Below are 103014 nucleotides of genomic sequence, written 5' to 3' on the forward strand. Positions count from 1 at the left end.
ACAATGAGAAAGCATGCTCCATTAAAAAACCTGATGCAGTTTGCAACAAACACTGATAGACCATTCAAAACAGCTCTCTGGCATATAGATAGCTTATATATAAATAAAACAGTTTACCATCATAACTTTCAGAGTCGTGGGTCATGCCATAATTTCATTTTTTTATGAAAATTCTTGCATCAAAAACCTGTGTGACTGAAGTGGTTAGCTTGCCAGCATGGCACAGTGACACAGGAGCCTCTCACAAATGCTGTACGGCTGAGTCCAGCACATGATGGCTTTCTCTCCAGCTGTATTTGAGGTCATCTTGCAACCTGCAGATGGTTGTGAGCTCCCCCGGGCTCTGCTCGGTTTCCGCCATCATAATGCTGGTTGTAGTCATATGAGTGAAATATTCTTGAGTACGGCATAAAACACCAAAAAAATAAATAAATAAATAAAATGAAAGACATAAGTGCAATATATTGAAATATTTTTAGGTCCTGATAACCACTGACAGTTCAGGCCAGTTGTGGAATGCCTGTGTCTGGGACCCCCATTCTGGAACCTCATTGTTAACCTACAAAGGGGGCAGCACTGGTTCCCGATCCCTCTGTGTTCTGGGCAAGGATTACTTGTTAGGGGCTGTATGCAATAAACCATTATTACATATATGGCCACTTCAGAGAAAGGTAAGCCATGCTGTATTTGCACGTCCTACCATTGTGGTTGTATTCATAAACAAATTTGGCGTACCATGATGTCTGAGAAAAACTTTGACATAATTTTATTGCAAGTAACAACATTTTAGCCTTACTATTATTGTCAACAAGTGTAGAGATGTTCACACAGAGGTTCACAACAAGAGTGTAAAATTCTCATTTATACATGTCAGGAAATATAACTTTCCTGTCGCTTTCAGTTTCAGTTTGTTAGCAGCCAGTGTGCTGTTGATGAAGATTACCATATTTCACTTAAAGTTTAGCCTCTATTAAGTGACATATTTTGCTTGATTCTGATTGAGTGAGTGAGGGAGTGAGTGCTTGGGGTTTAACGTCATACTTAACAATTTGATTCTGATTGATACATCCACCTTATAATGCCACTGAAGAGTGAAGAGCTTTTTGCGAAGTTTCATTGCTTTTTTACCAGAAAAGCTGATGCTTCTGAAATAGAATTTGTACAAGCCAAACTTAAGGTAAAATACAGTACTTGCCTTTCACCAAAGATTGACTGTCCTGATAAAAATGTTTACAAGTTCATCAAGCGTCATACAATTTGTTGATTTCATGCAACAGACTGGCTGTGAAACTGATGTTATACAAGTGAAATGTTTTTTGAGAACAGCTTCAAACAGTAAGCAGTCAATCTATCCTAGTTCCTCAACATCTTCCCATTTGAAAGATCAACTTTCAGTTCAACTTATGCACTTTTCTAATTTGATTTTGTAGACAAAATTGCAGTGGTTGGGATGGCCAATTTTAGGGCTTCATGAAAAGCATAATTTCTGTGCACAGAATAATGCCCTGCGAATATGCTTGAATAAATATTGTGCAAACACGTGAAACAGTTGAATAATTACAGTAGTGCTTGGTGCCTAATCGAGCAGACTGTGTTGTGAAACTTGGCAGAAAATCATCTGTATCTTGACCGATTTATCGTATTAATGTAACAGATTTCAATGTCCTGAATGACTGTGTATAAATTAGCTTGGCTAAAATCATAAGTTTGAAGGGTTACTGGTCTGATTTTCAAGTCACATTAAATAAATAAAAGAATAAGTAAGTGCTGCTATTGCTGTAGCATGAACATGTGCTTTCTGCCCAATATAAAGCATTATTATTGTTATTGTTATTAATGTTAATATTGTTGTTATTCTTATTATTACAGTTGTTGTTATTGTTGGTATTGTTGTTATTCTTCTTATTATTATTATTCGCCGCCAGCACCAAATGTGCTAAAAGGTGGGGCACCAACAAACTTTGTGAAATACATGTATCTGACCGGGTTTTATCAGGCCCCACTTTCACAAAACTGTCTAAATCAATTTTTTGTAACTTTTCTCATAAATCATGTCACCTTATGGTACTATAACTCACACCACAGCATTTACGAATAAAAAATAAATAAATACACAATACATGTGACCCCACCCTAAGGATGATAGCACCTTGCCTTCAGACTTGTCACCTGTTTACTGATTGTAGGAGCAGATACAGATGAAGATGGTATGTGCAGGACCCGTGTCTTGTGTCACTGTCACAGCAGATGGTGCATACTGCATTGCAGGAATAGCTGAGAAGATTCATGTCTGGCAGGTATGAGGTCAAAATCTGAACTGCTATCATCATGTAAAGGTGTTAGAAAATTCTAGGTTGAGACTCACAACCACCCGCAGGTTACTGCCAGACCTTCCCATGTAGGGCTGGAGAGGACGCCAGCAGGTCTGAACATGAACCTCAATGGTGAGAGGCTCCTGGGTAATATCACCTTGCTGGCACAGTAATAACCTTGGCCGCAGAAGCACCTTTAATCCAGTGAAAACAGTTTGTTTTATTTCTTAGTAGTTTAGGATGTGTCTTAGATTTCTTCTTATTTCATAAAAAAAAATGGCTTTAACTACATTTTTAACCATAGGTAACCTTATGTGTGTCCTCACTCATCATGACTACAACCTTACTTGTCTCTTTTTTTTCTTATTCTGGTGGCCACAGGTAACCCTCTATGTGTCCTCACTTGTCAGTACCAGAAGCTTACCTGTCTTTGTTTTCACATTCAGGTAGCCACAGGTAACTTTCTTTGTGCCTCACTCATCATTACCAGAACCTTACCTGTCTCTGTTTTCACATCCAGGTAGCCACAGGTAACCTTTTGTCTCTCCTTACTCATCAGTACCAGAACCTTACCTGTCTCTGTTTTCACACCGAGGTAGCCACAGGTAACCTTCTGTGTGTCCTCACTCATCAGTACCAGAACCTTACCTGTCTCTGTTTTCACATCCAGGTAGCCATAGGTAACCTTTTGTCTATCCTCACTCATCAGTACCAGAACCTTACCTGTCTCTGTTTTCACATCCAGGTAGCCACAGGTAACCTTCTATGTGTCCTCACTCGTCAGTACCAGAACCTTACCTGTCTCTGTTTCCACATCCAGGTAGCTACAGGTAGTAGCCTTCTGTATGTCCTCACTCGTCAGTACCAGAACCTTACCTGTCTCTGTTTTCACATCTAGGTAGCCACAGGTAACCTTCTATGTGTCCTCACTCATCAGTACCAGAACCTTACCTGTCTTTGTTTTCACATCCAGGTAGCCACAGGTAACCTTTTGTCTATCCTCACTCATCAGTACCAGAACCTTACCTGTCTTTGTTTTCACATCCAGGTAGCCACAGGTAACCTTCTGTGTCCTCACTCATCATTACCAGAACCTTACCTGTCTCTGTTTTCACATCTAGGTAGCCACAGGTAACCCTCTTTGTGTCCTCACTCATCAGTACCAGAACCTTACCAGTCTCTATTTTCACATCCAGGTAGCCACAGGTAACCTTCTGTGTGCCCTTACTCATTATGACCAGAACCTTAGCTGTCTCTGTTTTTACCTTCTAGTAGCCAAAGGTAACCTTCTATGTGTCCTCACTCGTCATTACCAGAACCTTACCTGTCTCTGTTTTCACATTCAGGTAGCCACAGGTAACCTTCTATGTGTCCTCACTCGTCATTACCAGAACCTTACCTGTCTCTGTTTTCACATTCAGGTAGCCAAAGGTAACCTTCTATGTGTCCGAACTCATCATGACCAGAACCTTACCTGTCTCTGTTTTCACATTCAGGTAGCCACAGGTAACCTTCTGTGTGTCCTCACTCGTCATTACCAGCACCTTACCTGTCTCTGTTTTCACATTCAGGTAGCCACAGGTAACCTTCTGTGTGTCCGGACTCATCATGACCAGAACCTTACCTGTCTCTGTTTTCACATTCAGGTAGCCACAGGTAATCTTCTATGTGTCCTCACTCATCATTACCAGAACCTTACCTGTCTCAGGTGCACAGATGACGATAGCTGCGTGGTGTCAGGTGGAGAGGATAGCCTCGTCGTTGTTTGGTCATTGCTGAGGTGAGTGGGTTTGAAGTGGAATGCAGACAGTATGAAAATGGGGCTCTCTCTGGCAGAGCAGTTGTTAAACAATGAGATTGCGTGTTTGAATCCAACCCTAATAGGTCAGTTTTGACTTACTGTTTTGAAAGTCCTACTGTATCATGTGACCTGTCAAAAATGTCCGGCAATTATTATTGATCACGTAACATGGGAGTCTGAAAAAGTTTCGCAGAAAGTTAGAGTAGATGAATACTGGAGAACATTGAGGTGTTGAACGTTTGTGAACTAGAGACTACCCTTATTCCTCAACCTCTTCGCATGTGAAAGAACAACTTTCAGTGCAATTTATGCACATTTTTAAGCTGATTTTCGAGACAAAACTAATTGGTTGGATTGGCCAGGTTCAGAACTTAGCCAAAAAGTATAATTTTATCGGTCAACACGTAATAATTCCTTCAGAATATGTGTGAATAATTACCTTGCAAACATGCCGAAAGGTTGAAGAATTACAGTAGAAAGTTAGCATGTAATGACTAATTCTACAGTGGTGAACATGTTTATTTAATATTTTCCCTATCCGGACATACGTGGAAAGGTCTGTCCAGCAACCTGCGGATGGTCAAGAGTTTCTCATTTGCTCTGCTCGTTTTTTTTCCCACTGTAATGCAGGCCGCCGTCATATATGTGAAATATTTTTAAGTACGACACAAAACACCAATCAAATAAATAAATAAAATAAAGCCAATGTCATGTTATCCAACAGGGTTGACGCAGTTCACACTACTAGACTTTTACCACTTCTGGAAGCCTGATGTTTTTAAAGTTCATGACAGTGGTAAAAAAACACCCCAAAAATGTAAAGCAATGTACTGGATTTGAACCCTATATTGCCTAGCATCAATAACAATTGATCAAGTACTGAATACTAGAATAAACATTTGGCGGCTTTGATCTTCTGTTGATACCTGAGGACAAAAGACAGATGGAATATATTGTTATGAAGTTGGTGCTTGAGAGCAGAAGACAGAAAGGATACATTGTTGCAGAGCTGATGACAGTTCCCACAGTAAAGTGCAGTCAGTGGTTTCATGCAGTCTAGCATGAAGTTCCCGTGTTATTTACATAGGACAATTTGGTAAATTTTTGTTGGTTTTTGGTCATAACATGAAAACAACACAAAGCACAAAAATCATTGATGTCAAGGGGCACCAGTGAGTGTGTTTGTTTAATAATTTTTAAGCATTTTTGAAAATTGACCTACTTTTGAACCAAGTTTTGAGATTGGTCAGTTTTGGCCTTATTTGCATACCAATCTGAAAGTTTTTTTACAATATGGGTTGGGCGATCCACGTAAAAACTACACTTGAAAAGTTTATCTCAATAGGGTTGGCCATTTTGGAGAAGAAGATTTTTATAGCTTATCAATAAAATTCTAAATGGCCACTAAGTCCAGCCGGCCGGCCGTTAGTCTTTTCATAGCTTTAATTCTTATATATATATATATATATATATATATATATATATATGTGTAGGAAGCTGGTATGTGACATAGGTATTACGGGCTGGTTGCGTATAGCACTGCCTTATACCACTGTAACCTAGACAGTGTCTTTAATGAGAAAAGTTATGAGAAATATGCCTTACAAAGTTTTGTGAAAGTGGCTCCTGTATGTTACATTTGGCATGCTTGACAGTTTCTTGTCAGAGATTGATGGTTTACTCTGGTTTCCTCTACCGAGGAAAGTTGTATAAGTGAAATATCCTTGCTATTTCATTAAAAGACCAATCGTGTAGAAGTGGCAGGTTTGAGTGTACTTATGGTAAGACCTAACATTTCTCCCTAAAAATGACAGTTTCAGAGGCAGATAAATGTCATAAAACATTAATTTTGCTGCTAAAATTTGTATTTTGATAGTAAGATATCATCCTACCTTCCACACAGATCTCAATTAATATTTCTCAGATCAGTAGGACCCATTGAAATCCGGGCAAAATGAGCAACTCGGCCGTAGACGAAATGTAGGGTCATTGCCTGTATCTTTAAACGTTGAGATAGTGAGATTTTCAGTTGTTTGTGAGAGTGTTGTGGTTTTTGCATTTATCACAGCTCAGTTTGCTCAGCTCAAAAACCTGGCAGACAGCCTGTTGTGTATCAGTAACGTAACAGTTCAATATACTGTCAAATGAAGAAACTAAAATGACTTTTGTTTTCTCCGTTTAAAGTGTGTTGTCCAGGACGTCTGATCAGACAATGACGCAGGAGCCACTGTATGTGTGGACAGGTCACTCCTTACCCGTGACGGACATCTATGTCGGGGTTGGGGGACGGAGAGCCAGAGTTGTCTCCTCTTCTCTTGACCAGACATGTAAGGTAAGCGTCCATTTAGTGCATGTCCAGTGTAAGTTTAAAACTGAATCAGCCTCTTTTCACTAAGATTTGAATCTGGGACTAGGTGCACAAGTCAGCTTCATATCAGCTTACTTTTCTTAAGGCACCAGTCAGCTTCGTATCAGCTTACTTTTGTTCAGGCTGGCTGTAGAATTCCTGAAGGCAAACAAAACACTTACCTACGACCAGAGAAAAAAACAGTCACATCACTTCAAAGTTTTTATCTCTTTTATTGAGATACTTAACTATTTTTTTCATGTCAGCACTGTATGAGAAGACTTGCTTGGTGTAATGGGCACATGAAACATTTGTTTTTTATTTCTTATTAAGGAGAGTATGATGTGGCCGAACATATAAAAGTACAAAAAAACTCTCAGCTTTCTTCATGGGGCATAAAAATGACCTTAAACTATGAAGACCCCCCCCCCCCCCCCCCCACTTCCCAGCAGACAGTAGAGAAATTAAGTAGCCTGCTGTAGTGACCTCATCGGTGATAGCTTTGATCTGTTCATTAATAGCATTATTTTCCAATAGTTCCAACCACTGACAGGAAATAAGTATAAAATAGAGGGGTTATTAAAAAAAATATAAAATATTCGTCAATAACTTCAAATTTTCTATTTTTTCTTTGTCATATCTTTCTTCATTTTCCTTAAAAGCATACTCTTCGCTTTATAGTACCTTATCATGTATCTTTGAATAGTTTGAAGTAAGAATAATCTGTGCACTGCCATCATCAACACCAAACCTCATGCCATTGTCTATTATGTATTTTATTTTATTTATTGTGATTGTCTTGAAGTTTCTTTCTTACCATTTTTGTTTCACAACAAAACAGAAACAGAATAAAATGTGGCCACATTGAGCGACTAAATTTCCAATGTTTCAGGAAACTTACAATATATGCAATCTGTAAATACTGGGTCGCTGTGAGTTCAAGTCCAGCTGATGCTGGCTTCCTCTCCGGCGGTACGTGGGAAGGTCTGCAAACAACCTGTGGATGGTCGTGGGTTTCCCCCGGGCTCTGCCCGGTTTCCTCCCACCATATAAATGAAATATTCTTGAGTACGGCGTAAAACACCAATCAAATAAATAACTGTAAATACTGATCCAGTGCCTACAAAGATCCTTGCTTGTGTGTGTGGAGTTGAAATATTCTTGAGTATGGCGTAAAATACCAATCAGATAAATGAATACGTGTACAGATGACTTGGTTTTTGAGACTGACTTGTTCTCAGTTAGGACAAGGATCATGTTATTGTATACATTTATATGAGGCTTGATATGTTATGAAGATGTGTGTTCATACCTCAAGTACTCATTGCTTAAACGAGAAAAAATGTGAATATCAACCAAATACCAATGAAAAGAGTGCTTTTCCTCACAGGTGCATGCCATAAAAAATTCTAACATATACCTCAAGTTGACAAATCATAAATAAAATCAGTGCCAAAAGTCGTCGTGGGAAGGTCTACCATCAACCTGCGAATGGTTGTGGGTTTCCCCCACCGTCATCCTGGCAGTCATCATATAAGTGAAGGATTCTTCAGTACAACTTAAAACACCAATCAGATAAATAAATAAATTGCTTAACCACCATATTTTATGTTTTCAGCTCTGGGACTTGAGTTCAGGGTCGTTGTTGTTGACAGTGATGTTTGATAGCAGTATTACATCAGTTGCCATGGATACTCCCGAGTACAGACTATTTGCAGGCTCTAATAGTGGGACTGTTTATTCAGTCAATCTCTTCTCACAGGTAAGTGTGAGCGCATGTGACTCTTTAACGCCTGTAAAGGGCATTGTTGAATAAAAGAATAATGTATTTTCTGCCCTGTCCAATTTTTCTCTGAAGATTGACAGTACAATAACACAAGGTTGTTCTGTGCCAGAGATTTGCCTGTAAACACATTGTCTTGCAGTATATAGTTTTAACCATGGTCCTGAAACCTGAGCGAATGAGTAATTTTTAAAGATGTTTATTTTTGTTTTTTTTTTTACCAAAGCTGACCAAGGCGTAAGTGGTTGAGATGTACATATCACAGTAGTTATTTTTGTGTTCTTTAAAAGGAGTTTATTCAAGACCAGGAACTTAGCAGGTTTACTCAGAACTGTTGTCTAAATAACTTGTGTCTCAATATTAAACTTCATGGCAACATAAGTCTGAAAGCATGGTGTGTTGACGTCCACAATTTACACCTGCTTTGCACATTGATCTGTTGTCCTATGTACTCTTATTCTTCATTCTTTTTTTGTGTTATGTCTTTGCAAACATATTCCTATGGTATTATTCTGTGCTGACTGTTAAGATCAAACTTTCTGTGACGTCCTAAAATGTGACCAGCCCAACTAATGTAGTTTTGCCTTCAAAATCTAATTGAAAAGATGTATGAATTCCACTGGAATTGGCTCTTTCATGTGTGAAAAGATGTATGAATTCCACTGGAATTGGCTCTTTCATGTGTGAAAAGATGTATGAATTCCACTGGAATTGGCTCTTTCATGTGTGAAAAGATGTATGAATTCCACTGGAATTGGCTCTTTCATGTGTGAAAAGATGTATGAATTCCACTGGAATTGGCTCTTTCATGTGTGAAAAGATGTATGAATTCCACTGGAATTGGCTCTTTCATGTGTGAAAAGATGTATGAATTCCACTGGAATTGGCTCTTTCATGTGTGAAAAGATGTATGAATTCCACTGGAATTGGCTCTTTCATGTGTGAAAAGATGTATGAATTCCACTGGAATTGGCTCTTTCATGTGTGAAAAGATGTATGAATTCCACTGGAATTGGCTCTTTCATGTGTGAAAAGATTTAGGAATTAGGATACTAAAATTTCCGTGTATTATCAGGTTATTTATTTATCTAATTGCTGTTTTACACCATACTTAAGAATATTTCACTTACATGAGGGTGACCAGCATTATGTTGGGAGGAAACTGGACACAACCCAGGGGGAACCCACAACCATCCGAAGGTTGCTGGTAGACCTTCCCACTTAAGGCTGGAGAGGAAGACAGCATGAGCTGGACCCACAGTGACCACATTGGTGAGAGTTTCCAGGGTCATTGCCCCACTCTGGTGTTCTAACCCCCTGGGCCACAGAGGCCTCCTCATTATCAGGTATAGTTTGTTCCCATGCATTTGTTCATCTCGGCATCTGCTACCAACTCTAATAGGCTGGTGTACGGGGCCTGCGTGGCCAAGACGGTTAGCACACCAGTACGGCACTGACGTAGGAGCCTCCCACCAATGCGGTTGCTGTGAGTTTGTCCAGCTCATGCTGGATTCCACTCTGGCCGTATGTGGGAAGGTCTTCCAACAGCCTGCAGATGGCCATGGGTTTTCCCTGGGCCCTGCCCGGTTTCCTCCCAATGTAATTTTGGCCGTCGTCATATAAGTGAAATATTATTGAGTACGGCAATAAATTTGCACATTTACTTTTTTCTTTTGTGTTTCTGTTTTTATTTTGTGTATATTTTCCCACTATTTCTAGCCAGTAAAAACAGAGCGTCATATATCATCTTCAGAAGTGGACAAGAATGTTACGCAGTTTCAAGGGCATAGGTAAATATAAGTTCTTGGAAGGAATTTACAAAACACATGTCGAGTTTGAAAACACATGTTTAACTCCTTTGTTGCTGCATGCATGTCAGTTCAGTGAATTCCTGAAATTTCAACCATAGATGTATGCGTAATATTTACCTTATGTATCAGTTTTAAAAGTGTACTGTCGAGCCAGAGGGTGAGAATGTTTGGGGCTTTTTAATGAGGAAAAATAGAATTGATTATTGAGTTTAAGTACAGAAACTTTAAGCTTTTGAGCACTATTTATCTGACTTGGCAGATTGTAATTGCCTATCTAACCATGTATCCATTGAATGTTTAATTTCATTAGACTTAAAGTGAAGAAATCCAAAATTCTACTCAACAATGCTCATCAGCCATTTTCCACAGACATACTTTCTGTGAAGACCACTTGTCTTCTGTTATGTCTGTATGCACCTGAATGGCGTGCAAGTCAATGTTGCACATAGGCAAGTTTGACTGTAACTTGTCTGGGCTGTTTACCCTGAGAACTGCCAGTTTCCTCCAACCGAAGATGCTTCAAAGTTTACCCCCAAAGAAGCCCTAAACTTTTTGCTGAAAGCCTGTTGAATTTCAGCTTTTAAGGTTTTGTGCTGTTTTTTCCTCTCTCAGTAAACAAGTCACCTGTCTGGCTGTCTCATTGGATGGTAGTTTATTGTTCTCGGGTTCACATGACACCAAAGTCAAAGTGTGGGATATCTCCAGTGGTCAGTGCTTGAGGTCCATAGATCACAAAGGTAGGTAACTCTTACAGAAAGTATCATCACCAGATTGGGCTACTCTCTGGTCAGAGAGCTCAAAATGAGCTGGAAATTATGTGTCGTGACAGGTTTTGATTTTGGTTACATAACATGATTCACATGATCAGATTACTGCAATCTGAATGGATGATTTGGAAAAAGCAGGATGAAAACTCTTTTGATTGATGGAAACAGGAGGTGTGGCTCATGAATGTATTAATACACAGAAAGTATATTTGACTCTAGACGGCTGAGTGAAGAGGGACGTAGAGGGCAAATTATCTCAGATCCCTTCCCTTGGATTAGGTTTTGAACACAGGGGCTTATAAATATTTCTTTTCATCCATAAAACTTATATTCTTCTGTTCTAGGCGCTGTGACAAACATAATTTCAATGCTTGCACCCAATACTATGTTCACTCACAACCACAAGCCCAGTCTTCCCATACAACCATTTAAACGACATCTGTACACGGAGGAGACCAGGGGAGAGAACTCTGATGGAACTGTTGGCATGGACACAGTGGATGTGAGGATATCACACACAGCCCAGGTACATTCCCTTCTTTACAACAAATGTTCCGCAGATATCCATAAACCAGACAGTCACATTGTCCCATTGAGCTGGATGTCATATTTTGGACAATGTCATTTGTGTATGTAAAAAAAGTTGTACTGGAAGTGGTATATTCAAAGTGTAAGAAAAGAGTTTCTTTTGGTTTTTAGCTGACATTACAATAGCATTGCATTAACCTTTTGAAATGCTTATTTATTGCTGACAGGGGAAATAGGGAATGCTGAGCGAAGGTGTCTAACCTTGAACATACATTGTACTGGAGTACAGTCAAAGAAAACAATACACCATGGCCAGCTTGCACAAAGAGATTGTAGCTAAAATTGATTGTAGACCCTACAGTTGAGTTTAAAATTGATTGTAAAAAAAAGTTGCATCACTTGCACAAAGAAATTGTTAGGCGATTGTAAATTTTTAAACAATGGTGATCGCGTAGGCCAAATTTGACTTGTACATATTAAGGTGACTAGTAAATGGACAGTGTACAGGACCCGCTTGCACAAAACAGTTTTGGCTACAGTCAGTTGTAGACCCTACAGTTGAGTTTACAGTTGATTGTGAAAATAATTGTACAAAGGAGTTGTAAGCCAGTTGTAATGTATTGAAGTTACAGTCACGATCACAGATCAGATTTGACTTGTACACGAAGGTGGCCAGGTTACTGGACAATGTACCAGTCAGTAACTTTTCTTGCCTTCATTTTCAAATGAGCTAGCAACAGCAACATGTGAAAAAAATCTTTGTAACATCTTTTTAAGATAATTACATTGCACATTTTTGCAAACCAGTATTAACTAACAGTCTGTCTAAGGCAAGTATTTGTGCTGAACATTAATTCTGGGACTATAGTAAACATTTACATCAGGCTTGACGCGATTGTAATTTTTGATTGTAACTTACAACTATCGTAGCTTACAATCCCTTCGTGCGAGAGGATGTCAGTTATAAGCTTTGGCTATGATCAAGGTCTTAATGATTTACATTCATCTCAGGCTTACGATTCTTTTGTGCAAGCGGCTCCCAGTCAATAACTTTGCTTGCCTTCGTTTTCAGCCTAGTTCTACATGATAGTGATTCAGCAGATAACAACAACAACATGTGAAGAAATACTCAAAATGTCTCCTGGAGACAATGCATAGCACTTCTTTGCAAATCAAGTGAAAAAGTACTAATAGTCTACCTAAGGCAAATATTTGCACTTAGCATTAATTTTGGGGCGACTGTCAATACTTAGAGCAAGGTCGACACAATTGTAATTTATGATTGTAAGTTACAACTATCATAGCTTACAATTCCTTCATTACAAGAGGGTGTCAAATGTAAGCTTAGGAACAATCGATCTTAGTGATTTACTATCAACATAGATTTTCAATCGATTTGTGCAAGCGACCCCAGGGTTGCACATTCAACAAGAATCTGGGAATCCAGTTCTCAAAATGACTCCTTTAAACCAAAACTACAGCAGATTCCTGTAAAGTCACAAAATTAACTTTCAAAATGTTCTCTAATTTCCAGTGCCTATTTTTATGCTGCCTTTAGATAAGTAGACATGAAAGTTTCACATTATTAAACTGATTAATAATAATAATAATAATAATAATACTTTATTTTCTGAGGGAGATCAATAAGTTGGAAAACCAGTTTTCCTTGAGTTCCACATGCATACACACGTTTACACAATAAGTTATGCGCCGTACAAAGTCTATACAATATATATAAAATATAGATGAACCTGATATGAGATGATCACTGACTGTATAGAATGTAGTGTATCATAGACAGTTTCACATTAAATCAACAGATTAACATGGAATTTACAGGTTCATATGCATTAAAACCTTTGCTTGGAGTGAAAGCTTTGTGGCACTAGAATTTGGCTAGATTCTGATGGATTGCTGTGAATCAAATCTATTCCTCTTTAGATTCTGGAAAAAATAATAACAATAAAAGCCTGCAGACAGTACCTAACATTTCACTTAGTCTAGGCCTGCTTATCCGTCAGTAGCAAAAAAGTAGTTTTATGTGTATAATGGGTGTGGAGTTGTCTGGTGTCTTCTTCATGGCATTCCAGTGAGGCAGCACTATAAATTTTTGTCAGCATTGGGTCTGGCCTCCTACAACAAGACAAAATTGTGGTGTGACCAGAATAATGTTACAAGAGATATTATAAGGCCCCTATGAAAACAGCAAAAAAACCACAGTACTAAGTATTTAATTTTACATACACATGTTTTTGTTTGTGACAGCTTGAGGACCGAGTTAGAGTGACAAGTGAGGAATGGAAACAGTTGCTTGCAGAGGAAAAGGTACAATTGCTCATGTATCAGTTATCAGACATATTTATATTTATATTAATTTATTTATATATATTATTTATTTATATATATTATTTATTTATATATATTATTTATTTATCACATTATATATTTTATTTGCATTTATATTCTATATGTTGCATATTTCTGTCATATGACAACTATTAATGGAGAATATGTAATAGAACGTTGTTACCTTTGACATCAAACTCATGAACATTGACCTCAAGATGCTTTATACATGTTACAACCTGAAATCCTCTGTGTGCAAAGCTGACCTTGTTTAAGACAGGGCTTAGTATCTTAAAAGCTTAACTAGAACAACTGTTTGATCATTCTGTTCCTAAGAATGAAAACTAAAAATACGAACTTGAATATGGTGTTGAACAGTTAAATAAATAAAATAAAATATGAAGGTTTTACCTCTCTGTTAGATAGACTGACAAAACTGAAAAAGAAATTCATCCGTGATACAAAAGCTTTTTAAGCCAGTACCCTAAGTCCTTCAGCCTTTCTCATGTGACAAAGCAACTTGCAATGCAATGTAAGCACCTTTTTGATGTGACATTGAAGACAAGAAGTACAAGATTCATGGCTTCACAAAGATTTTGATTTTGCCAGTCTACACAGAACACTATTTTCAGAATATGCTTGAATAAACGCTTTGAAAACAAGTATATTAATTCTCCTTTTCCCTGTTAATGTTGATATGTTTTATACACTTTTAAAAAAATCTTTTTTTATATGAACATTTAGCTTTACAATTTCTGCTTTATTTACAAGATTATTAAGGTTTTGTTTAGATGACAAGGTTTGTTATTCAACTGGTGGGGATTGTGGTAAATGCCAGTGGTATGACATAAAAATAGAGAACATTCATGTGTGAAATGATTGTAATAATATCAGAGAGATAATGAGCATATGATTGTAATAATATCAGTGAGATAATGAGCATATGATTGTAATAATATCAGTGAGATAATGAGCATATGATTGTAATAATATCAGTGAGATAATGAGCATATGATTGTAATAATATCAGAGATAATGAGCATATGATTGTAATAATATCAGTGAGATAATGAGCATATGATTGTAATAATATCAGTGAGATAATGAGCATATGATTGTAATAATATCAGAGATAATGAGCAGTGAGATAATGAGCATATGATTGTAATAATATCAGTGAGATAATGAGCATATGATTGTAATAATATCAGAGACATAATGAGCATATGATTGTAATAATATCAGAGAGATGATGGACATTATTGCAGTGTATGACAAGGCTCTGTATTGCCTTTGCAGATGAACACTGGGGATGAAATAAATTTAGAGGAGAAAGTTTCATTACTCAAGCAGGAAGTAGCCAAGTTGCAGAAAGTGAACAGAGAGCTTTATGACTTCACCCTGAGTCATCTGAAGAAGTCAAGTGTTACGTGACCTTCACGTGGACATGAAATGACAAATCTAGAGCATGTGTGAAGAGAGAGCTTTATGACTTCGCCCTGGGTCATCTAAAGAAGAATAAATCAAATGTTACATGTGCTTGATCTTCACTCAAACAGCAAGTGGTTTTAGTTACTACATAGAGTGAACAGAAAATTTTACCTGAGTCAATTGAAATTTAAGTCTGATCTCATGTGATCTTCTCTCGGGGCGAAGTTGACAAAGTTACAACTGGTAGGTATGAAAAATGTTCTCAAGTTACCTGAAGATTAAGTTAAAATGTTTTAATATTTGATCTTCTTCACCTGAAGGAAGCTACCATATTATGTCACCGGAAGAATAAATAAGTAACAGGCCATGTAATAAATCCTCTACATATATTTGTAAATTTCTGTGTCTATATTTTCTGTTAATGAAGAATTAAATGTCTCCAGTGGGCCTTCATTTATTTAGAGATCTGATCAGCTGTCCTCTATGTCCAAGACTAAAATTTGTAACCTTTGCAAACAAGATGGGTGATTTATTTGATTGGTGTTTGACGCGGCACTCAAGAATATTTCACTTACATTGTGGTAGGAGGAAACCCGGCAGAGCCTGTGAGAAACCCCAAAACAACTGCAGGTTGCTGGCAGACCTTCTCGCGTGGCCAGAGAGGAAGTCACGGTGATGTTGACTTGAACTCACAACGACAGCATTGGTGAGAGGCTCCTGGATAATTGCGTGCTCTGGTACGCTAAGCACATCAGCCCCGGAAGCAAGAGATAGGTGGAGGACTGGTCAACCAAGGGCCTATATACAGTTGCCACCACATCTGATGTCATTGGCATGGTATCCCAGTGAAGTAGGGGTAAAAATACTGTATTTGCGTGTTTAAGCTGTAGTCTGCATCCAGACTTTACTGTGGCATGTCAAAAAAACAAGATAGTGACTTGACCACAATAATGTCGCCAGTACCATTAAATCCCAAGCCATAGGGCAGCTTTAGTAGTTAAGGTGCTTGTTTTTAAATCGCCAGGCCTGTTGTGACATGGGTTCAAATCCTTTCTTGGACAGGGCATTTCCGTAGCCGTCCAGCTCCCATTGATCCTGGGTGGTTGATGGCAAATACGTGGTCGATGAGGCACAAGATTTCTTTCCAGTATACACCTGACTGTTTTGGCACAAGTGAAACTTCTTGAGCATGGTGTACACCGATCCAGTGAATATATAAATAAATACTTTGTCTTGCTATTTAGTGGGATGCTGGTCAACATTTCTTTCATTTGATTATTCAATATCATTTCTTTAGACTGATCATGCTCGCTAGCTTTGTTCAATATGCAGATCCTATGGGTCGAAATAAAGCAGACTGAACGATGAACATGTCCTCAGCAACTCCTGGGGGACTATGTGAACTTGGAAAAGTTTCCTTTCATAGATCAACAAGTTTTGCAAGGCTAATAATGTATTCCGAGTGTAATCACAGTTGAGCCAAGGGCATTTGGTTTTTACTTAATTCTGAAGTTAAATGGTGTTGTGGGGCTGGGGTTGAGGGGTAACTTGCTAATATTTCAGCATTTACATGGACAGAATAAAACTCTGAGTTAAATTGACAAATTTGCGGGATTTCAGCTGTTGTGTCTGATCGTATATTTAAAACTGTTATAAAAAGTACCACACTGTCGTCACTGCTCTGGTTTTACTCTCCATGCGGCATTTTATTGTATTGTATTTCCAGCAATACGCCTAAGACAGTTTCTTCTTCGTTGATGGTCATTTACATTGTCAGTCAGTTCACTACCACTGTGTGTGAAAGCCTTCGATACAGTCTGCAGAGGAAGTTACGATGTAGTCAAAGGTACAGGCCTATCTTTTACAGGCACATGTATCTATTTTGATGGTTTTTACTCGTCTTATCATCTCCGCAGACCTGTTAAGCAAAATTAACTTCTTTACCCATTTACCTATTGATGTAAACTCACCGACATGTATCGTCAGTTGCGATCTTAGCGCGCTACCCCATGTGTGTCTCCTGGTCAGACTACCCGTTTGGCGATAAAGCAGTTTCGTATTTGTACAATCCTGTGCTAGTTTTTTTTTATATGAATAATTTCACAACAGAGTCTTGGTACCATGGAAGACACACACTGCAAACTTTTTACTGGTCTGAAATTCTCGTCCATGAACTTGAATGGATATACACAGACGACATGCAACCTATGAAGCCGTGCGCTCCAAGAAGGTATATCGCCTTTACTTGGGAATCCAACGCGAGTTCGAGAACAGACTCAAGCAAACTAAACTGTCTGTGAAACTCCGAACCGCAACCTTTGCTATGAATATGAAGACAATCGCGTGTCGTAAGGAAAAGCTGAACAAGAGCAGACTGGAACTGAAACGAAGGAAAAAGGCATGTTTAGGTTGGCGCGTTGGATATGTGGACAGTGGCAGTCAAAGCGCAACTGAGATACATACATTATAGACAACATATAGTGTTTACACCTTATACTAGCATGGTACACGATTTGAATGCTGATTTCACTCGTCCGCCTAGAGCATACCGTGCGTCTTTCCAACATCACTGAAAGCTGTTGAGTTTCTCTTTGCATGATTCCGTCCAAAATTTGGTACTTCAAATATTTTCTCAGTTCTGTGGTAGTTGATTAAACGTCGTTTTGCGAATTGGCCTTGCGATTTTTGGCCTGGGAAGTAAATCTTGGTTGACGGCTGATATACGAATGTCTTTTTCGACGCATAGATGCGAAGAGTTCATTTGTGCTTTCATTCATTTCTTGCTACGCCAACAATTACTCTTGATATATTAATGAAGAATAAGGTCATATACCCACGCCAGACGCTGGTATACAGGGAGCATGCTTTGCTTGAGTGCGTTATCGTTGTAGGCCTACCTGTTTTGCGGCGTAACATGTGACGGTGTATTGGCCAATGGAAATCAAGAACCACCGTATGAGGTGTAATAACATTTGACCAGTTGTCTTCCACCAGTATAGTAGATGTATGCATATCTGTGAGTAACATTGGAGCAGGTTAGTCAGTAACTTGCCGAAGGTTGGTGGTTTACCCCCACACCACCCCCTCCGTTTCCGGTTTTCTTTACCAATAAAACTGCCCTCCGTATAAATGAAAAATTCATGGGTTTGGCGGGAAAAAAAATGAAATCAATAAAACAATTAGGTGATGTAAAGTTGATACGGATTTGAAAAAAGAGAGAAGGACATATATAATTTTTTTTTTAAAGTGTTTATTCTTTGACTTGTACAGTGGCTTGAAAAATGGCTTGTACAGGTAATTGTGCTTTTAGCCGAAAAGTTCATCAATGGTTAATGACGTAATCCAGCAAGTTCCATGCTACGATGTAGTTTTCTTGTATTGTTTCACTGGATCGCATGCAGGTGTGACATACATGTAGCAGTAGGATAGTTAACAACTGGCAGAGAAGTCTCGCCTTCTTACTTTATGACACCCAGGGTGGTCTGTTGGGAATTGGATCTGAGAAAATAAAAATAACGCAATCGATAGCAGGTCAATTTATATGGCTACATTAGCAGAAAATGACAAGCCTTGAATTTGAATTGTTCTTAAGTGTACATACAATCTTGTCAACACAGCTGTGCGCATGTCTTCACGTGGAATCTGTTATCAATTATGCTAAATTATATTTCACTGAAAGCGAATAATTGAAAAAAAACCCAAACAAATGATGTGTTGATAAACAGAAAGTCTTTTATCCGAGTGATGCAAGGATGTGTTATGTTATTTTAACATAAAGCTTGTCATATTCAGTATGCCATGTCTATCTAACACGTGTCTGTGTTGAAGTAATAGAATAAGTGTGCTGTATGTAACAGAATAATCTGCTGTAGTAACAGAATAATCCCCTGCAGTAACAGAATCACACGCTTTAGTAACAGAATAATCCGCTGTAGTAACAGAATCATCCGCTGTAGTAACAGAATAATCCCCTGTAGTAACAGAATCACACGCTTTAGTAACAGAATAATCCCCTGCAGTAACAGAATCACACGCTTTAGTAACAGAATAATCCGCTGTAGTAAGAGAATCTAGCATTATTCGGACAACAGATTTTCGGTTAAATTTAAAAGATGAATATTTGAGAGTAGTAAAGTATTTTGTACAGTAGATATTTATCTGGAAAAAAACATTCTAGACAGTAAGACCGTAGTTGGCTTTAGGATTAAATCATTGCTGTCCGCAAAATTATACTGTTCTTCATTGTTTATGAATTAGGTGTATGCATGTATTTATGATAGCTCGGTGCCCATGTGGAGCTACAGTGGCCGAGGTGTTTAACGTGCCAGCACAGCGCAATGACCCAGGATCCTCTCAGCGATGCGGTCGATGTGTGCTCAAGTCCAGCTCATGCTGGCTTCCTCTCCGGCTGTACATGGGAAGATCTGCCGGCAAGCTGCGGACGGTCGTGAATTTCCCCTGAGCTGTGCCCGGTTTCCACCGACCATAATGCTGGCCTCCGTCGTATAAGTAAAATATTCTTGAGTACGCCGTAAAACACCAATCCAGTGAATGAATAAAAAGGACGACAATGCCGTCATAAATATGCCGCCATGTACGACACAGGAACGCCATGCCGAAGACACCAGACGTGGCACCCAGTCGGTCACAATATAAATGCGCGGGGGACACACCTCTGTCCTGTACCATTAAGTAAACTATCAAGCCAGGAAGTTCCAAGTTTTCAACATGATTCCCCTCGTATTTTTACCCGGATGTTATATTCCGCAAACCCTACCTTTCTGCGATCATACAGCTGAGAGTTACTCACGACCCCTTTTTAAATCTGAATATATTTACCTTCGGAGCAGACTTTTATGTCTTTAAGGGACTTGGCCAAGGCTTTTCTCCGTAGACTTGACACGGTTTCGTGCGGACAGGACACTTTTTGCCTTTGTCGAACTGGAACAGACATTGCAATAAGTCTATAATCTATAATTGTTCATCTCATGAAATTACAAGAATTGTTCTCTTTAGCGCTGAAGTTGGTCCATACGTTTAATAGCCTATACAAGACTTTGTTACAGTGTCACGGATTGGCTAATGCTCGTGATTCATTCCGTGTAATTCAACCAATCAGTGCGTACAAGATATACTTTGAGCCAGTTATAGATGATGTGTAGTAAACTGTTGGAAATATAGAGTGTATATAATGTCAAAATGTGTTCCTCAAATCAAATATATCACAGAATTAACTGTGTCCAGACATAACCTTAAATTATAATTGTTTTTTACAATTGTTTGTCATATGAAGAAATTCCACATAAGCAATTGTTTTCTAAGGTGAGGTTTTTAAACAGTATTTTCAAAACGTTTTCCATATTACTGCGGCCTCCTAAAATTCATTAAATTGTTAGAATGAACCTACGGTACTTACAGGAATAGCTACATGTATTTTCAAAATGTTCCGGAGACGAATGAAAAAAATTCGTGCGAAGAAAATCATATGACGAAGATGTGGTCCGAAAAGGTCACAATATTTTATCCTATTTTAAATTGTTTTTATTGTGCATCAAAAATTCTCAACAAAAATAAACAAATAAATAAATAAATAAATAAATGTAAATAGTTTTGGATACAATTTTGACCGGCACTCTCTATGTCCTGTCGTTTATGTCCACTTCAAGCACTGATATTTTGCTGATCATGATGTCGCGTAAGTATAATATACCTGTGCTCTCACCTGAGCTCTTCCTGGCTGCTTGCCCCATGGTGCTGATCACCAATCTCCCGGACTTCCTCCGTCTTTTCGTGGTCGGTACGGCCTCCTCTACAAATGAAGTAGATGACCCTGAAGAGGAATACCACGTGATTATTCACTGATTCGCCCAATATGATGATCACTGACACCATTTATTTTGCGTATCCTATCACCGAGTCACCATGTAACGAATTTATCCTGCAAAGACCCATCCATTCAGCGCAGAAGACCGATGTACTGTTGAATCGCTTCAGCAATGTTGGACCCGACAAAGCGAGATAACCTGCTCAGCAGACACATTTGACGTCGTCTGCAGGATTCGCGAATATATCTGTACCCCACGTGACCGTTGTTGTCCAATGAAAAGCGGAGTATTTTGTCTGATGCAGGATAAATATATTTTCGTATCCTATTAGTGGGTAACCATATAACTAATAACATATATACACACAACTAACGACTCCTTGTCGTTAAGTACGACGTAAAACCGCAAGCATACACACGTTCATGATTTCAGACTGAGTAATCCAGATTAAAAATTAACGGGGGGGGGGGGGGGGTGGGCGGGGATAACGATGTAGAGGTTAACCTATATGACAGGTAACATTATGATCAATTCTACTCACGTCGCTGCAGATTGCTAACGGTTTTGCTTGATGTGCAATCACTCATCCCAGGTTCTATGTCGGCATCAGCTGAAGTCCCACCTGTGAGAAACGAGAAACGTGCATTCCGTTACGGGACAATTCTTGGATACAGATGATACAGTATATTTTCATTTCTCAGGTGAAACACAGAGCGTATCCCTGTACCAGGATATAGTCAATGCGTCATGGTGGATGATACCGCTAAAGTGTAAAGCTATCAAAGTACAAGAAAGACAGGAATTAAGACAGTTCACTTAAAGTAAATCAGCTTCGTGGAAATCGGATACATGCAGGCGATCTGGATTTGCCATTTTGCACATAAACGCGCTCGATAAAGAATACCAGAATGGTGCCTAACCACAATTGAACTTAATTCCATTTTTTTACAGAAAGACAATTGCTCTTCACTGTTTTTTCATCTTGGAGATGATTCCAATACGAGGACATGACCGTCATCACTGATAGCGTGGATAAATTACACTAATGTAGACGGGGTTATCTCCCCTTAATTCACTATGTTGTAGCAAGACTCGCCCAGAGGATTCCGCTCAAGACGCTGATGCGTAGCTCTGAGATCCGTTGGCCATGTCCCCAGTTTAGTTTAAACATTAACCGCTCTGAATCATCTCACTCACTAACCTGGAACTCAGTCCTGTCGCCTGCGCTATTCTCAAGGTGTCACCGCTGTACGAAATGAAAACTGGTTTCCCGTGACCTTAGAGTAATTCTGAATTCATTTCACCACATTATGCGAGAATAGCCTAATAAAAACCATAATGTCGCAATTAGCACAAATGTAATTAGTTTCGAATCACGTGACCCCGTTTCTAGGGTAGACTCGGCCCCTCTTCCGGAAATTAAGACCATCTTTTTTCACAATAGTTACCTCTAGTTCCCTCTATCTGTTCATTATTAAAACACAAATTATAGTTAAGGTTCCTCAGCATGATGTCTATGGCCATTTTAACGGTGTAGGCCTACATCATCTTAATTTCAGGCTAAACCACCCACGGGTTTATCTTTTCCGGGTGATACCGAGTATGGCGTACTCAAATCGAAAATGGCGATTAACGAAGACTGATCTGCCGTCAATGCGCCAGGTACACCTGTGTTAATTGTGCCGTTATGGTTCTGTATTATCGATGAAAAAGTAGGTGATGGAAGTCCGAATTACCTTAGGATTAAAGGAATGTTTTTGTAGGTACCGTATAGCTTTGAAATGCTGAGGGCACCATATAGGCCTACTCCAAAAGACCGAGTTCCAAATTAGTGAATGGAAGAGTACAGATCTGTAAGCCTATTTCTGAGAGCTGAGCTAGAGAGAATGGGACAGATCTTAGATCTATAAGCTGATGAGGTACTGATGAGGTATATGAAGGCAATGCCTGCTGGCGTTCTGTGGAAAGGGATATTTAAATCCTAACCTACACCCTGCCCACATTGCCCATAACCCTTACCCCCTAAGTGATGACAGCTGCTGCCTGCTGATACATTTTTAATAACCTTTTCAAAACGTAACTTTGCAGACATATTACCTTTTTCTACATTACTAAATTAAAAGGTAGAACTGTGTGATTCAAAAAAAATAATGGTGACATTCCTTCTGGCAATAAACTGTTCAATCTGCTCTTGACATACAGCTGTAATCAAATAACTATATTCAGAAGTAATGTAATTCTGGATGGATTTTATAGGTAATAGTGTAATAAGTATACATATCATCAAAACAATATTTTCTGTTAAGTAATTTCAAATTAACTAAGCGATATTCTAGTTTTTGTTTGCATGTTATTTTTCTTATATGAATAATATGGAGTAAAGCCTGTGTTAAAGGTCATACTAGCAACAATTGCCAACTGACAAGTGCGAAGGCGTATATATTACAGAGCACAAAATGTATACGTTCATATCTTTGAAAAATATCCTGATATTTAATATTTATAGGAATGACGAAACTGGATTAAACAATGTCAGATTAGGTCATTATCCGCGTGTTCTACTCACTTGTGCTACTCCAGCTGTTGGAGATATGAACTTGTAATGATGGAAACCCAACAAAAGTGTAAACCGCCCAAACCAGCGGCTGCAGGAATATCATCCTTAACTCCGGGGGGGTCCAGCAAAACCCTGAAAACGTGACACCAAAAAAAACGGGTTACACTGGTGATTGGTGTATAATCTCACGTGCCCGCAGCTAAGCATACAGCCCATGTTACTCAGTACGAACACCTGTAAACTTTATGACCGAACTGTGTACAATGTAATGTAATGTAATATGCGAAGTGTTTTAATGACATTTACCAGTTTTAAACTCCCACCCAGTGTGCAAAACGGGCAAGTGAACTTAATCTTTTCCTTAAAATACAGTTGTGTACGAGTGCATGTGGATAAATACAAGGTGTGGGAAAATACACTTCTGTGAAATATAATCGTGCATAAGGTGTGGGAAAATATAGTTCTGTGAAATATAATCGTGCATAAGGCGTAGAAAAATATAGTTCTGTGAAATATAATCGTGCATAAGGTGTGAGAAAATATAGTTCTGTGAAATATAATCGTGCACAAGGTATAGGAAAATATAGTTTTGTGAACTACAATCGTGTATAAGGTGTGGGAAAATACAGCTCTGTGAACTATAATCGTGTGTCAGGTGTGGGAAAATACAGCTCTATGAACGATAATCGTGTATAAGGTATGGGAAAATAAAGTTCTGTGAAATAAAATCGTGTATAAGGTGTGTGAAAATACAGTTCTGTGAAATATAATTGTGTACAAGATATGGGAAAATACAGCTAAGTGAAATATAATCGTGTATAAGGTGTGTGGAAATACAGTTCTGTTAATATAATCGTGTATAACGTATGGGAAAATACAGCTCTTTGAAATATAATCTTGCACAAGGTAAGGGAAAATACAGTTCTGTGAAATATAATCATGTATACTGTGTGGGAAAGTACACTTCTGTGAACTACAAACCTGTATAAGGTGTGGGAAAATAAAGTTCTGTCAAATATGATCGTGTATAAGGTATGGGAAAATACAGTCCTCTGAAATATAATTATGTATAAGGTGTGAGAAAATACAGTTGTGCTTTGTGTGGAGAATTACAGTTCTGTGCTAGTCTGAGATAATGCAGTTGTATACGTTTGTGGAAAAAATTCATGTGTGTGCAAGTATGGGAAAATACAGTCGTGTACAAGTGTGGAAAAACAATCTATAAATGTAGGAAGAACGGCCGTTTTAACACATTTTTTGAGAATATAATACTTTGACAGAAGGCCGTATTTCATCGGTTACGTGTAACCAATTGCCAAGTACCACAATAAAGACCTTTTATTTAGTTAGAAGTTACAAGTTCAACTTAACTTGTAAGGTCGAACTAGAATAGGTTGTTTGAAGTTAGAATTTACAACTTGTAACTTCTAACTAAAGATCTCTATTGTCATCACTGCTCTGCTTTTACACTCTATGCTGTGAGTCTTTTTATTATATTTCGTGGAATAATATTCAGCCCGGTACACAATCTCTCCTGTACAATAAATTCTTCATATGTCTGAGGGAGAGGTACCGTTATATAATTGCCCAAGACTTACTTGCTGCCCCTGCCCAAGCTTTGCCGAATTCGACCCCGTCAAAACTGTTGCAGGACAAAGGTAATTTACCAGCCCCGGAAGATATGATGGAGGCAACATGGGACACAGAACAATGAACGTGACGTAACAAACGTTTCCATTATGACGTCACTGCAACAAGCTCCGTGTCACACCTGTAGCTCCGTCGACGGGAAGCAACAGCTTGCACGCCGTCAGACATGGCTGTTGTCACGTTATGATTAGTCGGATACTGTTACAAACTCCTTACAGCGAATATGCCGTACTCTGCGCTCACTTTCACATCACTTCCACCAGTATTCATACTCGACCTTTGGAGCTTTTAGGCTTGTTCAGGTTTAACCTCTCCACTGGTGTCCTCGCTCGAAACTATTTAATCATTAGTTAGTAATAAAATTGTTTCACGTCTTGGTTAGAATCATGTGCATATAACCGGTACTTACAGTGCTACTGTACTCCCTAGAGAGACCGGGCGGAAATTATAAACTGATATAAAAGATACCATATGGAATATAGCTAGCACCGCCGTTCAATAAAATTTACGATGAATAACACTATTTAACCCTTATGTATGAAGAGTCCTCAAAAGCAAACTTCTCGGTAGTTCCGTAAAATTTTCCTGATGTGATGTGATAATATTACTTATCTGACGTTGAATCAAGCAGATATGACGTCGAGTAAAGCGGTTATACTGGAATGACATCATGAGCGTTTGAAAGTGCGATGTCCTTTGTGGCTATAGGTCAGTGATGGGTGATGTCAAGTGTTCTTGCATGACGTCACACCAGGCAAAACTGAAAATGAAAGAAAACTTCTTTCCGTATTATCCTACCAAGCTAACAACAACAGCCTTAATACAATGCTTTTTCTATACAATTTAAGAAAGCAATTCAATGCTATCTCGATCCTTATCATTTAACCTTACTTTTAAGACATAAAGGTTTTGACACTAAAGTAGCTCTTTAAGATAAAGAGAATGCATGTGTGTAAAGTGCTATTAGATACACAAATTGAAACAGAATGTTTGTGTTTTCTGACATCACTTCCTGTCTCATCACCATGACCAATCCGCAACAAGCAATAAATTCCGCAGCAAGCAATAAAATCCACAACAAGCAATAAAATCCACAACAAGCAATATTTGTGATTTTTGTACGCGTACCGTATTTATTTAGATTCAAATCAGAATCTAAGCGTCTGGCGAGCTGGATTGTGGCTTCTGTTTTTACACGTCATATGAGCGAACAAATCATTTTATCCAGTAATGAGAGTCGCAGTGCTTACCTGCTCCACGATAGACCATTCACGTCATGTGATTCCATGCTCAGTCGAAAGACATCTGCCTTTCTGATACGAATGAAATGTGACCTTGAGCTCTCCGAACGAGCAAAATACCTTAGCAAATGAGTACAAATTTCCATCGGTCGATGTGTCTTCATTAATATTCACATAACTTATATGACGCGAGGTGTGGAATAAATCTACCGAGTCTCGCATTTCCAACAAGAAAAGAAATACTTTAATAATACAGGGCGTCAATAAGCCACATATAGTCTTAACACTTAAAACCCGATCTCCATCAACGAATTTTGTAAAGTCTGGCCCTTATTCAGTCAGACTAACTTTACCACAAAACATGTAACAGCTTACGACGGCACGGTAGTTTCCATTGGTCATCTGGGTTATGTTATTCAGATTTGTGACTTCCTTCAGCAGAGGTACGAAACGGAAGGCCACATGCCTCTGCATGACGAGAGTACCGAGCGCTTTGCCCCTTCTTGTACGCGTTCATTTTTAGTTAGAAGAGTTAATTTAGTTAGACGGCGGTATTCCATGGTATTCCATTAGTTCGAGCTTGAATCCATTATGTAAATCACATCATTTCAATCCCTGTATCTTGTTCTAATCAGTACTATTAATTAAGCTCGTAATTTCACGTCAGAAACAGTAACGAAAGGCTTAATTGTATACTAAATAACTATACAACACAGCGTATTGGTTAACAAATCCGCCAATGGTCATCAGAGCCATTTATTTTTATTCATATACATGTATAGGCCTACACAGTGCCGCAATATGCTTTAATCCTCAAGGGCAAACTTGGAAAGGTTATTGCATGTTAATTACAGATTGACAGACACGGTTAAATCTAACGGTCAGTAAAGGGTGGGCGATAACGAGGTTATAGAGTTTGATCGTCCGCTAAACCATTATTGATCGGTTTATTAAAAGGAAGGGCTTGTTATATAGTAACAACCCCTTTGGTGATCACACCTGGAATAAATGCGTCAGATTTAGCTTAGAGTGGAGGTCTTAGTTTCCTTCACGCCTACTGTAGTACAACAGTTGTAAGGAGTGGCATACAGACCTGCGCACTTGAGGATATCTAGTGGTTCATAAACGTTCTATGTGGGCTACGTCATCCTACGCTATTCAGCTAAAATGCCGAGAACGCTTTGGACAACTCATTAACAATAGATTGTCAATAGAGAAACAGTTAAGGAATAGAAAATGGAACTATACTCTATAACATTGATATGGTGACCTAAGCAGATCAATATCTACATCGCAAAGTGAACAGAGCTAGTGAAATTCGCTTATGTGTCAGCTAATAAGGCCTATTATATTGAAGGCTAATTGTCAGAAAAACGATGCACACACAATTAGGAACCCAGTGTTTTACATTTTAGCCATTAAATATTGAACCAATTCTAAATCTTTCTGTTCAAGTGAATTTCTAAAAAAAACTGAGTGAGCAGACCTGAGTCATTAATTCCCCTCCATAAAGAAAGAATGCCGTCCTTTCTACGATAACCCATGCATGCACTGACGAAATAGCATTTATTTCGTTAATGGCGTGCATTTGGTTGAGATTTTATAACGTGTCATGTCATTTGTTTAAAGGACGCTGTATTTATCCCTTCCTCTTACTTTAACACATAATTATGGTATACTGCTGTAGTGAGTTTAGTAGCACACCAGCGCGACGCAATGACCCAGGAGACTGTCACCAATGCGGTCGCTGTGAGTTCAAATCCAGCTCATGCTGGCTTCCTCCGCGGCGGTATGATTAGAAGGTCTGCATCAACCTGTGGATTGTCGTGGGTTTCCCGGTTTCCTCCCACCATAATGTTGGCAGCCGTCGTATATGTGAAATATTTTTGAGAACGGCATAAAACCCCAATCAAATAAAATCAAGGTATAGATTTCGTTTAGAAAGTGGATTAAGTAACAGGATTATCGTTAATATTCAGAAAGTGTAATCCCTTTTAACGATAATACTGTTAAATAAAATCACGTCAGTTTAAAATTAATCTAGACGTAGAAGCAAACATACCTTTACCAGTTGTTAACCACAAGGCTGTTTCGGTCAATGATTGCAAGACCAATTCCCCAAAACAACTTTCAACACAACCCATCAAAAAACTGAGAAAGTATTTAAAGCAGCGAAGACTTTCCGCCTCCTATTTAAGCATTTTAATGTAGCTTTAGCGTATATAAAGTTTGTGCCTATACATTTTTGGTGTCATTTTTATTACATTTTTGGTTTCCTCCCAGCATAATGATAACCGCATCAAAAAACAGAAATATTCTTGAGTAGGGCGTAAAACTCCAATCAAATAAATAAATAAATAATTATGTATTTTGGTACTTGGATGCATATAAAAAAACGAGGAGCGTTTTAATACATTAAGATATACTCAACGTCTTTGTAACCATGCATGCATGCAAGCATTATTCACTGAAATGTTTAAATTTATGACCTTATTTCATCACAATGTTCATTACTCACATTGCACATTTATTTGATTGCTTTGGGTTTAACGGCTCTTTCAGCATTATTTCCGTGATTTAAGAATGGGTGTCTGCTTGGAAACTGATCATTTCAATGTCGACGTATTGATAGTGCTGCCTAATTGGCACGCCATTCAGAAGACACTAGCTACATAACGCTTTACCGGATCAGTACAATGGCACAGAGACAACCAGTTCGATTGGGTATGTTTATTTAAAGTCAGCCTCAGGAAAAATAAATTTAAAAAAAAAAATGGGAGGAAAATATGAAAACGGATATATTTAACTATATACATGAATTAGACAGTTCATTTATAAGTAGTCATTTTACCATCCATCAAATTGTCGGAACAACATCTAATTGCGTCCATAAATTTTACAGAAATGCTATACAACATTCGCTTGTCACCATGGTATTTAGAAGAAATCCATGAAATTGTCTGCCAAAGAAGTGAGAAATAATGTATGGATTAATCAGCTTTTCACGTAGGTTTATTCTCGTGAAAGGTCATTTCAGTAAGGTAAAAAACTCAAATGATTATGCTTATTCTAGTTAATCCAGTGAGCCTGTGCATGCCGATCCCGTAGTTAGTGTGATCCGTAGGCGATAGGTGGCGTAATATGGAAATGATGTGTCATTACCACTAAGGTATTTGTGTGTACAGGACTAATGTCATGTCATAAGTCATCTAGAGGTCTCATCCGAAAATGACATAAATACACATGGCATTGTCGTCCAATTACTTAACCAAGCTTGAGCAGAAGTCCGCCATAATCAAGCTACTGTCTGTTTACCTGATTAGGCATTAGGTAAGACTTGGTGTCGAATAACTGATTCATATCCACATATACGCCTACTTGGGCATCAGTGACCGCTCCCATGTAAATGTAGATAAACTACAGTTCTCCTGAACGAACGAAAGTGCCTTCCATATTTAAGCTGTTAAATTTGCTAGTTTGCTAACCAAAACACAGTTATCACACATTTATCACACAGTGTATTGGTGTGTCCATATACCAGTTATCACACAGTGTATAGGTGTGTCCATATACCAGTTATCATACAGTGTATAGGTGTTTCCATATACCAGTTATCACACAGTGTATAGGTGTGTCTATATACCAGTTATTACACAGTGCATAGGTGTGTCCATACCCCAGTTATCACACAGTGTATACATGTGCAAAGATATCAATTATCACACTGTGTATACATGTGTCCATATACCAGTTATCACACAGTGTATAGGTGTGTTCATATACCAGTTATCACACAGTTTATACCTGTGCACAGATATCAGTTATCACACAGTGTATATGTGTGTCCATATACCAGTTATCATGCTGTGTATACGTGTGCACAGATATCAGTTATCACACATCGAATACTTTTGTCCATACATCAGTTATCACACAGTGTATACTTGCGTTCATATACCACTTCTCAGACAGTGTATATGTGTGTCCATATACCAGTTATCACACTCTGTATGCATGTGTCCATATATCACTTATCACACAGCGTATACTTGTGTCCATATATCAGTTATCACACAGTGTATACGTGTGCACAGATACCAGTTATCACACTGTGTATACGTGTGTCCATATACCAGTTATCATATTGTGTATATGTGTGTCTATATACCAGTCATCACACTGTGTATACGTGTGTCCATATACCATTTATCCCTCTGTGCACGGGTATGTGTGACCAGGAACCAAAAACACTGAGCATGTGTGTACCGATATAAATGATCACACAGTGTATGCATATGTCCATATACCAGTTATCACACTGTGTATACGTGTTTCCATACATGTATATCAGTTATTACACACTGTATTTGTCTATCCGTGTACCATTTATCACACAGTGTATACCTGTATCACACTGTGCACGAGTATATGTGACCAGGAACCAAAAGTCACACGGTCGGAATGTGTGATAAGACACCAATTTTCACACTGTAGGTATGTATTACAAGACACCAATTATCACACTGTGAGTATGTATCACCAGATACCAATTATCACACTGTGGGTATGTATGGCCAGTTATCAATTATCACACGGTGGATATGTGTGTCCAGTTACCAGTCATCAGACTGTGGGTATGTGTGACCAGATACCAATAATCACCTTTTGTTAGTATGTGTGACCCGAAACTAATTATCACGTTATATATGGGTATGTGTGAACAATTATCTCACCGCGGATATTTGTAACAGTTATCACACACTTTCCCACTGCTTTACTTTTGTGTTATTTTATTTTCTTTTTATGCCTTTCTGTCGAGGAGGTAGGTTCCTCCAGAAGGCTGAATCCCCCTCCCCCCCCCCCCCCCTCCCCATCCGGACAATTGAGGTGGCTCGTTCCAGTCCTGCTCTCGTCATTCATGTGTAGCTTTTACTGATTTGGGTTCTCTGCTGAAGACTTCTGATCGCCAGCTGTTGGTTATCAGAAGGATCTGTCTGGTTTCCATCACCAATAAAACATATTCTCTCAATACAATACTCTCGCATACGGTGAAAAGATAAATACGTAATAGATAGCAAACAAAAAAATGAAACAAATGACTTTTTGTTTTCAATACTCCTCCAAATAAAACTTTAGAACCCTGAGAAGAACGGCTGCATTTTGCCGGCGCTTTTGTAACATTATCAAAATTCACCGGTGCATGAATACGGTGTTGGTTATAATTATGTTATTTTATACAGGGCCTATAAGATTGAATCAAGGAGACTGTTGTGGATGCTGAAATGTATTTTTTCATCAAAGCCCTTGATCTGTTAAGGATCTAAATATATGAGCGTTGTTTATCACAGTCTAGTGACGTGAGAAAAATAAATAACTCTGTTACCAAGTACGATCACTGATATTTTTCGACTGAAACGAATATGAACCGCATTCCGATAGATCAATGTATCATCAACACAACATACACTGCGGACAAAAAACTTGTGAACATAAATGCTCTCTTTGCAAACAGAGTATAAACGATACTTATTATATATAATTTTCTTCAACGTATAATGGGTGCATGTGACTGACACCGTCTGTTTTCTCATTGATAAGACTACATCCAGCTACTGAGGGACACGCACTCCTTGGAGGGTTGGCTGATAAATACTGCCTACATGAAACCATTTGACCTTTCATCTCAGATGGCCTGCAATAATATAAGCTCGGCATCCACCCACCAGAAACACAAAATGTCAACCGACATTTCCCAGTGTCCGTTATCTTCAGGAAGGCAAATTTATCGAGGACAAAAGGTAATTTTTTATCGAGAAAAAGAGCAAATAGAAAATGGGCCAGGCAGTCTGTGGGGATTAGGTCTCTACTGATTATCCAAGTGTTAAATCTCCCAAGTGCCCAACCATGGGCATGTAATTGTTACAATCAAATATGGAAGATATTAACAAAAACAAATTATCTGAAGCACCATACTTTGCAGCCCACATGCCATCTGAGACTGGGATAGAAATTTATGTTTTATAACCGATCTGAAATCCAGGCATTAATCTGTTCGAATTTTGTCTTCCGCAGTACACAGTATTATTTCACTTATACGACGGCGGTCAGCATTATTATATTTGGCTTATACGACTACGCAGTGCCCTGGCAAAACCCAAAACCATCCGTAGCTTTATCAACCAGACATTCCTATGTACGACCGGAGAGGAATCCTTCATGAACTGTACTTGAACCCAAAGGGTTCGCATTAGTGACAGCACGCTAACCCCTCAGCTGCGAAGGTCCAGGTGAAATCCACAACGACATTTTGAATTGCTCCTGTCACTTAATGGCATTTTCTATTTGCTCTTGTCACACAATGACGTTTTGATTTGCTTTTGTCACTCAATGACATTTGGATTTTCTCCTGTCACATAATGCCATTTTGATCTGCTCCTGTTGCTCCTGTCACACACTGACGTTTTGATTTACCCCTGTCACACCGTGACGTTTTGATTTGCTCTTGTCACACAATGATGTTTTGATTTACTCCTGTCATGCACTGACGTATTCATTTGCTCTTGTCAACCAAAGGCCTTTTTGATTTCTTCCTATCATGAGTTGACGTTCTGACCTCTTTCTGTATGCATTGGTGTTTTATTTGCTCCTGTCACGCATTGCGATTTTGACTTGCTCCTGTTTTGAGGTTTTGACATTTCTTTCATGCATCTTTTATGAATTGTTTCCTCCTGACACGTAAAAAGGCGTTATGGCTTGTCCCACCCATGCATCTCACCTCCGCTGGACCTCCGCGGAGGTGAGTGGTTTTCGGGCATTGACATTCTGACTTGTTCCCGTCGTGCATTTGCATTTGATTTGCTCCCATCACACAATGACGTTTTGATTTGTTCCCATCACACATTGACATTTTGATTTGCTCATGTCACATAATGACATTTTGATCTGCTCCTGTTGCACAATAACGTTTTGATTTGTTCCCATCACACACTGAATTTCTGACTTGGTCCTTTCATGCATTGGCGTTCGATTTGTTCCTGTCACGCATAGACTCTCTGACTTGTTCCTTACATGCATTGGCGTTTGACTTGGTCCTGTCACACACTGACTTCCTGACTTGTTCCTCGCAGGCATTGGCGCTTGATTTGCCCTTGTCACATATTCACATTCTGATTTGTTCCTCGCATGTACTGGCGTTTGACTTGCTCATGTCACGCATTGAGGTTTTGAGTTGTTCCCTTCATGCTTTGGAGCTTTATTTGCTCCCGCCACAATGAACGGTCAGGCACTGACGTCCTGAGTTATTTCTTTTATGCATTGGTGCTTCATTTGCTCCTGTTACGCATTGAGATTTTGAATTACTCCTGCCACACTTTGGCATTTTGACTGGCTCCTGTCAGGCATTTATTTTTGACTTGTTCCCTACATGAACATGGCGTTCCGACCTGTTTCTGCAGAGTATGTGCTTCGTAGATGTTACTTAGATGTACATCTATTGAGCTATTACCAGCCTCATCCATGATAGCCGTTGCCATAATTGCACTTGCTTAAGTTCGAAGCATTATTTTCTTTTCTGCCAGTCTTTAGTACCCAACAAAAAGAATTCCCTATCAGTGTTGCCTTAGTTCTCTCTCTAAACTTACATCATCCAATGTTAATTTATTTCGCGTTATATTCTGGAATGTTCAAGTCAAGTACTGGCGCTCTCAATTATTCATGTCATGTATTGACGTATTCTGAATTATTCATGTCTAGTTTTGACGTATTCTGAATTGTTCATGTCCTGTGTTGACGTATTCTTGTCTTGTATTGACGTATTTCGAATTGTTCTTGTCTTGTATTAACGTATTTCGAAATGTTCATGTCCTGCATTGACGTATTCCGAATTGTCCATGTCTTGTATTGACGTATTCCGAATTGTTTATGTCTTGTACTGACGTATCCTGAATTGTTCATGTCTTGCATTGACGTATTCTAAATTGTTCACGTAATGCAGATACAGTTTCGGATGTGTTAAACTGCATTAGAGCGGTTCTATCACACAGGTGGACTAGTTTGTTGCCCAAGTGTTCAGATCAGGCAAAAATATGGTGAGTCACCCTATTAGCATTTTCTAACTCGTTTGCAGTAGTTTGCAGCTGCGGCGGCTACTGGAAGTCGGCCTTAACATTGAATTAGTCTGAGATTTTTCTTGACATTCTTAGGCAAAACTGTAGACTACACACGTACTGACGTTCTGAAATGTCCATGTCGTTCAATAGCGTTCCGAATTGTTCATGTCATAGAATGATATTCTGAATAGTTCATGTCATGCAATGACTTTCAGAATCAGTCTGTTATGTAATGGGTTTCTGAATTGTTCAATGTGGTGTATTAGTGATCTGGATTGTTCATGTCATGATTTGCCGTTCCTACTTTACCCATCGTGTACTGACGTTCTGGAATGATTTGGCATATATTCGTCTTCTGAATTGCTTTGTTGTACATTCGCTTTCTGAATTGTTCTTGTCATGTACTCACGTTCAGAATTGTTTTGTCATGTATTCACTTTCTGAAATTTTCTTTTCGTGCGTTCTCCTTCAGAACTGCTTTGTCGTGTATTCACGTTCAGAATTGTTTGTCATGTATTCACGTTCAGAATTGTTTTGTCATGTATTCACACTCTGAAATTTTCTTCTCGTGCATTCCCCTTCAGAACTGCTTTGTCGTGTATTCACGTTCAGAATTGTTTGTCACGTATTCACGTTCAGAATTGTTTTGTCATGTATTCACGTCTACAATTGTTTTGTCATGTATTCACGTTCTGAATTGTTCTGTACATGTTTTCACGTCATCTCTATATCACTGCCACCACTAGCAAATTTTGAACAGAAATTTTGAACTACAAAAGGTCATACGTGTCACCGTGATGACGCAGGAAAAGCACAAGAACTCAACCTTTGTTTTTATTAATAATAAATATCCATGCATTGTCTTTATCTAAAGCATGCAAATCATGACACACGAAACAATCTGACTAATAAATGGGGATTATAGTTCTGCGCAAGGACATAAGTGATGAGGCTACGTCTACACAAACCAATGGGTGTCACACAGTGTCCAAAAGTCACGCTTGTCTAGTGGTCATAATGATGTAAAGAGGACTCTTTATTGTATGCCATGTCCACGCACTGACGGAGGCAAGATCATAAGTGTAGAGAAAAGCTTCCATGGTCTGTTTTCTGTGACGCCTAACCGAAATTTGCATAATGTTTTCATCAGCCCTCATCACGCCACTTGTGGAACACAAGTGCAGGCAAGATTTGCAGATTTGTCATTCCTACGACCGCAATAACCCCACATCACAGTGGGCATAAAAGTACGATCTATGGAGGGAGTACATTCATTTTTGAGAAAACTGGACGAATTTATTATTATGACTTAAGACGGACGTAGTTCTAAGACCGTCGTGATAACCCTTTGAAAAACAACCCTCAGAATTGTTATGTATGAACGTTCCCCCTGGCTCCTGTCATATTTTGACGCGTGGGATTCTGTCTGGTATATGTATGGGATCCTTGCATGTTCTGGATCGTTCCTTTTATATATTGCCGTCCCACGTTCCTTGTCCGTTCAGCATTGTTTATTTTATATGTTTCCTTGTCGATTTATTCCTTCTATGCTCAAACATTCTAGCCTCTTCTTGCAGTCTGTATTATTTTGTCGGAATAGTTTCTTTTATGACGTTCTGGATGTTTTTCTTTTAATCATTGCCCTCTGAACTTGAATTCCTGTCATGGACCGATGTTTTGGTTTGTTCATGCAATTTGTTGACGTGTTTCTCCCGTGTTTCTGTTCTGATCTGTGTCTGCCTAAATACTGTACTTTTTGCTTTGTCCGAGATATGTGCTAATGTTGTGCTTTGTCCCAGCAACATGCTATTGCGCGCTCTGTCCTAGTAACATGCTAGGACGGTGTAAATCATAATTATGTGTCTATGTTGTGTCTTGTAACAGAGATGTGCTAATGTTGTGCTTTGTCACAGTCATGTAATCGTATTATACGACACAGTTATGTAGCAGTGTTGTGCTTTGTCATAGTTATATACTAATGTTGTGCTTTGTCAAAATTATGTGCTAAGGCTGTGTTTCGTTACAGTTATGAGCGAATGTTGTGCTTCGTCACAGTTGTGTAATTTATCTATTTATTTATTTATTTGATTGGTGTTTTACACTGTACTCAAGAATACAGAGCCGGGGGGAACCCACGGCCACCGCAAGTTGCTGACAGACCTTCCCACGTACGGCCGGAGAGGAAGCCAGCATGAGCTGGACTTGAACCAGTTGTGTAATAATGTTGTGCCTTGTCACGGATAATGTGCGAAGGTTGTGCCTTGTCCAAATTATGTAATAACATTGCGCTTTGTCAGAGTTACATGCGAATGTTGTGCTTCGACATAGTTATTTAATGATCTTGTGCTTTGTCATAGCTATGTGCTAATGTTGTGCTTTGTCACAGTTGCGTGATAATGGTGTGCTTCGTCACAGCTATGCAATAGTGTTGTGCCTTGTTCCAGTTATGTGCTAATGTTGTGCCTTGTCCCAGTTATGTGCTAATGTTGTGCTTTGTCACAGTTATGTATGTGCTGATGTTGTGCTTTGTCAAAGTTGTATGATAATGTCGTCCTTTGTCACAATTATGTGAGAAGGTTCCGTCTTGTTGCTGTGAAGTATTCGTGATATGGCATCCTCCTTGATGTTGGCCCATCATCCTGTCTCTATAGCAGCAGCCTTCACAATCCAGCCAATCTATGAACGGCGAGGGAGGCGCTGTAGGCAAGGATTCATTCAGAACTAGCCCATATGTGCCCGGAGAATATCATATCAGTGAGAAGACAGTGATAAATCAATAGATATTACCAAGTAATTGTTACTGGTGGATCGATTATCATGGCCACTGCCGATATTAAAACACATCGCAAAGAGAACACATACACAAATACGCACACATATACGACAAATGGGACACAATAGTACAACAGACGCCTGTTGAACTACTGCAGACCAGGTTGTCATGATGGAAGATTCTGTATGATAGCCAGATTTAGGCCAGGGAAGGAAGCAGAACAGATTGTTACAGCTGGTTAAGGTCCATCGTCCAGGGAATCGTCTCCGAAGACTGGCTAGCCCGTAGGGTGTGTATGGCAGTGCTACCATTGATCGGACCCCCCGCGACGACAAGCCAGTGAGTGCCAGCCCCGGCTGCTGTAACTGTTCTGTTGGATACATATTGCCCCCGCTTAAACGTGTTTTCATTCATGTATCCGTAGCCTCGCTCTAGCCAGCCGTGGTCCTTCTCCAAAGCATAAAATATTCACATGAGCCTGGCACGAGCTGATGTAGCATTACGTGGGAAGGCTGCCGTTTATTTTGCATTAGAACTGTATGACAGCCAGTCGGCCTTGAAACACAACCATTCTGGCGGCAAGAAGTCAAGATGGAGGCACGGCTTCAGTAGCCATATCGCGTGCAGTCCGTTAAACAGCTTGTTGAGTGGGGGATATAGACAATGACCCCGTGTTGTACAATCTCTGTTCTGGCCAGTAAGGACAACCCGGTTCAACGAGAATTTAGCCTGAACGATCGCCTGTCTATCCTGTCTGACGGAACGGTCTGAGGGCGGGAATTCGTTGCAGGTAGGCATGCGTTCAGGTGGGCAGCGAGGTGAATGCCATGGGAATGTTTGGTTGTGAGAAACGCTATAGAACGACAGCTTGACTGTTTGCTGAGACCGAAACCCGACAGTCGCTACAGGCAGCTGCTTCGGATCTCTCTGTCACAACGCGCTCCAAGACGACGTGGAACACAACAAGCCAAGATGGCCAGAAAGCGAAACTTCGCATTCCATCACACAGGCCACCGGTTTTTGGTGGTCGTATCTTGATCGGGGAGCCCCCAAAATGGATGATAAATGATCGTCTACATCTCCGTGTATTCTCGCCCCAACGGATTTCTGTAATGTATGCTTGTGTTGCAATACTTCCTACGTGAGCGTCAAATTGGTTGTGAAATACCAGTTGGCACCGTTGATGTCCAAGTCTTTCTAGATTAGCACGGGAAGCTGGTAGGAGGGATGGAAACTATACCAAAGGTATCACCTTGTCCATTCAACAGAGGTACGTATCTGCATATATACATGTATATCTACACAGTCAAATTAACACGCTAGTCAACCTGTTAATTAATGAGTAATCTCACCAATACTATAACGAGGGGTCATTGATTAGCTGGATAGGTCTATTTATGGTACCCTACCAGACGATTTCTGTATGATAAACGAAGCAGTTCGTAGTGCAAGTAATGCCAGTAATCTTCATTATATGTCTATTACGTTATACAAGGCACTTAACAGGTTCCCTATCACTGACGAAGCAGAAAGAACACTCTAAAAATTAATCTATTGATTTTAACAAAAAGTCTGTTGTCTGAGTGATGCTAAGATGTATTCTGTTACTATAACAATATTCTCTCATATCTTGTTAGTCTGATAGGATCTTTATGTTGAATTAATAGAATGCATGTGATATATTTAACAGAATAATCCGCTGCAATAGCAGAATACATTCTAGCATCACTCAGATAACAGACTTTAAAATTTTTTGAGTGTATAATATAATCTGTCTTGTTACCTCAGATTGCATGAATACGAACCATACGTTCTTTGGCATAATATACCAATGGCATAATATTTATGTCAGTGTCTATGTTTGTATGGAAAATAACAGAAGTATCATCAAGTTCCTTGTGTGATCATGCATGATTTAGTATGATATTAATGGCATCTATAGAATAATAAATACATTTTGAAGACATTGCTTATTCCGTACAGTATACTTTTACAAGCCTTGCGTTGAGGTTGGTAGCAGTATTGAATGCCATCAAATAAAACGAATCAAATCAATGGATACAGTGCTTCGCGAAAATAGAATACGCAAGATGGAACAAACACACTCTTGTCAGAAATAAAAATCGGCAGACATTCCAGTATTATGTTTGTTCTTATGTATTTGAGCCTTCGGTCATTTGACAACCTTACCAGTCGTTTATCTTTGAACCCAGAATGTGTACGAGAACAGTTTCAGCTTTTTGCTATCGTTTTACCATTGTTTCTGGACAAACGACTTGGCTATATAGTCCTTATCTTTGCCGACCTGAATAGGTCGCTATAAATAGGTCACCATCGTCATAATTACCTAGATTAATCGATACAAATGTATACAAGAGCAGTATTGAATGCCATCAAATAAAACGAATCAAATCAATAGATACAGTGCTTCGCGAAAATAAAATACGCAAGATGGAACAAACACACTCTCGTCAGAAATAAAAATCGGCTTTAAATGAACATATTTTAACGAAAAAAAAAGAAATGGAAAGAATTGCCATGGGTTAAAGCAACTTATACAGGCCCCTAGGTCGTTAAAATGTTAATGATGAACTCCAGGTTAGCAGAATATGTGAGTTTGGGATCCTATGTTGTAGTTCGACTTTCGTCATATATTATAACATATCGCTCCATTGAAAATGTCATAAGGGGGTAATACAGAGCCGGCTGACAACCTGTAAAACTTCAAGTACATTAAAACTTCGCGTGTTCTAGATAAAATGAGCCGTACTAAACAACCTGTGGACTGCTTGAATCAGCTGTCGCTATAAAATCCTAAATATCTGCCAAAAAAAAATACAAAATCAATAGAATCCTTTGTGTGTGTTCATCCAATATCAGTCATTTACGAATATCCTTATGGCATTTGATATTTTCATGAGATGTTGAACTACATCAAGGTCTAATGGCTTGGCAAATTCTGAAAGAAATAGGTATATCCAGAACAAATTCTGAAACAAATCATTATATCCAGAACAAATTCTGAAACAAATCAGTATATCCAGAACAAATTCTGAAACAAATCGGTAGATCCAGAACACATTCTGAAACGAAACGGTATATCCAGAACACATTCTGAAACAAATCGGTATATTCAGAACACATTCTGAAACAAATCATTATATCCAGAATACATTCTGAAACAAACGGTATATTCAGAATAAATTCTGAAACAAATCAATATATCCAGAATACATTCTGAAACAAAACGGTACATCCAGAACACATTCTGAAACAAAATGGTATATCCAGAACAAATTCTGAAACAAATCAGTATATCCAGAATATAATAGATATATACCAGGACGAAGTACAGCTGAGAATCCAGCGAGATGACCACCGACTCATCGGTATAGTGTAAGATGTTGGGTCTAGGGCTGGGATCATATCGAGTCAGTACTCTGCCATTGCTCGGCCCAGTATTTGGCCGTCTGGCTCCCACATAATCGATGCCAGCTGAGTGTTCATGCACTTCGATAGAAGCATGGCTCCATTCACAACACTGACACCTTCTCCTGTAGAATTCTGGCCCAGAGCGAAAACCGTTGTTTTATTTTATGTGTGTGTGTGTGTGTTTTTTTTTAAGCTATATTGTTTTTCATGTCGCGGAGTACTTGATCTCAAAACTAATGGTTGCTGAATAAAATAAGGTGATGATTCATGCTTTATGATCCCAAAACAACTACACGCGGAATACTCTTGGGCTGACTGTATACATATAGGGGTCCATACTTTACACAGCTATCGCCTTAGTATTTATGTCGTTCTACGTCATTTGGCCAGGACCATCCTTCAAAAACTACATTCTGTAACATTCGTTGACCGGTATGACAAATACTGTCAAAAAGCGTTACAAGATGCTTGCCATTTTCTCTAGACAGATAACCTGAGATCCAGGGTCATGTACTCGGGTACAGTAACGGGAGAAACAGTGAACAGAGGTCACTTGATGATCAGATAATAAAATTCCACAAACATTATACTGTCACCAAGCAACTAACATTTATCTAATCATTATTTTAGTTATATTAGCGGTAGTAAGGAAGTCCACACTGCTCCTTATGAAATAACCACAGAAAATCCTCTCCACATTTTGTGCCGAAGATCGCTTTGGATATATTATAAGACACGCTATAACATGGTGGCGAGCAAGCTTGTCGTGCAATCTACAAGTGCATTATGCCTACTTTGACTTGACACAAACCACGGCATATCTTGAATTTCCCTCATCGAACAGAATGCACCGTGCCGATAACCATAGGTTTGGACCACCTGTCCCGATATACTAGCACATGTAGGATTTCTTGAACATATTTTACCTAGATATCGCCATGTATCAAACAAACTGCAGTTTTGCAATTGTAATGGTTGGGGCGTTCGCCATGAAGTCGGGAGACCTGGTATCAAACTCCAGATTGGTCATACCAAAACACTTGATACTTGTTGCTGCCTCGTGGTGGACGGCACTGATATTTTAGAGTAAGGAAACAGTTGCCCATTCCTCTAAGCCATTTTTGACTTAAGGTCAACATTTGAAATGCAATGTTAAAGCTCATTTTTTCTGCTTTAAAATTTTGTCCACCACATATATGTTATCTTAAGACAAATACGACGTACAAACCCAAGCATACATTCATAATAAAACTGTTGTACAGATAGGCGTAAATGATATGGAACTGAAATGGATACTTATGAATCTACAAATATGGAATTTGTCTAACGGTACTAATCATCTGCATTTATTAACGCAGTAATGTGTTTTGTTGCTAAAGAAAAGGCAGTAAGATAGTGGAATCGTAAGGCTTTGTATTTAAGAGATGATACTTATAAATGTGTATGACATACAGGCATTTTCTTAAATTTAATAGAAGAATATAAACTTTTCCTTTCGTATGACACATGGAGGCACTCTCATACAGTTATCTGGTCCACGATTTTGGATCACGAAATGACGTTAAAATAGCTATTTGTAATGTAACCAGGTGAAAATATTACCTAGCAGGTTAAATTATAGATATGTTATTGTACAACAAATTTCAGCTAAAGAAAACGGAAATGAACATACCAAATTTAATTATTAAAATTTTGACTTCAGTCTTAGATCGCTTTGTGATCTCGGGGCCTTAAATACAACGGGAGGGAAACAAAACTAATGTAGCAGAAGACAGGAAGGAACCAGTCTGAAGGAAGGAATCAGCTGAGGCGCTGAGCATGTTTGGCCACATAAATCGTTATTGCAAACTTACACAGTTTAAATGCAGGTTTATTTAAAACGCCAATCGTTGATTTACGTGTGCATGCGTTGAAGCTTTGGATTTAGGTTTGCAAATAGCTTTATTTCGTGGGGGACATAGGAGTGCCCGAAGTAAAACTCAGCCCCTCGTCAGGTAACCCACCAAACATCCTGACGTAAAGCCACAGCCTCACCCTACATCACATGTCAACTGCCTGCCAGTGGCGGGGAGCCATCTTTCTAACTGGCTAAGAAAGCCACAGCCTTTTATAATAAATTATTATTTATTTATTTATTTGATTGGTGTTTTACGCCGTACTCAAGAATATTTCACTTATACGACGTCATTATGGTGGGAGAAAATCAGGCAGAGCCTGGAGGAAACCCACGATCAACCACAGGTTGCATGCTGGCAGAGCTTCCAACATACGGCCGGAGAGTAAGCTAGCATGAGTGGATTATTACGTAAAATAAAAGTTAAATAAAATGCTGGGCTGTGAAACATGGGTTTGCATACTAGTGTTTTACCGTAGAGTGATTGCTGTAAACGTGTCACTGTTTACATCGGAAGCAACCATAATGTTTACGTATGAATTTTTGTCTTCAGTCCGCAGCAGGTGTGTGTGAGTAGCATATAGTGAGAGTGAACTACAGCATCGGTTGAAAGAAGCAACGTGTGAGCGTACGGCGGCAATGTCCTTTGGCAATGAATGGCGTCATGGCTTGTATTTGGGACATGCTTCAATCTGGGTTAAATATTGATCCGATTTATTAACATAATAGTACAGCTGTTTATTGCGCTTTTTGTCCCTTTGTAGGTCGAAATATAACATCCAAGTCAAACAATGTTGGAAGGCCAAAAGAAAGGGACAATATGGACAGCGAATACACTGGTCATTATATATTTTCGAGCCGCCGAGCAGGCCTGTGCTAAAAAATCATTGTTCAATTTTTTCGCATTACGATTTTATTCTGTTCAAGAATAAATGATCTACTGCAAAATTCCAAGGTAAAATAAACCATGAATCAATCACTTAATCAAAACCCACGGAAATCGCGGTAGGTATTTTGTCCTGGCACACTGATCTCGTGGCAATATTGGAATGGCCTAGTTATTAGTATTTCCCTCGATCTGAGTCCCAGTGCCTAGATTCGCGAGGCAGCATGGCGGCCAGCAGAGATAGATACCGGCCTATTAGCCTTCTAAGTAGCCATCAAGCCACAATATCAGGATGCGAGCCCTGCATAATGCATGTTTGGATTTTCTGATCCCTTTACTCCGAAACGACGGCTTAGCATTCCAGCTCATTGCATGCAAGATTCTTAATACCGTTCTGTTGTTGCCATGACAACATGCATTTATTGATCTCCAAGCCATGTGCACGAGGGCCTATTTTCTGTTAATACCTGATATGTTCACATTCAAATTTGCATCGTTTACCACAGTGACGTTTTACAAATAGCGCTTAAACGTGACGAGGAATATTTCAGTATAAGTCATCAAGAATTTGAACGGTAATTTCCTGAAAACAGTGGGTTTTCAAAAGGTCAAAGAAAAGGATATGCCCCCAGGAACATCATAGATGCAGCACTGTATCCAGGCTAATTACCATTAGGCATGCTAGAGCGTCAGTGAATGAAATACCCGTTATACTTGAATTCATTAAGGTACAATCCGATGCATTCATGCAGACATTTAACGTGCCACTTGAAAGGTATCTAGATTACTTCAGAATTTCACCTTTATATAATCAGCGTAAATATCTGACAAATTTTATTTCCCAGATATTGCTAGATAGCTACCATGCCTGTCAAATAGAATCTAACCAAGTCTGTTCATGGCTGACATCGTTAATAAGTAATATATAATTATTGCATTATTGTGCTCGAGAATATTTCACTTATTTGACGGTGGCTAGCGTTATGGTGGAAGGTAACCTTCGACCATCCGCAGGTTGATGGTAGGCCCTCTGTACTGCCGGAAAGGAGGCCAGCATGAAATGGACTTGAACCCACAGCGACCGAATTGGTGAGAGATTCCTGGGTTATTGCGCTGTGCTGCAACACTAACTACCTCGGTAACGGAGGCATCTATTGCATTAATTGGAGGCATTTATTGCATTAATCGGAGGCATCTATTGCATGACCTTAGTTGATATTTGTATTAAATAACGTAGCTTAAATAAATCAAGAAAATGGATATCATTGGCTAAGATCGGTGTTAGCTTGGTATATACTGAGAAGGTAGAGGACACTGATCAAAACTAGCGTGGTATGACATGGTCATATATGTTCTACATTGTTCTACACTTAGGACTTCGGTTCTGTGGGGCAAACTTTGTGTAGCATGTTACGTGCTTATGTACATCGTGCTTAAGAATGGCTAAAATTTCTAAATCAGATAAGAGGAGTGGCTTGAGGTAGCGTGTGGTAATGATTGACACTTTGCAATCTTTGCAATATGCAATGCGGTCGCTGTGAGTTCAAGTCCAGCTAATGCTGGGTTCCCCTGCGGTCGTACGTGGGAAGGTCTTCTAGCAACCTGCGGATGCTCATAGGTTTCTCCCGGGCTTTTCCGCCCACCATAATGCTGTCGGATAAGTGCAATATTCTTGAGTACGGCGTAAAACACCTATCAAATAAAATAATATATATGCGAAGCGTGAGATTAGACACGTGTGATTATCCATTTAATATCAGAATGCACATTGGCATGTGCTCGTGTAAAATTTAAGAGAGTAATTAAATCCGTTTAGGGCCTAGTATATCATTATAAAGTGGATTTTTAACTTGATTGAATAAGAGTAAGTTACCTAAAGGGTGAATGGTTCCAATGCTTTGTGATCGTTTTCCGAAGCTTGAAGGAAGGATAGATAATAGTAACAACTATAGCTGAATCGAACATTACTCGTGAATAAAAATAAGACGACGTTTCAAAACTCAAACAAACGAATATCACAATTAAACCCCATGGAATTCTGTGTCTTGGAAACTTGTAGCAGCATCCATTGTCTATGTGAATAGAGAAGCTTCCAGTTGGAATTCTTTTGTGGTTAAAGGTGAAAAAAGTCCTACTGTATCATGTGTTGACATTGATTTGCTGATCACTTACCTCACCGTGTTCCAGAGGCAGAAATGACAGCTCTTTCCTGTACAAACTTTTGAAGTTTACAAACTTTTGTTTTGTTACTAGGCTATTGATACTAACAAACTCTATTCCATCAGTACTTTGCAATGAAATAAGGTTAGAAAGCTGAGCTTTAATCTTTTTAGATCTACATTTATGTGCAAACGGCCAAACTGGCATCGTCGACTGACTGTTGTCACTAAGGTCCCTTGAATCAGGAGACAAAAAATCTCCCTTCAATACCGAGATTGAACCCTCCCTTTATGTACTTTATAGTTGGTATCACGCGTCTTATCACTGAATCACACCCGCCTTCCCAGAACCTCCCATATAATCATGTCCATGCCTTAACAATATAATTTGCGCTTTTCCAGTTTATGTGCATACAATATATACCCTTTCACGATTAAGGAAGTGATGATGTTGAGGCATACTGTATGGTGTTGTGATGAATAATGTAGTTGAGAACTCGCTTGTATCACCATAGTAAACAAGTTCACCAAGTTTATGCCGTGCGTTATTGTAGTAAACACGGTTACAAATTTTAGACCGTGGGTGATTTTAGTGAACACATCTACCAAACTTAAGCCATTTATGATCGTAGTAAACTGGTTTACCAAATTTAGGCCTCGCATGTTCATAGTTGACACGTTTACCAAGCTTAGACCACGAATGGCCATTATAAACACCTTTACCAAGCATAAGCCGTGTGTGACTGTACTAAACACGATTACCAAGCTTGCGCCTTGTGTGAGATTAGTAAACAAATTTACCAAACATAGGCTGTGTGTCACCGTTCTAAACACGATAACCAAGCATAAGCCGTGTGTGACTGTGCTAAACAAGATTACCAGACTTGCGCCTTGTGTGACAGTAGTAAACAAATTTACCAAGCATAGGCTGTGTGTGACCGTACTAAACACGATTACCAAGCATAAGCTGCGTGTGACCGGTCTAAACACGTTTACAAAGCTTACGCCGTGTATGACAGTAATAAACACGTTTACAAAGCACTGTATGACCGTAAAAAATTAGAACGATTACCAAACATAAGCAGTTTGTGACCGTAAGAAGCACGTTTACCAAATTTAGTCCGTGCAAACATGTTTACCAAATTAAGTCCTGGTAAACAAGTTTATCAAATTTAGTCCGTTTAAACAAGTTTACCAAATTTAGTCCGTGTGAACACGCTTACCAATCTTCGGCTGTGTATAATTATAGTAAGCACATTTACCACACTTAGTTTGGTAGTAGCAGTTTAGATAAACCGTGGATAGCACGATTGTCTTTGCGTGCTTCTGGCGTCATGAACCTCCATGTTGGAAGCTGTTGCAATTGTATAATTGGATTTACGTGAGTTTATAAAAAAATTTTCCTGTTCTGCTGACGTTGGCTGGGCTATTACACAAACATCTGTCTGTATGTATGTCAGGACATCGATTTATCCAATCGACTTCACACTTTTCGGGTGTACTGCTGAGGTTACAAGGAAGTGTAGCATCGACTATTTGAACAAATGCGTATTGCGCATACAAATTGGACAAGGTTGACAACGCAAATTAACACTGTACTGCATGGTTTCATTAATTTTTATTTCAAGAAAAATTACCATACTTCCTTTGCGGAAGACGGAGTGACATGACTTTCCATTGAAAACAATGATAAGCCTAGGTGTTCTCCTGAACTTGCGTTTTATTCACCCTTCCTGTCTCGCCTTGTGTGAGATATATCTAGAAACATGCCGATTTCTACGGAACCTGACTCAAGTAGCCTCTAGACTGTCGATATATAGGTCTTGGTACATGAATCACAGGTGGTCGGACAAATGGCGGAATACCGTTGATGATATCAAGGCTCAGCATGTTCCTCATGTCTATCGATTAGCGTATCTGTTACCATATTGACTGAGCAGATCTGCTAGGTCTATATACAAATACTACAGTCCTATACAAACCCGTCGTCAAGCCTACCTCGGCCGGCCGTTCTCTTCCGATCCGAGAAAAGCGAACCTCGGGGTTTGTATTACACACAACATTTTTCCTGTATGTTGTTATCTCTACGAATGTAAATGCATATGTTTCAAATGAGTGAATGTAACATTGCACACCTCCCCAGTTTTTTTACCCTATTATACTAACTCTAGTTTCCTGACACGTCCGTCTGTGCGTATAGTAATGTCGGCAGCCACATGGTGCCGGGTGACGAGTCCGCTAGTCTTGTAAGGGGAATCCCCGTCGACCGGTACATGTAGCCTATGTCCGTCTGACATTTCCGCAAATACCAGTTAGGTTCGTGTAGTAATTTTTAGGGGGTCCGTATAATGTCAGCCTCTGATGTTCCAGGTTATACGGAGTAGGTTAGTAGGGTATTAACTTGGAGCAAATGTACCCGAATTTTCTTACAGACATGCATGCTATAATGGATAAACCTTTCTGGAAGGTAATATATGAAATCAAATTGCTTTAGGTTTCTTAGTAGTATACTGTCTTTGGACGGGTAATTTGATGTCCAAAGATTAGCAGCAATAAAAGATGGCCCTTTTACAAGTTTCAGCGGAAATGCTTCCTTATATTAGCAGCAGTGATGTTTTATTTGCAAACGAATGTAATTTTTAAAAAAATGGCTCATCGGTTACAAGTTGCGACATATGCGCATTTAACAAAAACGCCCTGCTCCTGGTAGCTGTATCTGATTCACATATTCGCAAAAACAAATTCCTTCACATGGGGTAAATCAAAATCCAAATATACGTTAGTACCCGGCAGTCCAACTTCACATTCTGTGATGTATTTTAGGCCGATGCGCAAGCCTAGTTTTCTCGCATTTTCTCGATATATTTTTCTGCGACATTTGGAACTGTAACATATTTAGTTTTGTAAGGAAACATTGCCATGGAAGTCAATGGGTGTATGTACTGCCTGTCATTAAATCACCTGGAAATTCAGTCAACTGGAAACACATTGAGTGTATATACCTTACATTCTAGTATCTCTTATAAAACATTTCAAAATTAAAAAATTATAAAAATTTTCAAAACAAAAAAAATTTTCAAAAATTTCATTGTATATACCTTACACTTTAGTATCTCACATTTAACATTAGCCAAATTTCCATGGTATATACCATACACTTGAGTATCTCACATTTACATTAGCCAAAATTCCATGGTATATACCCTACACTTTAGTATCTCACATTTACATTAACCAAAATTCCATGGTATATACCCTACGCTTTGGCATCTCACATTTAACATTAGCCAAAGTTCCATTCTATATACCCTACACTTTTGTATGTCACATTTAACATTAGCCAGAATTCCATGGTATATAAATTCCTCTTTAGTATCTCATATTAAGCATGAACCAACATTCCATGGTATAAACTTTACACTCTAGTATCTCATATTAAACATGAACCAAAATGCTACTGCTTACCTTACAAGGATGAATTCGTTAGAAAACCTGTTTTACAAATGATCACAGATATGTGATATGAGCGGGACTGAGAGTCCATGAAGAATAGTTTAAGAAAACAGACTGTTTTGTTGAACTGCAACCTGTGTCCACTGAGGTTGTAACAGTTAGATACTTTCGAGTGCAGAAATGAATGGAACTAAATAAAGGGTGTATTATATTTTGTCAGTATTACTAGTCTTTGAATATATCGTTTCCATTAGCCCTGGTAGTGACACACAAAGGCGTAGGGTATGGAAGTAAATATAACTTCACTTGACGGCGTAAAAAAATTATAAATTTTCAAATTGTAAAAGTGTGAAGAAATGTGTGAAAACACATGCCAGTCGATATGAGACTAAATTTAACAATTAGTCAGTAAAGTAGTTTATTTATTTATTTATTTAATCGTTATATTACTTTATTCTTACGATCAATTAATCTTTTACTTGTATGGACATGCTGGCTTCCTCTCCGGCCGTATGTGGGAAGCTCTGCAGCAACCTGCGGATGGTCATGGGTTTCCCCCAGGCTCTGCCCGGTTTCCACCCACCATAATGCTGGCCTCCGTCGTATAAGTGAAATATTCTTGAGTACGGCGTAAAACTCCAATCAAATAAATAAATAAATAAATAACTTGTACGGAAACAGTAAAGTTTCGACATCCTCCCTGGCAATGACGGCTGGTATACGAATATCTGTTTTGACGCATAGATAAATGGTGATGTTTATTCGAGACTGCAATCTGTATGTAGTAAGGTTGTAACAAATTGCCGGAATAGAATGAAACTGAATAAAACAGAACATATATCGTTTACCATTACCCACAATAGTGTGTAGCACACTAAAACTTAATGATGTTAGGAAATAGGTATAGCTTCATTGGACGGAGTAAAATATTTGATTAATTTATTAATGTATTGATAACATCAATAATATTTCGCTTATTTGTATGACAATACTATCTTTTCGAAATCCTAACTGCACTAATTAGGACGGTTAAGACGCTGGCCCGCTGCGATTGAGGCGCCTGACCGTTAATGAGCTCTCGTATTCGAATCTAAGGCCCGTATTTGCCAAGCAACTTAAGTCATAAATTGCAAATCCTAGCCAAACCTAGAACATAACAAACCGAAATTATGGTTAGCACATTGTGTTGCAGTAAAGAATCGGTGTGCAAATTTTGATCTTCCTAGAGGAAAGCGTTTAATTTACAGCTGCGTTTGAATTTTTGCCTTAAATCTTAAAATGTTTGCTGGGCCCTAGTGTCTGTGTTTCGTCAACAGCTTTAAGTCAGTATGTTTTAGTATCTGGCGAAGGTAAATATTGCAGGTCATCCTCCTATTTGTCCTCAGTCTTAACTTCCACGCCCTCTTAGGAGTAATATGAGCTTCAAACACGATGGCCCGGCTATAATTCTGATATCAAGATTCCCCTATCTCATTTAAACATTTTTTTTTTCAATTTAGTGAACAGGTGTTAAATCGATATAGTAATTAAAGCACTGTCTTACTATTGTTGTGCGTTTTGTTTTGCCAGGAAGATCCGAGCCTGTGAGTTAAAATGTCCAGTCCAGGTCAGGTAAGTTATCATGGTTCACTCAGCTACAGCTGTGGTTCACACAGCTACAGGTGTGGTTCAGTCCGCTACAGGTGTGGTTGATTTAGCTACAGGAGTGGCTAACTCAGCCATAGGTGTGGGTCACTCACCTACAGGTGTGGTTTACTCACCGTTCACTCACTTTGATGGTGATTCATTCACCTGCAGGTGTTGCTTACCCACCTCTGTGATTCGCTCACCTACACGTGTCGTTCACTCACCTGTGTGATAAACTAACCTACAAGTGTGGTTCATTAATCTACATGTGTGGTTCAAGCGCCTAGGGCTGTGGTTCACTCACCTGTGTTGTTCACTCTCCTGGTGAATTCACCCACATGTGTGCATTCGCTCCGAGAGGTCTGTACTGCTGAATTTAGGTCACACAGTAGCCTATGTAGCCTAGGTATCTGGTGTGAGTTTGATATGATGTCCGGTGCACGATATGTGTCCTCTCCTGTACTCGTTGGGTATCTAAGATGAGTTTGGTATAGTCTCCGGTTCACGATGTGTGTTTTCTCTTATACTTGTTGGGTATCTAAGCTTAATTTGGTATAGTGTCCGGTGCACGATGTGTGTCCTCTCCTATACTTGTTGGGTATCTAAGTTGAGTTTGGTATGGTGTCCGGCTCACGATGTGTGTCTTCTCCTATACTTCTTGGGTATCTAAGTTGAGTTTGGTATGGTGTCCGGCTCACGATGTGTGTCTTCTCCTATACTTGTTGGGTATCTAAGTTGAGTTTGGTATGGTGTCCGGTTCACGATATGTGTCCTCTCCTACATTTGTTGGATATTCGCCTGAATTACTTAGACCAGGTTGAAGAAGCCAAGGTGTTTAGCCTGTTGTATAGTGCGTAGGGGTTATGGTGCCCTGTACAAATGCGACATAGCGCCGTCCTGGCGAATACAGAATTTATTAAAAGTATTATTGGTTGATAATTTAAGGTCCAATATGTCCAAAACCTGAATAAAAATAGGAAGCCTAGGACCCTTGCAGAAATAATGTAATGTTTTAATTCGCAATATTTAGAAGTACAAGCCGTCCCGGCGAATACTGAATTTATTACAAGTATTATTGTTCAATAATTTAAGGTCCAAGATGTCTAAAACTGCTTTAGGTGAAAAACCAGTCTCAGCATTAACAATACTGAAAACGTGGCATAACTTTTGTTTATGTGGTTTGGCGGCCATTTTGAATTTTATTGAAAACCTCTCCTTCTCTAAAACCGCTGATCCTATCAGGCTGAAATGTGTTGTTACACAGTGAGTAGGTCTATTTGAATGGAAGTTAGGAAGTGAAAAGAAAGCCAGTGAAAGTCACCAAAATCCTTTTTGTTTGCTGACTACAGGAAAAAGTGTATGGTTATCGTTTGTAGACATTTTAGCTTAATGTTGCGATATCATTAACTCGGTGGGGGGGGGGGATCCCTGGCCGTTTAGTTAGGGGCTAGAGCAGAACATTGGATTATTAGTCTGTAAGTTCCTCTCCGGTCGTGAATGGTCGTGGGTTTCTCCCACAAGTTCTGCCAGGTTTCCTCCTACTGTAATACTGATCTCTGTCGTATAAGTGAAATATTCTTTGAGTACAACGTAAAGCACCAATCAGTCGCGATGAGTACAAGTTCAACTCATGCTAGCTTCCTCTCCAATTGCGGATGGTCGTGGGTTCCCCCAAAAGTTCTGCTAGGTTTCCTTCTACCATAATACTTATCTCCATCGTATAAATGAAATATTCTTGAGTACAGCGTAAAGCACCAATCAAATAAATAAATAAATAGATATCTCATATCTGTATTTTTTATACATTGCATATTTCCACACTTAGAGTTGGTCATTAAGTTAAGCTCATGACCTTCGGAGGACACCGTTCTTTGTCAGAACTACCTATACGCGAAGAATGGCATCAGTACGAAAAGTAACACCATCATTTAATAGCTAGTTATTAGAGTAGCTAGACATTTGCGTAACGCAAATTGGACAAATGAGAGCGGTTTTAACTATTATTCATTTCTGAGCCAAACTCTTGACCTTTGTACTCAGAAACTTGTTCGAAATTAGTCAAGCGTTTGTCTTTTTTTCTTTTCGTTTTTTTCTTTTTTTCTGGAAGGTAGAGGGTGGGGTGGGGGCGATTTGACGGTGGTGTTCGCGGCATGATGTTGACTGTTAAAGCCAGCGGGTTTAAACGTCTAAATGCCAGGCAGCTTTTTCTCAACAATCTGAATGTGGGGGAGTTTCCCTCATTCTGCTGAACAGCCCTTAACCTTTTCCAAGAGAGTTTAAAGCTGACATGTCTCACCCATACACCCACGCCTTCCGAGTCGCTGGTGCACTTTGAAAATACGACCACAGTCCCTCGGCGTCTTAGCCGGAGAAAATCTATAAATCTGATTCCTTTTTCTTTTGGTAGCTTTTGCATGTTCCGCGAGCTATAGGAAAACTAGAGGAACTGGTTCATTCGGTCGTCCTTTTTCTCGCTTTGATTATTCTTTGGCAGACATCATTCTGCGGCAGTGTGTCTGAACTAGTTTTCGCTTTACACTACAAGGACATGACGATACAGATCAATATTTCATAGTTGCCATCTCCAGGGAATGTGAATTAAAGTCTTCATACAAGTAGGGGAATCCTACAATCAAGGCTTGATGTGACGGCTGTTTAAAAACGCCCACCAGTCCTGTTTATGCTGTATTATAAGCAGTCCTTAACTGACCCAGTGGATAAAAACGACGGCGTTCTCATCCGCATCACGTGGTCTGACGTAAATGAGGTCAGGCATGTCGATTTCAGCGATCAGCCATTTATCTCCAGAATATTAGACATTCCTTGGGTTTCTTGATTGATCGAAAAGTTCAGCTATATATCGTTGGTTCTGTCTTTATATCCGTGACCTTGTGTCTTCCCTCACAGAGCATCAATTCGCAGAAACCGAAAATAATCCCTCTGCTCTCCCCTTGAAACCTCCACACCACCACCCCCACCACCACTGTCTACACGCAGACAAAACCTTTCCTAGGTCCTTCCGATAAACACTGATGACGTCCAGCGTTTATGCTGCTAGTCACACAAGGTGGAGGTTCAATCCCGGCCTTGGAAAGGGAATTTGTGGATTCTCCATCTCTAAGTGACAACAAATGGTCGCTTGTGCTGCCTATCTTTTTTTCCACTTTTACAACTAACCACCAGCGTAAAAGACAAGAATTTAGCTGTTATTTGGGCCATGAAAGGGTCCTGACGAGTTATGATATCTGTAGAGAAGTGTGAAAAGAGATCATCGCGATAATCCTAATTCATCAGAACCGTAATCTTTATCAAAAAAAAGATCTCCTATATTCAATAGAATGTCTGTTTTCTGAGTGATGCTAAAATTTTCTATTATTGGTACAGATTATTCTGCCATGGTGTCAGACTGTTCTATTACTTCAACACGAAGATTGTATTAGTCTAACAAGTTTTTATGTTGAATATGTATGTATTTATGTATGTATGTATGTATGTATGTATGTATGTATGTATGTATGTATGTTTGTATGTATGTTTGTATGTAAAGCAAATAACAATTTTTCAGTAATATGACCACGAGGAGTTATTATAGCGTATGTAGGGCATATATATACTGTGTCTTCTTGTGACAGGGCGAATCCATAAGCAAAAGTACTGCTGCCACTGAAGTATCATGTCGAAGACACCAGACATGACATTGAGACAACAGACTGTAATAAACTTAACAGATTATTTATAGAGTGAATTGTTAACCACATGCATGCATAGGGATACGCAGAAGAAGACACGCGAACAGAATTGTTCGTATACGACCGCTATTGCGTCGGTCCACACGAAACATAGTGTGTTTCAGGCGACATACTTTACAGCAGCCACAAGTAATATCGAATATGTTCTGAAAACTGAAATTGAAAACTGAACATCCAGTGCACAGCAGAGAAAGCGAGTATTGATGGATTTTCCCTTATGTAGCGTGTGCCAGGTTGACTGTGCGCTGTAGAATGAGGACAGTGTGCCAAGGCCAGTTGGCAGTAACTGAATAGGCCAATGTAATATTGACCTCAAGAGGCATGACGGCCAGGGCAAATCTTTTATTATCCACTACTAATTTGAAACGACACCAAAGCTTACCCGCTCATACTTGTTAGATAACTGTTCATGATTCAGATTTGTTCGTTTTATAATGTATGAAAATTAGCCTTTTGACATCAAACTATAGTTCGCTCCGTTGGCCTAATGGTTAGAGGCGTCCGACTCGAAGTTGGGACACCTCGGTTCAAACCTGGTCCTGGTCACACCAAAGTCTCGTACATTTGTACCAGTAACCTGTACCTACCATCCATCATATTACTTGTCTCGTGCATTTGAACGACCATACTACATTACCTTCCGCAATATTACTTGTATCCGCCATTGTACCACCAACTACACTTACCTTCGGCACTATTAATTTTCTCCTGCATTTTTACGGACATACTAGTGCACTTGTGCGAACAAACCACACTACCTCACGGACTATTACTTGTCTCGTGCATTTGTACGAACAAACTACACTTACCCTGTGAAACATTGGCATTTTGTTTTGAGGTCGTTAGTTATCTCTGAGGTGTGAGTAGTTGGAGCGGATCAGTTAAGTCTTTTCATCTTCCTACCTAAACAGGCCCACTGTTTTACTGACTATACCTAAATATACATGATCCCCGAAGATTACTCTTACATATTGAGGCAAGGAAGGATAGTCTATAATTATAATCAGCCGAAGATGAAATGGAAAAAAATGCTTTTCACGACCTCGACTTCTGTGCATAACAGGCCTCATAAAGGCTGTGTTCAAATTATTTATTTATTTATTTGATTGGTGTTTTATGCCGTACTCAAGAATTTTTCCCATATACGAGGGCGGCCACCACATTATGGTAGGAGGAAACCAGGCAGAGCCAGAGAGAAATTCACGACCATTCATCTTCAAAACATACTGTCTTAAAGTTTGACTGACGGGAAATAGTCACGAAATCAGTCTCGATGTCGCAATTTCGTGACATGATATCGGCTGCTGTGACATGACAGATATAGCGGCTGTCTTGTTCTGGATTCAATTCCGAATTATTTATTTATTTTTGCTTGTTTTTTTTTTACGCCGTAAAGAATATTTCATTTATACGACGGCTGTTAGCATTATTGTGGGTGGAAACGGCCATCCGTAGGGTTGCTGACAGACCTTCCCAGTTACGGCCGGAGAGGAAGCCAGCATGAGCTGGACTTGAACTCACAGCGACCGCATCACAACTCCTGGGTCATTACGCTGCGCTAGCGCCTAACCAACTGAGCCACGGAGGCCCCACAATCCCGAATTAAGTCGTATCCAAAATACTTAGGCAGTCTTCGTGCCAAGTAGGGAATAGGCCAAGTACTGGCTGGCCCCGGGTGTCAGTATTTTGTATTACGGCGTCGTGTTTGGTTTCTTTGGCATGATGTTCCAGTGAGGCAATACTATAAGTATGTCGGGCATTGGGTCCTGGCCTGCTCATTGGCTCAGGAGCCTCTCACCAATGCGGTCGCTGTTAATTCCAGTCCAGCTCTTGTTGGCTCTTTCTGCGGTCGTACATGGGAAGGCTGCTGCAGACATTCCCACCTACGAAAGCAGATGAAGCCATCAGGAGCGGAATGGTCGTGGGTTTCTCCCCGGTTTTCTCGCATCATAATTCATCTGGCCGCGGCCGTATAAATGAAATATTCTTGTGTGCGGCGTAAAACACCAATCAAATAAATCATGTCACTGAAATAAAGTTGAAAGCAATGATAAACCGTAGTCAATCAAACAAACCGATTTAAGGTAAAAATTGTTGAATAAAGCCGCGAACCTAAATCAAAAATATGCTATGCGTTAATACATTCTGGTGTTTTTTGTTATCAACTTCGCCTGAGGACCGGCGTATCTCGCCTATGCTGCAGTTTTACATAGCAGTCGCAATGTGGGCATAAACTCAAGAGAATATATAGTGAAAAGACACCTCAATTCCCTAAATAATCACGGCCAAAACCTCAGTCATATGACTTTGAACCGAAAACCTTAATTCGGGCCCAAAACTTAATTGTCTAAGACTTTAGACCTAAAACGTTAGTCACCTAAATGTTCGAGCCCAAAACTACAATTGTGTAAGTGTTCGGGCCCATGACCTCAATCACCAAAGCATTCAGAGCCAAAACCTCATTCGCTTATGTGTAAGGACCCAAAACAGCAGTCGCCTAAGTGTCTACACGGAAAACCTTTATTCGGACCCAAAAAACTTCGTCTACGTCCTTGAAACCAAACCTCAAAACACCAGTTATCTATGTGTTCGAACTGAAAACATTAATTTGCACCCAAAATATTTATTTCTAAGTTTACGGATCTAATACCTCAGTCCCCTAAATGTTTTAGCCCAAAACTTAAATCGTCTAAGCTCCCTAACCCAAAATCTCAATCCTTAAAGTTTAAACCCAAAACCACAGTTGCCTAAATGTTCGAACAGAAAACATTAATTCGGGTCCAATTAAATATTTGTCTCCGTCTACAGACCCAAAACCCCGATCGGCGAAGTCTTCGGGCCGAAAATCCCAGTCATACAAGTGATCAGACACAAACCTGATTCGCCAAAATATTCTGACCTAATACCTCAGTTACAAACGTGTTTGGATCCAACACCTCCATCGCCAAAGTCTTCGGGCATAAAATCTCAATAGCTCATTTGCCTCCATCCTCAGACACTAACCACCAGATGCCTAAAGTTAATGTTCGGTCACAAAACACCCAATCGGCTAAGTGTTCGGATGCAAAGCTCCGTTCGGCTTGATCTTCGGATCCAAAACCCCAATCGCCCTGTAGTACCCGGTTATAATACCCTAACCGCCCACTTAGCATATGCCCGTCCAAAACTTTTGAGTTCTGTTTAGACCTCATTTTATCAGCTGTTTTGTGTCCCTCGCTCACGCGAAACTGTACTGTAAAACACTTCAATATGGGGGCCAATGGTAGAAAATAATTTTTCCAACACTTTCTTTGCTTTATTGGTAGTATATAAAGAAATCTAAAACGCTGGAAGACATTCCCGCCTATGAACGGAGACATTACCCGATACAATGTATCTATTTGTAATTCCGCGATTCCGAGTGGAAAATACCTAGAAACTGTTCCGTTTTACGTTCCAATTTACATTAGTTAAATACTTCGAGCTTGATTTGTGGAAAACAGACAAACCGACCAGAGGCCCTTTAGGAACTAAAGGCAATGGGCCCTGCATTTAAATATAAATGGCACCATAATGCCGGCCGACGTCGCATAAGTGAAACAGTCTTCAATATATACGGCGTAAAACACCAATGTGACCGTAAGCGGGAAGGTCTTTCAGTAGCCTGCGAATGGTCGTGGGTTTCCCCCGGGCTCCGTCCGGTTTCCTCCCGCCATAATGCTGGCCGCCGTCGTAAAAGTGAAATATTCTTGAGTACGTCGTAAAACACCCATCAAATAAATAAATAAATATATAAATAAATAAATAAATAAATAAATAAATAAATAAAACACCAATCTAAAAAAATAAATACAAAGGGTATAATTATTCCTGGATGAACCATTTCCCACAGACAACACCATGGCAAATGTATGCTGATATAAAACACATTTCTATTCTGACCCCTGCTGTTTGTTTTCTCCAGCAGGACCCCCCGCCAGGCTCGGAGAGCGGTGTAAAACCTTACATCACCTTCATTATCATAGTGGCCGGTGTCATCGGAGGCCTAGTTATCGTGGTCTCAGTCATCCTCATCTGTAAATACTGCGTCAAAAGAAAACGGGTTCTAAGGCGGTGAGTCATTTTTGTTTTCATGGTTCTTTTTTTTCTGAATTAAAACGTTAAAACCATAAGGCTGTAGATTAATGCTAAAGTAAAAGTCTATGCTTCAACGTTTTATGACTCAAATTATTTATTGGATCTGGGATTAACGCCGCATTCTGGATTGTTTGTTTTTTTTTACTCGTCGGTCAGAATTATGGACGAAAAAACATGAGAAATTGATACTGTGTACAAATCGTTGTAACAGGGTATAATGACTTATATACTTTCTTTTTTACATAAAAAAAAAATGTGCACCAGGGCTATGTGTGATGTGACCATGTCGGTAGTTGGTCTTTTCAAACATATATTTTTTCTCGTTTGATCCTTTCTACATTTGTTCTCCACATACATATAGTAAAGGCTGGGATTAACCCGGGACCCGGGGACAGAACGTCCACACGTGTAGGCCGATGTTAAACCACCAGGCACTTAAACAAGAAAATTGCTTTGGGGCAAATTTCGAACTGTTTCTCCTCAGCCCTGGCTTCTCTGTTTCTTCAAATTCTTTAATCCAGTGGCATATTGCTGCTCGCACTTAATCTATTGTCAACAGACATGTTTGCCGTGAGCCATGCACAAACTTGGAATATCACCCGAGAATATATCGTTGGGGTAATTAAAAGCCTTGCCGGCAAGTAGGCCGTGGTTCCTGGGATAAACTGGCTTAGGGATGGTGGATTCAGGTCAAGGACGTGTAGTACAGAAGCCAATGAGCTGTCATTCCATAAAGACTAGATACACTTGTCAACACAAAGGACAGTTTCCGAGAAGCGTATGTGAGAGAGGCATATGGGGTAGGATTAAGTGCGGTGGACACAGACAATCGAATATAAATCCTTTAGTCCACATGAAATGCACTTTTTATCCTGAAACGCATAATGACAGAAGCGCCAAAGCAAAGAGGAATGGAGTGTTTGATTGGCGAGTCTACACAGGAAGTTGTAGCGCAGCGTGGCTCTATAGCTCGCCACATTCACGGCAAAGCCCTTGCTGACCGAAGCTTACTAGGGCGACGTGACGCCTGGGGCATGTGGAGCTGGCCCAAGAGGCATTCAACTCTAATCGCATTGGTGGATTCGCCGCTCACGTGATCAACTTATACCTTCTTTAGTTAGAGAACTCTGGACGCGTCTTTTCCAAGAATTATAGCCTCGTGTTAGTTTACTCACTCCTCTGAGAAGGTTGATGGGTTCAGTTCTCAGTTCAGATTTCAGCGGCTCCATGAGACCTATATAGCTTACAGTTTTGACCAGCAGGGTAACATATGATTGGTTTGTGGACGTATACATAAGAAATAACTATGAGGCTAAAGAACAGCTCTACAAACCATGCGTTCAGATACTTCAGTTCTTAAAATAAATTACAAACATTCCTTGCAACAAAGTTTGTAGATTGTCATAAGGGTGGCTGGAAGTGGACACCAGAGCCGATCAAATTATCAACAGTGGACAAGCCATTTCCTGTTTCTTCTACCCACAAGCCTGACGGCGGTTATATAACTGTAAAACTTCTTGAATAAGGCATTAACTAATCCATAATTCAGTCAACTGAGACCTAATTGTCATGCGGAACGTCTTTTGTTGAAATCAGATTGATATTTGTTTAACACCGATCAACAATATCCTTAACAATATTCATGAGGACAACTTAACCAATGCGTTAAACTTTTCGCTGATGTTCTTAAAACTAGCACCATGAGTCAGATGTGAAATTAAAAAGAAAAATGTAATATTTAAATGTGGCGGGAAGATTTACCAAAAGGCTCTAGACGTCTTTATCCTATACCAGCCGTTTCATGGTTCCGAGAAAAGCCCAAATGTTTCATCTGGAGAACTGAGGAAATCGAGAATACTGAACAAACCTTCACCTGGACTTGGCCAATCTAACGCGCCCGCATTAAGGGCTATGTCATATATACTTCCTGCTTTTAGTCGCTTCACACTTGAAGTTCCAAGAAAACTGGAGGCGACCTACAGATTGATTAATCAGGAATGGGAACAGCGAGATACAAACCAGGCCAGGCTTCTTATGAACATCAGAGGGACAGGAATCCCGTGAAAGATCTGCAGGGGAGGACGACCGGCTAGAAATGAGAGTTGATCTGTTTACATTTCACTCGAAGTCTCCAAAGCTTAGCAGTTCCACAGTAATAGCTATCGATTCTTAGCCTTTGCCTTCTAGTAGAGCAAATAAAAGGATCCTGTCAGTTCACCCACCGCCTACATTGCCATGTACTCAGTGTGAATCAACAAAGACAACTGGAAAATCGGTAACCCACTTGGCAACGGTTTGGGCTGATCTACTTCTGGCGGCGTGCACATACAATATGACATCCTATAGAATTCTACAGATCTTCTTAAAAGAGGATCCTATACCTTGGAGTTTAGTTCTGTTGAAGAGGGTATCGTCAGTAAGGACCGCCTATAAATTTGAATGTATATAGAAACTGATCCCCTTCGACATATTAGTATGTGGGAGAAACGCATAGTACTGTGTACTAATTGCATTGCCCTAGTGATAGAACATTAAGGAAGGGCAGCTCCAAGCCAATGGCAGGCTAGGTTAGACAGTACAAATATGTAGGCGTATATTGCAATAGGAGTTTAAATGTCCACATGGGTAATTTGTATAAAACGGTAGGAGCTATTCTTCAACCTATCAATTCATGTGCTCATATCGGATGTCAGTAGGTAGGTGTGTCTTGAACTGATGCTTAAGGGACTCCCGCCTATATTCATTTGTATTTATCAAAATCATCCCGTGAAAGTTATGGGCATGGTCATCATCCGGTAACATGGAAAATTTATTCCAGTGTTTAGATTCATCATCCCGAGGGTGATGTCGATGGTGAGAATTGTACAGAACCATGGAAGGGACAAGCGAAAAAAAATTTCACCCCCAAAAAGACAATTTAATACATGATTACAATGAAGGAGACAAAAAGTTTCTTGTTGCAGGCGAAGATACAAAAAAAAAAAGAATTTTTTTTACAGATCATTGTTACAGTAAAGAAGAAATAAAATTTTATTTTTGAAGGTGCAAAAACGAACATTTTTACTGGTAATTGTTACAGTTAGGAGAACAAAATTTACTTTTTAAAGCCTAAAAAGGCGTTAAAAGACCTTGTCGTTGTAGGAGACAAGGTGGTTTAATAGTAGATCGGCGCAGCATGTTAGTATACGGTTTACAACTACTTCACTAAAACAGGATCGACATTTTATATTGGAGCTTCTTCCGACATATTGTGGGAATTCTAATGATTTATACCCGGGCGTATTGTGCTAGTGGATTACTACTACACAGTACGTATACTGACAAAGTATATGAATGACTGATGATGACTTTACGCCACTTCGGCAGTATTTCAACCATATCGCAATGATTGGCTTGGTGTGATACGTTTTGCTGTACTATATAGCGTGACACATTTCCTAAAGACTGCTGTCAAAGTCTTTTGCTTCAGATTTATATATATAATATATGGCCCACTATCCTCCTTTTAGTTCTGGCCTCAAAGACCTTTGTAAGTAGTTCTGCATGTGGTGAAGGTCAGTAGTTAGACGGCTCGAAATGCCACTCCGCCAGCCAGCACACGTGACCTATTGGCATCTACATGTGATTTCAAGTTTTCCTCCAATCCATGTTAAATAATCTATGAGGCAGTGAATTATTTGGCACAAGTAAGTCGCGCTGAAGGCATCCTTGTATGTTTTCTTACGGCCTGGCCGATTGCCATTTAGAAGAACGGTGAAGTACTCGCCCCAAATCCCCCCTCCCCTCAGCGGCTCCTCCCACGCTTCCTTTTCCCTGCAGTTCACACTGGCTTCAGCACCGCTCCAATTCCCACACAACTTCCGCCACACGATCGCCAGCAAACTGTCCTATCGGGTTGCTATGGTGACATGAATGGGGTGATTATGGCTTCTTCTTGGACGGGCTTACCAGGTCATCTCGGTCGAACGGAGTGGTAATAAAGCCCTACCTCTGACACAGCCATTAGCTAACGCTTACGAATTGCCCTAAGGTATAAATGTCGTACCCAGGGGAAAATCCTCAGCGTATGGTGTGGATATTTCGTCCATAGAACAGGTGGAAAAACGAGGAAACATGAAATCAAAAGAGGGGCTGAAAACATAGCTACCCGTACAAAGTTTGTTACTTGAATTCCTAGTGTCTTGAAACTTCAGTTATCGGAGTCTTGAAATGTCTTATACCTACGCGGTTGAAATATTGTCCTCTTAGATTTTCCTTCGCCAAGCCAGGAACATTCAAACCGTGAACTTGTATCGCTACCCCTTTTGAATTCTGGCAATATGGTAAGCATTCATATTGCATACATGTGGGTGGAAATGAAGGTGGGTAATATATATCTTCGCTGATGACTCAGACGCAATATCCACCTTTCGTGTCAAGCATAAGCTATTTGAAATACATGTGCCAAGCAAACCAAACAGAATATAAATCCAGTGTTTCGTATTGCGCATTTATTTATTTATTTATTTATTTGGCGTTTAATGTCGCATGAGGTCAGGTTTGTACGTGAAGAAAATCGTGCAAAGAGGCAAACGGCCGCTACTCTCCGGATACCTGACAAACCTTCAGACTGAAACCTCACTGGTAAGGGCAAGCACTCACTCACTCACTCGCTGGTAAGGGTTAGGGAAAGCCTGGCAGAGAGAAACGTCCCCTACTCTCCGGGTACTAGACAAACCCCTTGACTGAAACCTCATAGGTAAGGGTTAGAGAAAAGTCTGGCGCAGAAAAAAAATCGTCGGCTACTCTCCAGATATCTGAGAAACCTTCTGACTGAAACCTCATTGGTAAGGGTTAGAGAAGTCTGGCAGAGAGAAAAACGGTCGCTACTCTCCAGATACGTGACAAACCTTCTGAGTGAAACCTCATTGCTTAGGGTAAGAGAAAGTCTGGCAGAGAGAAAAACGTCCGCTACTCTCCGGGTACCTGACAAACTCCCTGACTGAAACCTCACTGGTAAGGGTTAGGGAAAGTCTGGCAGAGAGAAAACCGGCCGGTACTTGACAAATCTACGCAGTGGAATGTCACCGGTAAGGGCTATAGAGAGTTTGACAAATGCGTTTATCAGACCCACTCCTTGCTGGTGCTGTATGCTAAAAACACCCCAAGGAACAGAGTTCTTTCCAAGGAAACCACGTGAAACCATGTCTTTAGCTGAAAACCACGGCTGAGACAGATGTCAACTTGTTAAAACCTTAGGCGTCAAGGATGATTGTGGAAACGGTTTCCTTGTATATAGTGGAAATCGTGACCACATGTGGAAAGCCTGTTAACAAGTGGAAACCCCTTTACATGGCGTGAGTCCAGTTTACACACGGTTTGACGGGTACAGAAGTTAGCCCACAAAGTGCATATTGTAAATAAAATATCACTTGAAATGTTCATTGTGAACTACGTAGCCTTTTGCTCCAGGAATTTCTAAGAGAACTGTTAACTGTGTACGTTATATATGTTCTGTAGCTGTAAAAAGATGAGATCGGATCTAAATTGTTTAAGACAATAGTTATGAGTGGGCCTGTACTTTCTGCGCAGTAGATTTTGCTTTGAGTGTACATCTGCGCCACATTATATGTGAGGCCATAAACTTCTAAGGCGCGAGTTTCTGCGTAGTGATCTATATTCTGTGTTTGACGGGTTGTAAACGGCGTTGCTGGTGTTGATAGGCACCAGTTCGCGTTAATTAGCGGGAAAGCAATTCTTCAACTTTCGCAATTATATCCGATATATGCCTTTGCTAAAAATTATATAATTTATACAGCTACACTAACAATTCGTTTCTGCGCGCTAAGAATTGTTGAGGAGATCCCCTCGTGGCCGCTTGGCTATGGGAAATCCTTTTGAAAGAAACAAGGAACTAAATTTAATTTTAAATGTACACAAAGGCAAAAATGAACATAGTATGTAATTACGTAAATTTGCCACCGTATTCAAACATTCACGTATACTCGGCTCCTTTATGTACTGAAAACCCACGTACCTGAACACGTGCAGCAATTTCTTGTAGCTATGAAAACTACACGTGACACTTCAGCATAAAAAAAGCATCATCGGCCGTGCGATGTCGTGGAAGTGTCGTAAATTATAAATGAATCCCTCCAAGAAGATGACAAAAATGGACGGCGGACGAAGCTGGTAAACAAGCCTGATTCATACCGAGAAGCAAGGAAAGAACGCACGAGCAAAAATACACGCCTCTGAAGACGTACTTCTTCGACAACGATTATTAATTTACACAGATGGGTGCTTGGAAAAATTGTTCCAAAGTGCGTTTCGTATCAGACTGACATTTGATTTAAAAATAGCGAGACAGTTTTGCAATGGTGGTACGAATTCGGTGTTCTCGGGGCAGGCCAACGCAGCCCAGAACGTCCGTGGCTGCACAGCGACCAGCGTGTTTACAGGCACAAGCCTTTCCTAACTCGAGCTCGTCAATAATTTAGTAGGCCTCATGATCGTTCTTCCGTTTGTAGAAGTGATTTGCCCGCCCGTTCATCAAGCCTGCCTGATGGCCAGCTCTTGTCTTCACTAGTGACATATTTGCCTGAATTTCTAACGGAGAACAACCCATCATATGACCATACTATTAACAGTCTCACCTTTGAGAAGGGTTTGGTTGTTTTTTTCTTTTTTGTTTGTTTTTTTGTTTGTTACAACCACTCACATGTTTTAAAAAATGTATGAATTTCATTTAATTTTAAACTATTTATTATATACGTAAGCATTAACGTAAGATTCGGATTGGTAAGAGTATAGTTGGAAGGAAGATTTTTAGGGACACAGATACATAGAGGCTTCTGTCCAGAAAATCCTTTATTAAGAGATGAGATAGCCCTTGTCCCCACTCGACCCCTTCACCCACCCCCTACAAAGTTAGTATCTGTAGAGAATGTCATGTGTGCAAATTGCTTGGTCCGTCTGGTGACTTAATGGGCCTCAACATGACAGTTTCACTGGAAGAACCCTTACACTCACGTCAATCCGAAGACGGTTTAAGGAATACTCTGCCATACAACACGGTATATATCCGGTCTCAGAGCACAACCTGTTAAATCCTGTCAGTGCTTGTAAAACAGGTGAATAGTAACATTATTTATACATATGACTGACGATCTGGGGATAGTTATTTCTATGAGAAAGGTAATTAAACATTCACTATAGTACGTATTTGGGTCTGAGTGTAGACGCATTAACGCTTTAGAATTACGTGAATCTTTTTTGTTTAACCAAAAGAAATATTTAAAGAAAAGACAACAACAGATTAAATGGATGTGCAGATCGACAAAGTATATCCAACATAAAGGTTTAAAAACGTACCTTTATATTTTTGTGACCTGGCATAACCCAGCTATGGCGGTACGAAGTAAGCTAAAACCAATTTTAAACAGTCGGGCGCGAGTTATTTCTGTAACTCATGAACAAAGCTGTTTCCGCTGACGTCAAGCTAACTCTGTTTTGCTTGTTAGCCATATCTACGCAGGGTACGAGTGACGTGACAGCGTCTTTCCGGTTCTCTAACACGAGGTATATCCCGGTATGGTCTCGCGAGGGTTCTGCATTAAAAACTTATTTATAACGAGTCAGAAAACATCGGCTGTGACTGTTTCGATCTGTTTCCACTCCACTTCGGATTGGACTCATGTATTCATTACATTAATTGTTGTATTTTTTTTTAATGTAAGTTTCCTTGTTTTGGATTGCAGACGTCACGTTGTGGAAAGAGAGCGGCCATTAGACAAACGCTTCAAGCCTCTGTTACGATACGACAGTCTGGAGTCCGGAGCTGCGGAGAGGACGAGTGTGTCCTTAGATTTCACCGCTACCACACCCCAGGGAGCTCAAACATAGTACGTCACCTCGACTCCCCCCTCCCCTTCCATCCCGCCGCGCTTCCTACTATTATTTACTGTGGGGTAAACAAACAGACAAACAAAAGTCTGTGCTGTATATTAGCCTATATTTTCTTGTTTTCATGTGACTGTTTATTACATGTAATGGCAACGCCGCAATTATGGGTGATTCTAGGCCAGTGACGTCTGATGAATTGCGGTTCACATCACCTAATTCTGCTTGAGACATGTTGCTATTAAGGAGCTCGCAACTAGCTGCTGTTTAAGTACTTACATTAACAGTTAGAATAAACCGTTGACTGACAAAAGGTCGGACTCTACCGGCTATACGTGTGGCCATTTGCCAGCTATAACACTGTCGTCGCTGCTATAGTTTTACTCTCTATTTTGTTGTGTTCTATATTATATGTATTTTGCTGTGAATGTCATGTCCGAAATATTAGGGCCAGATTTCACGTTACTTCAAAGAATTTCAACAAATTAGTAGTTAGCAAGTATTAAATTAAATTTCTCGAAAAGTCAAACATTGCTGAAGTATATATGGCCAAGACTGGAAACGGTTTATATACTGCCCGAGTCTATATCTTGACAAGTTATTCACCTTTGGTCAATCTCACTTCGTACATGTACATATCTGTGGTATCATCATCAGTAACCACAACCTGGAGTAATTTTTATCGTCTTTGCAAGAAGAAAACAAAAAAGAAACACAAATAAATAAGGCGGGTAGGTGCAAAAGCACTCCTTTGGAGCTTTGTCGAAATTTTGTGGGAGAATGTGGGAGTCAATCTGTTCAAAGTCTAGATAGAACAGAAAATTAAAATTTTTAAATAACCCCTGCTCTACATTGATTGGTGTTATCGTGGTACATTCAAAAAGTCTTTTCGTCGTCATATGACTGAAAAATTGTTGAGTACGACGTTAAACCCCAAGCACTCGCACTCAAAAAGTCTTCATACCGTTTATTCGTTTAGTGATTTGTTACAACGTATAGCTAAATTATTTATACCTTACGAACTAAGATGTCCACGCAAAGCCTATGATACAATTAAGACGCACATCATAGAGAGACAAAGCAGAGCAGCGACGACAGTGTGATATCTTAATTTCGTATAAACATACTTTAGCATCAGTCATTAAGACCCGGTGATAATGTGACTCAAGGCCAGCTTATATATTCTCAACGAAACTTGATTTTCAACGTCATATCAACTACCATCAACTCCATTTCTCCTCTTTCTGTATCTTATAGTGGTCTTATTTTCTTTAGAAAGGTGTGGCTTTAAACTACGCGCCATTCTTACAAGAGTTCAATCCCGACCTTGGGTAAAAAATTTGTGGACCCCTTCTCCATGTGGACCCTTTCTCCCTGAGTTCGTAGGGCCTTGGTAACAAGCAGAGGTCAACAACGCTTGTGGGGTGTTTGGCACAGTATTTTATTGAAGACCTCTGGTCTTCCATCGATATGGTGTCTGTATATTGATACGTGACAAGTGTAACGTTTGTCAGTAACTTTTCAAAAGGTCGGTGGTTTATCCCATGCTATCCGGTGTCCTCTACTCATAAAACTGCTATCGTGCAAGGAAAAACTTTTTGAGTATGGCGCTAAACCATAACGTATGAATGGATGAGTACAATTCGTGTCTAAAATCTCACCGGGTTGAAATAGTGAAGAAATAACCACAAATTGACTAGTGTTAATCCTTGGCATTATTACATTATTGTGATCTTCCCTGTTGTAGCGATTACGACGATGAAAACGGTGAAGACAAAGAAGCACTGCTTGATTACTGCTCCGCTCACTCACACCCTGTCGGTAAGAAACAATCTAAAAAAAAAAATGCCTCAATATTATGAATCCAAATCAATTGTGTTTGTACATATTACTGCACCTGGACTGAGACTGAACCAGAAGAACACATAGAAAAACTGGCTGAACAAATCGCACAAAAACTATTACACACGTGTCACACGTGGGAATGTTCGTTAGTAACTAGCCGAAGGTTGATGAAGCGTCATCGTGCAAGGGAATATTTCGGGAAATGGTCTTAAACAACATCAGTTATCGATCAATCTATCAGTCAGTTCAGTCTACTGTAAGTGCCCTCGCTATCCAAAGTAGCTTCTATCAGAAGCTCCGTACGCCTTGATCGATGAGGTCGCAGGCTCGAATCCAGCCACCGCTGACTACAAGTCACATAGGACAGGTGTTAGTTCCCCCAGGCTTTGCCCGGTTTCGTCCATCTATAAGCTCTACATCAGAGATGTAAGCGAAAACGTCAAGCGACGTTAAGCCCGTATCACTTAAGTAAATAAATGAATATGTAAATGAATTAAACCGATCTAACAACGATGAATAATGCAGAAGGAGTATATTCAGTGTGATGACTGATCGATCCTGTAACCATTACTCAGTAAAAAATAAAACAGAGATAGAGAAGCTGCTGACCGATTACAACAGTAATGTTTAAATTCGTTTTAAAATGGAATTTTCTTGAAATTTTTATGTTCAGAATTACCTGAGGAGGGTATTGAAATAGGTTCACGTGACGACTCATCAGGTTTAAGATCGCCTCCGGGTGCGGTCGGTGGATCCACCAACAGCAGAAGGCGAGTATCATTCAAACTTGACTACGAGGCGGAGTCATACCCAGCTGGATATATGCGGAAGGCCAGGAGGTTCGCAGCAAGGCTTAGTACTGCACGTCGTGGAATTCTCAATCGTGCTGCATCTTTTCGGCATAAATCTTTTTGTCTCCGTCAAGTTTGATGGGAAAACTTTCTGTGGCCCTTCAAATGTCCCCCTGAGTGAAATCTCTCCATTTCTCTTTGTGACTATTCTCTGCCATCTTTGGTGTTTGAATCAAGTGGCTACTGTTGTGTCGTCTTGGGAAGAATGTCGCTGAAGTCTGACGTGCAGCAATCCTGTTTGCTGTGGCATGAGCATAAATAACTCCGTGTCTTCCATGGTCTTGGTCAGTCCGTATCAAAGTCTTGCTGGTGTGGGGATAAAATGGGCGGATTTCTGTACTTTTAGTTCTTTGTGAAAAAAGATTGCTTGTTATGAAACTAAAATTTTAGGTGTGTGAAAATACATAATTAACACAAGGGCGGGTATAAAAACGTTTGATCACACGTGTGTACTTTCTGAGAACCAAAAGTTGTCATCGTCAGCTGTATTTAACAAATGTCAATAGAACACAACATGTATCAATGGAACACAAAAAAGTATCAAGGAAACACAACAAGTACCTTGGCAACACAAAAAAATATCAAGGTAACAGAACAAGTATCAAAGTAACACAACAAACTGTCAATGTGACACAAAAAATTATCACTGTGACACAAAAATTATCATTGTGACACATCAAGTACCAATGTAACATAACATGTATCAGTGTATCACAGTTAAGTATCATTGAATACAAAAAGTATCAGTGACACAAGTGTCATTGTAACATAGCAGATGTAAGTGCATCACAGCAAGTATCAATGTAGGAACACTGAGTTTCGAGGCCATGTTTTACCACGCTGTAATTTACCATGAAACTAACTTGCTGACATTGATGCTATTCCAGGTATACATCTGGTGAATATGACTATATGAGGCGTGGCCAGAAAAGCCGTGCTGAGAAGTTCCCTAGGCAGCATTCACTAGGCGCTCCCCGGGCACAAGACAGCGCCCCAATCTCCTCGTCACGGTCCCCACGTGCGTCCGACCCAGAGTTCTGCGTAGAGCTAAGGAGACGGTTAGAGGAAGAGCAAGAAAGGATCAGGCTAGAGGAGGAAGGACACCTGAGTTTGTACGACGTGGATCAAGAGTCGGACGATGACAGCGAACTCCAGGAACACAGCGAACCCACGGCGGAGGCTGTGGCGGAAGGCCTTCCCTCTCCCATATCCCTCCGCATGATTGACGAATCGCCCTCTCCAACCACCAGACCGAAGACAACACAGGTATCCGTTGAGGTTCATCATCATCCGAAACCCGCTTTGGGAGAAGAGAAGTGTGACGGGGCGTACAGTCAGTTCTGTGCCGGAAGTGACACGGCGGAGGCTGCCTTCGATGACCGGACAAGTCAGCGTTCCGATCCCACCGCGTCTCGGTCTCATCTCCCGCCCCGCGAGCTCCGGATACGGCCTGTTGACATGCGTGTTCACTCGCACAGCATGGAAATCGTCAGCCCTGAGAAGCATCGGTACCACCGCAAAACACGACGTATCAAGAGCTACGATGACGTAGCCGACTACGACGTTCTGAGGATCACAGAATTCACTAAAGGGCCTTTCTACAATGTGGACTACGACGCTATGTCGGACGGAAGTGTTGGTTCGTTGTCTATAAGCAAAGTTCGGTATTACGATACTGGTAGCATGGAGCAATTAGACGAGGACAATTTACAATATTTTGGAGAGTTCGACGGTGCTACGGGTGGAGCTGTGGAAGAGAGCGACGATACCGAAACCTTAAATGGCACGCGCAAGTACAAGGAATTGTGGGAACTACGTGCTACTCTCGAAGACGAATGCAGTGACCCAGTCGGCGTGCAAGAAGGTTCGTCTCTAGAGATGACCCCGGACAAAGACAATCTAGCCTCTGGAACGACATCGTTTGAGTCTAACACCGACCCTGCGCCTTATTTGGAGGACTGTGAACTGGGCAGCTGCAAACGCCGTGGAAGCAAAGCTAACGGAGAGTCTCAAAACGGATGCAGCAATCTGCTTCATCCAAACTACGAAAACCGACGGCAGTCGTACAAAAACATCCTGACGAAAAGGTTGCAGAAACTGGATGCTCCACCAGCCAGCACAAGTGCCGAGAATAGCTTCGACAGCATGGAGACGATGGACACAGACGGCGAGGTGTCGGACACGAGTAGGCACGAGGTGACAACCACATCATTTGAGTCCACAACGGACAACACCACCGACAGTAATAACGAGAATCAAAACAACAGACTGAAGCAGATGAGGGGCGATAGTGGCTACAAATCATTGGAGACCCAGTCTACTCTGAAGGGATCGGAAAGGAAGAGAGGCTCTGTTTCGCTGGACTACGCTGACACAATAGATCAGGACCTTTTCCCTTTTGACCTCGCCAAATTAAAGGAAGTGTCACCACCAGCTCCATCTCCGTTCGACTTTGATCGGGTCAAGTACAGGAGGCGCAGTTCCCAGACTTGTCACTTCGAGAGGAGAGGCGCAAAGACGGCCTCAAAGAAGAGGCGGGAGTACAGCCGCGAGCGTCAAGCAGTGCAGGTGTACGAGAGCATCATGGAGCCAGAGACGGACTCGACGGTGGACCAACCATCCGGGGACAGCTTCGAGGACACAAATGCACCAAGTAAAGTCTCCGTGTTTTCCAGGTTTTTCAGATCTCAGTCTAAATCACATCGAGCTCCGAGGTATGTCCAGAGAGACTACAGCGTAGATCAGAAAACTAGTGAGTTGTTTAACGAATTCATGAGGATCGATCCCATTTACGAAACTAGGCGCTCTCCTCGGCTCCACCCAAGGCCAAAGTTACAACGGAAGAATACGGAGCCAGCTTACTTAGAGAGTCGCCGACCAGATCGGTTGGCTCCGGACATGCGCAGTACCAGCTTGGGAAGCGACAGCAGCGCCAGTTCTCTGCGACGTTTATCGCCTCAAGACAGTATCGAAGAAGAGGAATACGACTACGAAGACGTCTCCAATGTGGTGTGGCCAGGAAGCTCGCGACCGTCACCTTTGACCTCGCAGCCGACGATCCACGAAATTCCTATAATAAAGCTCCCTGAAGAGGACACTGCCGACTGCTAATAACCTATCGACTGGGGGATCTCCTCAAAACTGACTGAACACGAAACCGCGGATAAACGGTCACAATGGTGACGTGGTATTTGTGACATCATTGAGTTGTATTTAACTCCACCTGTGATTCATTCAAGGGAAATGACCCATAACAAAAACTATATATTTGGGGTCATAGCAACATACAAATATGCCTCTACATAACACGGGTATTCTATCTTAATGTGTATATGGAGAGTGATGACAATTCCAGAAATGTGTGACGTTTCATCTTAATATCATTCGAAAATCGGGTATGTTCAATTTATACAATTCTTTCCAAGTTAATATATTTATATTCAGAGTGGCTTTTATTTATACGATGTCAATGCTACATGTACATGTATCTCCGCTATTGCATACGTGCTGTGTTGATAAGGCTTGGTGTACTAATCCTCTGAGTTATACATGTAGGTATATAGATTTCTTGTAATTGCAGATCGTAGCCTTGTCTTTGCATACACATTGAAGGAACACGTATGAGGATAAGAGTTCCTGAATATCTCAAAGTATCCGAGGCGATGGAAAATAACATAGGACGCAAGGGTGCTTTAGATGACATGTCTTGTAGCAGAAAACCTATTTGAACATATTTTGTATATAGTCTGGTTATTGTTTACATGGTGCAGTTTTCTAATTTTCTACTGTTTGTTGCTAATTGTGCCAAAATGAATATATATGTATGAATATAAAATGGGGTATAATTGTTATAGACCTCCCGGGTCATTTCGGATGTCATTTTGCTGCAAGTCTTTCCCGTCTGATGTCTGCTTTTCAGTGGCCAATTTAGTGAGCGGTTCGAAATTTCTGTGAATGCTGATACCGTAACATTAATAGGTGTGGTCATTTCTGGATCAAATCGACCAGCGGTTCACGAATTCTGGACATGGCGCCTTGAGCTGCTAGAGGCTCTTTTTGTTTTATTCCACAAAAACTAAACTTAATTCCGTTTGAAAGTTGTTAACTTCTTGTCGTTTGTGCCACTGGAACATGTTGTCCCAAAGTGTTAAACAGTTAAAAAGAGTGGCACGCGCGCTGGTGAACTTTTACCTGCAATCTGTGTCCAACGAAAAGAAACCCACTGTATTTATCCAGCACAAAAATATACCGAATGTTTAACAAAAAGATACAAACATAACAGTCACCTCTGGTCATCAAGCGACCCGAGTACACTGTAACGTCAACTGCCTACTGTGGCATGAAACTAAAAGATGCTACCTTGTTGCTAAGGTTTAGCTGGGCGTCATGGTTTAGGCTGGGTGCCATGGTTTAGTTTGGGAACTGTTAGTCAGGATTTTAGACGGTTCTTTCTGTGGTTGGCATGGGTTCCTAAGTTATAGATGCATAATTTTTGGGTTGCTATAGTTTTGCTTATCACCTAGAACTTATTTCAGTTGAATGTTGAGGGTTGCGATGATATGTCAATTCAGTTCAGTTAAAGCCATAATGATCACTATTATATCATTCTTAAGCCCAAAGGAATCAGCTGGTCCACTCCAAGAAACCATAGCTTTTGTATTCTGAGTACCCTACAGATGCTGGCATCGTGACGACCGTTAAAGATTTATACCTAAATGGTATTCACAGGGGCTGATTCATAACCAAAAATTATTCCCGACAAAATATTTTGTGTAGATAAACGTGTAAGAATGCGAATGGTAACGTTACTCCTTAATGTCCTGTTCCATGTTCCATTTCCACTAACTGCAAAGAAAACAGGAGTCTAAAGGAACTGTCATTTCTTTTGATTATAAGACAGACAGCTCATTAACTAGAAAGGTCATACTATTTTTATCTTTCTCTCTATACTGTAGGTCTTCATTATGTACTAACCTGTTGAAGTGAAAATAAAACAGGGCATGTGTAAATATACACACAAGTTAAGCTCAACCATAACACATCAAAGCAAAAGTTGCACCCCGAAGTACATTTAGCAAGTATCTAAGTGCTAAGACCCAAGTGAATCTGTTGTTCTGATTGAAATATCGAAACTTTTCAACCGAACGCTATCGAATCTAATGCTGTGACGTCATGATACACTCTGACGTCACATGTATTGCTACCTATGGTATAATCATGTTTGTAATGCTGCTGCCAGTTTCAAGGAAGGAAACAGTTCAATCGTTGTTCTTCTTGTTGTTGTTGTTGTTTCTCAGATCTCTATACGTATTCGTTACCCATGGCAACCTCTGCCAGTAGTTTAACACTAACTGATCTCTTTGGCTGATCGCCATGTTTTTCCTGACGTAACTGCGTCTGTGACATCATCTACTAGATCTCTTTCCTCATAAACAAGTGGATATTTTTGTATTTGGAACTATTCAGGAAGAAACTTCTCTCAACAGAGGTCTGTGGAGCCTCAAGCTTATATCATCCCCAGGCTTCGCAGCATGCAACTCCTACACATTTTATAGCGTTATCACTGTCAATAATTTCATGCATGAAGGTCATATCTTGTTCCAATGGCAGTTTTTTTAACTCCCATCCCTGTACTATAAATTCATTATATTGGTATGTATTTTAAAAACTCTACCCTCCCCCAAACCCCCTTTTATCTTTGTGGTGCAATTTTTTTTTAAATTTTTCACTCTTACACTCACCGACTCATCGTCCTACAGTATTCGATAAAATACATGTATAAACAACAACTGCAATCTAATCTTTAACATTGCTATCCTTTCACTTGATATTTTCGAATGGAGAACTTGTAATTTATTACTAGCTCTTTGTAGTCAAATCTACAAGAACTGGTGCTTACGATACACACATTTTACATATTTGGACGCATTGCAGCATGCATGACAGGAAATTTCGAAAAGCCCGTTTGTGTGTGTTAGCTAAGGAACAAGGGCTGTTCTGAACAACTATACTGCTGACACTATGGTTTGATCTCTGCATCCACATTGGAGAACGAGTCATTATTGTCCTCGAGCGAGAAAATGTTGGAATTAACATATGAGATCAAATGCTTGAAATGTTGAATGTATGTACGATTTCAGTACGTGCATAGTATAGGTGAAATCAGTTTCTTGCCTCTCATTTTAACCCGTCCCTTGTTAATAGTTATAAGTGCTGAGGTAGAATTCTCCTTCTCGCGAAGTTCATTTTTCTTTTCTCAACTGTATACCTGTTCCAAATCTTTCGATTTGTAATCGAAAGGAAAACCAAGCACATGTGTGCGAGATTTCTTCACCTAGCTGTTACATATAGTCCACTCTTCGATAGGGAAATAATGTACAACCAAAGTATGCCTTAAAAGTAACGTGTAGACTGTTAGACAACGTGTATTGTTTTGATAAATATGCCCCCCCCCCCCCCCCCAACCTCCACCATCAAGTACATACATGTTTAGTGTGACTGAAAAAAAACAAAAGAGAAATGACTGACATACACCTAGAGCTTCCGTAATTTCCTAATACACTAATGCTATTTCTTCCGAACTGACCTTCTGGCGTTTTCACCCTTTCTGGTATATCTCAGCGCAGCATGATATCCAGTAACTTCCTTATTTGTCATTTGCTGTTTTAAAGTCCACGCCTTATTGACGACATTCATCAAAGGAGTCGCGATTTTTATTTTCTCACCGTCCCCCTGTTTGTTAGGAGTATTTCCAACTGGATCATTTTTTCCTACAGTCTAAATTTTCAACCGCGATAGGTTTTGAAAGGGAGATAATCTGGGGGTATGTTTTATAAAGTAGACTTGTTTCCGTTAATATTCGCAAGCTTTCCAGTCGTGCAACTGATCTCGTCGCGTTATTCATTATGTTTACCTAAGGGGTAGTATAAAATTTAAATTCAGAAATTTAACCATGGTGTTAAAAGTCAGGCCTAGTGTGAAGTTTGAGCCATCCTGTTTCTGTACCATTCGGTTTCATGTGGAATAACTTCGTACATTCCAATGCGTTACACGGGTTTACGTACTATAATGACTTAAGCTTTCACCTTGCGATGCTATGGTATAATATGATGGAGTCGAGAGCATCTCTCACAACGAGATGGTGTATATTCACCGTTACGTACTTTCAAAAAAATAATAATAATAATCTGTTAATTTTAACAGAAAGTTTGTTATCTGAATGATGCTAGAAGATGTATTCCGTTATTATAACATAATACTTTGTCACATTCAACATAATATCATGTTAGTCTAATACAATATTTGTGTTGATTTCTTGAATATTTCAGCTATATTTAACAGAATAATCTGCCGCAATAACAGAATACATTCTAGCTTTATACAGACAATAGTCTTTCTGTTCAGTTTAACAAATTATTGGAGAGTTTTGGTTCGTTATCGTATGGATGGTTGTTGATATATATATATATATATATATATATATATATATATATATATATATATATATATATATATATATATATATATATATTGCTGTATGGTATCCCTTAACTCAAAAGTGGCTGTGGACACATCATGTTTCTTGTAAGCGCAATTCAAAATTGCGTGTGTGTTTATTCATATAGCGGTTTATTCAGTTTTGTCACTCATTCCTTGTAACCGTTACATAAGAGTTTGGGGCCACGCTTGTCGTAGTCTAGCTGTTGTCGACATCACCAGATTGTAATGATGACACGGTCGTCCGTTAGAATGTCTGTGTATTCGAGGCTATAATTCATTATTCCAAACTACTGCTATACATGTGCGACGTTGAGGCTTAGAGTGCCCTCGTACTTTTCTATACCGGTGCTATTTGTCCCGAGTCTGGTTTGCACAATACCCTTGGAATGTTCCATTTGTTAAATGAGTGAGACAGGGGTGTTGTAAAACCGTTACAACACAGGAAAACAAAATCGTGAGTTTTGGGTCGAATAGGTCAAAAAGGACTTTCATTCCTAAAGGCAGCTTAAGATATGTTATTTCAAATAGGCCTGTAATGAGGAGGAGAAAAATAAATGGAGAACAATAATGAAAGTAAATGTTAAATGTGCCATATCAGTTTAACACCGACCGGAATCCCGGTTCCAATTTCAAGTTAGGAATTTCAAATAACAGTGAAGCAGAACCTGGTAATTTACGCTGAATTCTTTAATATGTATGGCTTTCAGTCAGCGAGATACATGTACATGTAGCAAATGGAACATTCCCCGGGTTTATTTACCAAACTGCGTATTATTTAAGACAGAGTATGGTGAATTATCTATAGTTACGGTTGATAAAACACAAAAAATGTAGAAGGTTTTATAAACTTTATTTATTTAAGATCACATTTAGAGACACTGCTGTGGTATGAACTCGTTTTCTAATCACCTGACGTCATTTGTAATTAATTCTAATAAAGTTCTCTACAAACGTTAATATTTTTCTGTGATCATTGTATCCAAAAAAGGACATAAAGTCTTCGGAAATAGTGTGAGTTTGTACAAAATGGATCAGGAAATTGCGCCCCCCCCCCCCCCCCCCCCCCCAAAAAAAACGCCCACAGTTGTAACTAGTTCAAACGCAACATTAAAACGTTGTGCTCATTTTTATCAAAACAACAGATAGTTGTCGGTAGATAGTTGTCGGTACTTCTGGGCATAGATCACGTAGTCCACTTGAGCCTTTAACGGTATATAACTGTGTAGCAGTTCGCGGCAAGCAGCATGCGAGCAATTTACGCTCTACAGTTCGACCACAATCCGGCTTCTCGTGATTAATTGTTTCTATCTCAGAGATCCCTTGGCTCTGTCCGGTTTCCCTGATACATATATCTGACGGGCAACGATCTTAATTAATCACAAACGGATCCTACACACACGTGGTACATTTGAGCAGACTTGAAACTCTACTCACGATTACAAAATTCCCAACCAACGACAAAGTCATAGACAATTTAGTTCTGCATGATTGCTTCATTTGTTTACTTACTGAAAAAAGTAGATGAACATCCAGCGCCGAACTGAAGAATATTTCATTTAAGCACTGCTGGTTTAGATATAACAGGAGGAGGAAAATTGCGTGTACGAAATAAACCACCAGCCTGTGGCAAATAACACACAGATTTCCCCGAGCGGAGCAAGCTCAGAGTGTAATTTTCATCGAACTTCATGCAAGATCACCAAGCAGCAAGCTACGCATGCGCTGCGAGGTGATTCCAAACTGGTGCTGAAATGTCGCCGACTAAAAGGGCGCATTTAAAATTATCTATTTTACACTTAGTCCCAACATGTCGCTGGCTGAAATATACTTTGGGGAAATGTCGCATTTTCACTTTCCTGCCGAAATTCATACCGATGGCTAAAATGTCGCCAATCGAAATGTCGTGACATCATAGTTGTTCGGTGTCGTCATCGTAAGCAGCTTCAGAGTGGAGATTTATATATGGTTGTATATTGTCAGTAATGTGTTCATTCTCTTTCATTCAGATGCTAATTGGGGGTGATGTAATATACAACTGTTTAATAAATGTGGTCTAAAATCTGTTTAGCGTTTCTAATTAAAGTAATGTTGTGCTGTTCTGTGATCATTCAATCCAAGGGCAGTAACTTATGTACTGAATACGGAGTCAGTGTTTCCATGGTTTAATCAAATTTTAAACAATTTTCGTAGTTATCTCCCCTTCACTATCTGCAGTGTACTATTCTCAGCAGCTAATGAGCGTTACTCCATACCTTATGGTGCATCTAATGTCTTGAGTTTGGCGTAAAGTACAAATCAGACAATTAGATAAATTAGCTCAGACCAACTGCTTTTGATCACTGAGGTTACGTGTTCGATCGCAGTACATGCTGGCTAGTATACGCGGCCTTCTGTCTTGCGGTGTGGTTTCTGTGAAGCTTACATACCTGCTCACTGGCCCGACAACCTTCGTGTCAGAGAAATTTTCTTGAGAACAGCGTATAAACAACAATCAGATTAGCAGACGGTATATGTAAGGTTTCTCTTTACGTAAGGTTTCGCACAATGATGACCCCTTTGCCGTCATATGACTAAGCAATTGTTAAATACGACGTAAAAACCTAAGTATACATACATACGTAAGTAAGGTTTCGTTATATTGACCTACCGCAAGTATTAACCTAACATGCACATTAAAACCAGTGTAATTCTAATACTCACTGTGGAGTTCTGCTTTGTAGTGGAAGAAAAAACCTTAAAATATCTGTGTCTTTGCTTCGGATGTGAGGTTGCGTCCCAACATATTATTTTAGCCATGTCACCAAAGTGTCTCTTCGTATTTAATTGGTTTTTGTTTCACGGTTTACTAAAAAATACATACAATGCTGGTCAGTTTGATGGGTGAAGGAAACCAGAGTGTCCCGCGTAAACCGTCCACCTTTGGCAATTACTAACGATTTTCCAATATGTCACTTCCAAATATGCACACTGTTGTTGGAAAACTGGTAATCTTGAATGCATGTTACACTGCACACTAAAACGGTCTACGAGCGCCCTCGACGGATTAATGACAATAAGACCCCAACAAGCTGTGAGCGTGAGGGGACAATATTCATGGAGATCCTCACATCAACGTCATGCGGAAGACAGTTATACAAGATTGTTTAACTGGAAATAGAAGTAGTCTACAGCTTTCCAACGACGTCGGAAAGACATACGCTGGTAATGACCCATGGCATAAAATCCAGCGCGTAACACAGATTTGAAGGTATATCTCAGGCTTTTCATTGCAACTGTTCATGTAAATAAAGCGGTGATATAAAAACTGCCCCTTGTTTATGCGACACCTAGTTCCGGGGTAAGCGGGCTATACGGAATTAGATAGCATATATGCTTACATACATAGCATAGCGGACCGCTTCGGTGGCCTAATGGTTAGAGCGCGCCCACCTCGCAGTTGGGATTGAGATTTGTGATCAAAACCGTCTCAGGTCATAGCAAAGAAATATACTAGCCATGCCAGAAGAAAACACAGTGTATGTACACCACCCTAATGACTTCTCGTGGTCATATGACTGAAAAATCGTTAAGCATGATATACAACCCAACCATACATGCACACAGCCACACACAAATCCCCGACGCTGAAACTGTAAATTCTAGTTTCAAGAAATTTTAGAGGCGCTCGATAAAGCCTACATAGGTTTTTAAGGTTTCAGCGGCAATGTTTTATGACATATGAATTTAATCGTCTTTGTACATGCTTAAACCACATGCAGGGTTTCTCTGGGATATCGTCCACAGATGGATATATTATAGTTAGCAATTCTCAAATTAAAGTCATCTCATTGCAATAGAAACATCCGAACCAGCATAGTCTCCTTTAACACCAGGGAACTAATGGGCTATATTTTCTTCACTTCTTCGTTCATAGGGATAATGCACCGCCTGGAGGTCGTCTATCTAAGACCGAGCTTTATGGAGATGATTATTTTCCAAAATCTTCTTATTTATTTATTTATTCACTTATTCAACGGCGGCCAGCATTATGGTGCATGGGAGGAGTCCAGAGATACCCGCGGCAATCTGCAGGTTACAGGCAAACCTTCTCACGTACAACTGGAGAGGAAGCCAGAATGAGCTGAATTTGAAGCGACCGTATCGAGGACAGAATCTTGGGTCATTGAGCTGCGTTAGCACGCTATAACAACCTCGGCCACGGAGACTCCCAAAATCTTCTACATGTAATGGTAGTGATATAAAAAAAATCAAAAGTCTGCCAAACGGGGAGCTCTTATAGTACCCATTATTTATTTGATTGGTGTTTTATGCCGTACTCAAGAATATTTCACTTATACCACGGCGGCCATGGCGGGAGGAAATCGGCCAAGCAGAACCCGGTGGAATCCCACGACCATCCACAATAGTCCCATTTGAAGTGCATGTATGCACATTACAGATTATTGATATGCTTTGAAGAATTGGGATGATATGCGACTGAACCAAGAGAGAAAAACTACATTTCATGAACCCAGCTCTCCTCCCCTAAATAAACAAACAAACAAAAAAAAACCCCATAAAATATCATAAAAGATAAAACCTCCTTGAATGTGATTTTAGGGTACAGAAAATCGTGTTCATGTAAGGAGAACCCCCTCGTTAATTAATTATTTATTTGCCCATAAACTTTCTGGTTTTGTTGGCATACGTACTAAAATATTCCATTAATCTATCACATGAATCTGAAACTGTTATTTTACCAATACAGATATTGAACACACTACAAAGAGTGCTGGTGTTAGAAAAAAGAGATCCTTCTACTGCTTTTTACTTCAGTCTAATTCTCAATTTCATGCATTGTGACACGTGGTCTTATATTATTTGTATAAAAGAAATATTCAATGGCCTTAGAAGTTTTTATTTATTTCGATAGTCGTATAAAAACAGTTAATAACGTCAAAAAAAAAATAGCCCCCTCTCTCTCCGACGCAAAATTTCTGCCTGTGAGAGAGGCGGTGGTCAAAATTTTGTTGGTCTGAAAGATATGGACTCACACCACAATTAAATCTCCAGTAACTTACGTTTGCATGTTCAATGCCGCTGAGCACTCCTATTATCAGAAAGCCGGTGAGTGTGAGACATTTGAGGTTCAAATCTCGATGGGAGCATGATGGGTGCATGAAATGTGTAGCTATAGCTCCTCAAACATGATATGGGCCTGGAGGTGCCAGCTTGACAACTATAAAACGATTTTGTTTCATCCCGCTTACAAATGTCTGCATCCGCCCAAACTTGCTACTATATACAATACCCACCAAAACATACCTGGTAGGCCTACCCTCAAAAAAGGATCTGTTAAATTTAACATGAAGTGTGTAGTATGTATCCTGTCACATCGCAGCCTAATACAGAACGTGGTGAGGCGAGGCCGAAGGTCGAGCCGAGTGAAGAGAGGTCTATAGGTAACTTGTAAGTTTAATTCATTTACCCGTCGTCTTCGAGAGGCACGGTAAATATGGCCGCCCAACTTCCGGTTTTTATCATAGCGGTCGTGTGGAAAGAATTATGGGAAAAATAGCAAGACAGCGTCATCCGCACCTGAATCTAACAATTATCAGCACAGCACGCTTATGATTTTCACTGACGTATGACACACAATCACCATTAATCTTTTAATCAGCGTTTTCTTTCTAGGCTACTTTTAAACAAAGTTCGCGTAAGAGCCCGAAGGTGAAGACGCGCAAAAGTTTAGCGTCGCGGTATTCTAGCAATCACGTGCAAATCAGCGATCGGCTCAATCTGTAGCCTATACTAGTTTCAACGGTGTTTCAGTTTCACATGTCTTGAGTTGAAAATAAAGTGATGTTTTTGGGAAGGAAAGTTTTACCAGATGTTTCACTCAGTATTTATTAGTCACAAACTAACTGCCCCTTTTATTTATTTGTTTATTTTTCGTTAAGGTAAAGGTAGTACGCACCATAACTTACGCCGAAAGGCGTACACAAGTCTGTCATCTCATCAGCCGCCATAGGCAAAAAAAAAAAAAAAAAAAATAGCATGTACAAAAATCGAATTGTTTACTTACTTTCATTATGTCGTGTTGTCAATGATTTTTATATTTCATTAGCAATTTATTTCAACTACATCACACCCGACTGCTGAAATGAGTAAACAGTTATCCCAAAGAGGTAGAGACATGGGTATATGCTTTAATGTATGGTGCAGCAGGTGACGTGTAAACGACATCTGATAATATATTTCAGGCAGGGGGTGAAATGCAGTTCATGAAAGAGATTTTATCATCGCTATTTCTACATGTATAGGCCTATCATAATAGGTTTAAGTTTTGTCTTGTTCCCATATTGAATACTTAGGTTACAAGTGGCTTTATAATAAAATACTAACTGGGACAAAGGGAATATATTCTTGAGCACGGCTTGTGTTGCTATTTCAGTTCCTGTAATTTAATTTGTCTAAAACTGTATAGATGTATGTGTAGGCGTACACACTACGTTTCGGTCTTAGACTTTGCCTACTTCATATTATTCTGTTGAATATAGCACAGATGATTTTTTCAGTGCAGTCTACTTCACAACTTCCTATATAAAATGATACGCGCTGAAGAAAAAAAAAACGACAGTAAAATTATGACTAAGAGGTCATCAAAATTAGCAATAAAAATAACTGGAGCTATTTTCGTCCCCAACCTAACCAGGCTGTGATTATAGTAATTCAACACCGCACGCACGCACGCCTTCAACGCCTGAAATGGATTACAGTTGTCTCCCTTATTACTGAAAATCCGCCATAAAGACGAACAGGGAGTTATGCAGAAGTACATCTGCAGGCGAAAGGTCACCGCTTGTGATAGCAGCTGCAGAACAGGATTATCGTTTCTAACGGTACTTTCAAAGGGCCACGTATTCCGTATCCCCTCCAAAATGGAACCGACTAACTGTCCCTTGTCGAAACGCCAGACCTGAGAACTTAATCAGTGACCTGGTTTCTTTATAAAAGTAGTTCCCATGGATTGGATTCGAATAATTCCGTTAAGAGTCCTCATGCAGCGAAGCGAATGAAATATACGATACACATGGCGTTCTCCGGCGCATGAATGAGGAATCATTACCGTTTACAGTAATTCGGGCCTAAATGTGTAATTCTGGCCTAAATGTGTAATTCGGGCCTAAAATATGTAATTCTGCCCTAAAATGTGCAATCTCTTGTTCATTTCTTTCCTAGCGATGAAGTTTTGTGAACAAACTGGTCTTCATTTACTCTTAAATTTCAAGAGAACAAAAGTCAATTGATTTAGGGTCCGAGTCGCCATTACGCGGGAAGACGTAACCCATTGCGCCCTACAGTTTTCCTGATCTCCAGTGCAAATAGGTATATGAGAATTCAGTTACATCAGCGTTTTGACTCACTGACGGTGGTTAGTGCATATTAAAAATTTCATCTGTTTCTTCACTAGACTGTCCAAGACCAATTCATGCTGGCTTACTCTACAGTTGCAAGTCGTAAGGACTGGCAAAAACCTGCGGAAGGTTGTGGGTTTCCCCTGGTCCCTGCTGTAAAACACCAATCAAATAAATAACTAAATAATTCACTAGACTGTCCACTTCACTCATAACGTGAGGCAGAGCAGATGTCAGGAAACCAGAAAGAAGCTAGGGTTTATGAGACTGCAAAAATACGTCAACTCCTCTCGACTCTGTATGCTCCTTCCAAGTATCCGACAAGAAAATCACACACTCAGCTTAAAAAATATCAGCGAAAAATCAGGTCTTAATATCATTATGGCAGGAGGTTTATTGTATTTCCCCAAAGGTTTTGGCCTTTATAAAAGCCTTTATAAATATGTCTTAAGTTGGCGTATAAGGTAGATGAATCAATGAGAAAATGGGTCACCCGAATACAGCCAAATTTATATAAATATATATATATATATATATATATATATATATATATATATATATATATATATAAATTTAGAAACTACTATATACTGGAAATCAGTCATTCTGATATGTCAACCAGTTCTTCCCGTGTCCAATACAGACTCCTCCCCCCCCCCCCCCCACACACACACACGCACCACCTAGTAAGCCAGTCTATTCTGACACCATATCTAAGAATGTCTGGGGATGTTTATAAAAGATGTGTCAAGGACATCACATCAACTGGCCTCATTATGTGAGTTCGTCTGTAACTTAATGATACACTCGATTCTACCGTGGAAATTCTCTCCAGCTCAGGCCACGATGGCTCAGTTGGTAGAGCGTCTTCTTCGGGGGTGGCAGATCCAGGGTCAATCCTGGGTCGGGTCACACCTAGGACCTTAAAGAGCAAGTTGTAGCTTCTTCGCTGGGCATTCAGCATTAAGGGGATAGTGCAACGACTGGTTGACCCGTATCAGCATAATGACTCGGCCTTCGGTAAGTCGCCATAGATAAAAGAGCAGTGGAAATCCGTTCTGCAACAAGGAGGCGCATCACACCTACATGCACTCTAAGGACTCCTTCGTCTTCATATCATATGACTGAAAAATTGTTAAGTACGACGTTAAACCCTAAGCACTCACTCACTCACTTAGATATCACCCTGTTACACTTAGATATCAGAATACGATAGTATTTCTAATTGAAGGTCACAACTAGGCTGTGTCGGTTTCATAACGTCGAACCATGCATCCTACACGAAATTCATGCGTTTAATGAGTCATGCGCAACACGTCAACATCACATGATCGATCTCGTGATAAGGTATCATTTTATCTTTATATGCGCGTTTCCTTATTGTTTTCCATTTCGTTAGTAAAACAGCATTTGCTTAATTTCAACTTTGCAGTGTTTCAATCTTACCATGATAAATGATCAACTTGATCATCGTTGAACATGAAACTGAGTGTTACATAACACGATGAATTTGGATCGACTATTCTTCTGAGCCTCTGTGACATGTATCTTGTTCTTTCCATTTTGAAGGCAAATATAGAATACGGCATGTATACTTAACTGAGGCCGTCATATAAGTGAAATATTCTTGAGTACGGCGTATAGACACCAATCACATAAATAATCAAATATAATACTAAACTGAGGCCAATTGTGTACTGTATCATATGGCCACGGAGGTCCCCACTCTGCTTTGAGTCGCGCAGCGACGAGAGTTTCAATGCGAAAGAAAATGCAATATAACCCTGTGGAAATACATTTTTCTTGCGATTTCTTCAAAGAACGGTGCGTTTATCAGTAACTGTCTGTGGTAGTTGCAGTGTGTATTTCGCGAATAATTAAACCGCCATCTCGCATTTTTGCGTTACCTCATTTTTCTGCTGTTCACAGGCTCTTTTAATCACACTGAATTCTGCAATGGCGAAGTTCCTTTGAGGCTGTTATCCTGCTCCCTTTGTGGAGCAGTGCAGCTGTGAGGAGACAAGATACCAGAGTAACAAAGACCAACTCGAATCAGAGTTACATTTTGCAACTATCAGCTCATCACTATAAAAATAGGACTCTCGATGGCTCTGTAGTTTATTAAAAACGAAAGAGAGTGAGACACACTAGGCAGATTTTTTCCCTCGAGCAGGCGTTTTTTTGTGAAATTCTAAAATTCCGGCGACGTCCTATTTCGCATACGATCTTGTCCGCTCCGAAATTCGTTGGTATCAAATATGTCTGATAGTAGCGAAGAAATGCTCTTTTTCAGCGAATTTCGGCGACCGAGTTGACTAATCAAACAACACCAAATTTTTATGTGTCACACGAATTACTAGGTCACATGACATAACCTACTGACCACGATCAACGGAGAAATCCGACTAGTCTGTCTGCAACAATGCTGCGAATATCGTCAGCGTATTTCGCCAGCGATTAAGTTCGTCCCAACAGGCGAAAAAATCCTTCTAGTGTGTCCCCGCAGGTTGGTTTTCGTCGCAGCAGGTCAGGCCTTGGCCAAAAAGGTTGCAGGCTGGAATCTACATACTACGGAGCCTAGCCCGAGACCAAGGATAGCTTATATATACTGAAAGGCGGGGACCGCTGGCCATCCTTAGCCGGAAAGTTATGTGGACCCGATTCCGGTATAATATAATCAGCACCCTATAAGCGCATCCGTTTCTCTGGAAAGTAATTCTGTGTATTTTAGGGTGCAAAGTCTTTTTTCGCTGCTAGCCTACCATTTTTGGTACAGGTGCATGCTTGGTATCAGAATGTGGAAATTGTCTAAGCTTTAGGCAGGTATAAACTTTAATGAAAGTTTGGAATTCTGGGCGAGAGGAAACAAGGAGACAGGTGGTGATGAGGCTGCGAGTGACGTCCCCTTGACGTTGTAAAGCACTCCTCCCAGCTGCTGGGATGGAAAGGTCCAGATTTAACGGTCAACCTATGTCAAGATTTTTATGGCTGCTTTCTCACAGGCTGGGAGAGGTATACACCAAAGCTTATGGGTCACGGAATGTTCGGGACTGAGCTACAGCGCTAAACAGTAACTTGTTGCTTATGGAAAATTAATGGGGGTCTGAGGCCTAATGCTAACAAAGAGCTACCCCGTCCTCTTTCCGATGCATGCGCGTTACGTTCGTCTTGAATACACATATAGCTGAAAGCTAAAACATTTACGCACATTTTGCCACAATGCTTACTTTGCCTTTACATCACCATTCTCCTCTAAATCTTAGCCAAAGTCAAAAATGGGCTCGTATTAGCATGTCGCCGCGCGCTGCCATGTTTTTAAAATTTGGGTCAGCTAGGCGCGCATGCGTAACAGCGACTGACCTTTCCGTGAAATTTAGAATGGAACGGTTGCCGAAGACAAATTTGACATTTCGCACAAATTGTGGGATCCACAAATGCAAATTCGCGCCTCTACAGTCACATGGAGACGTGGTGCAAGGTCAACCACGCATGCGAGCAACAACAGAATTATCTTGAATTTACCGGCCATAAAGTCTACAGAATGTGGTAAAAAAAAAGTGGAACAGAGAATGTCTTGGTGAACATAATTTATTGGAGTTTTGCCAATAAAGGTAACTGCATATATGGGTTCATTTTGCACGGATTTTTGTGGCGCGGAGTTTCTAAGTGGTAAACTGTTTTCAAATACCACTATTTTAACCTGAATGACTCCGCGGCTGTGATCTACGCCTAACCCGGTATTAAAAGATCACAGCCGAGAGCCGTAAAAGGTACATGGCGTTTTTCTTTTTGCAGTCGGAGTTTTTCTTTTCGTTGAGCAGCCGCCACCACCCCCCCCCCCCCCACAAAAAAAGAAAAACTCCCTTTGGGAGAAAAGGAATAACTCCCATTGGTGAAAAAAAAGAAAAACTCCCACAAAAAGATCTCGCGCCCCGACATAATTAGCCAATCGGATTACGTTTTGCTTCATGCTTTTGTTGAAACATGAATGTGACACGTCATCGGATGATTTTCTCGGGCCCCGACAAAACTAAATCGGGTCCCAAGTTAATCAGCCAATGGCTGCATTATACGCTATAGATTTCCGGTACTTCCGTTCTCGGATACGGTCCCCGCTCCTTTAGTGCATTGTCCTTTTCAAATGCAGTCATCTATGACAAACTATAACTGAAAAGGGACATTCCTATCCTTCACCCTGTTACCTGTGGTAACTAAAGGGAATGTTCACATTTAGCCTAGGCCAACATCAACCATCTTGCCGGCGGTGTTCGCTGCAAAGAAGTCGATCCTGGCGTAGGGGAAATGTGAACATTCCACATAGTGGGGGGAGGTGCTTTAAAAAAAGGAAAACTCCGACTGCAAAAGCGGAAAAAATGAAAAACGCACAGTTAAATTAAAGAAAAATGCTTTCCTTAAAAGTCCATTTTACGGCTCCGTACTACAAGATCTCGCTAGATAGGATGCGTCTTAATATTTCGAGGTTAGTCATGTGCGTGCTGAAGGGCGACGGTTTAATCTGGTGACAAACAACTAGGTGTTGAGAAGTGATTTTGTTTTTGGAGCTAATTCTTCTCAAGAATTCCGCTGAGGTTACCATCGGCTTTTTCCCCGTAGATAACTTCGTTACGCGTTGAGGCTTGAAGATCATTTTTGAATTTTGAATTTCAGAATAATTCTCATATCATTGTAATAAATATTTGAAGTGTTTTCTGGGGTAATTTCCGACGTTTGTGTTCCAGGCAGACTGAAAAATATAACCAATCAGATACGCACTACTATTCAGTCTAAAATACCGTGCTGCAAAACATGGTATTGTTTTGTCTAGGAGTCAAGACAGTCAGAGCATTTTTTAAACATTCAGTATTGAAAAATGCGATTCATTTATCTTTTCACATTCACAACCTACAAATGTGTATGCAATAAATGAATAAATCCCGTACTTTATGTTTAATTAATTATAATGTTATGTGTGCAGAAAGTTTCAACTGATCCATAATGTAGAAACTAAAAGACTTTGTTCTGGTTACATAGTTTTCGTGTGATTACATTGTATTTACTAAAAGAGACAACACATCATTTTGAGTAATTCTAGGTCAGTGACGTCTGATTGCAATTAACATCGACGATTTTGTTTACCTAATTCGGCGCAAGTCATGGTCCTAGGGGAAGTTGCTATTGGTTTGCATTTTAATGAACTTTTAGAATAAAGCACTGAGGCAAACTCACAAGAGGCCGGTTTCACCGGTTACGAATGACCATTTGTCGTGTCACCTATCACAACGTCGTAGCTGCTCTGGTTTTACTCTCCATAATGTAGACATAATGTAGTCGGAAGACCTAGGATTTAACTCGGGTAGTGTCCTGCCAAAGACTTTGAAAATGATACTTGTTGTATGGCACTCAGCACTGAGAGGTTAGGGCAAGGAAACAGGATGGTGGACCCGGTGTCAGTATAATGTGACTGGATGAAATGACATGTCTCATGTCCTTGGCATGATACATCAATGGCGGCAGCTCTTTGGCGGCATGGACTCGCCCTGCCACAAGCCTTGAAGACACAATATGTATGTCTAATGAGTCAACGTTGTCATATGACTGAAAAACTAAGCAGACATGCGACGTGAAAACCCCAGCGTACATACATACATTCGCCATGGGGTAGTCGTCTATACTGAACACCAACAAAGCAAACAGATCTACTTAGCCGGCATGGTGTTAGCGTATGCTGGAAAATAAGTCGGCTAATTGTAACAGGTTTCTTCGAATGCCCTCTGGCTGAACACTCTGGCACTGCTAGGAGATTGCACCATGCGCTCAGTGATGGAATTCCTAACAATGATTCATGTTATTGATTTGTTATACATGGGGCCCTAGAAGGTGGGTCTATATCATCAGTAACGATGACTCACCTTATAATATACGTATAAAGAGCTTGGTGGATAGAATCCTTCTCTGATCTTGATGTAGGCGTCGTAAAAATGGCAATTACCTCTCACATGAAATGTTTCACGCACGCAAAAAAGGCGGTGTTGAAAGAGTTAAACATATATGCATGGAGTACACAATGTTACAATGTAAAGTAAACATTAAGACAAAGTTGCGGTGTAAAATGCACTTTAAGAACCAATTTCAAACATCTATGGCATGAGTTTACACTTTTATAATGGGCAGACATTTGGGATACACAAACAAAGTAAACATTTTGAACCAAACGTTTGTCGTAGGATTTCACATGTAAAGTGAGTGAGCGAGTGAGCGAGTGAATGCTTGGGGTTTAACGACGTAAGCCTACTTAACAATTTTTCAGTCATATGACGACGAAGTGCATGTAATGTATTTTTTCGTTGCAGGACGAGTTTCCACCGCTCTTTTATCCAGTGCTGCTTCACCGAGACGTCTTATCGAAGGCAAGTAAGGCGCCCCGCCCGAGCCATTATACGGGTCAACCAATCGTTGCACTATCCCCTTCATTCTGAACGCCTTTAAGGTCCTTCCGCCAAAATTTAACACGGTTCCAAGAAGGGGAGCGGAAGAAAGGGGTGAAAACCATGGCATCTTACCGGACAAAAGACGGAAGAAATGGGTGTACCATAGCAGGCAAAAGGCAGAAGAAATGGTTGGAAACCTTGGCACCTTACCGGACAAAAGGCGGAAGAAATGAGTGGAAACCTTGGTACCTTACCAGACAAAAAGAGGAAGAAATGGGTGGAATGCTTGGCAACTTACCAGACAAAAAGTAGAAGAAATGGGTGGAAACCTTGGTACCTTACCAGAAAAAAAACGGAAGAAAGGGGTGGAACCATGACACCTTACCAGACAAAAAGCGGAAGAAAGGGTGGAAAAAAGACGGAGGAAATGAGTGGAAGCAATGAAACCTTATCAGACAAAAACCGGAAGAAATGAGTGGAAACTTTGGCACCTTACCACACAAAACGCAGCAAAAACGTGTGGAAACCCTCGTACCTTACTAGAAAAAAAGACGGAGGAAATGGGTGGAAGCAATGAAACCTTATCAGACAAAAACCGGAAGAACTGAAAAAAAAACACACGACACCTTATCAGGCCAAAAAGTAGAAGAAATACGTGGAAACCATTAAACCTTACTAGAAAAAAGGAAGAAATGGGGAAAAAACCATGGTACCTTATCAGACAAAAACCGGAAGAAATGAGTGGAAACCTTGATAGACATAACCTTACAAGGAAACCCAAGAATCAAGTGCGGAAGGAGGTGACGAATGTAGTTCATGTACTCGTATATCTAACCAAACCGTAAGAAAGATTTGAGGGAGTAAAAGTCTCTTGTGGTGTTTACGCTTCTATGTGTAATATCTAATTATGAAAAATATAGATATGAACGCTTTTACCTATCCCGTGTACTTCACTAGTAACTTGTAGACATCTATCGGATTTCGAGTTATGATGTAAAAATAATATCGAAAAATTACTGAAATCATTTATAACTTCTCCAGGTACGGTATTCTTTCCGATTTTGATTAGTATGTTTGTTTTTCGAAGGGATCCTATATTTTTTTCAATAAAATCTTTTCTCCTACTCCAGAAAATATACCTCCGTGGCGGATTGACATTTCTTTTATAAAATCAAATAACAGGAAATTTGTAATCATTGTCAACGACAGAAGATCCAGCAATATCGTTAGTGTGATAGAATTATCTAAAATTAAAATTTAATTAATTGACCTCGTATTCCAATTTATTACGTCGTGCGGGCAAAAGACTGTCCTGGTTTCTATCTGGCAGTTCTTTCACTCATCGCCCAAGTCGGGTATACTTCATGAAAAAATGTAATTAGTTTACAGACGTATAGAAAATTCTACCACAGATGTTCACAAGAATTCGGAAAATTAGTCGGATTCATCACAAAAATGAGTGATGTGGATACTGGAAGTTTCAACGTGGAAATCCCCACACGACAATTCCTGGCCAAACTCATCGACAATGAGTCAAGGACAGAAGTCGAACATGCAATTCAACTTCAATAGTGTTAAACCTTTTCATTTCTGCAATTATCAAACAATATTAAACTACATTTTCCTAGAGCATGTAACGAGAAACAATTTGCAAGGGACGTCTTTGGCGTTGTACAAAAATATGCATGCAGTTGTCTTTCATTCACTGAATCTCGAATGACATTGAAGCCATTTACATGATCTCCAAAAAGAATGGTGAGGGAAAAGCGTTCAGCTGTTTCCAGCAACAGGTATTGTATCTTGTTTTCATTACAATTAACGAGTTCATATTTTTCTGTAGGAAACAAAGGCTTTGTCCCCTTGAACTTTAGTAAGCGGTTGAGTTAATTTGTTATCTTACAAGTTGTTTATGTGTTGTCTGTTGTGGCAAGAACCTTGACAGTTCACATATTATTACAGCTGTAAATTGACTCCAATTACCCTCATCATATAAGCCGCCAGGCACCCAGTAGACGATTTTAACCGTAGTTCAGGGAACAAAACAGTTCAACTCTGATTCTTTGCTCCATTCTCCCCACTGATTGCCGTCAGGTTTTAAATTTAGACTGATGGTAATACTTGTTATTCCATCGTCCTGGTGAATTATACGCTGCTCGCTTTTTCCTTTTCTTCTTAAAATTGCAGTGATCTTTACTCCTGCGTAAACATCTCGCAAGTTTCAATGCAAACTACCATTTTAAAGCATTATAGACATTTTTAAGAGCGATGCAGTTATCAAGGGTAAGTGAGACAAATTTGATTGATTTGTTTATTTATCTATATTAATCTCTTTTACGCCGTGGTTAAGAATATTTCACTTATACAACGGAGAGGAAGTCAACGTGATCTAGGGCCGATTTCACAAATCCTTTTCTGACTTAAGTCAAAACTAAATAACTCTAAACCGCATTGAGAGGCTCCTGGGTTATTGCGCTGCACTGTGAAGACTGGATTTTATCGCATTAGATAAACCTTAGACATGACCTCGATTAATTTTTATTATTTTTATTTTCTATACGTGTATGTAATTTGTTTCTTAGGTTTCACCAATCTAGAGAGTTGTTAATTTGCTCAAAACGCCATGACTTGCTCCTCTTGGATGTTAGAACGTTGTGATATCATAGTGACACTGGTTCATTCAACGACGTCATAAAAGCTGTGGTTCATTCGATGACGTCACAAAAATTGTTATATTTTTTCAAACTTGACGATGTTTATATTATAAACCGTTGTAAAGGTTTACATTAATGATACCTGTTGAATTATTTTCACACAAAAAAGCTCCCACAACCTCATTCAATAACAGAAGAAACCGATTTGATTAGCAATTCTCCTTTACATGTAACTGTAGCTGGCTGGTTTCATTGCTTGCACATTCGATCGAATGACACATGTATAGTACCTCTCCATATGAGCACCAAATCAGGGAAATATAAAGACAGCTGAAGTACTGATTACTCGATTGTACTTCGGCATCAACTGCACGGTTGTATATATAGCTTATTTATTTATTTATTTATTTATGTATTCCCTCCTTGTTTAGCGCCACTGTCATGAATTTTTCGTGTATACCCCGGCAATCAACATCATGAATGAAGGAAACCGGAGAGTCCAGCGTAAACCATCGACCTTTGGTAAGCTACTGACGAACTTTCCCACGTGTGACGTACGAGCACAGATACACACATCATACTAGTGGAAAACAAGTAGTCTTCAACGAATGTTGGACAGCACAAATACCCACACAAGCGTCGTCCACCGCTTAATGTCTCCATGGCAACAATGGCAGTGCACATTGGAGGAAACTACAAATTCCATGTCCAAGGCTGGATTTGAATCCACACCTCGTGTGTCCTAGCGATTAAAGAACAAGCATTTCTTTAAGTACTAGACAGAACCGCTCCTGGATTTATCGCTGGAATAAACTCCTGTATAACACTACATGTGTGGGCAGTCATCGGAAGACGGTGGCAGAAATGTGATAGCGTTGTAGGGATACTCACACGTGCAAATTCCGGGATGAATTATCAGTTAAAAGTTCACTTGAAATAAAAGTGTTTTAACCGACCTTTCCTTTCATTTGGAAGTATGTATACATTGTTTTTGACCACGTGGTAGAACCTGTGATGCGGTGTGCCTAAACAAAGCAGGGGGCGAAGGCAGCAGGAGTCAGGTTTTCTCTTAATAAATGACATTCTGCTCCTCGTGAGGTGTTCTCCAGCTAATTGAAAAATCAATAGACAACAGCAAAGCCAGCGGCGTTCCCCTATGATGCCGTGTGCCAGACAGAGCCAATGAAGAGAGCTGACAATTGGCCAGTCCCCTTATAGACTCACAAACTGGCGGTATATACACCTTCAGGTTTGCGCATTAGGATATACCACACGTCCTTGCAGTGTTTCCGAGACACATGTCACATGTACACATCAAACCGTTGTCAACCTCACAATACTGAACATTTCTGGACAGTACGTTACTGTTAAGAATGGCCTAAAAAGGCCTGCAGTAATGTGCGGCCATTCGACACCAAACAACCGCACACTCAGCGGCACGGTATTTTGTGGCTTGTTACTGTATCCTGAAGCACGTGATCAATACTATGCATTAGCAGCACCGTATTTTGTGGTTTCACACAGTATCTTGACGCAGGTGAGCAATACTGTGCAGCAGTAATCCACACATGACTGTGCATCTGGAGCACAGTATTTTGTGGTTTGACAGTATCTTGACGCAAGTGAGCAATACTGTGTGGTTGTGACTCACACATTACTGTGCATCAAGAGCACAATATTTCGTGGTTTGACACAGTATCTTGACGCAGGTGAGCAATACTGTGCCGCTGTGATCCACACATGACTGTGCATCAGGAGCACAGTATTTTGTGGTTTAACAGTATCTTGACGCAGGTGAGCAATACTGTGCGGCTGTGATCCACACATTACTGTGCATCAGCACGATATTTTGTGGTTTCACACAATATCTTGAAATAGGTAATCAATAGTGTGCGGTTGTAATCCACACATTCTCGTGCATTCATAGCACGGTATTTTGTGGTTTGACACTGTACCTTGAAGGAAGTGAACCATACTGTGTGGTTGTGACCAACACATTACCGTGCATTTGAAGCACGGTATTTTGTGGTTTCACACACTATCTTGAAGTAGGTGATCAATACTGTGCAGTTGTGATTCACACACTACCGTGCAGTAATTAAATTTTCCCAGTGCCGTTCAGCTGTTGTCCAGTGCCAAAAGTTCAAAAAATTTGCTCTACCGGAACCTTCATGCTCGGTGCTGTGTATTGTAAGTTAAAGTTCAGAGGCCTCTTGCACAAAGCGGTCGTAGCCATGTTGACGGTAACTACCATGGCAACATATGCTTTAACATGTGACGCTTATACAACTTAGCCAACGATTGCTTTGTGCAAGCGGCCCCTGCTGTGTATGTCTGGTCCATAGCGATATTAGACACACAAAAGAGGATTCAACTTCCTCATCTCATATGACATATATTCATGGTAAGTAGAAGGTAAATATTTATACATCAAAATCTGTGCTAATAACACTTCTTCACGCAAAAGTGAAAATCTGTGCTAATTACACTTCTGCACGCAAAGTTGGAACGTGTGTTAATTACACTTCTGTAAGTATGGGTGTATGTGTGTTAAGTACGCGCATGGACGAGGGTGTTTATCGATCCTCATTTAAGCTGGTCCGTGTTTCCATACATAAATATATTTCTCAGAAATGGTTTCCTGATACTGCATATCCCTAGTTATGAAAAATGAATTTTTAAATCATACTGTTCGTCTTTTAATTCAAACCACTCTGTTACTTCTCCTTTAAAATATACCTGTACATAGTACATTGTTGAAAGTAACATAAAACATGTACCAGATCAAACCCAGAACGTTCTTGCCCTGTGTCTGTTTGCTTGCTTATGGGTTTTACGTCCAACTATTAATTATCTATAGCAATGTTTACTCCATACCACCATATTTATTTATATACACATGGATGTCGCCTCACTGACACGACATGTTAAATCACAAGACGTGACCCTACCCCCGACCACATTTATTTATATATAAGCTGATTCACCGGAATGTTATGCTAAAACACAAGGCACGTCACTATGTACCACCACATATATATAACTGCTCACTGGAACGTCATACCAAAACACCAGGCATGACAGGGTTGATACGACCCAAACTGTCTGTATTATAAAGAGATGGCTTGTTCGAAATACACGACAGTTTAGCCGCACAAAAAGTAACCAAAACCAGCAAATTTTATTTTACAACAATTTATTAGGTTTAACAAGAACAGATAACAAGACTTTTACAAATACTAAAGTATTTAAGTTTAACAAGAAAGGATAGCAGTATCTATGCAAATACTAAAGTACTTAGCCTACATGTACAACGGGGTCAAGTCCAAACGGACGCATATATTCCACAATGCGGAAAACCATACAGGCATAAATGCACAAATAAGAGGGAAAATCCACAGTATAACTGAGTGTATGACGAAATATACACAAAATTCTACAGACAGGGTCCGTGTACTAATAAGCACTATGTACACAAGAGCACAAATTAAATATACAAGTTCAGACTGAACAAGTGCTTGGTGGAGATATGATATAACAAAGCCAGAGGCTATGAAGACACCAAAATTCAGCACAAAAGGCCTACTAAAGTAACACACAGCCAAAGCATCCAAAACTCTCAATAATTCTCCTTTCTCCCCTTTTGACCTGCTTTCATAGGTCTTATATAAACTGGTGGAATTTTCTAGAATAAGAAAATTCTTGAACACTTGTTGTAAACAAACAGGCCCCGAACTGAGGGTATTCTGGAACATTTTAAGGCAGAGGCAGACAGCAGGCCCTGAACTCAGCATATGTAAACAGTGGCAAGCTAAATTTAGAAGCTGACGGCAGTTGTTCACATAACACGATATATTCCTCCACATGTATATTCGCTGCCTCACTGTAACGTCATGCTAAAACACCAGACATGACACGATATATTCCGACACATCTATATAAGCTGGCCTCACTGCATGGAACGTCATACAAAACACCACAAATGTCAATTTTATACTACCACACCTATATAACGTGTCTTACTGGAACGTTATGCTAAACGCACTACGAGCCAGTAGCAACTTGCACCTGACGTAACTTGCATGACAACCTACATGTATAATGAGATATGTCACCATGGTAAATGTACTTGATGCAGCGTTGCGACAGCTTTGTAAAACGGGGCCCAGGCATTCACCACATCTGAATGACGTCAAGACACTAGCCATATCCGAATGGTTTTGTCGGTCTTTCTTGGTTTGGTTTAAAGTGGTGCCCAGCCATAAAAAGTTTGGTGCACGTGATATACCGGTGGAAATACAGTTGGTGACATAACACCGCGGTCGGCAAATCTTGTCAAAATGGATGTTCTTTCCAGATGACAGACATACAATTTCGCCAGTGAAATGAAATGTCCACCGCCTGGGATATGTCCACATTTCCACCATTTTTGATTTGTACACTTACATGTATAAATAGAAACTCGTATACATAGATATACGTCCGCTTAAGGTTTCACATGCGCAATTCGAGCAGTTGGGTCCAAGATTTGCCTTCCAACTGAAGAGTAAAGGAGCACTGATTGGGTAATACTGCCACACAGACATTTTAGTTTGTTGATGTACAATAAATTTTTGCACTGTTAGTTTGTACCTTATTAAAGTATATCAGAATTTTGCATATTTTGGATAGAACTGAAAACTGTTTTGGCAGTATTACTTCCCACCCTGCTGGAGGTAAAAAGGCAACAAAATGCTATGACTTCATTTCCAGCAACCAAGAAAAAAATGTTGATCACGTTGGGTTGATTTTTTGATATGTTGTAGAGAAAAGAGCAAACTGCATGTTGTGGTATGGCATTGTATCACGCGAAAGATATAGGATATATATTTTTGAGGTTGAACTTTTACTAAATTTACTATGTAAATAGTAAGGAAAATCAATGTTAATGTTAATGTTAATTCTTCCTATCTGCTATGTTCCCATGCATGTGATCTCAGAAAAGCCCACGATCATTATCTGATCAGACCGCTGTTCTTGGAAAAGTGTAAACGATTCATGAAATAATCTATTGTAGCCTGTACACTTCCCTGAAATTGTTCGAATGCTTCTCGACCAGAATCCAAGTACTTGCTAAATGGTCGTGAAATTCTAACTATAAATAGCTCTCCTCACAGTGTGGTTCACAAAAATGTAATGACGAAGCCCCCTGTTGTATTAATATGATCAAGCGTCGAGGACAGTTTTTTTAGGTCATGAAAGTAGTTCAATCTCAGGATAATCAAAATGGCTCCCCCTGGACGGTACTTTCACTGACAGTGACTGTTAGATGTTGTTGAATTTCCGGTGTTGGTGGGTGTGGGGGGAAGGGGGGGGGGGGGAATGGTGGGAGGAAACCAGGTAGTGCCCAGGAGAAATCTGCGACCATCCGCACGTTGCTGACAGACCTTCCCACGTACGGCCGGAGAGGAAGGCAGTCTGATCTGGACTTGAACTCCTGGGTCACTGCGCCGCGGCGGTACTCTGGTCACCTCGGCCACAGAGGCTCCCCTTTTTTGTTGAATATTGAAGTAATGTATTAATAATTTTTTATGAAAATTGCTAAGAACAGTCTGCATAAATTAGACATGTGTCACGGAATTTCGTGACGTGACCATGAAGATTAGTAAGTTTTGGATTATCAGGGGGTTATGGAAATTGGCAAACACAGCCCCATGGTTTTTATTGCTCATTATGTCGCCGCTTAAAAGTGACACCTTACATGGGCTGGCTGATTTTCTTCCATTTTTAATTAATGTTTTAAATAGATAATATGGTGGTAAATGAGAAAAGAAACTCTGTGATCTGACGCCAAACTCATCAAATGCTTAATGTTTCCGACAAACTGCCTGGTCCATAGTGCTGTTCTATTTTACCGACTTAAAGGAGGTAAACCAGCCTGGGCATTAGTCGGTTTTCCTGAGTTTTCTCTATTGAAAAATTGCGATATTACAGGATGTAATAATTGTACTGACCCTATTAGTAACATTCGAGCAAACACTTTGCCTTATTTCTGCCTCACGCACGTGAGTAAGAGATTATGTCCGATACCGATGTGTATTAGCTTAACATCCAGTGCAAGTCAAAAGACTGCGGGGGCCTCAGTGACCGCGGTGTTCAGCGTGTCAGAGCGGCGCAATGACCCAGGAGATCCTGACCGATACGGTCGTTGTGAGTTCAAGTCCAGCTCTTGTACACTTCCTCTCCCGCTGAACGTGGGGAGGTCTGTTAGCAACCTTCGGAGGGTTGTGGGTTTACTCCCAACATAATGCTGGCCGCTCTCGTATAAGTGAAATATTCTTGAGTAAGGACGTAAATCAAATAAATAAATAAAAAAAATTAATAGCATACGGCACATAGAGTAAAACCACAGCAGCTGTGACAGTGATAATGGCCACATGTAATTTATGAAACACAGCCACTAGTCTGTTTTAGGTGAAACAAATGCAGCAGTGTTAATTCCATTTTATAACAAGTCACTGGCAAAATGCTGTTATGCTAAGTCTCCGATTTGTTGACACATAAATTGGAATGTACATCGCCACGATGCTCCACATGCTTGTTTGATACCAAGGTGACCTAATTTCTAAAACACAGATCTAAACTATACATATTACCCCAAAAATGTGAATGTCGGCGTGGGTTGGGGGCTGGGGGAAGGGCATTGCATGGAAGCTCGTTCTAAGGCTCACATAACATCCGGGAGTTGGATTGTGATAGAACAGTCCAGCTCTAATTAGCTGTAAACCGACCCTTTGGAGCTGGATTGTTATATACCGGCTTGAGCAGCCCAGACCTATATTTATGGCAATTTATGCGAAGGGGGGGGGGGGGGGGGGGTGTCGTGCACTTTGCAACATCACCGCACTTGTTTGGTTTTACGGGTAGGGCCATTTCCACTTTTACTAACTCATGTAATAAGTGGACATTTTGGATGTGCCTTATTATAAGTCAGTATATCTGGGATATATCTATCTTGTTAAACAAAATGGAAGCTTTTGCATTACGTATTTTGTGTTTAGGCAGATTAAAGAAAAAGAATTAAAGAAAAGTGTATAAATGGAATTATTATATAAAAAAAATTACTTTCACTTTCTTTGGTTGTATGCATTAAGGGCTGCAGTTTTGAAAAGCAGAAGAAAACTTCTTATTCGTAGATGCATACTACATTCACTAAAGTGGTCTACTGCCCTTATACCCTTGGCGAGATTCAATAAGGTTCAGGTCCCTGTTTCTCGGAGTGTGTCTTAACCAAGAATGGTTTATGTTAACCAAGAAGGGTACATGATAATTAAGAAGGGCTGATGTTAACCAAGAAGCGTTAATGTTAACCAAGAAGGGTTTATGATAACTAAGAAAGGTTTATGTTAACCAAGAAGAGTTTATGATAACCAAGAAGGGTTTATGATAATCAAGTAGAGTTTATGATAACCAAGAAGGGTTTATGTTAACCAAGAAGGGTTTATGTTAACCAAGAAAGGTTTATGTTAACCAAGAAGGGTTTATGGTAACAGGGTAGACCCCGTAATCAAGTTGGAAGTGACGTCTCCTATACCATCGTCAGACAATACGTTCAACGCGTGCCAGGTGTGTATCGTTTGATCTCAAATATAACTAAGTACGTACAAATCCGCTATATATGAGGGAATACCGGGCAACTCACTGCCTGGTAAAGATTAGTATCAATGTTTTTGGAATATCAGACAACCCCCAGCCTAATGAAGATTACCTGTGCTATAGGGAAATATTATGCAATACACTGTCCGTTGAAGATCATTCCAATTCTTGCTAATATCGGATAATGCACGATTAGTTGAGGATTATCACTGTTTTGGGAAATGTCAGAAAACGCACTGCCAGCTTAGGATTATCATTGTTTTGGAAAATGTTAGAAATCGCACTGCCAGTTGAGGATTATCATTATTTTGGGAAAAGTCAGAAAATGCACTGCCAGTTGAGGATTATCATTATTTTGGGAAATTCAGAAAACGCACTGCCAGTTGATGATTATCGTTATTCTGGGAAATGTCAGAAAACGAACTGCCAAATGAGGATTATCATTGTTTTGGGAAATGTCAGAAAATGCACTGCCAAGCTGAGGATTATCATTGTTTTGGGAAATGTCAGAAATGCCCTGCCAGCTGAGGTTTATCATTGTTTTAGAAAATGTCAGAAAACCTCCTGTCAGTTGAGAATTATCATTATTCTGGAAAATGTTAGAAAGCGCACTGCCAGTTGATGATTATCATTGTTTTGGGAAAGTCAGAAAACGCACTGGCAGTTGAGGATCACCATTGTTTTGGGAAATGTCAGAAAACGCACTGCCAGTTGATGATAATCGTTATTCTGGGAAATGTCAAAAACGCCCTGCCAACTGAGGATTATCATTGTTTTGTGAAATGTCAGAAATGCACTGACAGTTGAGGATTATCGTTTTAGGAAATGTCAGAAAATGCACTGCCAGTTGAGGATTATCATTGTTTTAGGAAATGTCAGAAAATGCACTGCCAGTTGAGGATTATCATTGTTTTAGGAAATGTCAGAAAATGCACTGCCAGTTGAGGATTATCATTGTTTCAGGAAATGTCAGAAAACGCACTCTCAGATGAGCTGACCTGCGTGTTGAGGATTATCGTCGTTTTGGGAAATATCAGACAACACAGGATTATTGTCTTGGAGAATATCAAAAAACGCACTGCACATGCGTAAATTTCACTTGCACGATAACTATAATATTTATGGGAAGAAACCGGACTAACACGAACGGAAACCACAGCCATTTGCCATGTACACCATTTGACTGGAATCCGCAATAAACACGAGACCTCAAGGGACTTGCGTCTGCAGAGAGAGTGCTGCCTTACAAGACAGAGGCACCGAATGTGCGATCGCGGACTGCAGAATTGTATTAAAGCACACGTAAACAATTGTTGCATTACTGTGTCTAGCGAAAGAAGGGGTAAGAAATATGGCTCGTTAAGCCGACATTTTGTTTTTTCTACAGCCACAGCACAGTTCATACCATAAGCCAGTATTCACATTTAGGACTTGATTGCGCTGTTACTTAACCGTTTGGCCTTGGAAGACGCCCCGACCTGTTTTCCAACCTTCATAGCCGTACGGTCTGGAACCATTATCCTACAGGGTCCCTTTTCTTTTCGTTTGCTGTGTCAAGGTTTTCCGCTCGAGAATGATTTGCGTAGGCGATGTGATGGCTATTGGCAATGCGTATAATCACTAGTCACCGAAGTCATTAAGAGACGACACTCCTTAGTTGGCGAGACACAAGCAAACTGCGATGAGATATGACTATAATAGAGTTGTCAGTTGACTTTCACAAACGATACATGAAAAACAATTGCTACTTGGCAGCTGGTTATTGAAATACTCTTACATTAGCCAATTATTTATACTGGGCGAACTCCTGAATCATTTATTTATTTATTTAATTATTTGATTGTTGTTTAACGCCATACTCAAGAATATTTCACATATACGATGGCCGTCAGTTTTATGGTGAGAGAAAACTGGAATGCCCTCAGTGAACCACCTACCTCTGGTACATTACGGACGAACTTCCCTACATGTCACGCACAGCTACGCGCACCATATTGTTGGAAGACAAGTGTTTTATAACTAACGTTAGACCGTGCTAACGGCCCCACGAGCAGCGTTTACCGATTATTGCCACCAAGGATTAAAACACTACAAAGTCGCTGTCCAAGCCTGAGTTTTACCCCCCAATGCGTGTTCTAATGATTCAAAGGCAAATACCTTGATCGCTCGGTCACGATTAGCTCCGCAACTTGCAGATGATCGTGGGGTTTCCCCCAGGCTCTGCCACCCTT

General features: G+C 40.0%; 3 protein-coding genes across 3 annotated transcripts; 2 read left to right on the plus strand and 1 right to left on the minus strand.

The window, feature by feature from the left end:
• Window positions 1-449: 449 nt before the first annotated feature.
• Window positions 450-15502, plus strand: LOC135471517 (WD repeat-containing protein 18-like). The gene is made up of 10 exons (XM_064750781.1): window positions 450-671; window positions 2187-2297; window positions 3959-4092; window positions 6298-6445; window positions 8079-8222; window positions 9963-10033; window positions 10667-10791; window positions 11166-11347; window positions 13615-13674; window positions 14995-15502. Exons 2-10 carry the CDS (start codon window positions 2199-2201, stop codon window positions 15127-15129), a joined length of 1098 nt encoding a protein of 365 aa, XP_064606851.1. The 5' UTR covers window positions 450-671; window positions 2187-2198; the 3' UTR covers window positions 15130-15502.
• Window positions 15503-18546: 3044 nt separating this feature from the next.
• Window positions 18547-22475, minus strand: LOC135470656 (uncharacterized). Its single transcript, XM_064749690.1, has 5 exons — window positions 22400-22475; window positions 21493-21573; window positions 20849-20956; window positions 19966-20067; window positions 18547-18624 (listed from the first exon to the last, which is right to left on the minus strand). The coding sequence occupies exons 1-5, from the start codon at window positions 22473-22475 to the stop codon at window positions 18590-18592; spliced, it is 402 nt and encodes a 133-aa protein (XP_064605760.1). The 3' UTR covers window positions 18547-18589.
• A 28222-nt stretch (window positions 22476-50697) lies between these two features.
• LOC135470657 (uncharacterized) lies at window positions 50698-72283 on the plus strand. The gene is made up of 6 exons (XM_064749691.1): window positions 50698-50715; window positions 58423-58571; window positions 66335-66478; window positions 68224-68297; window positions 68995-69160; window positions 70060-72283. The coding sequence occupies exons 1-6, from the start codon at window positions 50698-50700 to the stop codon at window positions 72281-72283; spliced, it is 2775 nt and encodes a 924-aa protein (XP_064605761.1).
• The last annotated feature ends 30731 nt before the right edge of the window (window positions 72284-103014 follow it).

The sequence above is a fragment of the Liolophura sinensis genome, chromosome 7 (genome assembly GCF_032854445.1).
Source record: "Liolophura sinensis isolate JHLJ2023 chromosome 7, CUHK_Ljap_v2, whole genome shotgun sequence".
In the NCBI taxonomy this organism is placed as follows: Eukaryota; Metazoa; Mollusca; class Polyplacophora; order Chitonida; family Chitonidae; genus Liolophura; species Liolophura sinensis.

Bases quoted from the DNA above. Each gene is read 5' to 3' on its own strand.
- LOC135470657 (XM_064749691.1), top strand. The intron at 58,572-66,334 runs GTGAGTCATTTT...TTTGGATTGCAG, and splicing joins AGAAAACGGGTTCTAAGGCG to ACGTCACGTTGTGGAAAGAG. The intron at 69,161-70,059 runs GTTCGCAGCAAG...ATGCTATTCCAG, and splicing joins TATATGCGGAAGGCCAGGAG to GTATACATCTGGTGAATATG.
- LOC135471517 (XM_064750781.1), top strand. From the start codon at position 2,199: ATGAAGATGGTATGTGCAGGACCCGTGTCTTGTGTCACTGTCACAGCA. The intron at 10,034-10,666 runs GTAAATATAAGT...TTCCTCTCTCAG, and splicing joins ACGCAGTTTCAAGGGCATAG to TAAACAAGTCACCTGTCTGG. The intron at 13,675-14,994 runs GTACAATTGCTC...TTGCCTTTGCAG, and splicing joins AGTTGCTTGCAGAGGAAAAG to ATGAACACTGGGGATGAAAT.
- LOC135470656 (XM_064749690.1), bottom strand. From the start codon at position 22,475: ATGGCCATAGACATCATGCTGAGGAACCTTAACTATAATTTGTGTTTT. The intron at 20,957-21,492 runs GTGAGTAGAATT...ATTCCTCTTCAG, and splicing joins CGTTAGCAATCTGCAGCGAC to GGTCATCTACTTCATTTGTA. The intron at 20,068-20,848 runs GTGAGAGCACAG...TGTCTGTTCCAG, and splicing joins AGCAGCCAGGAAGAGCTCAG to TTCGACAAAGGCAAAAAGTG.